The sequence below is a fragment of the Lampris incognitus genome, chromosome 19 (assembly GCF_029633865.1).
Source record: "Lampris incognitus isolate fLamInc1 chromosome 19, fLamInc1.hap2, whole genome shotgun sequence".
Classification (NCBI taxonomy): Eukaryota; Metazoa; Chordata; class Actinopteri; order Lampriformes; family Lampridae; genus Lampris; species Lampris incognitus.
This window is the reverse complement of record NC_079229.1, coordinates 1,529,782-1,655,457: the sequence shown is the minus strand read 5'-3', so window position 1 is coordinate 1,655,457 and position 125,676 is coordinate 1,529,782. Positions and strand designations below refer to the sequence as shown.

At 45.4% G+C, this 125,676-nt stretch overlaps 2 protein-coding genes across 3 annotated transcripts; both read left to right on the top strand.

Annotated features, from left to right (window-relative positions):
- The first annotated feature begins 5,056 nt into the window (after positions 1 to 5,056).
- LOC130130163 (glycogen debranching enzyme-like) lies at positions 5,057 to 78,411 on the top strand. 2 transcript variants are annotated; one of them, XM_056299900.1, is made up of 33 exons: positions 5,057 to 5,193; positions 7,318 to 7,528; positions 9,673 to 9,842; positions 15,383 to 15,586; positions 19,732 to 19,913; positions 21,737 to 21,848; positions 24,625 to 24,751; positions 29,332 to 29,434; positions 30,035 to 30,132; positions 32,105 to 32,244; positions 34,705 to 34,892; positions 42,640 to 42,763; positions 43,408 to 43,571; positions 44,027 to 44,128; positions 45,372 to 45,527; positions 47,926 to 48,076; positions 48,360 to 48,484; positions 49,252 to 49,364; positions 50,382 to 50,516; positions 54,831 to 54,961; positions 55,530 to 55,666; positions 61,830 to 61,963; positions 62,084 to 62,259; positions 63,227 to 63,329; positions 64,215 to 64,440; positions 66,343 to 66,454; positions 69,943 to 70,078; positions 72,222 to 72,334; positions 72,466 to 72,674; positions 72,954 to 73,051; positions 73,288 to 73,375; positions 74,897 to 75,030; positions 77,349 to 78,411. In XM_056299900.1, the coding sequence occupies exons 1-33, from the start codon at positions 5,109 to 5,111 to the stop codon at positions 77,464 to 77,466; spliced, it is 4,605 nt and encodes a 1,534-aa protein (XP_056155875.1). In that variant the 5' UTR covers positions 5,057 to 5,108; the 3' UTR covers positions 77,467 to 78,411. The 2 variants fall into 2 exon arrangements, with proteins under 2 accessions (XP_056155875.1, XP_056155876.1); XM_056299901.1 differs by lacking the exon at positions 42,640 to 42,763 and adding an exon at positions 41,887 to 42,010.
- A 5,291-nt stretch (positions 78,412 to 83,702) lies between these two features.
- On the top strand, positions 83,703 to 113,170 carry zgc:163022 (putative ferric-chelate reductase 1). Its single transcript, XM_056299830.1, has 15 exons — positions 83,703 to 83,886; positions 84,033 to 84,169; positions 91,327 to 91,424; positions 91,815 to 91,950; positions 96,950 to 97,147; positions 97,516 to 97,617; positions 98,336 to 98,480; positions 98,844 to 98,951; positions 100,498 to 100,613; positions 100,925 to 101,011; positions 107,839 to 107,930; positions 108,081 to 108,139; positions 112,585 to 112,722; positions 112,962 to 112,987; positions 113,081 to 113,170. The coding sequence occupies exons 1-15, from the start codon at positions 83,703 to 83,705 to the stop codon at positions 113,168 to 113,170; spliced, it is 1,716 nt and encodes a 571-aa protein (XP_056155805.1).
- Positions 113,171 to 125,676: the final 12,506 nt, after the last annotated feature.

Genomic DNA, 125,676 nt, shown 5'->3' with positions numbered 1-125,676 from the left:
GGGTGGGTTTATAGAAGTTGGTCTGAAGAAGTTGGTTTATAGAAGTTGGTTTGGCGCTTGATATTCATTAAAAGGACGCGCGTAATAAAGCGCTATGCTGACAGCAGCGCGTTAAGAGAAGAATGGGGGTAACTCCAAGATCAAATCTTCCTTCTCTGAGGCGACGACCTAGTCACGGGCTCTGGCTGTGTGACCGGGCATCTCGCCACCCGCACGCTTAGGGACCGTCGTAAAAGTGCAAAATGGGAAGTTTAAATTGGAATATGGGTGGCACGGTGGAGCAGTGGCTAGCAGGGGTGTTTCCAGGATTTGAGGACATTTGGGGCTTAGCCTGGATTTCTGTATGGGGGTCCAGGGGGATCCTCCCCCGGTGATTATTTTGATAAACAAGCTCTATTTTGTCGCTTTTTTAATGCACTCTGGCACCTTATTTACATTCAAAGTACATGTCTTAATAATTGAAAAAAGTTGAAATGTGTACCTCAAAACTGTTGATTATGATGTATTGTGATGTTAAAACTGTTGGATTCATAATTGAGTTGGACTGCATTCTAACTACATGACATGATCTAACGGTAGTTGTCCCGTATCGGGAAGGAACCCAAGAGCAGACGGGACAACCAGGTAAGGGAAGAATCCGGTCTTTATTGAAGTGACCGACCTCGGGGGTAGAGCAGGAGGTGGCTCTGTGGCAGCTAGGCAGGCAGGCAGGCAGGCAGAAGTCCATGAATGGAGACGTTCCAGCGAAGACTGGTCCATAGTGGAGGCCTTTTAAGGGTGAGGGCGATTGAAGGGGGGGTCAGCAGGTGTCAGCTGGCGTCGCAGGTGTCAGCTGGCGTAGCAGGTGTCAGCTGGTGTAGCAGGTGTCAAGGGCGATCGCTTTGATGTCAAGGGCGAGAGGCTGTGACAGTAGTAGTATCTAAACAATACCCCAAACACAATGGCGTAGTTAATTGTTGATTTAGTTGAAGTTCATTTACATTTAATCAATGTGAATGTTAATGTGAGGGGTGAGTGTACTATAAGTGTACATGCAGATGTCATTTAGCAATGTACATTCATACTCTCTGTTTTGTCTGCACAGACTAAAGCCGATAGAGTGCTCCCGAATCTTGTACTTCAGAAACTCCCATTTGCTGCAGTTAGAGGAGAGTTGAACGTCCTTTTTAATTTCAGAAATCAGTCTTCTAATATTGGCACAATATGGGCGTGGCGGCGGCGCTCTGACAAGCCAGCCCGCACCCGCATCCGCATCCGCACCCGCACCCGCACCCGCACCCGCACCCGTGCCGTGCCGTGCCGTGCCGTGCCGTGCACACATCCTCCTCAGCTTAGCAGGACCGGAGGCCATTGGACGCGAACGGTCTTTAGTGCGTGCAGCAGAAGTGTCTTTAGTACGTGCAGCAGAAGTGTCTTTAGTGCGTGCAGCAGAAGTGTCTTTAGTGCGTGCAGCAGAAGTGTCTTTAGTGCGTGCAGCAGAAGTGTCTTTAGTGTGTGCAGCAGAAGTGTCTTTAATATGTGCAGCAGAAGTGTCTTTAGTGCGTGCAGCAGAAGTGTCTTTAGTGCTTGCAGCAGAAGTGTCTTTAGTGCGTGCAGCAGAAGTGTCTTTAGTGCGTGCAGCAGAAGTGTCTTTAGTGCGTGCAGCAGAAGTGTCTTTAGTGCGTGCAGCAGAAGTGTCTTTAGTGCGTGCAGCAGAAGTGTCTTTAATGCGTGCAGCAGAAGTGTCTTTAGTGCTTGCAGCAGAAGTGTCTTTAGTGCGTGCAGCAGAAGTGTCTTTAGTGCGTGCAGCAGAAGTGTCTTTAGTGTGTGCAGCAGAAGTGTCTTTTGTGTATGCAGCAGAAGTGTCTTTAGTGCGTGCAGCAGAAGTGTCTTTGGTGTTTGCAGCAGAAGTGAGAGCCCCCGGCGAGGGAGGACAAGTCCTGGTTCCTGCTGAATCCAAGCAGGATCCCGAACGCCTGAAAAGACAGTTTGGTGAGACCTGCAGCGGCCCACGGTCCAACATTACAACGGAAAGACACAAGTTCAACACACGCAATCAGAGGGCTGGTGGGTCCAATGAATCATATGTCAGTGACTTGAGAATAAAAGTAAAAAGCTGCAACTTTGGAGATCTATGTGAAGAGCTCGTTCGGGACAGATTTGGCTATGGCATAAATAATGACAATCTGAGGAAAGGGCTATTGCGTGATAGTGACTTGACGCTAGCCAAAGCAGTCTCTGTCTGTCAAATACATGAGACGACAGAAGAGCACAACAAGACACTAGCCTCACAACAGCATTATGCTACAAATGTTGATGCAGTCCAACCTAAATTCATGAGGATAAAAAGCATGATAGAGACAAAGTGGACAATCAATCAGAAAAATATGTCAAACAGAGCATTGCTAACTGCAACAACTGTGGAGGCAGTCATGCGGCCAAGAGAGACAAATGCCCAGCTTTTGGTCAACAGTGCAATGCCTGTAAAACATGGAATCACTTTAAAAGATGTTGTAGATCTGTACAACAGGGCCACAACAAGCTAAAATTCAGGAGAGCAAGGGGGATTGTTTTCTGGCTTACGATGACAGATGACATCGACAAAGAAATACGGTCATGCTCAGTATGTAACAGCACAAAACCACATCAGCAGAAAGAACCACTCCAGCTACACTGGTGCCAGATCTTCCCTGGTCCACTGTAGCAACAGACATCTTTGAGTGGAGTAATCAGCTGTACCTAGTTTTGGTAGACTCATATTCATGCTGGTATGAGATTGATCTGCTCCGTGATGCTACATCGGCAACAGTCATCACCAAACTCAAAAGACATTTCTCAGTTCATGGGGCACCACACACACTCATAACTGACAATGGTAGACAGTTCACAAGTCAGCGCTTTCAGGACTTTGCTACACATTGGGACTTCACTCATGTCACGAGCAGCCTAGAGATGGAAGTGATGTCTTTCTCAATCTGTTAAATCTCAGAAATGTACCATGTGACACAAAACTTGGATCCCCTGCACAAAGACTGATGTCAAGGCAAACACGCACCACTTTGCCAGTCTCAAGAAAGCTGCTTGAACCAGAGGTGTACAAGCCACTGGAGGTAAAGGCTCAGCTTCTTAACAAAAGACTGACACAGAAGTTGTACTATGACAGAACGAGCCAACCTCTTCAACCATTGATGGAAGGACAAGTTATCAGAATGCAGACCCCTCAAGCCTACAATCGAACAGGCATGGTAAAGGACATCTGCAAGGAGCCCAGATCCTATCTCATTCACTCAGAAGGAAAGCTGTACAGGAGAAATAGGCGCCACATTCTGCCGGTTGTCGAGCCTGCTCCAGCACAGCACTACCCAGACGACAGTGAATGTCAGGACGGTGGACATGAACTTAACAACCAGCACACTCCGACAAAAGTGTCACACAACACGCTGGACACTGAACAGTCACATATGAAAACACCTACAGCTGTGCTACCTGCTAAGACAACTGGAAGTCTGTACACAACACGCTATGGTCGTGTCAACAAGCCATAAGTATAAAGATTGAGTCAATTTGTCAGCTCAAAATTTTGAAGGTTATGTCATTTAAGTTAATTATCTGATTGGCTAAGAGCTGACATTGAGGTCTTTGGGTTTCGTTTCAGGTATCTTCACATATAAAAGACCTCATTTAGTGTTAAAGTATAACTATATGTTTTTCTCAGACAACTATTTTCATATTATTCATTAAGGGCAAATTGTTTTCTGCGCTCTGGGAGGCGCTACAGGAGCCTCAGAGCCCACACTACCAGGCTCAAAAACAGCTTCTTTCCACAAGCTGTTGCCCACCTGAACCTGGCCACCCACTGAATGTCTGTAGATATCTTTAAATATTTTGTACTCCAGCTCTTTTTTACTTATTTTAGCTTTTGGTCTTCATGTGTGTATATCTTATACTGTGTTTGCTGTGTGTTTGTGTGTGTCTGTCTTGTACTGTTTGGTGAAGCCACCGCCCTCATTTCATTTTCACATGTGCTGCTGCACATTGTTTCTAATGACAGTACATTGAATTGAATTGAACTGAATGCAGAACAAACACCACACAAGTTCGGGGGTTATGAAGGGCCCGGTGAAGGGAGGACAACCGCTTGTGGAACAGTTCTCGTTCGCTGCTCTGCTGAGGTTTGCCTGTGCGTGTCCACAGCCCTCCAGCGCAGCAGCGACCCCGCGCGGCCGCAGGCGGCGGAGGACAAGTGAAGGCAAGCTGCGCCCGTGGGGGAGCATGAAGGGCGGCGTCGCTGCTGCGCCCTTTGGGAGCATGAAGGGCGGCGTCGCTGCTGCGCCCATGGGGAGCATGAAGGGTGGCGCAGCAGCGACGCCGCGCTTCCCGGCGTCTTGATTAGCTGGCTGCTGTGGGTGTGCTTGTCATTCATACAGGCGTGTTACTCATTGGTACACCGAGCAGTCCGGTGTCGTCCCTCAGTAGCGACTTCACAGGAACGTTGTTCATGTGTGTGGCCCCAGGTGGGGATCTACAGGGAGGCCAGACTAACCCTAACATCCCGCACTCTCTTCTGCGTTGGATTGCAGTGACACCGTCCTGCTGACCGGTGGTGGGAGGCGCCCTGTCGTGCACATGGACACGTTTCATGTCATCCCTATCCCACGGCCCGTTACTGCAGGCGACATTCCGCTGCACACAATTTAACTGCGTGCTGCCTTTGGTGAGACTGGCCACTGGTTGGGACCAGTGGAAGAGGCGCAGCGGCTGACCGCCTGCTTACTTCCTGAAAGGTCCGACCGACATTCTCTCGGAAACCACGTGACGTGAGCCGAGGCTTTGTTTAGGGCGGCCTCGCCGGCCGCCTGCAGGCCTTAGCCACCGCGACTGTATGTGCTGCTGCCGCTGCTGCACCAAAGTCCACTTCGCGTTTGGGTTGCGTGACATTTTCACGCCGTGTGAATCGGAAGTCCTCGTCGATCACGTGGTTTCCGAGAGAATGTCCACGGAGGCCTGTGAAACGGTCGTCAGTAGCTGCAGCGGCCCGTGATTCGCAGAGTCCCGCCCCTCCGCAGCGTGTGTGCACGCAGAGGTCCGCTACGTGCGTGCAAAGGGCAGCCTAAAAACGGAACGCCAACATGGTCCGGGCCCCCAGACAGACCCGAATACTGATCCTCAATGACATGGAGCGAATGGAGAGGACGCTGTTCCGCCTAGAGCAAGGTAGGACTTCTGCACAGTGCAGCAAGCTCACCGCACTGTGCATGCCATGTTGTGTGTTCGATACCTTGTTTTGCCAAACACGTCCTGCGGCTGGTTGCCCCCTCGTTCTGATAGACGGGCGCAGTTTCTGGACTTTCCCAGCAGCAGCACTACACGTGCAGCCGTTTAGTGGCTCAGAACCACTCTGTCATCTTTATTTGGTTTCCACACACTCATCAAGTTCCACTTTAAGATGATTGTGTAAGCAGAAGGATTCGCTTCAGATTATGTTGTAGAACAAGCTGGCGCTTTATGATGACAAACCTGCAAAGCTGGTGTGAAGTGGCCCAAGCTCACTCGTTCAGTGTGCAGTGAAGAATATCTATGGTGCACAGCAGCTGAAGCTAATATTAGACAGTGAAGGACTGTCAATAAAGTGACTACTGTACTACATGCTATACGTGCCCTGTGCTATCTGGATAACTGAACGATCTTCCTGATACAACATTTTATCATAAAAACATTAATTAATAATTCCTAACATTATAAAGTACTAATTTTTATTAGGGAGATTACATTACATCAAATCAGTTTTATTTGTGTAGCCCAATATCACAAATTACAAATGTGCCTCAGTGGGCTTAGCAGCAACACAACATCCTATCCTTAGACCCTCTCATCGGATTAGGAACAATTTACTGTCATTTTACTGTTACTTGCTGTCATCTTACTTTCCAATGTATTTGTTAATATTATGATTCGACAATGTTAAATAACAAATACCTACAGCTGTTCGAAGGTGTTCATTGTTCAGTATTTCAAAAAATGTATAGTGGATCTTTTTTTGTAGTGGATTCTGTTATTTATTTACTTATAGGGGATATAGTGGATTTAATGTATACTGGATTCTATTATTTTCATCTATATTGGAAATATATTTGATTTTTACAGACATTGATAAACAGAGAAAACTCCTCTATGGTTGCAAAATTGCCATGGAGTTTGTCAGTTTGCAGCAGTGATCTAAGACTTGCTTTAGGTGGCCCTACTGTCTAAATGGTATATGGACTGCATTTTTATAGCACTTCTCTAGTCTACCAACCACTCAAAGCACTTCACAATGTAGACCTCACATTCACCCATTCACACACTGATGGTGGAGGCTGTTCTGCTGTTATGAACCCTTGACTGCTCATCAGGAGCAGTCAAGGGTTCAGTGTCTTTCTCGGTGACACTTGGACATGCTCCGGAGGAGCCGGGGATCGAACCAGGAACCTTCCGATTACTGGATGGGCCGCTCTACTTTCTGAGCCATGCTGCCCTAAACTAAATATTTTTGTGGTACGGCTGTTGGTTATATGTTTATGCTATAGATGAACCATCTCTGCAAACAGTCAACAGCAAAATTCTTTCAAGGGATTGAAGAGTGCACTGTTTTTATCCAGTCGCTGCTCGCTGCGCATGTTGACAAGTGTCACTGAAGTGCACCAGAGTGGGGAAAGAAGTGTGTCGGTCAAAGGGGTGTGCCTCAGATTCTAAGTAGTTCACCAGCTTTTTCAGCACGTGCAGTGGCTAACATTTAGTCTCATAGCACTTGTAGGATATTTAGGGTGGAGGACCTCTCTTCAACAGGATCTCTTCCATCTGAGATAGGATCAGAGAGCTGGTTGAGATCTGGGGCCTCGTCGGTATCAGTCACTAGCGTGGCTGCTGAAGCAATAAGGGAACATCATAAAGAATGACTCTGGCTTTGAGTCGTACAAGTTTAAGAATAAGCAAGACAATAGTCCTTGCTTCCATGGATCTACTGTTCTCCTTGAAGCACCAACAGCATTCTCCATTGAGATTTCACATCACCAGCTGGGTTGAGACCAGTGGTCCAGTAGACTTCTGTTTGCATCCCATTTAAAGTGATGATAGGTAGCATAATTACAATGTTCTGCCTTAGTGGCGTCAAAATGTTGGTGTCTCAAAAAGATTGAACTCTGGACCACAACATGTTCAGCTAGACCATACAGAACGCAAACAAGCACGTTTCCCTCTCCAAAGATGCCAGATAGATAAACTCCACTTAAATGGAACCTGTTGTTGTGTCTCTTTAAGAAACCCGAGCGTTAATGTTTCCCACCTCCCCTCTTCTCCTAGGCTTTGAGCTTCAGTTCCGTCTGGGCCCAACTCTTCAGGGTAAGCAGGTCCGGGTCCACACCAACTATCCTGCCGAGGGCAAGAAACTAGACCGTCTTGCCTTCCGTCCCCTGGAATGGGTCAACGTGACGGGCAGGGAGGATGACTGTGATAAGTACTGCAAACTGAACCTGCAGGTGGCTGGCTCCTACCAGTACTACTTCGGCTGTGGGTAGGTAGTACTGTTAGACATGTGGTCCCCTTTCACTAGTTTTTGTGTGTTAGGGATTTTTATGTATAATGTATATGTAACAATATGTCTGCAGCTCTGTTTGTGTGTTGAGCTTCAGTAATGCAGCATGTGGTTGGGCCCTGGTGTAAACATAGCCCTACGCTGGCACAAGCCTAACTGCCATCTAGATTGCTGACCATGCCATTAAAGATATACCATGATGGGCGTCTGGGTAGCATAGTGGGGATCGCCGGTTCGAATCCCTGTGTTACCTCCGGCTTGGTCGGGCGTCCCTACAGACACAATTGGTCGTGTCTGCGGGTGGGAAGCTGGATGTGGTTATGTGTTCTGGTCACTGCACTAGCGCCTCCTCTGGTCAGTCGAGGCGCCTGTTTGGGGGGGGGGGTGAACTGGGGGGAATAGTGTGATCCTCCCACGTGCTGTGTCCCTCCTAGTCTGCAGCCCTCCCCGGATCGGCAAATGATATTGGGGTGGAAGGCATCCTAGTCTTGAGAGCGAATTGGTAAAAGACAACTTGCTTTTCTCAGCTGTTCATTGATTCAAGACCGGCGCTCCTGATGCCAGGGTCTACATCTGTGGATGGTGGGATTTGGCTCATGCTTTTTCCAAATGGCAGCTGATATTGGCTCTGTGCTCCGTTTGGGGCAAGAGTTTCTAGGGTGCAGGTGACCTGTTAGCAGCTTGTCTGTATATGGCTGTGAGCACTGATTTGCATCTTCTTTGCTCACATGATTTTGATGCGAGGCCTATGTCGGCATGGTTCTCAAGACTGCCCTTGTTGCCCTGTGTTAGTGAACGTGTAACTGAGGCCCTAACTTCTCCATCTGCTGGCTGTTTCCTGCTGCTCAGAAAACACACAAAACATTCCACTTAAAGGGAAACGCCAGTATTTTTAAGTTAAGCCCTGTTTTCCTCTCGTTCTGAGTCAAACAGAGTGATGGGTAACACATTTGATTTAATATTGGACAAATGAGCATCAGCCGACTGCTTCACACCAGCCTGCAATATAATCCATCGGGGCAATAGCACTCACCAAATAACATTCACTTAGAGATTTATGTTTGGATGTAGCAGGCTCTGAATATTACGAGAGGAGTCTAAAGAGCTTTGGCCATGATATCAGGCCTGGAGTTACGTAGGTACCAATCCATTTCTAACCCGAAGCAGAAGTTTTGCTCAGTAATCTTGCAGGGATTGAGTTGTTGCAGCAAGTCAACAATGGAAGTGTGAGAAAGTTGGAGAGAAATGCAAAAAGGAAAAGGCAAAAAAAGGCTATCACTACGCTGACTGACTGTACGTGGGTTGTTTTTTCATGACCGGTGTTTTCAGACACTTCTCAAAGCACTGGGAGCCTGTTAGTGCAAAAAAAAAAAAGAAAAAAGAAAAACTTTCAGTGGACATCATTTGGTGAAGGCTCACACTGCAGCTTGGTGTGCACAACTTGGCTGATAACCGCTTGCTCTGCTACCCATTGCACATTTTGACTCCTGACAATAGAAAACAAGGCTTGATTTTTAAAAAATGCTGGAAGCGGGCATCTGGGTAGTGTAGCGGTCTGTTCTGTTGCCTGCCAACACGGGATCTCCAGTTCGAATCCCCGTGTTACCTCCGGCTTGGTCAGGCGTCCCTACAGACACAATTTACCGTTTCTGAAGGTGGGAAGCCGGATGTGGGTGTGTGCCTGATCGCTGCAGTAGCGCCTCCTCTGGTCGGTCAGGGCGCCTGTTCAGGGGGGACAGGGAACTGGGGGAATAGCTTGATCCTCCCACGCGCTACGTCCCCCTGGTGAAACTCCTCACTGTCAGAGGAAAGGAAGCGGCTGGTGACTCCACATGATGACTACCACATGCCTCGGAGGAGGCATGTGGTAGTCTGCAGCCCTCCCCGGATTGGCAGAGGGGGTGGAGCAGCAACTATGATGGCTTGGAAAAGTGGGGTAATTGCCCAAGTAAAATCGGGGAGGAAAGGGGGGGAGGAAATTAAAAAAAAAATGCTGGAGGTTACCTTTTCAATGACAATTCTGCACAGCTGCCTTTGTAATAGTATTGTAGTTACTTTACAGCTGAAGCCATTGTCCATGTGGCTTTTCTGTTACTTTGTTGACCTCATTCTGTTTGTGACAGTGACGAGGAGAAGGTTGGCAGCGGTTACATCGTAGTGGACCCGGTGCTGAGGGTTGGAGTAGACGATCATGTTCTCCCACTGGACTGCATCGCTATCCAGACCTACCTGACCAAGTGCCTGGGTCCCCTTGATGAATGGCCTAAAAGGCTCATGGTTGCCAAGGAGGCTGGTAAGAAGGGAGGGTGGTGGTGTGTGTGTGTGTGTGTGGGGGGGGGGGGGGGTTGGCAGGCTATTAGTAATAAATGGCAGGTTTGAGCTCTATGGCGTCTAACCTTTACATAATATAGAAGTACATACTTCTTCTATACATTGTGTTTGGCGGCAGGCATTGGCGTAAGTCCGTGAATCGTAATAGGGCATGCTAAGCTAACTGCTAGCCCATGCAGACCGGCAGTTCCAGCAGTCATCCTGGCTGTTGTTCGTTCCTTTGGACAGTAATTTTTTTGTTTTGTTTAGATATGTGTGTTAGTTTGGATATATGTGTTGTAGTTTTTGGATGTGTTTTTGTCTTTGTGTTGTACTGCTGTGGGCTGGGGGAAACGGAAGTGTTCCTGGTTCCTGAATACTGGGATGGCATCCAGTGCTTTACCTGTGCCCCGTCCACAGGGTCAGTGGTTGTGTCAGGAAGGACATCCGTTTTAAAATTCTGCCAAATCATTATGCAGATTGGTAAGACCAGGAATGACATACCGGATCGGTCGAGGCCCAGGTTAACAAGGACCACCATTGGTAATGTGCCCTCACAGGGTGCTGATGGAAACTATGCACCTGTTGGGGAACGTAGGAAAAGACGGAGGAGAGGAGGGATACAAGCAAGACAGAAAAGAGAGAAGAGACAACTGAAGAAGAGAGACTTGAGAATGGCCACAGTTAATGTTCGGACAATGACAAGCAGAGGGAGAGCAACAGCACACACGATGAACAGGTGAACAAGACATGTGGTGTGTGTTCAGAAGACCAAATGGAAAGGAAGCAAGACAAGAGAGATTGGACGAGATTATAATATATACTACCGTGGGACAGACCGTAAAAAGAAGGGTGTAGGAATAATCCTAGACAGAGAGATACAACAGGAAGTCATAGAAATAAAGTGGGAATCGGATAGGCTGATTTGTATGGGGTTGGATTTGTATGCTCATTTGGCAAATAGAAGAAGTTCGTACACACCACAGGTGGGTTGCGATGAAGAAGACAAGGTTAATTTTTGGAGACAATTGGACAATGTAATTAAGATAGGAATATGAGGGGATGAAAGAATTTTTATCGGCACAGACTTGAATGGACACATGGGAGAAGGGAATGGTGGCAGTGAGGATGTCACGGGAAAATTTGGGTTTGGAATGAGAAATGCAGGTGGGGAGACAATCGTTGATTTTGCTACAAGGAATGCTATGGCTATAGTTAAAACATATTTCAAACAGAGGGAAGATCGGACAGCAACCTACAAGAGTGGAGGCAGAGAGGCATGTCCTGAAGGCGCGTACGTTGAGGCATGTACATGTCCTGAATGGTTGTGGTCCGTGGTCACAAGAGAGGCTCGGACGGGTTTGCCTCACCCCCTCACCTAAGTCTTACCAACCGCTATGCGACCCTGTCTGACCACACTCCGGTCAACCCAGTTGATGTTCCTGTGGTTCCGATGCATCCCGAACCGGACCCCTCTGCGAAAATGGCGCCTGCCAACATTACAGCTTCCCCACTAGTAGCTAGCAGTGTTCAGGTGGCTCGCCATCCAACTGTGAAGTCAAAACAACAGCCCTCATCCCAGGTAATGACCTCCTCTTCCCGTCATAGGATCCTGAAAGAGGCCGTCATTAGACGCTCTCGAAGTCTTCCTTGCCCCGAGCTGGGAGGGACATCCATTCTTTGTGCTGATGTCGCTGCTTCGTTACAACACTCGCTTGCTCGGACACCCCACCCTAGTTGGCGATTTCAACACACACTGTGGATCGTTTACTCTCCTGCTGTGAGAACCCACAGCAGACATCTTCTCACCCCCTTTTCTCCCCAGCCACATGAATAGTTGGGGATTCCATAATCAGGAACATCCATTTTCTCAACATCCATGCAGGGCATTTCAGCAGAATCCTCAGCCTCCACACATGGCTCATCTGTGCCTGCAGAACTCACAATATAGGTTTTATTGACATTTAATCTGTTTTGAGATCGTTTCTCCCTCTTCACAACTGACAGAGTGCACCCCAACAGGCTGGGTAGCCGGAGGCTAGCGGCCAACCTGCAGCACACTGTGTGGTTTTCTCTACGTTACTGACTGTTTACATCCTACACATCCCTCCTGGAAGCTCCACTTTCACCTACGGTGGCACCCCACAGAACTGTTCCGCTCGCTAGCTCTCCCCACTGGCCTCATCTGTCATCAACCCTCTCACCAGGCGCTTTCCCCATACACACTATTATTAGGCACCAGGTCTCTCATCCACATGACATATCTAATAGTAGAAACAACAACAATTGAATATCTGGAGTCTACAATTTATGTCCCATTTATTGTGCTCCCATTGCTTTTCACTCTGCTGTGACACCAAACAATTTCGGCCTCCTGAATGTGAGATCTCTTGGTAATAAGTCCTTTATCATAATGATTTTATTGTTTCAAATAATCTGGGCTTTTTTATTATTACTGAGACATGGGCACACTGTTCCCCTGATTGAGGCTAGGCCCCCTGATTTTGCATATTTTCATATTCCCAGTCCCTCTGGAAGAGGGGTGGCCTAGCTATTTTTTATAAGTTAGGTCTTAAGTGCCACCCTGTTACTTTAAGTAATTTTATCTCCTTTGAGGTTTTAAGTTTCTTAATCACTGACCCTCCCCTTTTACTCTGCATCTTAATTTATAGGCCCCCTAATTCAGTTGGTTTTATTTCTGAGTTTTCTGTAGAAATAATCACAATCCTAAACCCTAAAGAGAATTAGGATAATTGACTATTAATGGTCCCTCTACTTCTTTTTTTGAACCTGATGTTGAACTATCCAAAAAAATGCTCACTTATTTTGTAAATAAGGTAAATATCAGGTCCCAGATCCAGCCTGGCCCTTTCATTCTTTCCATTCCCCAAGTTAATTCTGCCTCTTTTACCCAGTTTCAACCTATTACAATTTCAGTGTTGGAGAGTACGGTCTCCAATGTGAACGCCTCCTCCTGTATCTTAGACATCATCCCCACTAAGCTGCTCATGTTAGCCCTGTTATTCTGCAAATTCATAATAATTCTCTGGCCTCTGGTTCTTTTCCAGACAGTTTTAAGCATGCCATTGTTCATCCATTACTAAAGAAACCTAATTGGATCCCCTGTCCTTAAGTAACTACAGACCAATCTCCAAATTGTCTTTTTTTTAATCTAAGTTTCTGTAGAGAGTAGTTTCATCTCAGTTGATATCTTTTATGAACACTAATGATGTTTTTAACAGTTTCCAGTCTGGTTTTAGAGTACTTCATAGTACCGAGACAGCTCTAGTTAAGGTTACTAATGACCTACTGCCGACTGCAGACAGAGGTGACTGCTTGATTTTACATCTTTTAGACTTAAGTGCTGCCTTTGACACAGATGATCACAGTATCCTCTTACATCACTTACAGACTTGGGTTGGCATTAAGGGCTTGGCTCTTAGTTTATTATGCTCTTACCTATCCAACAGAACCTTTTCTGTTGTTCTGTGTAACTACTACCTAGATGGCTCAGTTGAGTTGTGGTGTCCCTCAAGACTCAGTTCATGGCCCCCTTCTGTTGTCTATACACATGCTGCCTCTGCCAGGTCATTCAAAATCATGATGTGTTTTACCATTTTTTTTTAATGCTGATGACACTGATTTATACATGCCACTAAAACACACAAATCCTAGCGGTCTAGCAAATCTCATAACTTGCCTCTTGACATTAAATCATGGCTGTCCAAACATTTTCTTAAATTTAATCATGATAAGTCTGAGGTCATTCTGTTCAGTCCCCGAAATGTCATCAGCCCTTTTGATACTAATCTTGGTGGTTTGTCAGGTAGTTTGTCAGGTAGGCTGCTAGAAATTTTGGGGTAATATTTGATGCTAACCTTGGTTTTGATAATCAAATCAAACATGTTGTTCAGTCATGCTTTCTCCAGCTCAAGGTAGTCTCTAAAATTAGGTAATTTTTATTAATGGCTTATCTGCAAAAAGTTGTACATGTTTTTATATATTCTTGGCTGGATTATTGCAACACATGTTACTCGGGTATTAACAATGGGCTCCCTCCTCCATCTACAATTGGTACAAAACACCACTGCTTGGCTCATTACCGGGACAAAAAGCCATGACCATATCAGTACTGTGCTTGCCTCTTTACACCAGCTACATTTTATATTTCAAATTTTAAAATGTTCTTGCTCACTTTTAAGGCCTTAATTGATCTTGCTCCCACATAAATTCCCAAATTTATTGAGCTGGTATATGCCTGTTGACCATTAAGCTCCACAGATGGAACCCTGCTGGTTATTCCAGGTCTCAGTTTGTCACAAAGGATGGTCAGGCTTTTGCTGTTAGAGCCCCCACACTGGTGCTCTCTTCCTGTTGAACTATGACTAACCAAGTCTCTAGCTTCTTTTAAATCTCATCTTAAAACTTCTTTTTAAAATGTTTATTTGTTTTTATTTATTTGTACTGTTTTTATTTTTGCTGTTGCTTAATTTTGTAATTGTTTCAATTAACAAATTGCTCTCTTCCCTTTTGCTCTTATTTCATGGTTTTATGTTAGTGAATGTTTTTTTGTTTGTTGTTGTTGTCATTTTTAACTGTTTTATCCTGTTCTGTGAAGCATTTTGTAACCCTGTTTTGAAAAGTGCTATACAAATAAAGTTTATTATTAGTATTATAATGAACTTTATTTGGATAATGTTATTATTATTATTATTATTATTATTTCTTTCATGTTTCCTGTTTTACATCCTGTAGAGCCAGGTCCAATATGGACCTGAGGCACTATAGGGCAGATGTCACTTAATTGACAGTACTCGTCGTAATATGTGGGCTGTTCTGAGTAGGGTGAACTTCTGGACTGCACTGATGTTGATGTTGCTTTATTATTATTATTATTATTATTATATGGGAAAGAAGGTATTGGACATGGAAGAAGGCCCTAAATTGAATTTTCTTAATTCCATTCCTCACAGTCATCAATTCAAATTTGGAGTTAAATATTTGAATATTTTATTTTTCTCTGAACCCTCATATATATATATATATATATATATATATATATATATATATATATATATATATATATATATATATATATATATAAGGAAATGTGTGTTTGGTAGAGTATTTCATTGTTGTAACGATGCTTCTTGGCAATAAATCTTATACCGTTGGAAAGCCTGTTTATTTCCCTTTTAAATGGGGCCACATGTGTAAGGAACATGCATTTGTGGGATGAGCAGCAGAGCTGAGTATGTGGGTTGCGCCCATGAAAAAATTGCCAAATCTTCTCTGCCAATGCCAAACAGCTTATTTTGCTGTTGCTATTGACTCTTATTTGGAGCTTCTGGTCCCCCAGGTGCTGACCATCAGCTGCCTGATAGAAGATTTATTGCCAAGAAGCCTTGTTACACCAAAGACATAATCTACCAAACACACATTTCCTTACTTTTTGTGCTAAGTTTATATATATATTTATATATTCACAATGACCACAGAGTTTTTCTATATGGGTCTGTGTAGGCTACAACATGATCCACTTCACCCCACTTCAGAAGCTGGGTTTGTCTGGCTCCTGCTACTCCTTGGCGGACCAGCTGGAGCTGAATCCAGAGCTCTCTCCTGAGGGAAGGAACTACACCTGGTCAGATGTAGGGAACCTGGTGGAGAAGCTGAAAAAAGAGTGGAACATGCTGTGCATCACTGATGTGGTCTACAACCACACAGGTACGTAAAGATATGTTGACTTTTCCCATGGCAGATTTTATTTCAGCAGCAAATTTAAAAAAAAATGCTAATATGTCAAAAAGACAGATTAGAGATTTCACTACACTTCCTGGCTCTTAATCCCTCATCACTACGCTGTCCACAGATAACCTAGAGATCTATGGGAACCAGGCTAGCCCATCCAGAGTCATCCTTCTTGAATTATTATTCTGATATTGCTATGTATGATGGTAATGCCCACTTAACCTCAGTGATCTGCCCATGTTAAACCACAGTGTTTTCATGATCTTATCACCTTTTTACTCAACAAATAACTGCAGGTTACAACTGGTGTAATGGAATCAAAAATAATGTCCCCCCCTCCAAGGAAAGTCTTCAGTAATCTCCATGTGCCTGAATAAAATGGACCTCAAAAGGTCTGAGTGCTCCACCCCAGGGTCAGCCAACTTCACAAGGGAACAAGCTGGCAGTGGCGGTGTTAAATGTGGTGCAGCGGGAAAGGCCAACAGTAGTAGTTGCCTTACAGTTGCAGCTGTGGCTCTTGCATCACCTTCTCAATTTCTTCTTCAGTATTTAGCCTCTGTTCACTCTGAAGGTCACAGACGGATCGCTGATAGTCACGGGGAGTACTTTGTCATGTCATGGCAGGTGGACCTATGACAAAAAATTTTCTTTCTCAAGTCTCCACCCTCACACAGCGTCAAGTAGTTAAAGGCCACAAACACTGATCATATCCAACCCAAAGCTCAGAGCTCAAACTGGCTATATATGTAGAGTTTAAACCAGCCATTTTGATGAGCAGCTGCCAAACTGCATTTCAGCTTGGAAGGACTGGAGGGATTGAACAGATTATCTGTAGAAGGAAGCATTTACAGTCTTGGAGTACAAAGCTAAAGGTAAATGCACTTGGCTGGCAGTTCAAGTAAACATAAAACCCTGAAATCAAATGTCCCTGTGGGATTAAAGCTAAATGTGTAAACCAAGTTTGGTTTTATTTCAGACAGATGTGCCTTTGAAGAGAGTAATGAGGAATCGTGTGCTCGCCTCTACTGGATATGCCATAGACAAATCTTTACTCAGTCTTTTCTGAAGCTTTGGCTCATCATATCCGTGTGGTTTGTTCCTTATATCCACTTATTTACATTATGTGGAATCTCTGATCCCTCATCTCCTAGATGACAAGGTTCTGATCACATCAGTATTACACAAGTATATACTTTGGTTTGATTGTGCCATGGTCATAATAGCAACATGACTCTTGAGTTTTAGGTATGTGTTAGCAGTTCATACTCTTATGCTTGATATTCAGTTTCAAAGAAAGAAAAAATAAAGTCAAGACATCAGCCTACATTCTGTCCAGTACTTGATAAAGTAGAGGTAGATGTTTGTTGTTTTAAATGGGCTCACATTATGTTTCCCCATAAAACTGCAAGAGGTCAGTTTACCTACTGACATGGTATGACGCCACAGAATCTGAAAAGTAGTAATAGAAATATATTCATGTGAACTGAGTGTGTTCACCCGCTGTGGATCCAAAAACTTGGCAACCTACTGTAAAAGAATCTCGTGCCCAATATAAGAATATTTAAATAATCCTAAAAATCCATACAAAAAATGCTCTTGAGGGCGTCCGGGTGGCATGACGGTCTATTCCGTTGCCTACCAACACGGGGATCGCCGGTTCGAATCCCTATGTTTCCTCCGGCTTAGTCGGGCGTCCCTACAGACACAATTGACTGTGTCTGCAGGTGGGAAGATGGATGTGGGTATGTGTCCTGGTCGCTGCACTTGCACCTCGTCTGGTTGGTCGGGGTGCCTGTTCGGAGGGGAGGGGCAACCGGGGGGAATAGCATGATCCTTCCACGTGCTACGTCCCCCTGGTGAAACTCCTCACTGTCAGGTGAAAAGAAGCGGCTGGCGACTCCATGTGTATGGGAGGAGACATGTGGTAGTCTGCAGCCCTCCCTGGACCAGCAGAGGAGGTGGAGCAGAGACCGGGACAGCTCGGAAGAGTGGGGTAACTGGCCAAGTACAACTGGGGAGAGAAAGGGGAAAAGTGCTCTTAACCAGTGGATTTCAACTTGAGTCCTCTAGACCCAGAATGAAACTAGTTTTCTGTTCTGCTACATCTTCCAGTCACCTCATCAGGGCGGTTTAGATGTGGAACAACAGATGGATGTAGAGAACTACCAGCTAGAACTGCAGAACAGGAGTACTGGTGGTGCCTGAGGACTGAAAATAAGAGCCACTGCTTCTGAATGTAACTGGAAAAAGCAAATAAATGTCCTAGCATTGTGTTACATACATTCAAATAATTTCAATAAAAAAATGAAATGAATACATGTTCTAATTATATCGTAAATGCAGCCAAGCAATCCTAATAATAGAGGGGGAAATGTTGGCTTTTTTTTTTTTGCATGATAATAAATGCTTAAGCACCACTATTGGAAAAAGTCATGGACAGGAGACATTTTTTTTTAGAAAAGGGACTATACTTTCAACAACAAACAGATGAAAAAGACCTTTGAGATTTCTGTTCTTAGTGTTTGTATTACTTCGTCACCACTGATGGAAAGTCTCTCCTAAAGTGATGACCCGTCCTCCTTTGTCCCATGTTCTTAAAGTATTACTCTTTATTATTGCAGTAGCAATGGTGTTTCTGCCCTATGTGTTTTTTTGTTTCTTCCCAGTGTTATATATACACTGTTGTGTTTGTTTGGTTCATGTGGAATCCCAGAAGTGGGTTTGCTGGGATATTCAAATATTGTAAGTTTAGGTAGAAATAATTTAACAGATTCAATGACTTTGTTTCCATTTTAAATTGGCTGAATTGAGCCTAGCTCTGTTCGTGAGCACATCGTTGGTTCCTTCATCGCTACTCATCGATTACGAGCTGGAATCGGCTGCACATGTGCAGACTATCCAGGTCATTCAACACATGAAGACAGAGGCTGGATTTGCAGAGACATTCCCTGTGGCTGCTGATACACCAGAAGGTCACACTGTCACACATTCCCCATGTGAAACCCTATCTCTCCACCGAAGCTTAGTGGACATCCCTGTGCAGATCTATAAATATAAACATGTGTGTCCATCTGTCCTGAGTGTGCCATTCAGACGTTGTATCAGCCTTTCAGCGTTTTCCCAGGCAAAACTAGGACAGGTAGAATACTGGGACTGATTTTTGCCATCTTGGTGCCATTCTAGATATACCGAATGTTGAGTCAGTTCATCTGGATGCAACGTTTTTGTTGCTCTCTCAATAAACGTTGTGTCCAGATGAACTGTTTCAACGTTGTGTGATTTCCTTATCTGGATTACTGAGCATGCATGAAGACATCTTAGATGCAAGTTGTGGACAAAGTCACTCATTTGTGATCGATGGTCAGCGGTGGTTCAGTGTGACAGGGTTAAGGACGGCTGATAGAGGGTGAGCCACTGAGTCGTACGCTCAGCCAGACATGTAGCAGTGACAGAACATTTGGACTAAGATGGTCAGAAACACTGCCCATCTGAAACAATGATCTAATGGAGACCACCTCTACAACCAACTCAATTTTCTTCTCTTCTCTTCTCTTCTCTTCTCATCTCTCTTTTCTCTTGTCTTCTCTTTTCGTGTCTCTTCTCTTCTCTTTTCTTCTCATCTCTCTTTTCTCTTGTCTTCTCTTTTCTTGTCTCTTCTCTTTTCTTATTCTCATCTCTTCTCGTCTCTTCTCTTCCTCTCGTCTCTCTTTTCTCTTGTCTTCTCTTCTCTTGTCTCTTCTCTTGTCTCTTCTCTTCTCTGATCTCTTCTCTTCTTCTCTTGTCTCTTCTCTTCTCTTCTCTTGTCTCTTCTCTTCTTGTCTCTTCTCTTCTCTTCTCTTGTCTCTTCTCTTGTCTCTGATCACTTCTCTTCTGTGATCTCTTCTCTTCTTGTCTCTTCTCTTCTTCTCTTCTCTTGTCTTCTCCTCATCTCTCTTTTCTTCTCTTCTCATCTCTTCTCTTCTTGTCTCTTCTCTTCGCGTGTCTCTTCTCATCTTGTCTCTTCTCTTCTTTTCTTATTCTCATCTCTTCTTCTCTCATCTCTTCTTGTCTCTTCTCTTCTTCTCTTGTCGCATCTCGTCTCATCTCTTGTCTTGTCTTGTCTTGTCTTAATCCACCTCTAGCTGCTAACAGCAAGTGGATCCGGGTCCATCCTGAGTGCGGTTACAACCTGGTGAACTCTCCCCATCTGAAACCAGCCTGGGTCCTGGACAGGGCCCTGTGGCACCTCAGCTGTGATATTGCTGATGGGAAGTATGCTGAGAAAGGTGTGCCAGGGCTCATTCAGAACGAACAGCACATAAATGTGAGTTTGGCTCCCCAGTTCGGTCCGCTTCTTTTTGTGTGAGATAGTTCATGTGAAAAAGATATATTCCGGCAACTAGTTCCGAGCCCTAAGGCTAAATATAAAAAGTCCTATGTCTTCACCACAGTGCATGCATACTGGTGCAACATGAGGGCATAGATGCTCTACTTCACCTTTCCATACAATACCCCTACATCCTGTGGTCACCATGAAAAGTAACATATTTTGAGTTGTTTGGCAGCACACTGTAAACCTGGGGCTGTGTTGTAGTTTATCATTATCCAGCATTGTGACGGGTAGAGTTGTACAAATAAAGGCTAGTCAATACTGACAAAATCAAATATCACAATATTTTTGACTAAATACTTTGATAATGATGATGTGACAATACTTTGGCAATGACAAATGGTACTTTCATGAGACAGCACAGCAGTAAATATTGATAAATGATCACTGGTAATGTGGATATGATGAACAAGCAGGTAGAGCTATTCATTGTTTATTTCACTAAAACAGTGGAATAAGTTCAGAAAATGGTCTCACTTTACTGTAATGGAGCTTTTAAGACCAGGGAAAGACAACATGTACATTCTATCACCGTATTATCAGAAGCCCACAACACATCTAGACTCACATCACCATGTCCATATTATACCCATATCCCATGTTCATATGCGCTGATAACATTCATCATCACACCTTCGATTTCCAGCTTCATACTCATCACTCTGTCACCTCCAGCACACTCTTGACATACTCTTCCTTCAGAATTACCCTACCCCATTACTCCTCCCATTCACAGCATGGTAGAGGAGTTTGAACCCACCTCCGATACTCCTGGCCTTACTCCCCTTCCACCTGGTCTCTTGCACACACAGTATGCCTACCTTTCTTCTGGGTGTCAGTCAGCCAAGCACACATGATCTTCTTGTTTAGATTTAGTTGTTCCAGACCATTACCCCAGCTCTTTCTCCATTTTAATCACTGCTGTTTTCCTGTTATAAAGACTCAACAGTTTATTTTATTTCATTTGACTAACCATAATAAACCTGGCCCAATTTATTTAATTTTACACACTTGGATTTTGTGTCACATGAAGCCAAAATAATTGATGCCAGGAGGGATGTTGAATTATTTATTTTTTTCGACCCCCCCCCTTTCCCCCCCAATTGTACTTGGCCAGTTACCCCACTCTTCCGAGCCGTCCTGGTCTCTGCTCCACCCCCTCTGCTGATCCGGGGAGGGCTGCAGACTACCACATGCCTCCTCCCATACATGTGGAGTCCCCAGCCGCTTCTTTTCACCTGACAGTGAGGAGTTTCACCAGGGGGACATAGCGCGTGGGAGGATCACGCTATTTCCCCCAGTTCCCCCTCCACCCTGAACAGGCGCCATGACCGACCAGAGGAGGCGCTAGTGCAGCGACCAAGACATATACACACATCTGGCTTCCCACCCGCAGACACAGCCAATTGTGTCTGTAGGGACACCTGACCAAGCCGGAAGTAACGTGGGGATTCGAACCAGTGATCCCCGTGTTGGTAGGCAACAGAATAGACCGCTGTGCTACCCGAACGCCCTGGGGATCTTGAATTATTTGATGACCAGACCTAACATAAATTGAACTCATCAGCAACTGGAAATTTGAAATTGGGTAACTTGTTCAAAGTGGCATTTATCATAGTGTCCCCGGATTAAGTGATTTGACCAGTGTTGTTTGTACTTTGTGTGTGTGTGTGTGTGTGTGTGTGTGTGTGTGTGTGTGTGTGTGTGTGTGTGTGTGTGTGTGTGTGTGTGTATTTGTGTTTGTGTTTGTCACCCAGGCCCTGCGCAGTCTCCTGTGGAAGGAGGTGTATCCCAGGATCAAGCTGTGGGAGTTCCTGCAAGTTAATGTGGAGAAGGCAGTGGAGCAGTTCAGGAAATTGCTGCAGGCTGGTGAGAGACACTGGAGCAGGTGTATTATGTCCATGACGAGCAGCTGGAGAGCTAGGTTTAGGTCAACAGGAGCTCAGTCAGGCAATCCATTAAAGGGTCATGAAACCCCCACTTTCATTTCCTCTCCACCCAACCCACACCGCAGTCAACGGGTGTGGAGAGCAACAATGGTGAGGCGGGGGAAATAAAGCTGTATCTTGCAGTCCAAAAAAAATCAGGGGATGATAGGCTGAAGTGTGCATGCAGAAGAAACTGGATAGAGCCACACATTGTGTGAAATGTATTTATACCAGGGGTATGGACAATTTAGCATAATGGTGGCATGCTTATTGAGCATGCATAAAGACATGCTTTCTGAGGGTTTTGTGTGGGCCTTTTTAGCAGAAAAAGCTACAAGAGCTGGGGTTATAGTCTTATGGCTGCAGCGGGCAATGCTCCTTAACATCATCTGGAGGACTGCACTGCAACTCGCTGACCTTGGGTTGCTTTGGGGTTATGTTTTATTGGAGGTTATGCTTTCTCTCCTGCTCCAAACTGGCTGCTTTGTTAATCCGTTCAGTCAGCATTTCGTCATTGACTGTGGCATCATCCAGGTAAGGTTTAATGTGAAACTTAACGCTGTCACTTTAGAGCCCTGTCGCAACTGACCTGAGAAACGTCTTCCTGATTAACTCTGGGTTATACTGCTGCCCAGCATCTTCCTCTCTGGATGCAAAAAGCCATCTATCCTTAAGCTCAATGGCTCTGAAAAAAAAAAAAGATTTCTGGGCAGATTCTTTTGGGTCTTGGGAGATAGTGGTCAGTTTTTAATATAGAGTTGAACTATTCTCTCCCTTATAATGTCCCTTCAATATAGTTTTCAGTTTTGGGAGAGTTGAGTCACATTTGATCTCTAACATATCATGCAGCTTTAGTCCTGGGCTAATAGCCCTAATGACTGCACCAGTGATTTCTGATTCCAGATAGCCTTTGCAAACCCCTAACTCAATCTGATGCATTAAGTTTGCATATGAGAGTTATATTTGCTGTTTCCTTTCACCTACTTGGCCACTTATGCAAAATTCTCTACATATGGGACTTTGTTTGGGGACTTTGTTTTGGGTGAAGGGATGCACAGGAGCATACGAGTGAGGATCAGGAATATTCAGCTTTCATTTCTTCCACTGGAGCTTCATGGGCATCTCTTTTTTGCTCGCGAGGAATGGGCTCCAAGCCAGGGATATCTTCACCCGTTCGATCTCCTAAACCCTAATTGAAAGATGAAAGGCTATGGGTATACTGCCTAGCTGCCTCATCCTCTCTAACATGCTCCATCTCATCTAGCTCCTGTTCCACCAACCTGATGAGAGCTCTTTTGCTCTTTTGAGCAGTTTCTTCATCGTCATCCTTACAATATTTAGGATTCAGACCTCTAACAGCTGGTCCTGCTAAAGACAACTCGGGGCTGCACTTGCACTCTCCTGAAGTTCATCCAGCTTCATTTTGTCTGTGAGGCGCTCTGTGGCTTGCTTTGCTTGCACTCGGGTTCGACTGACTAGAGATGGCTCCTCTCTTTCTCTGCTTGTCTCTAAAAGACCACCTCCTGGCTGGCTCACCAGACTATGTTGCCCTTCAGTTGGTCAAAGAAGACACAACATCTGGAAAATATGGTGGTGAAACACTGTTTTACACGTGTTGCTTGGCAACAGGTGGGAACTTGCTAACAGGACAAAATAAAATATTTAAATAAAATAATAAAGAGATATAAATAAAATAGTCACAAAAGGTCAGCCTGTGATCAAGTAAGTACCACAAAATGACTCAAAACATTTACCACTCACAGCATGTTTTTTTTCTATACCTCTGTAACATTCAGAACAACGCTATATGTTAACTAAAACAAAATGGCTTCTCTCACAGAGTATTTGTAATACAAATTATCCAGAATGCTAGTGCTTTATCATCATTAATAAACATTTGACCATTAAATGACCAGTTAATAAACATCTGACTTTGGGGCGGCACGGTTAGCACTGGGCCACCAGCAAGAAGGTCCTGGGTTCGAACTCTAGGCTGTCCCAGGTCCTTTCTGTGTGGAGTTTGCATGTCTCCCTGTTTCTGTGTGGGTTTCCTCTGCGTGCTCCGGTTTCCTCCCACCATCAAACGACATGCATGTCTGTGCCCCTGAGCAAGGCAATGGAGAGAAGAACTGGAGTCGGTCCCTGGGTGCTGCAGCTGCCCACTGCTCCTATACAGTAGGATGCAGAGAACAAATTCATTGTAGGAATACAATGACAAAATAAAGTGGCTTTCTTTCTGTTCTTTCTTGTTTAATAGATTCAACCCTGTTGTCCCATGTAACTCAGCTGGAAAATGTGGTGGTAAACACTGTTTTACTCGTGTTGCTCAGCAATGTATTTCACAGGCAGAAACTTGCAAGTACTAACTGGAAGTGCAAGTTTGCCGCATTACTGTCTGAGCAACAGCCAGAAATTGTGACATTACCCCCACCTGCTGGTCAAAACACACAACTGCGCTACAACACATTTCTAGATAAACACAGCTACCAAACAATGAACAAATGAAGAAAATAAAATTGAAAATTAAAAATAATTACTAAAATTGAATCTCTCATCTAAAGTTTACTGGGATGCATTAAAATTAAATAGAGATCTGTTTATACATCTCATAGAGGCAAACATGCCATGTCTCAAGTATCATAATTTACAACAAATCTCAAAGTGTTGAAAGATATTCAGTCTTAATGGGCAGCATGTGTGGGTCTTTCCCCATCCAGGCAGTAGTGCTGAGCAATCCATTCCTAATGGGACGAAGGAGCTGAAGGTTGTGCAGGATCATCAGTACAGACGCTTTGGAAACACCGTAGACATGACCTCTGCTCTTAGCTCCTTCAGACCTCAAAGGTAACTCTGGTACCTCTCTGAGATACCAATCCCTACACTTTCCAACTATGTTGAACCATTCAAACACAAAACCAGGTTTGTTTGTTTGTTTGTTTTTTAAGTAAATTGCTGTGAAGTTGATTCATGGGTCATGTATTGGTCAGCCAGAGTCTCTTTATGATTTAGACATGTCAAGACATAGCAACATTTATTAAAAAAAAAAAACGTATTGATATACTGTCTTGATGCATGCTCTGTAATCAGGTCAGGGAATCCCAGAAAGTTGAATCAGTTTATCTGGACGCAATGTTTAGTGGGATAAACCTTTTGTCACTCATCTAAGTGACTTCGTCAATCTCAGCTGACTGCAGATATCACCGACCTTATAAACAGGGATGCTGGTCGCTGTCTTCCAGGCCTGTGGAGCAAAGCTTGTTTTGAGGAATATTTAGAGCAGCTGGGTGAAGATAAATCCCAGTTGGGCCACATATTCCTTCAGAATCTTCCCCTTGAGTCATCTGTGCCAGAAGCCTTGTGGGGATTGACCTTTTGAAACACAGAGATGACCTCAGTTTCCTGCAGGATCATAGGGTGAAGGGTCATTCCAGTGTAGACAGCCTCATCCATTACTAAAGTCCCGTTTATCAAATCTGAAATAAAATGAGTTCAGATTATTTGAGAGTGAGGGGAGTCATCACACTGAGGGGCTGGTTTCTGCTGCCTGTCCATCATTTTGTTCAATCCCCTCGAGGTATCTCTTGCATTACAAGTTCTCAGTTTCTCCTCAACTTTGTGCTTATATTATGTCTGTGCTTTTCTGATCATGTGTCCTATCTCCTTGTTTCTCTCTTTCACTTTTTTGGGAGTCACCCTGCAATAGGAAGGTTTCCGTGCAACATCATCACAGAGATGTGTGCACAACTAAGGGGCAGAAAGCAGCTACAGCGCAGATATTTTAACCAAGATATAGCTCAGATACAGCAGAGATGGCGTGCAGTTGTTGTGCAATAAACCGCACAAACCGCCAAAAGGATGGGTGGAAAATTTTCAACATTTTCATTGTGAACCACTTTGGTACACTACATTACATTACAGTCATTTAGCCGATGCTTTTATCCAAAGCGACTTACAATAAGTGCATCATTTAACGTAGAAAATCAGGAGAACTGCTAGTCATCAGAGGTCATTAGTGCATCTTCTCTCTAAACAAGCATCTAAGAACAAAACCAGTGCTAAAGTAAAAGCGCAAGAAAGAGATTTTTTTGTTTTTTAAATGTGTGAATACAATAAGTGGTAAGAGCAAGTAACAGGGTACCAGTAGTTCTTGAAGAAGTGAGTTTTCAACCTGCACCGAAAGATGGGCAGCGACTCCGCTGTCCTGACATCAGTGGGGAGTTCATTCCCACACTTTGGGGCCAGGACAGAAAAGAGCCATGACCGGGTCGATCGGCAGCAAGGGCCTCTGAGCGACGGGGCAACCAGGCGTCCCATGGCAGCAGAGTGAAGTGGTTGGGCAGGGTTGTAGGGCTTGACCATGGCCTGGAGATAGGAAGGAGCTGTTCCTTTCACTGCCCTGTACGCTAGCACCAGAGTCTTAAAATGGATGTGAGCAGCTACTGGGAACCAGTATAGGGACATGAGAAGGGGAGTTGTGTGGGAGAACTTAGGGCGGTTGAACACCAGACGAGCTGCAGCTTTCTGAACAAGTTCCAGAGGTCTGATGGCCGACACTGGGGTGGCAGCAAGGAGGTAGTTGCTGTAGTCCAGCCGGGAGATGACCAGAGCCTGGATGAGCACTTGTGCCGTCTCCTCAGTGAGGAATGGATGAATCCTCCTGATGGTATAGAGGAGAAATCTGCAGGAGCGAGCAACCGATGCAACATTTGCAGCAAACGACAGTTGGTCATCCAGGATCACACCCAGATTCCTCACAGTCCGAGTTGGCATCACCACATTGTTGTCAATGGTGATGGCCAGGTCTCGGTGTGGGCAACCTTTTCCCGGGAGGAACATCAGCTCTGTCTTGTCCAGATTGAGCTTCAGGTGGTGTGTCGCCATCCACTGAAAGATGTCAGTCAAGCACGCAGCAATGCGTGTCTCTACTTGTGTGACAGAGGGAGGAAAGGACAAGATCAGCTGGGTGTCATTGGCATACCAATGGTAAGAGAAGTCGTACGAGCAGATAACAGAACCCAGGGATGTTGTGTATAGGGAGAACAGGAGAGGACCCAGAACCGAACCTTGTGGAACGCCTGTAGTCAGGCTCCAACACAGATCCCCTCCATGTCAGCTGGTAGGAGCGATCCGTCAGGTAGGATGCAAACATTGAGAATGAAGAGCCTCTGACACCCAGCCCCTCGAGGGTAGAGAGGAGGATCTGGTGGTTCACTGTGTCGAACGCAGCTGACAGGTCCAGGAGTATCAGGACAGAGGAGAGAGGGTTTGCTGTCGCAGAGTGCAGCGAACCTGTCACTGCAAGGAGGGCCGCCTCTGTCGAGTGATCCACCTTGAACCCACACTGGTTGGGTTGCAGGAGGTTGTTCTGGTGGAGGTGCAAAGAAAGTTGGTTAAAGACAGCACGTTCGAGAGTTTTGGATAGAAAGGGTAGAAGGGAAACCGGTCTGTAATTTTTGACGTTAGAGAGGTTAAGTGATGGTTTCTTGAGAAGGGGGGTGACTCTAGTAGTCTTAGAGGCAGATGGAAAGCATCCTGCCTGGAGGGAGGTGTTGATGAGGTGGGTTAGCAAGGGAAGGAGTTCAGGTGCTATAGACTGAAGAAGAGGGGAGGGGACCGGGTCAAGGGAGCATGTGGTGGGGCGACTGGATGTGATGAGGTTGAGGACCTTGTCAGGGGAGAGGGGAGTGAGGTGGGACAGGGTAGCTCTCAAAAGATTATGTAGCTCATAATCTTTTGAGAGCTACCAAAGTGGTTTTGCCCCCTGGCTGCGCACGCACCCAGTAATGTTTGTAAACAGAAAAACCGTCTTTAAGGCGATTGATTGTTGATTGTTATCACTTGATCAAATTGGTGTCTGTGTCTAGCAGGGCCAACAACCAGCATCTCAGTGTTGTCTAAATTTAAAAGTGTTACGGCTCGCCCACCTCGCGCCGTGGCTCGCCCACCCCACGCCGGCAGCCAATCAGCTTGTCAGGGCCGGGCTTAGTTGTCAGGGCTGAGCTTAAGTTTGCTGGTCTCCCAGCACCCGTTGTCAGTTCGTGCCGTAACCTCCTTGCAGGAGTGGTTACTCGTCCCTCCCGGTGCATTTCTCTCCAAGTTTATCTCAGCCCTTGGTTTACTGTTTTCTTTGTGAAGTTTCCCTGTGGAAGTATCCTGCCGTGTTCCCAGTTTGGATTTACTCATGAGTTTTTTCTTGGACTTCCTGTTTTCTTAGTCGCTCATTGCCCTCCTGTGTTGACCATTGTATGAGCTAGTAATAAAGTACGCCAGTTTCGGCTAACCCCATCTCTGCCTGGTGTCTTCCACAAACCCTAACAAAAAGTAGAAAATCCAGTGACATCCAATATTTCACAGCAGCCAAGCAGGCCTCTAAATAATAATAATAATAATACATTTTATTTGTGGGTGCCTTTCAGAGCACACAATGACACCTTACAGAACACAGTTAAAAAAATTTGTCATTTGAGTTTGATCATCAGCCCTTACAGGCACATACAGCTGAATATTACCAGCATAGCAATAGAAATGTATTTCATGACTCTGTAAAATTTGGCCAAGGCAAAATATAAAGAGAAAAAAGTAGAGGGCCAAGAACGGAGCCCTGAAGTATGCCGTATTTAACATCAGATAATTTTGATGTAATATTATTATAGCAGACACAATGTGTTCTTCCAGATAGTAAGTAGAACTTAATCCAAGAGAGAGCTAAACCAGAGACACCAAAATTACAATTTAATCTGTCTAATAGTATACAGTGATCAATGGTGTCAAAGGCTGCACTGAGGTCCAGTAGTAGAAGTGCAGAGTGGAATAGTGGAATGAGAGTCCATAGCTAGTAGAAGATTGTTCACCACTTTGGTCAGAGCATTTTCAGTGGAGTGACAGGCCCTGAAAGCTTATATGAAAGCTTCATTTTTATAGTTAACATCTGCTAGCATCTCTTCTGAATGGACTTTTGTCAGTGAGCCATGGGACCCAGGTGTAGTCAGCCATTTTTAGTTTGGTCATGATTCTGATCTTCAGCTCTGTGGATTTAGCTAATGTTGTTGGTAGAGTTATGTCAGTTGCTTCTTTAACCTTGTGCTCCTGCCTCAGGGGCAGCCCTTCATCTCCACACTGCCTTCCATGCTGTTGAGTCATATGACCGTTCTATTGGAGCCTCTCGGTTTCCAGCTGTGATAGTAGCTTCCTTCTATCGATGTTTGAGCACACACACCTATCTGTATCGATATTCCGCTCCTCATTAGTTGAGCACTTATAACAACACCATTGACGGTTTCAGGGAAAAAAACCTGCTATATATATAATTTTTTATATGTATAGATAATGCACTGTAGTTATTCTGTTTGTTCTCTGTTTGTCTGTCTGTCTGTCTCGCTCTCTCTTTCATGTCCTCTTTCTCTGTTTGTTTGACTATATTCAAGTTCCAGCCCATCACACATTCTAGAATGTTGCAACTGGTTCAAGAGTAGAGTGGAAGAGCACAATATGGAATGCTACAAGGAGATGCACTACCATGCAGAACAGGTGTGTATGTGTGTGTCCTGCACAGACTATGGATAGCCTGTTTCTTTTTTGTTTTAGTTTTCTATTTAAAGTCAGACTGAAATTGAAAGACTAATGAATATTTCTTAAATCCGTTGTGACTGTGATCATCATGCATTTTGGACTACTGTAAAGAATATAAACGTACAGAAGCAAGAATTCAGTTTTCCTACTTTTCTCTTTTTTAAAGAGCTCCTGCTAGTTCAGCTTCTCATAGCTGATCTTTTCTTTGGACATGCATGATGTCATCAGACATGCTCATACACATACAGCCAATCAAATCATCAGAATAGGAAACCCCGCCCACCTTTACAGCCAATTTGTTACTCAAACGGCATTTCATGAATATTACAGATTACTAAACCACTCCCTCACAGTTATTGATACAAAAGAGAACAGTTATGGATAAAGGTATAAAAAAGATACAATATTTGTCATGTACTAATGAAGCATTTTTGTGGAATGTTTTATAATATTTTCAAAGTTTTTAGACATGAAAAGGTAAATGTGATTACTGAGTCCAGTTTGACTCCTAATTATGTGAAAACTCTTTGGAAACCCACCACTGTTTTCCCTTCTCAGGCTTCCAACTGCATTGTGGGAACAGTGTTTTATCAGCGCTTGGCAGACCACGGGCCTAAGCTGGGGCCGGTCACAAGGAAGGACCCTCTTGTTACCAAGTAGTCCACTCTTCATGTCTCGAACTTACTCATGTTGAGAAGCTGTTCATGTTGTCAACACATTCACATGGAGTTCTCTCTTTAAAGAAGGACTGTTGAAAGTGGTGGTCCTCTTTTGCGGAGGTCAGGGGTTCGACTCTAAAGAGTCCATGACAGGGTCCGCGGTGGCGTAGCGGTCTAAGCATCGGCTTGGTGTCGATGCAGTTGCCCACTGGGGACTGGGGTTCGCGCCCCGGTCTCGTCAGATCCGACTATGGCCGGACTCGATGAAGCAGCAATCATTGGCAACGCTGTCTTCGGGAGGGGGGCGGAGTCGGCTTGTGTTCGTCATGTGAATGCGTCTCTGTGTGTGTCGGAAAAACAGTGGTTCGGCTTGGATTCGCCTTGTCACGAAAGTGGGGAGGCATCTCCTTCGAGACTGCCGGCCGGAGAGATGCAGTTGGCGAACGCATGCAATACGAGGGTGGGTGTTTGAATTAAAATAGGGATCAATTGGCCACTAAATTGGGAGAAAAAAGGGAAAAATCAGAAATAAATTTATATAAAAAAATAAAGAGTCCATGTGATGTTAAGGACTGCATTTTTAATTGAATTTTAAACCTGCTTATTATAAAACAGATTTTAACTTCCAACCTGCTCAGCTCATTGAAGAGACAAAAAATCAGCAACTAGGGAAATATTTCAGCACTGCTGGTTGATCACATGGTGTTGCATCCTGGTGTTAAACTGCCAATTAGAAAAACGTGGTATTTTGACACAGGAGATGCTAGGATGACAGAAATTGTAGCTATTATAACCAACCCATCACCAATAATCATCAGTGCTCAAGAAATTAAACAATTAAATTGCAGACATAAATTAACCGGAAGGACCAAGACGGTCATTTGTAAAAAAAAAAAAGATACAGACCCACCGCTTCCTGAATTATCCTAAAATTGCATATATATATGCATTTAAAATAAGTTTTAGATCAGTTGCACAAAAAAGTTGGGATAAGATCTACCTAAAACGACCATGAGCGGTCAAAATGACGGCTCATAATTTGTGTGTGTGATCGTGTGCTTTGTGTCAGTATTTATGACGTGTGTTGGTCGCGTCATTTCCTTCATGAAGTTCATTGCTGTGTCTTAGAAACACACTAGCATTCTCCAGCAGAGAAATAGTCTAAACTTAATTTTTGATTATTCCAACATGACTGGTTACAGACACTGTTACAGACGCACCATGACTACCACCGAGGCTGTATTTACAGACGTTGGACAGCGGCCATTTTAAATTGTTTGAAAAATAGTATTAAAGTTGTTAAAATGTTAATTTCAGTATCAGTTAGTTTCATAACAGACATACTAACATATGTAATGCATTAATATCTCAACTGGGTCTTTATCTTGACAGAATATAGAGTTTAAAAACTGTGACAGTGAAAATGACCACTCACGGTCGTTCTAGTAGTTTCTAAGTTCCGGTCGTTGTTTGGGACTGTTTCAATATTTCTTTTCAGTTCTTTTTATACATTTTACGTTTCATAGGCCTTGTTACGTTTGTTAGATTAGCAATGTATGTTTTCCATTTTGTTTTTCAGGTAATATTTTCACTTTTTTCAGTTTTGCTATTCAAGTTCCACCATGTCTCTCTGAAGTTTAAACTGTTTAAAAATAGTATTATAGTTGTTAACATGTTAATTTTGGTGTCAGTCGTTTCCTAACAGACACGCTAACAGATGTAATGCATTAATATCTCGAGTGGGTATTTATCTTGACACAATATAGAGTTTAAAAACCGGCCGTCAATTTGCCCGCCCATGGTTGTTTTAGGTAGGAGTGACATCCCGGTTGCTCTAGTGTTAAACGCTGGTGTTGACATGTACTTTACTTCAAACCCCAGCTTGAGGAGTTTTGGTCATATGGTATTTGTTCATGTGATATTTTGTTTCTCAAAAGCAGTGTGAATGTGTGACCTTCTGCCGCTCCAGGTATTTTACCTTTCCATTCGATGACATCACCTTTGACCAAGAGATGCAGCTGATGAGCCAGATTGACAAAGCGTGTCATCTGCTGGCGCTCAATGGCTGGGTGATGGGCGATGACCCCCTCAGGAACTTTGCTGAACCAGGTTAGTAAACCAGGAGGTTACCAGGTTAGTAAATCAGCAGGTTACCAGGTTAGTAACCAGGTTAGTAAATCAGAAGGTTACCAGGTTAGTTACCAGGTTGGTAAATCAGCAGGTTACCAGGTTAGTTACCAGGTTAGTAAATCAGCAGGTTACCAGGTTAGTAACCAGGTTAGTAAATCAGCAGGTTACCAGGTTAGTAAATCAGAAGGTTACCAGGTTAGTTACCAGGTTGGTAAATCAGCAGGTTACCAGGTTAGTTACCAGGTTGGTAAATCAGCAGGTTACCAGGTTAGTTACCAGGTTAGTAAATCAGCAGGTTACCAGGTTAGTAAATCAGAAGGTTACCAGGTTAGTTACCAGGTTGGTAAATCAGCAGGTTACCAGGTTAGTTACCAGGTTAGTAAATCAGCAGGTTACCAGGTTAGTAACCAGGTTGGTAAATCAGCAGGTTACCAGGTTAGTAAATCAGCAGGTTACCAGGTTAGTAACCAGGTTGGTAAATCAGCAGGTTACCAGGTTAGTAACCAGGTTGGTAAATCAGCAGGTCACCAGGTTAGTAACCCGGTTAGTAATTCAGCAGGTTACCAGGTTAGTAACCGGGTGAGTAAATCAGCAGGTTACCAGGTTAGTTACCAGATTGGTAAATCAACAGGTTACCAGGTTAGTAATTCAGCAGGTTACCAGGTTAGTAACCAGGTTGGTAAATCAGCAGGTTACCAGGTTAGTTACCAGGTTAGTAAATCAGCAGGTTACCAGGTTAGTAACCAGGTTGGTAAATCAGCAGGTTACCAGGTTAGTAACCAGGTTGGTAAATCAGCAGGTCACCAGGTTAGTAACCCGGTTAGTAAATCAGCAGGTTACCAGGTTAGTAATTCAGCAGGTTACCAGGTTAGTAACCCGGTTAGTAAATCAGCAGGTTACCAGGTTAGTAATTCAGCAGGTTACCAGGTTAGTAACCGGGTTAGGAAATCAGGAGGTTGTGTAGGACATTTAGAACAAGTTAACTGACAACTGAAATACAGCTTGTTCTTTTTTTAATTGTGTGGTTAAATAATTATCCTTAGGCGTACATTTTCTTTTTCCATGACAGGGAACACACACAGTATGCACCAGAAGATGGCGCTACATACTGACCTTTCCTCCCCCTTTCAATTACAATTGATACAAGACTGAACTAAAGAAAAGAAGGCTGAATCACCACTAACTGTATTCATTTTCTCTTCTTTCCTGTCATTTCTTCTCTGCTTCCCCCCTCTCTCTCTGCCCCCCTCTCTCTCTGCCCCCCTCTCTCTCTCTGCCCCCCCTCTCTCTGCCCCCCCCTCTCTCTCTATGTCCCCCCTCTCTCTCTTTCTGTATGCTCCCCTTGCACTCTCTCTGCCCCTGTCTTTCTCTATGTCCTCTCTCTCTGTCCCCCCTCTTTCTCTGCCCTCCCTCTCTCTTTCTCTATGCCCTCTCTCGCTCTCTCTCTCTGCCCCCCTCTCTCTCGCTCTCTCTCTCTGCCCCCTCTCTCTGCTGCCTCTCTTTGTGTCCCCCTCTCTGCTCCCCTCTCTCTCTTTCTGTACGCTCCCCTTGCACTCTCTCTGCCCTCCCTCTCTCTTTCTCTATGCCCTCTCGCTCTCTCTCTGCCCTCCCTCTCTCTTTCTCTATGCCCTCTCGCTCTCTCTCTGCCCCCCTCTCTCTTTCTCTCTGCCCTCCCTCTCTCTCTCTCTGCCCCCCTCTCTCTCGCTCTCTCTCTGCCCCCTCTCTCTGCTGCCTCTCTTTGTGTCCCCCTTCTCTGCTGCCTCTCTCTCTTTCTGTACGCTCCCCTTGCACTCTCTCTGCCCCCCCCCTGTCTTTCTCTATGTCCCCTCTCTCTGTCCCCCCTCTGCCCCCTTGCTCTCTCTCTCTGCCCCCCTCGTTCTTTCTCTCGGTCCCCCCTCTTTCTCTGCCATCCCTCTCTCTCTCTGCCCCCTCTCTCTGCTGCCTCTCTTTGTGTCCCCCTCTCTGCTCCCCTCTCTCTCTTTCTGTACGCTCCCCTTGCACTCTCTCTGCCCTCCCTCTCTCTTTCTCTATGCCCTCTCGCTCTCTCTCTGCCCCCCTCTCTCTTTCTCTCTGCCCTCCCTCTCTCTTTCTCTATGCCCTCTCTCTCGCTCTCTCTCTGCCCCCTCTCTCTGCTGCCTCTCTTTGTGTCCCCCTTCTCTGCTCCCCTCTCTCTCTTTCTGTACGCTCCCCTTGCACTCTCTCTGCCCCCCCCCTGTCTTTCTCTATGTCCCCTCTCTCTGTCCCCCCTCTGCCCCCTTGCTCTCTCTCTGCCCCCCTCGTTCTTTCTCTCGGTCCCCCCTCTTTCTCTGCCATCCCTCTCTCTATCTGCTCCCTCCCTCCGTCTTTCTTGTGCTCTCCTCTCTCTCTCTCTCTCTCTCTCTCTCTCTCTCGCATCATCCTTCCCTCTCCCCCCCTCTCATCCCTATGTGTGGTCCCCAGGCTCTAATGTGTACCTCTGCAGGGAGTTGATCTGCTGGGGGGACAGTGTGAAGCTGCGCTACGGTGACAGACCAGAGGACTGTCCTTACCTGTGGGCCCACATGAAGAAGTACACCGAGATCACCGCCAAACACTTCGCTGGAGTCCGTCTGGACAACTGCCACTCCACCCCGCTGCACGTGGCGGAGGTACGCTCAGCCCCTTAACACACACTCTCTCTCTCTCCCTCTCTCCCTCTCTCTCTCTCTCCCTCTCTCCCTCTCTCCCTCTCTCTCTCTCTCTCTCTCTCTCTCTCTCTCTCTCTCTCTCTCTCTCTCTCTCTCTCTCTCTCTCTCTCTGTCTTAAAGCCATTACTTACAAAACATGGACGGTCAAGAGGGTTGATATGTAAAATGGAATGTTCACGGAAACTCATTAACAAAAAAAATCAAAATGGATACTTTTCACATTTACACAAAAGCTAAAGGATGTTTTAAGACACTGTTGTTTGAAACTAAACTCACCAGTAACATTAACACCAGAACAACCACAACCACTATGACCAATCAGAGTTTAAAAAAAAAGAAAAGAAACAGACCTGCCGCTCCCCGACTTCTCCTATATCTGCATTAAAATGAGTTTTAGATCAATTGTGCAAAAAAGTGGTGATAAGATCTACCTAAAACGACCATGAGCGATCACCATGACCGTCTCGTAATGTGCGTGTGTTGGTGGCGTCATGTCAGTATTTATGACGTGTGTTGGTGGCGTCATTTCCTTCGTGAAGTTTGTTGCTGTGTCCTGCAAACACACTAGCGCCCTCCAGTGCAGAGAAATAGTCTACACTTGATTTGTGATTATTGCAACATGTCTGGTTACAGACGCACCATGACTACCACCGAGGCGTTGCGGTATTTACAGGCGCTGGACAGCGGCCATTTTAAATTGTTTAAAAATAGTATTAAAGTTGTTAAAATGTCAATGTTGGTGTCAGTTAGTTTCATAACAGACACACTAACATGTGTAATGCATTAATGTCTCAGCTGGATATTTATCTTGACACATTATAGAGTTTAAAAACCGGCAGTCATTTTGGCCGCCCGTGGTTGTTCTAGGTAGGAGTGACATCCCGGCCGTTCAAGTGTTAAATGTGGTGGTATGAGCCAAAAAACATTTAGGAAACTGTTCACGCTGCAAATGAAACTGCATGGGACATGTTGTAATGTCTTTTTTTTTTAAACATTTCTTCTGGAACTTATTGGGCCGGTTTCACAGACAAGGCTTAAGCCTAGTCCCAGACTAAAATGTCTGTTTGAGTTGTCTTAACTCAAAGTGACTTGCACAGACACATCTTAAAATAATCCTAGATTAAGCCTGTTCTGGATTAAACTAAACCGACTGTGAGAAGGAGGATCATAGTTACTCTAGGACTAAATTGAAGCTTAAATTAATCCTTCAAAGAGGCAGGTTTAATTTCTGCTCAGCAGTTTGCGAGGGAGCATGGACTACTTGGAATATCTAAATGAAGACCAACATGCAATACAGAGGCCAGCCAGACGAGTACTTGTGGATAGCAGTAATCCATTAAATTACTTTGATGAAATAACTTTTCAAGACCGCTTTCGTATGTATAAAGAAAATGCGCTGGAGATCATATCTTTGCTTGATCCTAGACTTTCCTCTCTGTCTCAAAGAGGAAGGCCCTTACCCAGGTCTCTCCAAGTTCTGATCACTTGGAGATTTCTGGCTTCTGGAATGTTTCATCGTGAAACTGGTGATTTATGTGGTGCCAGTGAAGCAACTGTGTGTAGAATAGTTCACAAACTCTGTAGGGCCATTTGTGAACTGAGGAATATTTACATCAAGTTTCCTGATGCTCCTGGCCAAGCCAACTATAAAGTGCAATTCTATGAATATGGGCACTTCCCAGGAGTGATTGGCTGTATAGATGGATGTCATGTTCCCATCAAGTGTCCATCAACTCCTGATGCTGAGGAGTACAGGAACCGCAAGAACTGGTTTTCCATCAATGTTCAGGGTGTATGCACTCCTAATTTAGAGTTTTCTAACATTGTTGCCCGTTGGAAAGGTGCAACTCACGATTCAAGGATTTTTCTCAACTCTTCATTGTGTGCTCAGTTTCAGAGAGGACAACATAGTGGACTACTCCTTGGTGACAGTGGGTATGGTCAGAGTAACTTTTTATTCACCCCATACATAAATCCCACAACAGCTGAACGGCAAAGATACAACAGAGCTCATATCCGCACTAGAGGGCTGGTCGAGCGTATGTTTGGTGTATGGAAAAATCGATTCCAGTGTTTACGCAATACACTTCGTTTTGAGCCAAGAAGATGCTGCAAGGTGATCATTGCTACAGCTGTGCTCCACAACTACCTGAGGCAGCATTGCTGTCCTGATCCTCCAATGGAAGACCAGGATCAAACAGAGGTGCCCATGGCTGAGGCAGGGAATGACCAAAGAGGACTTGCATGCAGAGCTGCTTTCACATTGCAGCACTTCAGTTACATGAGATGCATTTAAATATGGAACGTACTCATTATGGCCTATTTTTGCTTGGATAATGTTTTTCGGTACATGGTGTGCAGCAAATTAAATGAGTGACTAAACCAAAGCTGGTTTAAAATGTAGTTTGTGGTGATTAAAATACTCAAACTCATGAATATGCAAATGACAAAACATTTATTTATTTATACATATATTGTTCATCATGACTGGCAATCAGAATTGTCTCATTACTGTGTCTTTTTTGGATAGCTCTCTCTTCCAACTTCATATCCAATTCAACCTGTAGAATTCTCATTTTCCTTTCATGTTCTTCCTTCAGATATTTCATTTTATGCTCATGAAATTCTCTGGCTAACTTTTCATGCGTGGTCATCTTTTTTGTTCTCTGTTGAGAGGTGGCAGCAGCATCTTCTCTTAAGGATAGTAGATGTAGAGGGCCCACACTCACTGGACACTGCAGGCTCTTCCACACTGCTCAGATTCCTTTCCTCTGGAAAACCAACACTGTTAGAAGCACAAATAAACTCATATGGTCCATAGAACGGAAGGAGAATAAAGCTCGACACAGTCAGTGTAATACATTTACTAAAGGAAGTAACCAATTTACTTTCTTTGGTATGTTTACCATTTGTGCTCAGTTCTTCATCTGAACTCTCCAAATGGTCATCGTCTGGTATACCATCCAGAGGTTGCTGGGGTTCAGTAATTCCAGACAGCAAGTCACTCAATTCATCAGCCTTGTCTTTTTTTGGTGGTCCACCACCAGTTTTAAATCTCTCTCTTCTGGTCTTTGCATTTTTTCTTTTTAAAGCCAGTTTAAGGTTCTTCCACAGAGTCTAAAGGCAGATATCATTCAATATTAGTAATGTCAAAACTATGAATATGATAAATGTGGAATACTGATAATAATGTAGATTTCTCACCTGAAGTTGTTGTACTGTTCTTGTGGTTACATTTTCATTTGCATTGAATTCACTGCACATTGCGGCCCAAGCCTTCTTTTTCTGTTGCTCAGCAGCAGCAGTAGTATGGGTTTTACTTTCAACACCTGGATGGTTTGATAAAATTGGTTTTAGTAGCGTTTTTTCATACTCACTAAAGTTTTTTTGAATGAATTCTTTTTGCCTCTGCCATTGTTCTGTCTCAGGATGCATACCATTAAATTTTGTTTTCGATTCCACTCCGGGTTTTTATGAGCACCATGAGACGAACGGCATGTGCTCATACTTAACCTGACGAGGTTTAACCCAGGTGCTCTCATTTAGACTTACTTATCTTACTCCAGGACTCCATAGTCTTCGACTAACTAAACCGAATTTAAGATGCGTTCATGGAGGCTACTTAAATGTCTTAGTTTAACTAGTATGGATTAAGGACTGATCCTGGCTTGATTTAAGCCCTGTCTGTGAAACCGGCCCATTGTGTTTAATCTTTTAAACTTGAGCAGGATGCCTTTTCATACAGTCAACTCCAAGGTGTCTTCAGAGGTTGTTTCTTGTGAAAGTACAACTCACTGTATTATTCAAATATTCAGACTGCGGTGTACAACTGAACCATTTCATTGATGGCTGATATGACTGGATATTTGGCCAATTTTTTATTCACACTGATCCATAAGGAATTCAGTATGTATGTCAAATCAATATATTGATTTACAAAATTCATTCTTTGCAGAAAAGTTGAATCAGTTGAGCTGGACACAAGGTTTAGTGGGAGAAACATTTCATCACCGGAGAGTGTGCTCCAGTTATCGGGGCATCACATCGTTCAGCCTCCCTGGGAAAGTCTACTCTAGGGTGCTGGAAAGGAGGCTCCAACCGATTGTCGAATCTCGGATCCAGGAGGAACAATGTGGATTCTGTCCTGGCCGTGGAACAACGGACCAACTCTTTACCCTTGCAGAAGTGCGGAGGGGGGCATGGGAGTTTGACTAGCCAGTCTACATGTGTTTTGTGGACTTGGAGAAAGCTTACGACTGTGTACCCCGGGGCACCCTACGGGGGATGCTGCAGTAGTATGGGGTACCGGGGCAGTTGCTACAAGCCATCCAAGAGCTGTGTCCACATTCTCGGCACCAAGTCAAACATGTTTTAGGTGGGTGTCGGACTCCGCCAAGGTTGTCCCTTGTCTCCGATTGTGTTTGTGATATTCATGGACAGGATCTCAAGGCACAGCCAAGGTGAGGAGTGTGTCCATTTTGGGAACCTCAGAATTGCATCTCTGCTCTTGGCAGATGATGTGGTTTTGTTGGCTTCGTCAGAACGCGACCTCCAGCGCCCACTGGGGCGGTCTGCAGCTTAGTGTGAAATGGCTGGGAGGAGAGTCAGCACCTCCAAGTCTGAGGCCATGGTTCTCTACCGGAAAATGGTGGATTGCTCCCTCCGGGTTGGGGGTGAGTTGCTGCCTCAAGTGAAGGAGTTAACGTATCTCGGGGCCTTGCCCTTTTGTTGCATCCAGGTCGGAGAGTACTGCGGGCATCATGTGTGGCTGCCACTTCTCCCTCTCGTAGCCCCCCTTCCCATCCACCCCTGTATGTCTGTGTTATGTTTATCTGTTGTCTTGTTTCACCGCAGTTTATTGTAAAGTGACTTTGAGTGTTAGAAAAGTGGTATAGGAGTTTGATTTTGATTGATTGATTGATTGTTCATGAGTGAGGGTAGGATGGAGCGGGAGATTGACAGGTGGATTGGTGCAGCATCAGCCGAATGCGGACAGTATACCGGACCATTTTGGTGAAGAGGGAGCGGAGCTGGAAGACAAAGCTCTCAATTTACCCGTCAATCTTCATTCCAGCCCTCACCTATGGTCATGAGCTTTGGGTAGTGACCGAAAGGATGAGATCGCGGAAACAAGGGGCTGAAATGAGTTTCCTCCGTAGGGTGTCTGGACTCAGCCTTAGAGGTAGGGTGAGGAGATCAGATATCCAGAGGGAGCTTAGAGTAGAGCTGCTGCTCTTTTGCATCGAAAAGAGCCAGTTGAGGTGGTTTGGGCATCTGATTAGGATGCCTCCTGGGCGCCTTCCTTTGGAGGTTTCTGGGCATGTTTAACTGGGAGGAGACCCTGGGGTAGACCCAGAACTTGCAGGAGGGACTACATGTTCAATCTGGCTTGGGAAAGTCTTTGGATCCCTCAGGAGGAGCTGCGGGGCGTTGCTGGGGAGTGGGACATTTGGAGTGCCCTACTTAGCTTGTTGCCACGGCGACCCAATCCCAGAGAAGCAGCTGATGAGATGAGATGAGAATGTTTCATCACTCATCTCAGTGACTTGGCCTGTAGACGGTGTAGACTGTGGAATACTGGTCTGTAGACGGTGTAGACTGTGGAGTCCTGGTCTGTAGATGGTGTAGACTGTGGAGTCCTGGTCTGTAGATGGTGTAGACTGTGGAATACTGGTCTGTAGATGGTGTGTAGACTGTGGAGTCCTGGTCTGTAGACGGTGTAGACTGTGGAGTCCTGGCCTGTAGATGGTGTAGACTGTGGAATACTGGTCTGTAGACGGTGTAGACTGTGGAGTCCTGGTCTGTAGACGGTGTAGACTGTGGAGTCCTGGTCTGTAGACGGTGTAGACTGTGGAGTCCTGGTCTGTAGATGGTGTAGACTGTGGAGTCCTGGTCTGTAGACGGTGTAGACTGCGGAATACTGGTCTGTAGATGGTGTGTAGACTGTGGAGTCCTGGTCTGTAGATGGTGTAGACTGTGGAGTCCTGGCCTGTAGATGATGTAGACTGTTGAGTCTTGGCCTGTAGATGGTGTAGACTGTGGAGTCCTGGCCTGTAGATGGTGTAGACTGTGGAGTCCTGGCCTGTAGATGATGTAGACTGTGGAGTCCTGGCCTGTAGATGGTGTAGACTGTGGAGTCCTGGTCTGTAGACGGTGTAGACTGCGGAATACTGGTCTGTAGATGGTGTGTAGACTGTGGAGTCCTGGCCTGTAGATGGTGTAGACTGTGGAGTCCTGGCCTGTAGATGATGTAGACTGTGGAGTCCTGGCCTGTAGATGGTGTAGACTGTGGAGTCCTGGTCTGTAGATGGTGTAGACTGTGGAGTCCTGGCCTGTAGATGGTGTAGACTGTGGAGTCCTGACCTGACGTGTTAGCTGTCCTGTGTTGTGTCATCCTCTTGGCCAGCGTCTGTTTACTTTCCCTGATGTACAAGTCACGGCAATCCTCCTGGCACTTAACAGCTACACTAGATTGCTCTGTTTGTGCCGGGGGACCCGGTCCTTGGGGTGGTATGTACTAAGAGTACATCTGTCGCAATCTTACAATGCTGTGATTGCAGCTATTCCCCAATCCTCTTTGAATAGTACAGGTGGCCATTGTAACTCTAATAAATGGTCCTGGCAATTTGCATATGAAACCGGTGTTGGATTGCTAGTTTCAGTCATATGCAACTGTACTGTTTCTACAGTGGGGGATACCTGCAGTCAGCTGAGACTGACAAAGTCACTTAGATGAGTGATGAAACATTTCTCCTATTAAACCTTGTGTCCAGATGAACTGATTCAACTTTTTTGGGATTTCTACACGTGGATTGTTGAGCATCCATCGAGACAAAGTTCTTCCTTGTGAAAGTTTGAAAGTGTGCAAAGTGAGGGAACACAGCGTAGGTTCATAGTGAAGAGAACTAAAGTGTTGTGTGTATGTGTGTATGTGTGTGTGTGTTGGTCTCTGCAGGCGATGCTTGCAGCAGCCAGAGCCATCAGGCCTAACCTCTATGTGATAGCTGAACTCTTTGCCGGCAGTGAGCTCATTGACAATGTCTTTGTAAATCGTCTGGGAATCACAAGTCTGGTGCGAGGTACTGAAAACAATACCGACTGCTTGAGCCAACCTTCTCCTCCTGGTCCAGTGCCTTAGAGTCATTGAAGATGCACACATTGGGCAGAGAAGCTAGAAGTTACATGGCTTACTGTAGAGAACTGCATTATTTGGACTGAGCATGATACTAAATGTGGTTCTTCTCTCATGTTTTCTTTCTCTCTTATTCTTGTTTAATTCTTACTAAACTCAATTCCCTTTGGGTCTGTTGAACTCTGTCCATGTCTAAATGCCTCTTCTTGCATACTTCCTTTCTCTGACAAATCTCTCTCTTATTTCCAAAAACTTTGGTCGTTCCAACTTTTCTGACGAATGGCTTTTAACATGGTGTTTTCTGTCTTCTTGTTTCTCTCTCCTCCCATCTGCTTCATCCATCTGTTTGTCCCCTGTCAAACTCCTCCATCTGCATCTCCCCCGTCAGCCTCCCTACCTTCCTCTCCCTCTCTTTTTCTGTTCCCTGTATCTGTTTCTCCCTGTCTCTCGCCTGTGTTTATGGCATCAACGCTCTATCCACCTCGACCATCTAACTGCATGGTGTGGCGGGCTTCTCCCTGTACTGTGTGCTTGGTGTTTTTTGGGGCCTGTCCTGACCTGTTTTGGGCTCCATAGTACATGCTGGAGCAGGCTCGTGTGCAGAGGCCCGACCTGTATGTGGTGGCTGAACTGTTCACAGGCAGCGAGGAGCTGGATAATGTCTTTGTCACTAAGCTGGGCATTACCTCGCTCATCAGAGGTAAGGAGGGAAAGCAGCCCTATCAACACACAAGCCCAGTGAGTGTGATGCTGGGAGCCAGACACGCCTGCATTCTGTACATAACCTTTTTGTAATTATCAAGAAAAAATTAGATTAGTCTCATCAAACTGAGATTGTATGATGCCGTATTGATTAGGGCTGTGCAGCCACTTTTAAAAAAAACATTTGGCTTTTTAAATTAGACAGCAGTTCTACTGAGCACATCATACATGCTAGTAGTGTCTGATGTGCCCCATAGTCTTGATGTAGAAACATCTGTCCCATGATGTAAATCATGTTGTAATACAAACATGATATTACGCATAAAAACTGCAGCGTGATGTATCATGAAAGTGCAGCAATTCTGCAGATATTTGGAATTAACAAAGAATGAGAAAATGAAGTAACGCTTTTGAATTTGTGGCCATGTCTGTGAAGACATGTTAGATTTTTAATGTTCTGTAAACCACAATAATGTTGAAACAATCATTACAGCCAACTTCATAGTTGATCAAAAAGGAACGCCAGTGACTTTTTTTTATTTTGTCCGTCTGCATGTCTATCTGACTCGCTATATGCCGATGACTACCTGTTTTTCCGACGGTCTTTCTTTATTTCGTTCGTTCTGTTTGTCTGTCTGCTAGAGGCAATGAGTGCAGGTGACAGCCATGAGGAGGGCAGGTTGGTGTACCGCTTTGGAGGGGAGCCAGTCGGTGCCTTTGTCCAGCCCACACTGAGGCCTCTGGTGCCGTCCATCGCCCACGCCATGTTTCTGGATGCCACACACGACAATGAGTGTCCCGTCCAGGTAGGTTGCGTCCGACCTGGTTTCTATTTAACAAGGTTCATCAGAATTGCTTCCTTTTTCATGTCAGTTGGATAAAAGAGCCCTTCACTACCCTGGCCAGTTCAAAAAGACTAGCTGAGATAGAAAGCCACTGGTCTTGTGCCCCCAACCCACAGGCTGGTTGCTATTGCGAGTATGAAAGAGAATATTACATTTACATGAGAACAAGACAGGACACATCATTGAATTATAAAGTTCTGTTGCACAAATGACTCTGTTCCTTAAACCGGCCCCATGGTGAGACATCTTCATCAACTACCGTTCACAGGATTTGTCAAACCAGTAAAGTGGTCCAATGCATTTAGAACCCCGTTATTCAATTTGCAGAAGATCATTGTTTTTATTGACTCTTATTGAACACATTTCCTTGATGTGTGGTTTGCTAACCTGTTGACTGTTGTTGGGCTGCTTTTTAGATCCGCTCAGTCTACGACTCTCTCCCCAGCTCTGCCATCGTGTCCATGGCCTGCTGTGCAACAGGCAGCACCAGAGGATACGATGAGCTGGTACCCCATCAGGTAGGACTGCATCAAACAACCAGCCCATTACAGCATGGCTCAGCAACCAGGGATGAGAATGTGCCCCAACCACTTATCTGCCTTTGTCTTGCTGTTTGCACCAGCAGGTATCCATTATCTGTTATTCAGGATAATGTACACCAGCAAGTATCCAATACCTGTTACTCAGGATAATGTATGTATTAGGTAAAAGGTCATGCTCGTCATGTTACGCATTATCCGTATCTGAACCCACATAGCATGCTTCACTGTTGTTGTTTTCCCATTAGGATGATTATTGTCTGACTGAAATACATTTGGGTCACTGTTACTACTACTGGTACTACTACTACTACTACTACTACTACTACTACTTTCGGCTGCTCCCGTTAGGGGGCGCCACAGCGGATCATCCGTTTCCATTTCTTCCTGTCCTCTGCATCTTCCTCTGTCACACCAGCCACCTGCATGTCCTCCCTCACCACATCCATAAACCTCCTCTTTGGCCTTCCTCTCCTCCTCTTCCCTGGCAGCTCCATATTCAGCATCCTTCTCCCAGTATACCCAGCATCTCTCCTCCCCACATGTCCAAACCATCTCCATCTTGCCTCTCTTGCTTTGTCTCCAAACCGTCCAACCTGAGCGGTCCCTCTAATATACTCGTTCCTAATCCTGTCCTAGAGATTTGGGTCACTAGGTAAAGAAAAAAAGAAGAAGATATAACCAGAATCAGGTTAATTAATTAATTAACTAACTAATCATCTGTTTAGGTAAAAAAAACACCATTTTAGTGAGTTTCCTGACATCTACAGGTTAAAAACCATGTAAAGGTGTAAACATGGCAGGCTGGTCTTGGTACTGTGTGGTGTTAGCATAGCAGTGTAAACACAGCAGCAGATAATAACATTAACAATGGCTCTGTTGGATGTAGGTGTACCAAAGAAGCAGCACTGACAGTACTATTTTCAACTGTTAGTGCTGGTTCTGTGTGTCAGTGCTGATAGGTGTGCCAGTGGGTGTACCTAAATCAAACAGCCATTATTAATAATGCCATGTTTTTAAACCTTTACATGGGTTTTAAATGAAACTTGCTAAATGATCCAGGGTTTAATTATTCTCGAATGAATCAGATAGTTGGCACTAATTTAGATTTTAAAGCAGGTGAATAACAATTTTTCTTCAACATTAAAGGAGGGAAATGTGAAAATATTAACCGATCCTTAAGATTGTGGTTCACGTAATGTCCTGATCCTCACCTGTCCAGATCTCGGTGGTGAACGAGAAGCGCCTGTACTCCTGCTGGAACCCTGAGGCCAAGCCCGCCGATCCACAAGAGGTCAACCTTCAGACGGGCATCATCGCTGCTAAACTGTCCCTCAACAAGCTGCATCAGGAGCTGGCAGCCAAGGGCTTCTCTCAGGTGGGCTGGGCAAGAAAAATATAAAGGTTTCTGTTCCACACTACTACGTGTCCATTTCGGATATCACAGTAATAATCTCTGACATGAATAATTACATTTTTATGATTTTTGTGTATTGTAATCATCCACTGAGTTTTATTTTTGTGCTTACAACTGTTTAAGATAAGTTTAAAAGTAGGTTTAACCAACTGACTCCTCAGAGAGTTATAGACTGGTATTGCAAGAGGGTTTGAGAAGCATGATCTAATTCCATAATGAATGAGCAGCAGAATGAGTAATTGCAAAGTTGTGCAATGTTTACCTGTACAAGTATTTATTAATTAATATGCTATCCACAAACTGACAACATTTAGGGGAAAGATTTGGCCATTTTGAGTTGGAGCTGAGGTTTAATTTGAGGATAAAGAGGATAGATGGTGCGGCACGGTGGTGCAGTGCTTAGTAAGTAAGTAAGTAAGTAAGTAACCTTTATTGTCACTGGACACAAGTGCCAGCGAAATTAACCATCAACCCGTCCGTACATATACACAAACATATACATACAATATGACAAGGGGGGTAGACAGGACAGGAAGACAGGGATGGAAGAAAATACAGCATAACATGAGGAGAGGGGAGGAGAAAAAAAGCAACCCCCAGACTATGGTCCTGTGGGGAGTCCAGTGTGGGAACAGGAGAGAAAACCTCAGCAACATGAGCACATAAATCAGTACACTTTACAACATGAAAGCTCACGACTTGCAACAGGGGAGGGGGGAGGGGGGGTGGAGGAACCCAGCGCTGGCAAGCAGCCATCCGGTCCTGCAGCCGTGGGCGCTAGTCACAGACCCGCTTGTCACACTGGGGCTGCAAAGCGGCGAAGGCGTGGGATGGGGGGGGGGTAGGGGGGCGTGACGTGTGTATGTATGTATGTAAAGTTTGTGTATGTGTAGGCCTGGTGAGTCGCTTCAGCTGGTGTCCCAATCAGTGTCTCAAGTCCGCAGGATTGTCATAGCGATAACACAGCAAGTTGCCATGGAGACTGCCTTGATCAGGCCCCAGACAGAGTCGACAATCAGCAGGTGACTGTTGGAAGCGGGGAAAGGAATGCAAGAGCGTCTCACTGCAGTGTTCTTCCAGGGGAGTTGTTGGTCCAGCAACGGCCTTGGCCGAGGCCAGTGCTGGTTGAGGGGGCCGAAAGCAGATAAGATTGGGATTGTTTGGGCTAAGGGCAAGTGGCCGCATTTCAATTTACCCGACTACGCTCCTTGTCCATTTTGGTCTCCGAAACGATCCATTTGCCTTTGCAAAGCCGTAAGCTTCCCCATGATGTTATCCATATTGCGGTTTATAGCCACCGTCTGAGTGCCAACAGCTCTGCCCGCCGCTTCAGTCATGTCGGGCGGCCTTATGGGGCTTGGACAGCTGTCACCGTTTTCTGTATTCCTCGATAAACCAGGGCAATGCCTAATCCAATCAGCAAAGACCTGTAATCATGGTTCCGAATAGGTAGATGTCCTCAATGTCCTCCACGGAAAGAGCCACCAGGCACACGACCCGCCACCGCTCCCACGCGTCCATCGTGTAGCCGGATGCGAACGTCCCAGCAGGACAATCAGGTTCCCCCGAACCCAAGCTTCTCGTCGAGAAGATGGTGTCAGTTGCGTTGAGAGACCAGTTGATCAAATCCATGATTTTTAGTTTGGAGAGCAGTGCAGAGAGAGTCTCTCAAAGTATAAGACAGTAGACTAGACGAGACAAGAGGAGCAAAGCAGGGAAGGTAAGGGGGAGGAGAGGGAGGGAAAATGCGACCGCCTTCGTTAGCGCGGTCGCCTCACAGTAAGAAGGTCCTGGGTTCGAGCCCCAGGGTAGTCCAACCTTGGGGGTGGTCCTCTGTGTGGAGTTTGCATGTTCTCCCCGTGTCTGTGTGGGTTTCCTCTGGGGCCTCTGGTTTCCTCCCACAGTCCAAAGACATGTAGGTCAGGTGAATCAGCCGTACTACTACATTGTCCCTAGGTGTGTGTGTGTGTGTGTGTGTGTGTGTGTGTGTGTGTGTGTGTGTGTGTGTGTCGGCCCTGTGACAGACTGGTGGCCTGTCCAGGGTGTCTCCCCGCCTGCCGCCCAGTGACTGCTGGGATAGGCTCCAGCATTCCGTGACCCTAAGTAGTATAAGCGGCTTGGATAACGGATGGATGGAGGATGGATGGTGAAGATGCAGAATAAATGTGTTCAATGAAATCTTAAAAAAAAGAAAGAAAAAAAAGTGGCGCCTGAAATTAAAGTATGGTTCAAGTACATTACTTACATTTCCTGCACAGTGAGCATGTTTCATTCCTTGAAGATATTTTGGGCTTTGAAAATGGCATTGTCATCGCATGTACAGTAGAACAAGTTGTGTTTATATTTTCATTACTGGCAGGTTTATGTGGACCAGGTGGATGAAGACGTAGTTGCCGTGACCAGACACTGTCCCAGCAGCCACCAGTCAGTTGTGGCCGTGTCACACACTGCCTTCAAAGACCCAAAGACACACCATTATAGAGAGGATGTGCCACCTATGGTTATCCCAGGTATGCGCACACAGCAGTCATAAAGAACACGTGCACACACACACATGCACATCACAAGCTACATCACAGCGCACACATAAGCAGTCATATACTACAAGTGTGCACACTTGCACATTATTATAGTGTCATACTGTTTCTGATCCCCTTTTACTCACATTCAGCACCCGGCAGTGGTGTCAGGAAAGAAGTTAGTTTGTCAGATTTATGGACGCTGCATCCCCGAACACACAATCTGTCCAGTTATAAACCTCCGTCTGCTCTGACTCGGTCTTCCTCTGAAAAGGTGAGATTGAGGAGGTGGTGCTGGAGGCACGGACCGTGGAGAGAGCCGGCGGCTCCTACGTTAAGGATGAGAAGAGCATCAGTGGTCTGCCGAACTACACCGTAGAGATCCGGGAGCACATTCAGGTAAGATGGGAAGGCGGACTCATGACTTCATAAGAGTAAAACAGCTCTGTGGTGTTCAGGGCACACAAAGGTACTATACTAATACTATCTGTTATCAGGGCAGCACCACTCTTTTTGTTACCTACTTCTTTATACCTGAAGCACTAGCTAGAGACCGAAGCTGGTTGTATCTTTGCAGCTATTGCACTTGGCTCTGGATGAGGGCATCAGCCTGAAACACACCTGGGAAGTGAACTCGCATGCAGTCTGTGGGCTGTATTGTTAAAGACAGGAGAGTGAAGCATGTAGAAACGCTCCAGAAGTGCATGTTTATACTTCTCTTTCTTGCTGACTGTCCAGGGTAGTTTGACTTTACCCTCCCCTGTTCTATATTAAGATGAGCAGAGGGTTGGTTTGTGAAGGTATGGAGAAAATATCCTGTTTTTGGTTGTGCAGCCACTAGTGACGGTTTCTTAAAAAGGGATGCACCACTGTATGCAGTGGACATGCACACACCTGTAACACACAAATGTGCACTCTGACATACACAGGCCTGTGTACAACAGCCATGTTTCTCTTATTCTAATTTCACACAACTGGCTTTTTTGCTTTTTTCTTATCATGCATATATCATTGTCATTAAGCATTTGGGAAGGCGACTCATGATGAAAAGTTTATTCTGACACAAAAGCATGAAAGTGATCCCTGAGATTCAACTCTGCCTTGCAGGTTGAAGTCATTGCTTTTGGTTTGACGTGGGGCTGATGGCGTTTTAAACTGTTTTCCAGCTGGAAGACAGCGAGGTTGTGAAGCAGGCTGACATCACCTCCAGGGGCAGCAGTGAATTTGTCCAGGAGATCGTGTTTGAAAAGCTCACTCCAGGCAGCGTCATCGTCTTCAGGTACATGAACTTGGGTTTTTGAGGTTTGCAGTAAATCATCATGGTTCAAAGATCTGCTAACTAGAGGTACTCTGCTGTGCACCCATACCGCCACAGTGTGGTAGAATCAGCAGTTATTTCTGTGTGGCCCATTCATGAATTAATCACATCACAAGTTCTTCTGTCTTCACCTAACGTTCCAGTACCGACCAGACAGATGGTTCACACGGTTGATCCAATAAAGACTCGAGGGTTGAATACGTTTAGGTTCTGTACTTGGTGTCCTTGTTTATCCAGCTTTCTCATTGAATCCTTTCTTTGTAAAACTGAAACAAAATATAGAAACAAAATACTTCTCATTACAGTTAGTTGTACATGTGGTTATTCGCTTCCACATTACAGGTGTACTGTCGCTAAGTATACATTCACACAGATAAACGATATATTCTCCAGGACATTTCTATAGCAACCACATTGTCAAATAAAACAACTGTAAAAGCATTAAAATAATGAAACACAGTATTTTCAGGTAGGCAATGTCAATTCAATTTGAAGTGAACCTGATCACGTGACCAGCAAACCAGCCACAGCACTTCGCTAACCAGACAGTCTAACATGAATCAGCAAGGCACTAGCTCACTAGTGCCAAACTCAGAAAGGACACATTTGTCATGCAACTATCATCCACATACAACAAATCAAGTTATGCAATACTCACAGGCATGGATTCTCAAAACTTCACCGAGAGAGAATGATGAACTGCACCCTAGCTCCAGTTACGCAACAATTAATTGAGACTGGTGCAACGGAGTTTTATGTAAATTAACAATGACCACTAGAGGGCGCACAACACCATGAAATTATACTTGGAGTTGGACAGATTATATGATTTACCAGCACACATTATGCTTATTTTCATAAGCTTATTGTATTTAAAGTCATGACGTTTAGTGTTGTCATTTTCAGTATGAAAAACAGGCAAGTGTGTCGCATTTCAGAATGCATCCTATAACCCCTGTCTCTCTTGGCCTTGTGTAGGGTGAATCTAGATCCGCAGTCTCAGGAAATGGTGGGCATTCTGCGCCGCCACCTGATCCAGTTCAGCCCTCTCTACAGGACAGGCAGCTTGGCAGATAACAACGCTCCAGCCATACTTACAGCACCACTAGAGACGTATGTATGCCTCGCAAATAAAACACAAGGTGTATGCACCTTTCAAATGAGGTCACAAAATGATTTATAGGCAACAAACCAGAACCAAAAGACGTGTCTGTGAATGTTCTCATTCATCCAGGTCGTCATGGTTCTCCAAAGGAGTTGAATCAAGTGCAACTGGACTTGGTATATATCCGTGAAGACGTTTCGCCTCTCATCCAAGAGGCTTCCTCAGTTCGTGCCTTTCTGACTAGACTTTCAGACTAGCTTGGTCTAGTCAGAAAGGCACGAACTGAGGAAGCCTCTTGGATGAGAGGCAAAACGTCTTCACGGGTATATTCCAAGTCCAGTTGCACTTGATTCAACTCCTTTGAAAGAACCAAAAGCAGATGAAATGGAGAAAAAAAAGAAAGTCACACAAGTTGAAAATGCTGTTTGAAAGGGTTAGAAACAGGCTAATTTTTACGGTTGTGGCTGTATCCCAGTTCATTCCACTCATCTTGCCTTTGTCATTATCCGTTCCCTTCCTGTTTTATTTTGAAGTACTCACCTGTCTTGTCATTTCAGTTCCTGCCCCTGCTTCTGCCACCCGTCAACCCCGTGTCTTCCACACCTGTTCCCCATTCTCTCATTAGCCCCACAGCATTTATACTCCCCTGGGGCCTCATGTATCAATCGTTACTATGGGCAAATTTGTGCGTACACACCCGTGGGATTTTTTAGCCCTGAAGTTTGTCTCAGAGACCAGTGTAGAACCTGGGTAACCCCTGAATCTAGACACCGATTGGCCAACACTGATGTCTTGCAGGCCTGGGTGACTGCTTGTTGCAAGAGGTAGACAGTAGATGTTAGGAGGAAGGAATTACAAATAACCATCATGCTTTGCTACTGCCTGTCAGACAGCTTGAGGGCTAAAAATTCCATGGGTGTGTACGTACACATTTGCCCATAGTAACGATTGATACAGGAGGCCCCTGGTTTCCCTGTGTCCCTGCCAGATTGTCTAGTGTGTGCCATACTGATTCCCTCGTATGCTGACCTCTGCCTGCCTTCTCTCATTAAACCAAGTGTTACTGTGTCATCCTGTCTGTGTGTCCTGAATTTTGGCCCTCCCTGAGTCCATAACAGAACAATCTGGCCAACATGGTCCCAGTGGACACAAACTCCAACAGGCTCTCACCAATCATAGCCTTCTCGTGAGCTGACACTAACAGACCCTCCTCGAAGTGGTGGGGGCACTCCAGAACCTGACAACCAATGTCACCAGCATGGGAGCCCAACTCAACCACATCTACACTTGGCTTTGCCCGCCATAGCCCGGAGCTTAACCAAATCCTCCAGTTCCACCAGCTCTCCAGCCCAGAGAGCCCCAGATTCCCTCACTGGAGCGTTATGCTGGAAACCAGTGTACCTCTGGGGCATTCCTCATGCAGTGCCAGCTAGCGTTTGAGCAGCAACCGCTCACCCATAGCTCAGATAAGTGTAAAATAGCTTATATTGTGGGCTTACGAAAAGGCAGTGCTTTAGACTGTGCATCAGCTGTACGGGAGAGTCCTCTTTTGACAGTTGAAGTTCTTGACCACCTTTTTCCTCACCCTCTGGCAGGGCCCTCTTATTACAGCCGAATATTCAGTTGAATTCAGAACTACTGCTGCTGACTCTGGGTGGAGTGATGAAGCGCTCCAGGGGATATTTGTAAATGGCCTTTATGAACTAGTGAAGGTTGAGTTAGCTGCATGGGACGACTCTGCTGGCCTTGATCCTTTTATTTCCCTGGCCATCAGCCTTGATAATTACCTTCGTGAGTGATTTAGGGAAAAGGTTAGCCATCAACCGCCCCCGTCCACATCTTGCTCCTTCCCACCATCTTTCGCAAAGACAGGCCCAGACCTCACCATTGGCTCAAGATTTTTCCAGCTCCAACACCCCCACCTCTTAGGGACAAGAACACATGCAGGTGGGTCGGGCCTACCTCTTGCCTACTGAACATTGCCAGAGGATGGAGGTGGGAGAATGTATCTACTGCGGTCAAACTGGCCATTTCTTCGCCACTTGTCCCCGCTGGCCAAAAGAGTAGGCTCATGAGTCATGGGGGGGGGGGGTTCTTCTGAGCCATACTACTTCTTCTGTCCCCTGACCCAGGATGAAGCTGGGGGCTACACTTTGCTGGCACCAACAGTCTCCGCCACTGCTTGCTTTAGTGGACTCGGAACTGATGGGTTTCCTATACCCCTTTCACACTGGCCAAAAAAACGGCAAAACCCCACTACTCTCCGCCTTTGGTCAGTGTAAAAAGGCGGTAGTCAGTTGGAGCTCCTTTTGTCACTCCTCGTGCCTACAGTCGACCTCACCTCTACTGAGGCCTCTCTGTCCCCACTCAACCTGAAGTCTCCCGACCTGACAGTCGTTCCCTCTGTCTATCATGATTTGGGCGAAGCTTTCAGCAAATGGTGTGATCTCTAGTGCCCTCCTCATCACCCATACATAGGACTGTGCCATCGACCTCCTTCCCAGAGCCCTTCTGCCCTCCAGTCGCCTATATAATGTCTCCTGTCCTGAGAGAGAGGCTATGGAGAAATGCACTAATAACTCCCTGGCAGCTGGCTGAATCTGCCCCTCTTCTTCTTCTGTTGGAGCAGGGTTCTTCTTTGTGGCCAAGAAAGATAAGTCCCTTCGCCCTTGTATCGATTACAACGGACCAGCAGCTGTTGTGACCAAATGAAGTGCTACCCGGTCTCAACCACAGAGACTGTATTCCAGTTTGGTCTTCTCATCTCAGCTTTTTTATTATCCGTTGCCTTCCTGTTTTATTTTGAAGTACTCGCCTGTCTTGATGTTTCAGTTCCTGCCCCTGCGTTTGCCACCAGTCAACCCCGTGTCTTCCAAACCTGTTCCCCATTCCCTGATTAGCCCCCCAGCATTTGTACTCCCCTGGTTTCCCTGTGTCCCTGGCAGATTGTCTAGTGTGTTTTCCTGCCTAGTTTTCCAGCTTTTTTCCTTGTGAATGTTTGGCTGAGCAGCCCGTGTTTGACTCTACTGCCTGATCTTTGGACTCTGTTTGTTGTCTGCTCTATTGCCTGTTTTGGACTGACTCCCCAATGACCAGCAGGGGTTTCATTTATAAATCAGTGCGTAGGATCCTTACTAAAGGTGTACACGCACACAAAAGCCGAAAATGGCATGCACAAAAAAAAAATCGGACTTGAATGTGTGAGAGGCATCATTATACAATCTGGCTTCAGTTCACCACCTCGCCATCTGTGTTTATGTGCAGGTGCACACATTCTCCCGTCAAGTTTGTTTTTGTAGATCACACATTATCAGTGGGAAGTGGCGTACACAATGGTTAGAAATGAGACCCCGGAACTGTATCTGAACCTTTTTATCCACCTACCTACTCCTTTCCTGTTTGGTCACCTAGCATGCTGATTCCCTGGTGTTCTTATTTGGACCCCCCCTCCCTTTTCTCCCCAATTGTACTTGGCCAATTACCCCACTCGTCCAAGCCGTCCCGGTCTCTGCTCCACCCCTCTGCTGATCCAGGGAGGGTGGCAGACTACCACATGCCTTCTCCCATACATGTGGAGTCACCAGCCGCTTCCTTTCACCTGACAGTGAGGAGTTTCACCGGGGGGACGTAGCACATGGGAGGATCACGCCACTTCCCCCAGGTCCCCCTGCCCCCTGAACAGGCGCCCTGACCGAGCAGAGGAGGCGCTAGTGCAGCGACCAGGACACATCCACATCCGGCTTCCCACCCGCAGACACGGCCAATTGTGTCTGTAGGGACGCTCAACCAAGATGGAGGTAACATGGGGATTCGAGCCGGCGATCCCCGTGTTGGTAGGCAACGGAATAGACTGCCACGCTACCTGGACGTGATTCTCTGGTGTTCTGACCTCTGCCTGCCTTGTGCATTAAACCAAGTGTTGCTGTATCATCCTGTCTGTGTGGTCTGTGTTTGGGTCCTCCCTGAGTCTGTAACACTAATACAATGAGAACAGAATGAGAGAATAGATAATAGATGAAGTAATACTGGTTCTGCAGGCTTGAGATCTTCAGGCACAAAGCACATATTGTAACAAGATGAGGGTTTAGTCAGCAACTATGTTATATCATCAGAATTATAAGCAGTCAAACACATTAAATAAGATCTAAACCAATATGTCATTTTGATACAACTAATCAGAAAAAAATATTGACGTCGAAGTCGCTAATTAGCTTTACCAGTGGATTTTTATTTCTTGTTTTTCTTTACATCTCTCACTTCTCTATTTTTTTCTTCTCTTCCTCATTTCATCTCTGTTGATCCCCTGCCTCACTCCACTCCAGGGTAATGTCCAAGCTGAGCCTGGCTGATATGAACATGCTGCTGTACCGCTGCGACGCCGAGGAAAGAGAGGATGGAGGAGGATGCTACAACGTCCCCTCCTGGCAGCCCCTCAAGTATGGAGGTTTGCAAGGTATGAAAAACACATCCTGTCTGAGCCACACCAGTAGAGTTAGCTTGGAGTGGGTTTCCCAGGTCAAACGGCAGCAGCCGTTTGGCAAACTTTCAGCCTCCGAGTCTGTGGGCTGGCTTGATGCAAGTTTAAGGGCCCAGACACACCAAACCGACTAGCGGCGACGAAGGCCGACTGTTGCATCGCCTCGCATCGCCTGCGTCTGGGCCAGAAAGTAGCATGTGAACACACCACAAAGCCTACAGCTAACGCCCAGCTAGCATGTAGGCTCTGCAGTGATTCGCTAAGCTGGACAGCCAATCAGAGTGATCTCTCTCACCAACGGACTCTGCCAATTCAACATGCTGAATCGGCCAAAAAGCTGCCAACAGGGGTCCGACTAGTGCTGACGGTGTGGGACACCCCACAAAATCTAGCCACAGACGCTCACTGACGACGGCCCGACATTGGTGGACTGGTGTGTCAGGGCCTTAAATGAGAAGACCTTCCATTTTCATATTTCACATTTATTCCAAAGTTTGTGACCTACCAAGCCTAATTCACTATATGTGGTTAAACACCATGCTAGGGCTGGTGTCTGTGATGGCTGAGATCCGTCCTAGGAACGACCTGGGTCACCCGTTTTGTGACAACCTGAGGCAGGGAGATTGGATGATTGACTACATCGCCAGCAGACTGCTGGCCAAGGGAGGAGCGCTGGGAGAGGTGAGCTAGAACACAGTTCGTTATCTGGGTGAGCTTCGCTTATAGTTTGTTGACCAACGAGGCTGAAAAGAGTGGGAATTTCTCTGCAATTAATTTTATTCTCAATCAACTTCTTGGGTCCAAACACACACACACACACACACACACACACACACACACACACACACACACACACACACATACATACACAATTCTTGAGGAACAAACCATATGGCAAGAAGTTACCAGTGAAAAAATAACCCCATAAGCCTCCTACAGACTGAGATTTCAGCAGTCCTATAAGTTGATTGCAAGCCACACTGTGTGATATGGATCTAACAAACTTGGTACGACATCAAGTGTGACGTATATAGACTGTATGATAACACTACTGAATCACAGGCTACGACACAAGTCCACAAAAACACCATCAGCATGCCTGCCGCACCAGCACGCATCATCAGTCTACGCCGCCGGTAGAGCAACATGACGCCAAGCAGGAATCTAGTCCTTTCAGAAGTCGCTGCAGCTCGTTTTGTTTGTTTTGTTGCTGGTTTTGTTTGTTTTGTTGCTGGTTTTGTTTGCTTTGTTGCTGGTTTTGTTTGTTTTGTTGCTGGTTTTGTTTTGTTGCTGGTTTTGTTTGTTTCGTTGCTGGTTTTGTTGACTCCAGGGCATTTGGGTCACAGATGCTAACAGTGTGTTTGTTTGTGTTTAGCGCCAGCAAAGACTCTGCGTGGCGTTGATCAGTGCGTCATGTCGTGCTGCATTTCTATTGGTTGGTTAGAAGACGTAGGTCGTAGCAGCGGTCATACTGTGAGACGGTCGTCCTACATTTCTGACACTGTCAGACTTCTGTCCCAGGCTGTCTTGGGTCACAAGACCGTAATAACGGCCGTCTCTGAACCTGTCTCACAGTGAACCTGTCTCACACTGAACCTGTCTCACACTGAACCTGTCTCACAGTGAACCTGTCTCACACTGAACCTGTCTCACACTGAACCTGTCTCACACTGAACCTGTCTCACAGTGAACCTGTCTCACACTGAACCTGTCTCACAGTGAACCTGTCTCACACTGAACCTGTCCCACAGTGAACCTGTCCCACAGTGAACCTGTCTCACAGTGAACCTGTCTCACACTGAACCTGTCTCACAGTGAACCTGTCTCACACTGAACCTGTCTGACAGTGAACCTGTCTCACAGTGAACCTGTCCCACAGTGAACCTGTCTCACAGTGAACCTGTCCCACAGTGAACCTGTCTCACAGTGAACCTGTCTCACAGTGAACCTGTCCCACAGTGAACCTGTCTCACACTGAACCTGTCTCACAGTGAACCTGTCTCACAGTGAACCTGTCTCACACTGAACCTGTCTCACAGTGAACCTGTCTCACAGTGCGACGTAGGACCACCGTTTTAGAGCCACGACCAAATATATCGCCACGTTTAGTCACCTTTCATCAAAGACGACCCACATCATAGTCTGTAGGAGGCTTTATGTGCTGCCTTACTCTTCTGACATATACAAAAAAAACTGCATAAAAACGTTGACACTTAAAACTTAGATTTTATTGCGTTAATCAGGTGTACATCTTGGCACCAGAGAGGCTAAACGTTATAGTCACATAGAGGCACATTGGCATGTTCCTAAAATGGACTGGCAGACAAATGCTCAAGACTGCCAAGAGGCAAGTGCATTGGAAATATAAATAATGTTTCAGGTGAACTTTTTAAAGAAAGTTTTGTGCATGTGCATTCGGTACTGATGGACAATGTAGTTAACTGAAGTAGTACAGTCCTCACTGAGTACATCAACTCAGTACACTGACGAGAAATCTATGTCGTCTGGTCCTTCCCCATGGCACCTTCATGTACCACAATGCATTGCATGTAAGCTTCTGTACCACTGTCCATAAAGTCTTTTGTGCTTAGTGTTGTGGGATATCACTTCCACCGCTGGAGATGTAGCTTAGCCGAGAAAAGGGAGAAAGGTGGAGATAAGATGAAAATCACCGCATTTTCCCTTTAATGCATGTTTCAAAGAACTGCCTTACATGTGAACACTTATTGTTGCTTTTCTAATATTAATATGTACATCCATTTTGCTGATTTAATTTTCTTGCCTGAAAGACAAAAACATTTTGTTCTTGGAATCCTATTATATATATATACATATAATATATAAATCCAAAAACAGCTTGCTGATATTGAAGAAATTGTACTTTTTATGCCTTTTATTTATTTATTTATTACCCCACTCTTCCAAGCCGTCCCGGTCTCTGCTCCGCCCCCTCTGCTGATCTGGGGAGGGCTGCAGACTACCACATGTCTCCTCCGATACTTGTGGAGTCACCAGCCGCTTCTTTTCACCTGACAGTGAGGAGTTTCGCCAGGGGGATCTAGCACGTGGGAGGATCACGCTATTCCCTCCAGTTCTCCCTCCCCCCCGAACAGGCGCCCAGAACCGACCAGAGGAGGCGCTAGTGCAGCGACCAGGACACATACCCACACCCGGCTTCCCACCCGCAGACACGGCCAATTGTGTGTGTAGGGACGCTCAACCAAGCCGGAGGTAACATGGGGATTCGAACCGGAGATCCCCGTATTGGTAGACAACGGAATAGACCGCTACACGACCCAGATGTCCCGAAATTGTACTTTTTTACCCATAGATTTTTTTTTTCATAGACACGAGTAAGACATTATAAAAACCTGTATTTAAGAATATTTTTTGCCACAAGACCATCCTGTGAAGTTTAGCTGTCTCAGTTAATACGGAAGATGTAAAATGTAAAAGAAATGCGGCACAACCTTAGACAGGGAGAACACTCCAGCCCCAAGCCACTGTTGGAAATAACGATGTCCTGTTGTAAGACCTGACATGACTACATAGTCATAGTTTAGTCATAGGACTACAACTACCAGTGTTCATTGTTTTAGGTAGTTAATGTAAACATCCGGACTGAGACGGTTAGGTTAGTTCTGATAGCATGGCTAGCTGACGGTCACGAGTGCCTCGCCTGTAACGTTTATTCTTTCATTAAACTTGGTTAAACGGCACAACATGTTTGGTTGTTATGGTTAAGAAGACACACTCCTACATGTGGCGACGAGGATTTTTCGAACTGAACGTTGATGTCTGACGCTGACGAAGCAGACGAAGAGGCATTACAGCCGGAGCAAGCGGCCAAGCAAGCTGTTGTCATAACAACTAGCATGGAAGCTATGAGAGAGGAAGTGAAAGTCCTGCAGGGGGCAGCGGCAGCACAGGTTAGTACAAAAGCTGATGTGCAGAGAATCGATTACTCAAAATTGTAGGGGTAATTCACAATGGAAAACCTGAAGATAGTCTCAGTCAGATGACAGAGAGCAAGGAAATGACTCAAATGTGAAATGTAATAACTGTGGATTATTGAGTCATAAGTCAAGAGATGAAAACTGCCCCGCTCAGGGAAAAAGGTGTAACAGCTGTAAAAAGTTTGGACATTTTATAGAGTGTGCCGTTCAGCTAATGCTTCAAACTCAGCTGTCAGAGTTGGAAAACGTAATGTGTTGGAATAGGAGACCGTGCCGTTGTACCAATTACACTCGGACACAAAGTCCTCACCCAAGCAAATCAAGGACATCCAGGAACAAGGAAGATGAAACAGTTCCTTCGCAGCAAAGAATGGTTGCCAAAGATGGATGATGACATCACCAACTTTGTGAAAAACTGTGTGCCCTGCACATTGAGTGAAAAGTCACTTGTACCAGAGAAACCACCGCTACTGCCAACACCATAGCCTAAAGGACCTTGGGAGAAGATTCAAGTGGACATCTTCGGAGACTACAAGCAGCTCCATCCAGCACATCAGAAGTATCTGATCGTTGTTACCGACCTGTACAGCAAATGGCCTGAAGTCATATCCACAAGCAACATCACAACTGCGACTGTGATTAATGGACTTTCAGACCTGTTTCCACGATGGGCCAGCCTCAAGTTCTAGTGACAGATAACGGCCTACAATTCCAAGCTGACTTCACATGCTTCTTGGAGAAGAAAGGAACCGTGCACCAGAAGACACCGTTGTACCATCCCCTGGCCAATGCAGGTGTGGAGAGGTTTAACAAAGTTCTGAAGTATGGTCTTCATGCCCTGCTCCAAGAAGGAAAACAGTTCTCTGATGCACTGAAAACACTACTGTTGAGCTACAGATCAACGCCTCACAAGGTGACAGGGAAATCACCCACAGAGCTCATCATCGGAAGAACCTTGAGAGTCCCGCTGGACACAGTCCGTCCACCCTTCGTGGCTGACAAACCACCTGATGATGCAAAGCTATGCAAAGAAGTACAGAAACGTCAGGAGGCTCAAAAGAACTACTATGACAAAAGAAACCACGTCAAGGAGGATCCCTCACTGCAAGTTAGAGATTGTGTCTGGGTCAAGTGACCACTGAGGGGACACAAGCTGAAGACCAGTTTGTGTGACCCTTGTAGGATCATCGCTCGACACGGCAGGTACACCTTCCAGCTTCAAAATTGAACCTTCTGGAACTCAAGAAGACTGTTTCGCACCAACTAGCCTGCTGAAGAGGACATGGATGCTGAGTAGGTCATTCCACAACCACCTGACCATGATCCAGGTCAAGAGCAGAACCTTCCACAACCAAGAAAAGATGTGGCTCAGGGAGATGCACCACAAGCAAGGGCACAAGAAGAACAACATGCAGAGCCACGGCCAGCTCGTGAAAGAAGACTACTTGCTAGGCTGAATGACTTTATCTTGACCTTGGGTTTTAGTTAAAGAAGGGGGGAAATGTAGGACCTGACATGACTACATAGTCATAGTTCAGTTATAGACTACAACTACCAGTGTTCATTGTTTTAGGTAGTTAATGTTAACATCCAGGCTGAGACGGTTAGGCTAGTTCTGATAGCATGGCTAGCTAACAGCCACGAGTGCCTCACTTGTAACGTTTATTCTTTCATTAAACTTCGTTAAACGGCACAACAAGTTCTGTTATTATGGTTAAGAAGTCACACTCCTACACCTGTTAGTCAGCTTGCTTGGTTAGATAAACGTTGTCTCCAGTAGTGCTTTAGGGTTTAGGGGAGAAGCTGAAGCCCATGGATGGTTGAGTAAAAGCTACCACACCCCGGCGTTGGCTGACACAAGTCAAGAAGAACATTCCTGTTCACTTGAAATGTTCACACCCACGCCGCCAGTGTGGGGGCTTATTCCCCCACACTGGCGGTTTCTAGCCTCAAGTTGATGCACATTCTCAGGACACTGTTGTATCCCAGGGTATCGTCATGCTTACAGACCCACATTTTCTTAAATAAATAAAAAAGTGTGCTAGTTTTGCAGCGTAGTACTAAATACAGCACCTTTCATATTTGATGGACATTAGGCATCCGGGTAGCGTAGTGATCTATTCTGTTGCCTACCAATACAGAAATCGTCAGTGTGAATCCCCGTGTTACCTCCGGTTTGGTCGGGTGTCCCTACAGACACAATTGGCCGTGTCTGCGGGTGGTAAGCCAGATGTGGGTATGTGTTCTGGTCACTGCACTAGCGCCTCCTCTGGTCGGTCAGGGAACCTGTTCGGGGGGAGGGGGGGAATAGCGTGATCCTCCCACGTGCTACATCCCCCTGGTGAAAGTCCTCACCGTCAGGTGAAAAGAAGCAGCTGGCGACTCCACATGTATCGGAGGAGACGTGGTAGTCTGCAGCCCTCCCCGGATCGGCAGAGAGGGTGGAGCAGCAACCGGTACGGCTCGGAAGAGTGGGGTAATTGGACAGGTACAATTCGGGAGAAAAAGGGGGAAAATAAAAAAAGTGTGCTAGTTCTGCAAAGTAGTGCTAAATACAGCGCCTTTCATATTTGATGGACATCAGCTGGGGTTCGTGACGTGTGCTGCAGGCAACACGAGTCATGTGACTCGCCGCTCTGTTTCTGCAGTGGTGTGTGCCAGCCTTCACACTGACAAGCTTAACACGTTTTAAGGGAACTTTGAAGTAAAGGTTTTAACATCATTTTAGTCAACTTGATTACAAAATGTCCTCGAGTATCAGGAGGCTAAGCCATAACCAAGGTAGAATCCCTAAGCATCTGTTTTATTTTGACAACCAGGCCATAAGCCGATTGCTTGAGCGCCGAGCGTAGCACAGATACAAACCCAGTGCTGTTTAATGTTTTAAGGTTGGCAAGTGGTTCCAAGCCATGTTCAGCTACTTGAAACACATCCCTCGCTATCTTGTCCCCTGTTACTTTGATGCTATCCTTCTGGGAGCCTATACAACTGCTCTGGATGAAGTCTTCAAGCAGATGTCAAGGTTGTATGATCTATCTCACCTGGTCTTTCTAACTTTGTCCTCCTCAATTCTCTGGCCATGTACAGCTGCCCACTTACTGATCACTGACTGTTGCTGTGTTTGTCTCCACGGCCGTCTCAGCTTTGTGCAGAACGGCTCCAGCCTGGTCAAACAGCTGGCCCTGGGTTCAGTACAGATGTGTGGGGTAGGCAGCTACCAAGCTTTACCACCCCTCTCCCCACACCTCCAGGACGTTCCTCACTGCCTCAATCTTGTCACTGGCAAGGAAGAACAGTGCTGTGTCTCTTTGGCTGCAGGTCTGGAGTTGGAATGTTTCTCTTATCTTTCTGTCTGCTCTCTCGCTTGATTTCACACTTTCTTTCTCTTTAACGCTTAGACAAATGCAGTGTTTAAAGCAAGCTTTCCGCTCAACGTGGCAAAAATACTCGATGCTCTTCAGATGCTGAAAAGGATAAAGGGTTTATATTAGGGAGCGACCGATTATCGGTATGGCCGATTATCGGCTTAGATATTCATAATTTTTCATATTATCATTATTGGCATATTTTTATAAAGTCCTCTGCACAAAATGTGTGCTTCCGAAGCCACGTTCACTCTCCTGAAGCACAGCAGGACACTCACTCCAACAACACACACAGAAGAGAAGCATCGAGGACTCAGACCACTTTTTCAGGGAAGAAGAGCTTGCCAGATGCCATAAAACCCACTCGACATGAACTCGACAACAGGTGGTCAATTCAAACAGAGAACACAATTTCCACTGCTGTGCTTCACCTTCAAATGTACTAGGCTAAAAGAAATAAAAAACTAATGGGGGATATTTCAAATATTTTCTGTTTTACACAAAATTCAATCAAACAGGTCCATTTAAAGAAAGCCTTGTGTGGGGTTTGTGTTGCTGTAAATTTTGGCACATTTTTTACATTTACTGTAACTGAATATCGGCCCCAAATTCTGGCTATCAGCCCCCATCACGTAGCAATAATTGGTGTCGGTATCGGCCCTGAAAAAGCCGTATCGGTCGACCCCTAGTTTCTATTGTTCAAAAACAAAATGTTGAAATGGTGTAGCGGAGACAAAAGTGAACGTTTCGGTCCTCGGGCCATCCTCCGGTGCCAAGACCCTCTCGAGTATTTTTGCCAGTGTGCAAGTTTCTTTCATCATATAACTTGACTATTTTCTGAACTAAACCTTGGCACCCCCCCTCCCCCCACCACCTTATATTGTGGCCACCACATCCATGTTTGTCTCTGTGTCTCTCAGGTCTCCCACACTTCTCCTCAGGGATCTTTCGTTGCTGGGGCCGGGACACCTTCATTGCTCTGAGAGGCTTAATGCTGGTTACCGGCAGACACGTGGAGGCCAGGTCAGACCAGTGGCGTTAAGAAGGGAAGGGCCAAGTGAAATGAGGCTTCACTTTAATCCAGTAAAAAAAACTAAAAACAAGACTTGGTCAAGTATAATTTCAAACATATGAACAAATGGGTGTCCGGGAAGTGTAGCGGTCTATTCTGTTGCCTACCAACACAGGGATCGCTGGTTTGAATCCCCGTGTTACCTCCGGCTTGGTCGGGCGTCCCTACAGACACAATTGGCTGTGTCTGCAGGTGGAAAGTTGGATGTGTGTATGTGTCCTGGTCGCTGCACTAGCGCCTCCTCTGGTCAGTCGGGGCGCTTGTTCGGGGGAGGAGGAACTGGGGGAATAGCGTGATCCTCCCATGTGCTACGCCCCCTGGTGAAACTCCTCACTGTCAGGTGAAAAGAAGCGGCTGGTGACTCCACATGTATGGGAGGAGGCATGTGGTAGTCTGCAGCCCTCCCCGGACCGGCAGAGGGGGTGGAGCAGAGACCGGGACGGCTCGGAAGAGTGAGGTAACTGGCCAGGTACAATTGGGGAGAAAAAGGGGGGGGGGCATGAACAAATATGGCTCTGGCCGAGCAGCAACCCGGCGGTCAGCTAACTCACTGGCCTCCCTGATCCACCCAGCTGTCCCAACTTAACTGAACATGGCATAACCCCCCCCCTTTTTATTGTTTACATCATTGTTTTGTCCTCCCCGTTTTACTTTCCACAAGGTTAATTTAGATGTCCTCAAAAGAAAGAAATTCACGTCTCCACCATTTCTGCAGTCTTGTTAGTATGTTGGATTCAACTGTTGGTGAAAGTTTTACTGAAAAACATCTCATCAGCAAAGCTACTTCTATTGTAAATCTCCCTAACTTTTTTTTTAAATCAACCCGTTTCCAATAGGAACATCATCCTGGCGTTTGCAGGCACACTGTGCCATGGTCTCATCCCAAACCTGCTGGGCAAGGGAACAGCAGCACGCTATAACTGCCGCGATGCTGTGTGGTGGTGGCTGCAGTGTGTCCAGGACTACTGCACCCTGGTGCCCCATGGGACCGACATCCTCATGTGCCCTGTTTCCAGGATGTACCCCACCAACGTGTCTGAGCCACAGCCAGCAGGAGCATGGGTAAGACGTCGGAATGAGAGGGGGTGGGGGGAGATAGGTAGCTGATGTCTTTGTTTAAAGCTTTGAAAACTGAATTGAGATGTTCTGAGGAGAAAATATATATATATACGTATATATAAATAACATATATAAAAATATAAATATAAAAAAAATATATTCAAAGGAGAAAAAAGCTGCAAGATGGCGTCGACAGATGGTGACTCGCTATGAGCTTCTCGCGCCCATGTATTAGTTTTGGCGTTGTTAGCTTTCTTGCACATACTACATGTACAGCGATCATTATGACCGTCTGACCGTAAGGCTAAATGTTCCAGACTTGTGCTCACCTCTGGAGATATTGTTCACAGCCCTACGGTATCTTGGAGCACCAGCAACCGATGCCAATACAGGTGGAGAGGCGGAAGACGAGGCGGGGTCCTGGCTAGGCTACAGTGTTACCCAACTCCACCTTCCATCCCCAGCATTTTTCTAGCCAATGTACAATCTGTTGGCAACAAGCTAGATGAACTCCACTGCCATATTAGTGCCCAGCGGGACATGAGGGATTGCTGCATGTTCTGTTTTACACCTAGCTGGCCTCGAACATCCTGGACAGGGTCCAACGGCTTCTCCATGCACCGATTGGACCGCTTGTGTGAAACAGCCGGCAAGGTAAAAGGCGGGGGAGTATGTTTTCTGGTTAACACAACTCGTGGTGCACCGATGTGGGAGTAATCTCCTAATCCTTTTCGCCGATGTTGGAATATTTTACAACCAAGTGTCGACCATTTAATCCACCAAGGGAATTCCCCTCCATCCTGTTTACTGCTGTTAACATCCCACCACAAGCCAACACTACGGTGGCTCTGGAAGAGCTCTACGATGCAGTCGGCATCCACAGGCTATTTCTGTTGAGTGACCGAAGTCGCCCGTTATGTAGCACCAATTTGAGGCTCCTCAAATCGGTGCTACATAAAAACTTCCAGCATGTCAGCTGTCCAACCAAGGGCGACAAGATCTTGGATCACTGCTACTCCACTATCAAGGGAGCCACCAGGTCCAGAGGAGGGTTTCCGTGCAACGTCATCACAGAGACGCGTGCACAACTAGGGGGCAGAAAGCAGCTACAGCTCAGAGATTTTAACAAGATAGAGCTCAGATACAGCAGAGATGACGCGCAGTTGTTGTGCAATAAAACTGCACAAACCGCCAAAAGGATGGGTGGAAAATGTTGAACATTTTCCTCGTTGAACCGCTTTGGTAGCTCTCAAAAGATTATGCATCTCATAATCTTTTGAGAGCTACCAAAGCGGTTTTGCCCCCTGGCTGCGCACGCACCCAGTAATGTTTGGAAACAGGAAACCCGTCTATTCCACAGCCTCATTTTGGGAAATTGGACCATTCGTCCGTGCTCTTGCTACCTGTTTACAGAGTTATGAGCAAGAAGATTGGATGGTGAAATATTGATGTCCATCAGTATTCAGTACTGTATATAAAATGTCTTGTTAAAAAAATGAGATGTTTTCCATCGGAGAAAACGGACGAGTACTCCCATCAAATGATAACACAAAATTAAGACCAGTCATGTTTCTTAGGGACAACTTATATCGATGGCTGAAAAACAAATCTTAAAGCACAGAAGCAGAACGCTGAGTCACATGACGGGATTTCTTTGGAAAAGTAATGCAAAATAGCAGTCTATAGGAGCATGGCTGCTGGAAAGCAGAACAACACTCAAAGCTGGTGCAGCACATCAAATCCACCGGTACCGGTGTGCTCTGGCTTTTCAGCTAGATGGCCTACTTAATTTAAGAGCTAATAAGCCAATGTTTTTGGGGGGGGGGGGGTTGTGTTTTGTTTTTGTTTTGTTTTGTTTTGTGCAGACCTTTGTAAAGGAACTGTTCATGTTTGATTTGACAACAGGAGCAGCCCTTGTACGATGTAATCCAGGAAGCCATGCAGCGGCACATGCAGGGAATAGAGTTCCGGGAGAAAAATGCTGGGCCACAGATAGACCGCAACATGACTGATGAAGGTATGAAAAAAGCACACACATGAAAAATGTCGGCACATACACACACACATGAAAGACAAAACAAAGACCATACTTAATTATGTAGGTCTCAGACAGATTCAGAAGATTCAAGATTCAATAATTTATTGCCATATCAACTTTACAGTTGATTTGGAATTTGTGTGCTCAAAGATAACAGTAAACATACACCAATCAGCCAAAACATTAAAACCACTGACAGGTGAAGCGAACAACATTGATTATCTTGTTACAACCCACAGAAGAGCTACTGTAGCTGACATTGCTGAAAAAGTTAGTGCTGGCTATGATAGACAGGTGTCAGAACACACAGTGCATCGCAGCTTGCTGCGTATGGGGCTGTGTAGCCACAGACCAGTCCATGATGACCCCTGTCCACTGCCGAAAGTGCCTACAATGGGCCTGTGAGCATCAGGACTGGACCATGGAGCAAAGGAAGAAGATGGCCTGGTATGATGAATCACGTTTTCTTTTACATCATGCGGACGTCCAGGTGCATGTGTGTCATTTACCTGGGGAAGTGTTGGCACCAGGATGCACTATGGGAAGAAGGCAGGCTGGTGGAGTTAGTGTGATGCTCTTGGCAATGTCCTGGGAAACCCTGGGTTCTGGCATTCATGTGGATGTTAGTTTGACACGTACTCCCTAACTAAACATTGTTGCAGACCAAGTACATCCCTTCAGGGCAACGGTATTCCCTGATGGCAGTGGCCTCTTTCAGCAGGATAATGCATGCTGCCACACTGCAAAAAATTGTTCAGGAATGGTTTGAGGAACATGACAAAAAGTTCAGGGTGTTGCCTTGGCCTCCAAATTCCCCAAATCTCAATATGATCAAGCATCTGTGGGATGTGCTGGAAAAACAAGTCTAATCCATGGAGGCCCACCTCGCAACTTACAGAACTTAAAGGATCTGCTGCTAACGTCTTGGTGCTGGATATCAGAGGACACCTTCAGAGGTCTTTTGGAGTCCATTCCTCAATGGGTCAGTGCTGTTTTGGCGGCACAAGGGGGACCTACACAATATTAGGCAGGTGGTTTTAATGATTTGGCTGATTGGTGTATAACCACACAATACATATAAGGAGTGTCGACAAAAACATACTGTTAAAATTATATTACAATAATTCAGTTAATGCAACCATATGGTCCATGCCCTTACAATGACAAATTAAAGTGCATGTGTTTAAGGAGTCTATACTTGTACACTCAGTGAAGCATTTAGGATGCCAATTCTTTCAGGGTAAGTGCTACTGTGGAAGCAAGATGTTCTGGAATTAATACTGCGGAGTATTTTTCTCAAAAGGAGATGATTGAATAGGGATTTGGCCTGGTGTGAGGATTCCTTTAAACTTTTAAAACCCTTCCGCTGAACGCGGACATGGTACAATTCAGAAAGGGTTTGGAGTTCACAGCCAGTTTTTGAAGCTGTGCGTACGAATCTGTCGAACAGTTTATTTCTCGTGGTTTGTAGAATTGCTATACCATACAGTTTTTGAGAAAGTGAGCACTCTTTCAGTTACAGCTGTGTGGAACATTGCCACCCTTGACTCTTCAAATTTCCCAAGCTGCCTTAGAAAGAATAGTCTTTGGTGAGCTTTCTTCCTGATAGTGGTGGTGTTGTCCTCTCATTTCAGGGAGAAGGAGATTCTAGTCCCGAGGAATTTGAAATGATCCACTTTTCTACCACCTGGTTGTTAATTGCCAGCAGTAGTAGCTTTTCCTGATCTTTACGGAAGTCAAACACAAGTTCTTTAGTTTTGTTGATGTTCAGTTCCATATTGTTATTGCTACACCAGTTGACAAGAGAAGAGGCCTCCTTTCTATAAGCTGTCTCATGATTACAGAAAATCAGTCCCACCAGTGGTGTATCATCAGCAAACTTAGTCATTTTTACAGTGTCAGAGTATGGAATAAAGTCATTGGTGTATAATGAATAGAGCAGAGGTGCGAGGACACACCTCTGAAGGGCACCTGTGCTAATGGTCAATGAGTTTAAAAATCTATTGTTGAATTTTACAACCTGTATTCTGCCCAGTAAGAAGTTCAAGAGCCAGAGACATAGAGACTGATGGAAGCCTAGATTCAAAAGTTTGTTATATAGCCTTTAGCCTTGCAGGCATGTCTTTATGCATGCTCAATAATCCAGGTGAGAAAATAAAAGAAATGTGAATCAGTTTGTCTGGATACAATGTTTATTGAGAGAAATGTCTCATCACTCATATCCCTAAGGTATAGCCTTGTGGGTATTATTCTATCTGAGCTGTAGTCAATAAACAGTACCAGAATATGGGTGGCAGGCACCTCTAGATGCTGCAAGATGACGCGGAGAAAGAGAGATATCGCTTCATCAACTCACCTATTGGCCCTGTATGCTAACTGATTGGGATCTAGCACAGCACTGGACAGATGTTTATGTACTATAGTCTCAAACACTTTCATTACAACAGATGTTAAGGTAACGGGCCTGTTGTCATTTAAACAGCTAACAATGGGCCTCTTAGACACAAGAATTATTACTGCAGGTTTAAAACATGCTGGTACTTTACACTGGTTGGTAGATCACTTAAAAATACAACTCATATCGGAAACAAATTAAGCATCGCATCATTTTAAAGTGGCTGAGGACACAAGATCAAGGCCTGCAGCTTTCCTGCTGTTCTGATTGTGCAGCAGAACCTGACCTCATGCGCCCCAATCACAAAAGGTGGACTCAGGTGGGCTTCCACTGCAGGCAGCTTCTGTTGGTGGGTTGAGGTTTTATCAAAATGACAGTAGAATTCATAGAGTTCATCAGGGAGCTTGGGGTCATCATTAAAGGCTGAAAATTTGGCGTTATGGTTTGTAATTTGCCGCAGTCCCTGCCACACACCTCTGCTGTCCTTGTCCTGGAGCTTGCTCTCCAGCTTGCAATATGTCATTCAAGAAGCTTTTGACTGTGAAGCACTATGGCCAGGCTATAAGCTATGTTTTCGTAAAGCTATGTTTAAGTATTTTTTTAATTGCAAATTAGAATGTAAATGAGTAAAAAAACATTTGAAAATAAATTCCTCATGCCACAGTAAAGTTTTTACACTCCCTTGAGGTGGAACAGTTGACATTTTGGTGGACAATGACAAATGGAATTGTCAAATTTCTCCAGTGGGAAACAATGTTGGACATTCCTCTAGTTTTCTTTTTAAGCTTTTCGATGACAGTGAGAGAATGTTATTGAAAAGCTTCAAATGAAAACCAGAGCAATATCAAACATGTTTTCCCACTGAAGAAATTTGTTGATTACATTTCTGTTGTGCACGGAGAAATTTTCTATGTGCTTTAAACCAGCTAATGGGAGCAAACCACATCTGCAAACCACATTCACATCTATCTGACTTTTCTGTTTGACTTTTCAAAAGTTCACTTACTGCTCACTTCACATTTGGATGGAAGCACGGCCACTGTTGACAGCAGTCGTACCTCTCTGTGTCTAGGGTTCAACGTAGAGGTCAAGGTAGACCAGGACACAGGCTTTGTCTATGGAGGAAATCGCTTCAACTGTGGCACCTGGATGGACAAGATGGGGGAAAGTGAGAAAGCCAAAAACAAGGGAGTCCCCGCTACACCCAGGTAGACCACGTCCCCTCCCTCCTGTTGGGCCTTGCAGATTTAATGGTCTGGTCAAGTGAAAAGGCTTTTATTCGAAAGTTGGTCATTTAAATGACAAATATACATCTTTCTTTCTGGCCTTGCAAGCTAAAGCCTCCTGAATTCTCGCCCGGTCAAATACTGGGGTTTAGGAGTACTTTGGTTACATGAGGTCAGTCTGAGTTCAACTGGCTTAATCTTTGGATGTAGTTGCAGTGATGGCTGGTGGTGATATTGGGTGGGTGGGCTAACCAATGCATTATACCCATCAATAGTTCACGCTGCATCAACAGCAGCATCACATCCGAGATACCAAGTTACAGCAACGCCACTATTTACCTTAAATCCACCATTCCTTACTGGTGTCCAAGCCGTGTCTCCACCAAAAGGCTAGCATGGGAAACAGAACAGTGAATTCTTATCCATACTTGCCGTTAGCCGGTCTTTTCATTGAAACTAAGTAACACAAACTTGTGATTTTGTCATTCGTACGTTTGTGTTATTTGAACATTGTTTGGATGCTGTTACCCCAGTCCTTTCTCTTTCAGTTTTTCATCCAAAAACATGGAAGAAAATGGATGATAAAGTGAATATCCACCTCGTTCATGCTAACACCTGCGCTCACCTTCCCCTCCCACTCTCGCACACGTAGCACCTCGCTGTACCGTTACTCTGTATGTCCGCTGTCATCGGTCAAACGTCAGCGGCCTGAAGGCTGAAGGAATTTAGCCCAAATGATCAGCAAATCAAGGGAGCGTGTCACAACACCTGTCACTCACTCACTACGAAGCTGAATGGAAGCTAATGCTACTGTGTTTGGGCTGTAAAAACTAAGCACCTTTAGATACAGCCCGTGTTTTTCTTATGTCTGCTTGATGCTGTTGCTGCTCTAGCTTCCACCAAAAGTTAAAACAATCTATTCTAAGGTTTTCTAACAGTAGTGTTCTCGTCTTTATTGGGCTAACAGGACTTAGCCCTGTTAGCCCATTTATACCAGCCGCCCCTGTGTAGTTGTACTATGGAGACACATAGATAGTGATGCTGTAACATTGCTTGCTAGTGCTGTGCAACAGCGAACAGGTCCAGCAGCTTTAAACTTGGTTGAGAAATAGCTGAGCTGAGTTTTGCTGACCCCCCCCCCCCAGTGGAAATGATGATGTTAAAACACCAGTGTGTGAATCCATGTGGATATGTTTTCATTTCACCTCATTCATCCATCCATCGTCCAAACCGCTTATCCTGCTGTCAGGGTCACGGGGATGCAGGAGCCTATCCCAGCAGTCACTGGCTGGCAGGCGGGGAGACTCCCTGGACAGGCCGCCAGACCATCACATGGAAAAAATATTATTAATATAAGAAACACCGGTCTGGCATGGTGACAGACAGGTGAGCTGAAATGTTTATTGCCACGGACATTTAACGGTAAACCCTGTTGGTTTAAGGACCCCTGGTGGACCTGGAGCTGCTGAGCTGGCAGGAGCTGTTACTGCAGCACTCTTTTGGTTTTTTTATGAGTTTTTCTCCCCAGTTGTACTTGGCCAATTCCCCCACTCTTCTGAGCCGTCCCGATCTCTGCTTCACCCCCTCTGCTACTCCACCCCTTCTGCTACTCCACCCCCTCTGCTGATCCGGGAGGGCTACAGACTGCCACATGCCTCCTCCCATACATGTGGAGTCACCAGCCGCTTCTTTTCACCTGACAGTGAGGAGTTTCACCAGCAGAACGTAGTGCGCGGGAGGATCACGCTATCCCCACCAGTCCCCCCTCCCCCCTAAACAGGCGCCCCGACCAACCAGAGGAGGCGCTAGTGCAGCGACCAGGACACATGCCCACATTCGGCTTCCCACCCGCAGACACGGCCAATTGTGTCTGGAGGGACGCCCGACCAAGCCAGAAACAACACGGGGATTCGAACCGGCGATCCCCGTGTTGGTAGGCAACGGAATAGACCGCTACACTGCCCGGACGCCCCCCCCCCCCCCTGCATCAGAGTTTCTTAGGGTTTATTCTAAGCCGCTATACCAGACCGTCAAAGTCCATATCATCATGAGCCAGGGGCTGACATGACTGTGTGTGTGTGTGTGTGTGTGTGTGTGTGTGTGTGTGTGTGTGTGTGTGTTTTAGGGATGGCTCTGCAGTTGAGATTGTTGGCCTGTGTAAGTCTACTGTGCGCTGGCTGGTACAGCTCCACAAGAACGGCCTGTTCCCATATGCCACTGTCACCGTACGCAGAGAAGGTACGAACGGCTGTATGCAAAACCATCATGTACTGTGCATGTACTTGTACACGTAGGCTCTGCTGGTAGTACTGTGCGTTAAGTACACAAAGGAAGATTGTAGAATTTCACCAGGTTAAATGATTCTGCAGGCAAGAACGTCTTTGTGCCGTATGTGGAATGGGACCGTAAGATCCAGGAGAACTTTGAGAAGAAGTTCTACGTGTCTCATGATCCTCAGGACCATGAGAGACATCCCGGCCTGGTCCACAAAAGAGGCATCTACAAGGACAGCTACAAGGCCTCCAGTCCCTGGTGCGACTACCAGCTCAGGCCAAACTTTGCCATCGCCATGGTGGTGGTAAGTCTGCTGCTAGTGTACCTGCCAGTCTGTGTGTGTGTGTGTGTGTGTGTGTGTGTGTGTGTGTGTGTGTGTGTGTGTGTGTGTGTGTGTGTGTATGTGTATGTTAGTGTGTTCACTCTAGGATTTGTAAAGGGATGCATCGCAACTGAATACATCGTCTGAAAGTTCAGTACAAGTGTGCATACATGGCACAATTTCATATCCTGTGTGTGTGTGTGTGTGTGTGTGTGTGTGTGTGTGTGTGTGTCTGTGTGTGTGTGTGTGTGTTTCCTGCAGGCTCCTGAGCTGTTTACTGTGGAGAGAGCTTGGGAGGCTCTCGGTGTGGCTGAGGAGAAGCTCCTCGGGCCGCTTGGGATGAAAACCCTTGACCCTGAGTGAGTAACCTGCGTTACTACTTGCTATACTATACATATACTTTGTTCTGTTCTGTGCTGTTATGTGTTGTGTCTTTTACACCGTGGACGGCCACAGTCGGGTGACTTTTGAGAGCAAGGTCGTCTACCAGGAATGTTGTGCTTGCATGCTGCCGATGTGACCTGGTGCATGAATATAACCCGGTAGTTGCTGGTCATTGTGCTCAGACAGATAATGTTTTTCTTCTATGTTATAGTGACATGGTGTACTGTGGCATCTATGACAACAGTATGGATACTGACAACTTCAACCTGGCTAAGGGCTTCAACTACCATCAAGGGCCAGTAAGTTACTTTACCATAATTACTGAAAAGGATGCATGATATTGAAGAATCACGATTTGCCCCATTTTCACAGAAAATGGGATTAAGTAATAATTATTATTACTTGCAAGACACGATTTGTGGTTAAGCAATCAAAAAATGTGCGACATTTGGTCAGCACAATTGTGGGAAAAATAACTACGCCCTTTCAGTCTTTGTATTTCAAGAGCATTGTAATCCGGTCCTTGTATAAAGAAAGTCAGAGCTGTGTCCACATTCTCGGCACCAAGTCAAACAAATTTTCGGTGGGTGTCGGACTCCACCAAGGTTGTCCCTTGTCTCCGATTCTGTTTGTGATATTCATGGACAGGATCTCAAGGAGCAGCCAAGGTGAGGAGTGTGTCCGTTTTGGGAACCTCACTCAGAATTGCATCTCTGCTCTGCAGATGATGTGGTTTTGTTGGCTTCATCAGAAAGTGACCTCCAGCGCCCACTGGGGCGGTTTGCAGCTGGGTGTGAAATGGCCGGGATGAGAGTCAGCACCTCCAAGTCTGAGGTCATGGTTCTCTACCGGGAAATGGTGACTTGCTCCCTCCGGGTTGGGGATGAGTTGTTGTCTCAAGTGAAGGAGTTCAAGTATCTCGGGGTCTTGTTCACGAGTGAGGGTAGGATGGAGCAGGAGATTGACAGGTGGATTGGTGCAGCATCAGCAGTAGTGTGGACGTTGTACCAGACCGTTGTGGTGAAGAGGGAGCTGAGCCGGGAGGCAAAGCTCTCAATTTACCAGTCGGTCTTCAGCATTGTGGAGCCCTGCCACGTTGCAGAGCCCTGCGCTGTCGCTGAACAGAGTAAGCAGATGGACTGTGATTGGCTGCAGTGCCCCGTTCTGACTGGCTGAAACCTGTCGTCACCCACTCTTGATCAGGAACAACACAAGCTCTTACTAAATGAACTGAACTTTTATGTGTTGTATTACACTATATTTATTTTAGAAATTAATATCATGGGGCGTCCGGGTGGTGTGGTGGTCTATTCCGTTGTCTACCAACACGGGGATCGCCGGTTCGAATCCCCGTGTTACCTCCGGCTTAGTCAGGCATCCCTACAGACACAATTGGCCGTGTCTGCAGGTGGGAAGCCGAATGTGGGTGTGTGTCCTGGTTGCTGCAGTAGCGCCTCCTCTGGTTGGTTGGGGCGCCTGTTCAGGGGGGAGGGGAAATGGGGGGAATAGTGTGATCCTCCCACGTGCTACGTCCCCCTGGTGAAACTCCTCACTGCCAGGTGAAAAGAAGCGGCTGGTGACTCCATATGTATTGGAGTAGACATGTGGTAGTCTGCAGCCCTCCTCGGATCAGCAGAGGGGGTGTGGAGCAGAGACCGGGACGGCTCGGAGAGCGGGGTAATTGGCCGAATAAAATCAAAAAAAGAAATATCATAAAAGATCTGTCTTGCAGTCTTAACTTCAGATTGCAGTAGATACTGGGCCAGCCACTGTGAAATGTTTGTGTTTAAACTATTTCCTCTCTCTCCTCTCTCCTTGAGGAATGGCTGTGGCCTGTGGGCTACTTCCTGCGTGCTAAACTCTACTTCGCCAAGAAAATGGGAGAGGAGACGTACAATAAAACTGTTAGCCTGGTGAAAAATGTCCTGTCTCAGCACTACGTCCATTTGGAGAGGTAAGCAATACAAGTTGACATGAGGCAGTAACATGTCTGAGGTTCTGTGGATGTAGACTTAGACTTAGACCTAGAGTTAGACTGCTTTTATTTGTCATTGCCTCATACACATGTCTCATACATATAATGGAAGTTATGTTTCACAAGGACCTCAGTGCCACATAAAAACAAATCACACACAATACATATTAAAAACAAAAAGTGCATTAAAAACAAGAACTTCTTCACTGACCTGAACACCACAAGCACACCTGACATGGACAGTGAGTCAGAAGGTCAAAAAGTCATTTTGTGGAAGGTCTGCGTTTCAGGCTGGTGAGGAACCTCACAGCCTGAGGAGTGAAACTGTTGCATAGTCTGGTGGAGGCAGCACGGGTGCTTCGGTACCTCCTGCCAGAGGGTAGGAGGGTGAAGTGGATGTGGGAAGGGTGGGTGGGGTCCTACACGATGCTGAGAGCCTTCCAGGTACACCATGCACGCATCATAGATGGCCTGGATGGATGGGAGAGCAGTTCCTATGATCTGTCCAGCTGTCTCACTATCCGCTGTAGGGCCTTGCGGGCGGAGGCCTTGCAGTTCCCATGCCAGACAGAGAGACAGCTGGTCAGAATGCTCTCTATGGTGTCTCTGTAGAATATGATGAGGATGGCTGGGGGGAGACTCGCCTTCTTCAGACGCCGCAGGAAGTGAAGATGTTGCTGGGAATTCTTGGAGAGCACAGTGACATGTGAGGACCAGGAGAGGTCCTCTGTGATGTGAACAAACAATAATTTGTAAGATGATGGCCTACATAGTATTTCAAAATCATAAAACAATTGGTGCTCAAGTATTTGTCCCAACCTTGTTTTCTAATACCTTATATTTTGCATTTCTGGTGTTAGAGGCTACTTTAAAGCATTCCTTCATGGCTGTTTCAAAACGACTTCCTCATTAATATGTTGGGCGATGGTGTGTTGATGCATGCTCAGTCATCCAGGGAAGGAAATCACAGAAAGGTGAATCAGGTCATCTGGACACCACGTTTACTGACAGAAACGTGTCATCATCACCTGAGTGACCTCTTCAGCCTCACCTGACTGCAGGTGTCCCCACCCTTATAAACAATACAGTGACTGCAGGTACCCCACCCTTATAAACAATACAGTGACTGCAGGTACCCCACCCTTATAAACAATACAGTGACTGCAGGTGCCCCACCCTTATAAACAATACAGTGACTGCAGGTACCCCACCCTTATAAACAATACAGTGACTGCAGGTGCCCCACCCTTATAAACAATACAGTGACTGCAGGTACCCCACCCTTATAAACAATACAGTGACTGCAGGTACCCCACCCTTATAAACAATACAGTGACTGCAGGTACCCCACCCTTATAAACAATACAGTGACTGCAGGTGCCCCACCCTTATAAACAATACAGTGACTGCAGGTGCCCCACCCTTATAAACAATACAGTGACTGCAGGTGTCCCACCCTTATAAACAATACAGTGACTGCAGGTGTCCCCACCCTTATAAACAATACAGTGACTGCAGGTACCCCACCCTTATAAACAATACAGTGACTGCAGGTGCCCCACCCTTATAAACAATACAGTGACTGCAGGTGCCCCACCCTTATAAACAATACAGTGACTGCAGGTGTCCCCACCCTTATAAACAATACAGTGACTGCAGGTACCCCACCCTTATAAACAATACAGTGACTGCAGGTACCCCACCCTTATAAACAATACAGTGACTGCAGGTACCCCACCCTTATAAACAATACAGTGACTGCAGGTGCCCCACCCTTATAAACAATACAGTGACTGCAGGTGCCCCACCCTTATAAACAATACAGTGACTGCAGGTGCCCCACCCTTATAAACAATACAGTGACTGCAGGTGTCCCCACCCTTATAAACAATACAGTGACTGCAGGTGTCCCCACCCTTATAAACAATACAGTGACTGCAGGTGTCCCCACCCTTATAAACAATACAGTGACTGCAGGTGCCCCACCCTTATAAACAACACAGTGACTGGAGGTACCCCCACCCTTATAAACAACACAGTGACTGCATTGGGGTGGGGACACCTGCAGTCACTGTATTGTTTATAAGGGCGGGGTACCTGCAGTCAGGTGAGACTGAAGAGGTCCCTCAGATGAGTGATGAGTCTCTCAGTAAACGTTGTGTCCAGATGAACTGATTCAGCTTTCTTCGAGTTGGTTATGGTGGTGTTGATGTCGTATCAATGTGGTTGTGTATGTTTATACTGACCTCACTCTCAAGATGACAACGTTGTTACTTCCCTCTGTTATCACCCTATAGGTCATCATGGAAGGGTCTTCCTGAGCTAACCAATGAGAATGGCCAATACTGCCCCTTCAGCTGTGAGAGTCAAGCCTGGTCAATTGCCACCATGCTGGAGGTCCTGTACGACCTCTGACCCTTCTCACCACCATCACCTACAACACTATCACCAATCTAATGCACACATCTATTAACGGATCACCATGAATTAAGTGCAATTGCCAGATCGTCGCGCAACGCACCGCACCCACTGTGTTTCCCCCCAGAGCAGGGTGGCCTCATAGTGAACGACCTGCCTTCAACGGGAAGGTCCAGGATTTTTACCCCTGTCAAAGTGTCCATTAGCAGCCGTCTGCCCTGTTCAGATGTTCTTATGCCAGAGATGGAGATGAAGGATAAACAAGTCAGATAAATGGCAAAAGTCTGAATGGAAAAGCATTGTGTTAAAGCTCCCCAAACACTTGACCGTCATTATTGAAATGCAGTGCCGCTAATTTGCCCTGTTGATGACTTCTTTACTTACAGCTTGGGACTTTATTTTTAGCAAGTTTTTTTCCCTCGGGACTGACTGCACATTTACAAAGCCGAAAAGGAAAAATGATTTCACTTTAGCGGGGTGTCACCAAAAAAAGTCCAAGTACACCATGCAAACCTTATCTCTGGATTCAAGCAAAGGTAGAAAACATACAATTCCTCTTGGAGCTCACAGCAGAAGTACCTTGGAGCAAGAGATCTTACAGCCAGTGATGGAATGGAGCTTTTCTAACGAAGCTATTGAAGGCGGGAGTTGAAATGCACAGCTGCTGGATGTATGGGTGTAACTGTGAGATGAGGCTTGGCTGCAAAGCCGTGTACATTTTCAGAAAACCTTTCCCAGATGAATAAAGGACACGACGAGACGATGTCAGAGTTCTTATTGAGGCATGTGAATTGAAATGGATTTTTCAATTAAAAAGCAATCAATGAATTTTTAGCACGACCATTAAGTATCTGCTTATCTGTCTGATATCTTGGCACCACTGTAAAAAGAGCTTACGTTTCCTTCCAAGCCGAAAACAAGTCAATAAAATATGAGACCTCTTTGGCACGTCTTGTCTTAGTCCTGTTGCCCTCTCTTCAGTCATTACTGTCATTGTCCACTGTAAAAAGTCACACCCACAACAATACACTTGTCTTACTCAGGTCATCTTTTTGCTGATGACGCATATGAGGGTAACACTTCCGCTTCCGGTGTGGGAAGATGGCGGCGCAAATTCACGTTTGCGACGACCTCATCCAGTACCGTCCATGCAGTGTCTTTGTCCACGTTTCAGTTTGTCTGATGTTGTTTGTGTGATGGCTGGGAGAGCTTGGTCTGCTGTGTCCTGTGGGCCCAGGGACCAGGGCCCTGCCTGGCGCTGCACCGAAGAGGTAAACATTTGTCCCGTGGGGCCATGTAGTACTTTTGTCCCGCAGGGGCCATGTAGTACATTTGTCCCGTGGGGCCATGTAGTACTTTTGTCCCGCGGGGCCATGTAGTACATTTGTCCCGCGGGGCCATGTAGTACATTTGTCCCGCGGGGCCATGTAGTACTTTTGTCCCGCGGGGGCCATGTAGTACATTTGTCCCGTGGGGCCATGTAGTACTTTTGTCCCGTGGGACCATGTAGTACATTTGTCCCGCGGGGCCATGTAGTACTTTTGTCCCGCTGGGCCATGTAGTACATTTGTCCCGCGGGGCCATGTAGTACAGTTGTCCCGCGGGGGCCATGTAGTACATTTGTCCCGCTGGGCCATGTAGTACATTTGTCCCGCGGGACCATGTAGTACTTTTGTCCCACGGGGCCATGTAGTACTTTTGTCCCGCGGGGCCATGTAGTACATTTGTCCCGCGGGGCCATGTAGTACTTTTGTCCCGCGGGGGCCATGTAGTACATTTGTCCCGCGGGGCCATGTAGGACTTTTGTCCCGCGGGACCATGTAGTACTTTTGTCCCGCGGGGTCATGTAGTACTTTTGTCCCGCGGGGCCATGTAGTACATTTGTCCCGCGGGGCAATGTAGTACATTTGTCCCGTGGGACCATGTAGTACATTTGTCCCGCGGGGCCATGTAGTACTTTTGTCCCGCGGGGGCCATGTAGTACATTTGTCCCGTGGGACCATGTAGTACTTTTGTCCCGCGGGACCATGTAGTACTTTTGTCCCGCGGGGTCATGTAGTACTTTTGTCCCGCGGGGCCATGTAGTACATTTGTCCCGCGGGGCAATGTAGTACATTTGTCCCGTGGGACCATGTAGTACATTTGTCCCGCGGGGCCATGTAGTACTTTTGTCCCGCGGGGGCCATGTAGTACATTTGTCCCGTGGGACCATGTAGGACTTTTGTCCCGCGGGACCATGTAGTACTTTTGTCCCGCGGGGGCCATGTAGTACTTTTGTCCCGCGGGGGCCATGTAGTACATTTGTCCCGTGGGACCATGTAGGACTTTTGTCCCGCGGGGCCATGTAGTACATTTGTCCCGTGGGACCATGTAGTACTTTTGTCCCGCGGGACCATGTAGTACATTTGTCCCGCGGGGCCATGTAGTACTTTTGTCCCGCGGGGGCCATGTAGTACATTTGTCCCGTGGGACCATGTAGGACTTTTGTCCCGCGGGACCATGTAGTACTTTTGTCCCGCGGGGGCCATGTAGTACTTTTGTCCCGTGGGGCCATGTAGTACTTTTGTCCCGCGGGACCATGTAGTACTTTTGTCCCGCGGGGTCATGTAGTACTTTTGTCCCGCGGGGGCCATGTAGTACATTTGTCCCGCGGGGTCATGTAGTACTTTTGTCCCGCTGTATTAGTAGCAGAACAGGATGATTTGCAGTTCATTTTACGAGTCCCTTGCAGCCGTGGTGTGATCCAGAACACTGTTTGTTTGGAGACGGATCGTATGAAGACAAGTGAGTGATTGGGAACATGATCTGGATGGAGTTTAAGCCACTAGAACAGACACCCGCCGTGTCGGTTTCCAAACGTCAATCAATTGTTGGTTTCACGGGCGCTGGACGCAAGTGGGCCATTTGACCACATTTGAACCGGATCCCAATTGCCATCGGCTCTGTGCATAACTGTAGTCCACTTACTTCCGGTTTCTACTGCAGCGGTCATACCCGTTTCCTGTTTGTTGGCATGTGCTGTTGACAACGGCATATTTTTCGCGACGCCTGCCAGATTGACCATGGACAAATGTCAGCCAGGTGCACACACCTGTCCACACACTCCCACCTGCACCTCCCAGCACACGGGTGAAAGGTTTCCGGGTGTACATATCAAGTTACGTCCGTCCGTCCGGACCATCCTCATAGCTGTGGCCGTAACCTGATATGTACACCCCGTGTGCTGGGGGGTGCAGGTGGGAGGGTGTGGACAGGTGTGTGCACCTGGCTGACATTTATCCATGGTCAATCTGGCAGGCATCGCGGAAATATAGCGCACGCCAACAAACAGGAAATTGGTATGACCACTGCAGTAGAAACCGGAAGTCAGTGGACTACACTGACACAGGGCGCTCCCTCCAAACACGAGAGGCCTATAGCCAAGCGACTGCTTCCACGTGGTCTCGTCTTGGTCTTGGCGGGTCTCTTCCGCAATGACATGCGACGAGGAGAGACGTGAGCGGAAAAAAGAAAAGTTGACCTTGAGATCCGTGTCTTCCAGGGAAGATGGGAAACCGGATATAATCAGCCATGAAGGATTTCAGCTGGAGTCGCCACTACAATACCGCGCACCAAGACAAATGTGGCGTGTACCCCGGAAGTGCCAGAGCCGCCGTCATCACCGACCTCGGAGGAAGAACACAGCGACCGCAGAGCCTTTTCACCAAAGCCACGTCCGCTAGGGGGTCCTCTCTCAGGGCGCCCTATGCTGTGCCCCTTGCTAAGCCCTGGTCAGACGGCGACCCGGTGCGGCTATGTGCAGTAGAGGTGGCTGGAGGTTTTGGAGATGATCGTCATCACATGGCTAAGAACTTCCTCACGTTCTCTCTGTGCCGTTGCTGGGAAAGCTAAAACAAGTCCTGCATGACTGCAAGTACTTCTCCCGAGCGTTGCATGAGAGTACAGATGTGGTGCATGTAGCCAGCTTCTCATTTACAGATGTGGTGCATGTAGCCAGCTTCTCATTTACAGATGTGGTGCATGTAGCCAGCTTCTCATTTACAGATGTGGTGCATGTAGCCAGCTTCTCATTTACAGATGTGGTGCATGTAGCCAGCTTCTCATTTACAGATGTGGTGCATGTAGCCAGCTTCTCATTTACAGATGTGGTGCATGTAGCCAGCTTCTCATTTACACAAGAGCCATTGGCAGTTCATTTGAAGAGCACGAGGACTTATTGAACTTGGTGTGTTGGCATGACTACCAAGGGCAAGGATGTTTCCAACACCGTTAAACGTGGTGTAAGTGGGCATGGGGGCTTTGACAAGCTCTCAGCTGTTGTTACTGATGGTGCACCATCAATGTGAGGAAGACGCACTGGATTCGCCTGGCTCCTCCAACAGAGCGGCATTGACTGTCCAGTATTGCACTGCATCCTACATCAGGTGGGTAACGATATTGCTAGCTAACTATTAATATATGATTATGAATGTTGGTTTTCTTTGTGATATGACTATCTGCCTTCTTCTTTTGAAGTACCCCCCGCCCCATAAACACACAACCAAACATGCCCTTTCATCTATCCTGCCATATAACCTTTCACCCACCTACCTTACGTATAGCTGTACCTGAGCTGCTCCTGCAGGTGTTCCACCTGGCACTGGGGCTCTGTGGAGGGAGTAGCTCTCTCCAGCATCAGCTCTTGGTTCATCTCAAACCACTCACGCAGGGTGAAAGATGAATTCTGGCCCATCGTCCCAAGGTGACTTCCTACAGGGAGCAGCAGCACCACCAGCAGTGGAAACTGATAACATTTCCCCATCTTAGGTCTAAAAGAGACTAGGAGATGTAATGAGGTGGCTGAGGACTGCCTCTCACTCTCAACCTATCTTCCATGGGTTAAGAGCGAGAGTCAAAAAAGGGGCAAATGAAAACAAGAGAGACACAAACAATGAAATGAGGCTCTGCAATGTAATGAGGTCACCACAGGTTAATTTTAACTGGCCCCTGGATAACCAATTGTAACAGGGATGAGCAATAGAAGGGTTGTAAATCTGTATCTAACACACTGCATACAAGATCCATCCATTATCTGAGCCTCTTATCCTGCTCTCAGGGTCGCTGGAGCCTATCCCAGCAGTCACTGGGCGACAGGCGGGGAGACACCCTGGACAAGCCGCCAGGCCATCACACAGAGCCCACGGGCCCACACACACATGCTTGCTGGTTGTCCATCGTGCCCGATGATAACCATCTTCTCCTATTTGTGGGTCCTTCGGTGGCTGAATAGTCCGATCCTGGATGCACAGTTGCGGTTGCAGACCGGGCATGTAAAAGTGGCGCTGGAGGGGGCAGGGGTAGCTTTGCGAGCATGCCTCTTGGCACGCTTTGCTACACGATACCGTGTGTTGGTGTGTGTCGGGTTGTGGTCTCTGCAGCTGCCATCATAAACACATCCAGAGCCTCCTGTTCCCAACTGCTCCATCTCCTCACACACACACACAGACACACACAGACACACACACAGAGACACACACAGAGAGAAACCTCTTGTTCCACACAACGTCCTGCTGACTTCCGGTCCAGTTCAGACATGAGCCTGGCAGATCACGTGACCACACGTCACTGCAGGAATGACGCCCTCACGAATAAACTATGTGCCATGTCATGATGCAGTCAGCACCTGCAGGTAACAAGACACCCCCCTGCAGGTGCTGACCGCCCTGTCCTACATGCTCCCCCCCTCCCACCCCCCCTCTAAATATGTGCTTTATTGGCATGACATGCTTGTGTACATATTACCAAAGCATGTAAAACAACAACACAATACACAATACAACAATAATTATAATAACTCTCTCTCCCTCTCTCTCTCCCTCTTTCTTGCTCTCTCTCGCTCTCGCTCTCCCCCTCTCTCTCTCTCTCTCTCTCTCTCTCTCTCTCTCAGTTGTCTTTTGAAACGGCCCACTAACTCTGTTGTTCCCAGTTGGAGAGTTTGCGGCTCAAATGTCATCAGAGTTTCTGTGTTTTTTCACAGCCTATAGTGGACAAGCAGCAGTGGTGCTGTTGGGACCAGTCCATCCTTCCCCCTCCCACCATCGTCACAAGTCCGCCTCTTTAACTCGCCAGCCAGACCTGATTTACCACCACAAAGGGACGACCTCAGCACCTTGTTGTTCCTGCGTGTGAAGCACTAAGAAGGACTCCGTGCTCTGATCAGTATTTCTTCCGGTAACAACAGTGGTTTGGTTGCTATGGAGCGGGTTCTGCTGTTGCTAGGCGTGCTGCCTGTGGCGGGATGCTACAGTTCGGGTTTAGTTGCAGCAAGTTGCGGAGACCTGCGTCCGCGTCACTCCGGCAGCAGCACGCAGCTCAGCCGCGCTCCCTTCACCGTGAGCCCGGACCGCCAGGTGTACGGAGACCAGCAGGAGATCACAGGTGAGGACACGACATGACACGACATGACACGACATGACACGACATGAAGATATGAACTGCCCTGATCCGCAACTCTACACAAACTAGCTCGCAGCTGCCGATGGTCGAGGGTGGAATAATTTTGAATTTCCTCTTTTGTTGCCCAGTCAGGCTCGAGGCTGCAGGTGGGACTCCATTCATCGGGTTCATGTTACAGGCCAGAGAGGTGGGGGGCGGCATTCCTCCCGGATCCTTCCGCCCAGCAGGTGAAGAGGCTCGGCTTCTCTCCTGCGCCGGAGCGCCGGTCAGTTCTGTTCCGTCAGTTCCCCTCAACACAGTCCACACGTCAGACTGGGTCACATCCAAGTCTCGAGTGAATGTCGAGAGAATGAATGACGAGACAAAACCACGTGGTTCCAAACCAAGCGGTTCCAAACCAGGCAGTTCCAAACTAGGTGGTTCCGCCGGTCTGAATGGATGAGAGGGTGGCGCTCACACGCACGACCCCCGAGCGGTGAACAAGCCTTCCCAGAAAGACCTGGTGCACACGTGTGCTTGGCCACGACGTCGAAGGCATAATGCACCGGGCCATGGTGAGGTGTTGCATAAATTACCATCGAGCACTTGATAGACAGGAAGCAGGAACCCTGTGTCATGTCGCCCCCCCCCCCCCAGCCCACAGCAGTGTAACACAAAGACAAAACACATCCACAAACTACCAAAACACATATATCCAGACTAACACACATATCCAGACTAATACATATATCCAGACTAATACATATATCCAGACTAACACATATATCCAGACTAATACATATATCCAGACTAATACATATATCCAGACTAACACACATATCCAGACTAATACATATATCCAGACTAATACACATATCCAGACTAACACATATATCCAGACTAATACATATATCCAGACTAACACATATATCCAGACTAATACATATATCCAGACTAATACACATATCCAGACTAACACACATATCCAGACTAACACATATATCCAGACTAATACATATATCCAGACTAACATGCATATCCAGACTAACACATATATCCAAACTAACGCATGTATATCCAGACTAACACATATATCCAAAGTAACACATATATCCAAAGTAACACATATATCCAGACTAACACATATATCCAAACTAACGCATGTATATCCAGACTAACACATATATCCAGACTAACACACATATCCAGACTAACACACATATCCAGACTAATACATATATCCAGACTAATACATATATCCAGACTAATACACATATCCAGACTAATACATATATCCAGACTAATACATATATCCAGACTAACACACATATCCAGACTAATACATATATCCAGACTAATACATATATCCAGACTAACACGCATATCCAGACTAACACATATATCCAGACTAACACACATATCCAGACTAATACATATATCCAGACTAACACACATATCCAGACTAACACACATATCCAGACTAATACACATATCCAGACTAACACATATATCCAGACTAATACATATATCCAGACTAACACACATATCCAGACTAACACATATATCCAGACTAATACATATATCCAGACTAACACACATATCCAGACTAACACATATATCCAGACTAATACATATATCCAGACTAACATGCATATCCAGACTAACACATATATCCAAACTAACGCATGTATATCCAGACTAACACATATATCCAAAGTAACACATATATCCAAAGTAACACATATATCCAGACTAACACATATATCCAGACTAACATATATATCTAGATAGCTGCATTAAACTAGTTTCTCTAGCTTAATAATTGCTGTTATGATTTTTTTTCGTAAGTCAGACCAGGGACAGTTTTAAATTCCTCCTCTGTTCTGCCTGAACACATATAGCCAGAGGCGGGACTAGAGAGGGGGCCAAGGCTTCTTCAAGGAGTCTTTAGACCATGACAGAAAATGTGTATGTAATCCAGCTGGATAGCTCAGTAGGTAAGAACGCCGCCCCCCAGAGATCGGGGGTTCGGACCCCGGTTGGGCCGAGTCTCCAGTAACAGTCCATGGCTTAGACTAATGCTATACAAGCCACCGACCTCATAGATGTATGACGCGTTCGATAAAGGCGTCTGCTGAATGAAATTGTGATTTGTAATCAAAACCTGGCATCTAAGGAGAGTGAATAAAGCCCATCACTGCGGGTAAGAGGTGCAAGTGATGATTCACTTAGCCCTGACTTCTTCACTATTGCAGATAGTGTGGTCCACTACTTACTCCACTAGAATACTGTAGCGAATTCAGGGGGCAGCTGGGAATCTGCTGCAGCCAGGACGCGAACCCGGGGCAACTGCGCTAACCAGTTGGCTAAAGAATCCAACCCGTTCGCCAACCGGCTAGCGAGTCTAGTCATCCGTGGTCGTTATACTACCCCCCTAGGAAGCGCATCACCACGCTTCAGCATATCAGCTCCCTCACGCCTCTGGGCGCACACGCTTCCGATGGCCTCACAGTCTCACCATCCCAATTCTGACAGCAATGTAGCGAATTCAGGGGGCAGCCGGGAACCACCACAGCCGGGACGCGAACGCGGGTCGCCCGCACCACAGGCCACTACAGTAACCATTTGACTAAAGGGCCCGACTCGTTAGCCAACCGGTTAGCGAGTCTAGTCATCCGTGGTCATTACAATACTTTGACATAGCCAACTAGGAATACTCAGTGTCTCCATCTGGGAACTGCACCTCTCTCTCTCTCGCTCTCTCTCTCTCTCTCTCGCTCTCTCTCTCTCTCTCTCTCTCTCTCTCTCTCTCTCTCTCGCTCTCTCTCTCTCTCTCTCGCTCTCTCTCTCGCTCTCTCTCTCTCTCTCTCTCGCTCTCTCTCTCTCTCGCTCTCTCGCTCTCTCTCTCTCTCTCTCTCGCTCTCTCTCTCTCACGCGCACACTGCATAGAGCAAAATAAGAATGCATTTTTATTCTCCCACATATTCCTGCCTCTCTAGACTAAATGTTTAACTATTTCTTAAATGTTCTAATATCCATTCTATCCGCCAATTCAATTATTTTATAATGAGCAGTGCAAAACACATTTTCTTTAAAGTATAACTAAATTTTTGTTGTCGTATTACAAAAATTTATAATTAGTACATTTGATCATATAGCGCCAGTTTAGAATATGATAACAAAATCGAGAAATATGAAGTGGTTTGAAATGGTTTGAAATGGTATGACGTGGTTTGAAATGGTATGAAATGGTTTGAAATGGTATTAAGTGTTTTGAAATGGTATGAAGTGGTTTGAAATGGTATGAAGTGGTTTGAAATGGTATGATGTGGTTTGAAATGGTATGAAGTGGTTTGAAATGGTATTAAGTGTTTTGAAATGGTATGAAGTGGTTTGAAATGGTATGAAGTGGTTTGAAATGGTATCACGTGGTTTGAAATGGTATGAAGTGGTTTGAAATGGTATGAAGTGTTTTGAAATGGTATGAAGTGGTTTGAAGTGGTACAAAATGGTATGAAATGGTTTGAAATGGTATGAAGTGGTTTGAAGTGGTACAAAATGGTATGAAGTGGTTTGAAATGGTATGAAGTGGTTTGAAGTGGTACAAAATGGTATGAAATGGTTTGAAATGGTATGAAGTGGTTTGAAATGGTATGACATGGAATGAAATGGTTTGAAATGGTATGACATGGTATGACCTGGTTTGAAATGGTATGAAATGGTTTGAAATGGTATGACATGGTTTGAAATGGTAAGAAGTGGTTTGAAATGGTATGAAATGGTTTGAAATGGTATGACATGGTTTGAAACGGTATGAAGTGATTTGAAATGGTTTGAAATGGTTTGAAACGGTATGAAATGGTATGAGATGGTTTGAAATGGTATGAAGCGGTTTGAAATGGTATGAAATGGTTTGAAATGGAATGAAATGGTATGAAGTGGTTTGAAATGGTATGAAGTGGTTTGAAATGGTTTGAAATGGTATGAAGTGATTTGAAATGGTATGAAGTGGTTTGAAGTGGTACAAAATGGTATGAAGTGGTTTGAAGTGGTACAAAATGGTATGAAGTGGTTTGAAATGGTATGAAGTGGTTTGAAGTGGTACAAAATGGTATGAAATGGTTTGAAATGGTATGAAGTGGTTTGAAATGGTATGACATGGAATGAAATGGTTTGAAATGGTATGACATGGTATGACCTGGTTTGAAATGGTATGAAATGGTTTGAAATGGTATGACATGGTTTGAAATGGTAAGAAGTGGTTTGAAATGGTATGAAATGGTTTGAAATGGTATGACATGGTTTGAAACGGTATGAAGTGATTTGAAATGGTTTGAAATGGTTTGAAACGGTATGAAATGGTATGAGATGGTTTGAAATGGTATGAAGCGGTTTGAAATGGTATGAAATGGTTTGAAATGGAATGAAATGGTATGAAGTGGTTTGAAATGGTATGAAATGGTTTGAAATGGTTTGAAATGGTATGAAGTGATTTGAAATGGTTTGAAATGGTATGAAGTGATTTGAAATGGTTTGAAATGGTTTGAAATGGGTCAGTATCAAACTGCCAGTGACTACCAGTGGTGGTCACCTACCCAATCATCTATAGGATTGAACGTACAATATAGGGTGGACCGAGTGCAGTTGTAACATGTTTTGCTTTTTGCATTACCTCACAAAAACTAGACGGAAAACGTCTGATTTTTCTACACACATTGCTTTTATCGGTCTACCAGGGTCAAAAGCCTCATGTCAGGGACAGCTGTAACATCATCTGAACTGCCCCAAACTAGATGACCGAAGATAACTCAAACTATTTATGACACGTTTTATTTTTTTATGATCTGTCATTGGCCACAAATTCCCTTTGAAATCGACCTCTTTTTTAAAAATTAATCAGTTTGTGCCATACTATAAGATAGGCCTCTTTCAAAGTAAAAATCACAGCTATGCACTTGTATTGTTTAGTTACTGAGTTAATGAATTGTTAGAGAAATTAGAATACCATTGTACTTTGTCTGTGAATGTCCTCATTCATCCAGGTCATGGTTATCCAAAGGAATTGAATCGGGTAAATTGAAATGCGGCTACTTGCCCTTAGCCCAAACAATCCCAATCTTATCTGCTTTCGGCCCCCTCAACCAGCACTGGCCTCGGCCAAGGCCGTTGCTGGACCAACAACTCCCCTGGAAGAACACTGCAGTGAGACGCTCTTGCATTCCTTTCCCCGCTTCCAACAGTCACCTGCTGATTGTCGACTCTGTCTGGGGCCTGATCAAGGCAGTCTCCATGGCAACTTGCTGTGTTATCGCTATGACAATCCTGCGGACTTGAGACACTGGTTGGGACACCAGCCGAAGCGACTCACCAGGCCTACACATACACAAACTTTACATACATACATACACACGTCACGCCCCCCTACCCCCCCCCCATCCCACGCCTTCGCCGCTTTGCAGCCCCAGTGTGACAAGCGGGTCTGTGACTAGCGCCCACGGCTGCAGGACCGGATGGCTGCTTGCCAGCGCTGGGTTCCTCCACCCCCCCTCCCCCCTCCCCTGTTGCAAGTCGTGAGCTTTCATGTTGTAAAGTGTACTGATTTATGTGCTCATGTTGCTGAGGTTTTCTCTCCTGTTCCCACACTGGACTCCCCACAGGACCATAGTCTGGGGGTTGCTTTTTTTCTCCTCCCCTCTCCTCATGTTATGCTGTATTTTCTTCCATCCCTGTCTTCCTGTCCTGTCTACCCCCCTTGTCATATTGTATGTATGTTTGTGTATATGTACGGACGGGTTGATGGTTAATTTCGCTGGCACTTGTGTCCAGTGACAATAAAGGTTACTTACTTACTTACTTGTCTGTGAATGTCCTCATTCATCCAGGTCATGGTTATCCAAAGGAATTGAATCGAGTGCAACTGGACTTGGTATATATCCGTGAAGACGTTTCGCCTCTCATCCAAGAGGCTTCCTCAGTTCCTGCCTTTCTGACTAGACCAAGCTAGTCTGACTGGCTGGTGATGAGACTCAGATATTTATCCTCTTTGGAGTCGTTATCAGAGCTATTGATGTCCATGGCTTTTTGTGTTCCGATGTGTAGCAACGCCCGTCGTTATCAGAGGTATTGATATGTGTGGCTCTTTGTGATCCGATGTTTAGCAGCCACGGTCGTTGGGGGTGTTAGTTTGGACTTCGTTAGTGCTCCATTCAGTGGTCATGAGAGTGGTTGGAGCCGTTAGTGACCGACTGTTGTTCTGGAGGCTAGGCTTCTTGAGTCTCCTGGGTAGAGATGAAAGGACGGCATTGTAAGTGGGAGATAGGTGGTGTCGCAGACCTCCTCCTCTGTTGAGGGATGGTTTGTCCAGTTTTGCATAGATGGCTTCCTTCACCCCTCTTTCAAACCATCTATCTTCTCTGTCCAAAATGTGTACGTTGCTGTCCTGGAAGGAGTGTGTCTTCTCCTTTAGGTGTATAGAGACTGCTGAGTCTTGTCCTGAGGAGTGTGGCCTTCTGTGTTGGGCCATCCGTTTGTGTAGTGGTTGTTTGGTTTCTCCTATGTGTAGGTCAGGGCAATCCTCATTGCATTGTACAGCATACACCAGACTGCTTTTCCGGGTGTGTGGTACACGGTCTTTGGGATGAAGCAGTCTTTGTCTGAGTGTGTTGCTGGGTTTGAAGTATACCGGGATGCGGTGTTGGTTAAAAATTCTCCTGAGTTTCTCAGAGACCCCAGAAACATACGGGATGCATGTGCTATTCCTTCTGTTCCTTTGCTCATCTTCATTGTACTTTGTTTATTCATTCATTTATTTGTTGTCTTGAACGTACAAACTGAATGAATACGAGTCTTGACTAAACACACCAAGGCTTTATCTTACACCCGGCACAAACACAGGTGACTTAGCTAGTGCCAGACTGAGGCGGTTGTCATTCTCCCCCTCAGCGCCCACAGTGTTTACACAGCAGGGGTACTGGTGCCATCTGAGCACCCATGGGCGTGTCGGTCTTAAATGAGGTGTAGTCGGGTGCATTGTTCTCTTGAAGCAGCAGAAAGCGATTGTGTGATTGACCAACAAAAACCTGGTCTTGAGTCAACGTTGCAGTCTTTTACTCTTATTTAGCATTATTAAGATGGTAATATGTGCCTACATAAGCGGATGCACAATGCACGATATTTTAAAAAGAATACATGTCATATTGTTTACTCATAGCATTCATCAGATAAGAGAATTGCAGTGATGCTGGAGGAAACTGGCTAATTTCACTGATGTGGCGACACACAAGGCCTCTGTCCAAACCTGGGCAAATACCAAGTGGCCATAATGTTAAACTGTGAGAGGGGCGCCAATTTAATCTGCGTGTGTGTGTGTGTGTGTGTGTGTGTGTGTGTGTGTGTGTGTGTGTGTGTGTGTGTGTGTGTGTGTGTGTGTGTGTCTGTGTCCAGAGCTCAGCAGTATCCCACACATCAGAATCTCCCAAGACCTCCATCCAAGTGATATGGACCACTGCAGCATCAGGCAACCCAAAAACCATCGAGTTCCAGTAACTACAAGTCTAATTCATCAAAAGTCTTTCTATTCTATTCTATTCACTTCCTAGCAAACAGACAAGACAGTACGCTGTTATTTTTGTTATTTAGTTATTAATGATGATGATAATAGTAATAATAATAATAATAATGATAATAATAATAATAATGATGAGATTAATAATAATAATAATAATAACAAAGGTGATAATGGTGGTAATAAAAAATGAAAGCATATTTAGACATATTTACAATAAAACTACTGCATCCCATGACATTATGAGTAATCAGTGGGATTTGAACCTCTAACTTTGAGCTACAAAGCATTGCTATGTATATGAAAAGTAGTAATAATGTTGTGGCTCAAATCCAGGACCATCTTGTCTTTGCCTCTTTTGCTGCAGCGCCTCCTTTGTGCAGGATTATGGCACTTTCTGGGTCAAACTGAGAAGTCCTCCACTGATGTACAGCAACGAGAGTGCTGGCATGGATGATAGGACATCTGTCACACCTGAGACATCTGCACCTCCCCCGGCTGCTGTAAGTAGCTGGCTAACAAGCACAAGGGACTCACCTTCAGTAGAACAAGCTATACGTCTTTATTTACTTATACATATTAATTTACTCATTTACTTACACGTATTTACCTATTTACTTATACGTATTTATTTACTTATTTATTTTTAACGTTTTATATGTATTTATTTACTCATTGACTTATATGTATTTACTTATTTACTTATACATATTCATTTACTTATTTAACATATTTATTTACCTATTTATACGTATTTATTTACTTTTTATACATATTTATTTACTCATTTACTTATACGTATTTACTTACTTATTTACTTATACGTATTTATTTACTTATTTACTTATACGTATTCAGTTACTTATTTATTTTCTTATTTATACGTATTTATTTACTAATTTACTTTTACGTAGTTACTTATACGTATTTATTTACCTATTTATTTTTAACGCATTCATTTGCTTATTTATGCATATTTATTTACTCATTTACTTATACGTATTTACTTATACGCGTTTACTTATTTAATTATACGTATTTATTAACTTATTTAAATATACGTATTCATTTACTTATTTTTATTGCATTTATTTACTTATTTATACGTATTTATTTACTCATTTACTTATACGTATTCATTTACTTATTGATACGTATTTATTTATTTATACATATTTATTTACTTATTTATACGTATTTAAAGCTGCTATGATAACGACTGTTTACATCAAGTCCAGCCCAACCTATAGACCCCTTTTCTGTTAGTAAACATAGTGACGTTTTTCTGTGGGCGGAGCTTAGTTGGACGCAAAACATTTCCCTCAGAGACATAGCTAGCCGTTAGCTAGCTAGCTGCTGGCTGGCAACTTTTACCAGCTTGTATATTTACAATGGACGAAGAAACGCGTATTTCTGAATATGTACCGCTTTCTCCCCGGGACCGCGAGTCTTGCTTGAAAAAGTTAACATTAACCAACGGGACCAGATTGGCCGACCCATACACGCTCACTCAGTGGATGGACGATTTGACAGGAATACCTACCGTGGAGTGACCAGACATTTACACCTTGTATTCTGCCAGAACTTCTAACCCGCAGCCAAGATCCTGCTCTTCAACCACCAGTATTTTGCATCACATGTGAAAAGCCAGAGCTTGGAAAACTGATCGAGTGTGTAATGTGCAAGCACTTCTTCCGTTATGATGTGCACAAGTGAAGAGGAGGCTCCAGAACTGGCACTGCAGTCAAGTGGAGATAAATACACCTGACCCACCTACTACTACTACTTTCGGCTGCTCCCATTAGGGGTCGCCACAGCGGATCCTCCGTTTCTATTTCTTCCTGTCTTCTGCGTCTTCCTCTGTCACACCAGCCACCTGCATGTCTTCCCTCACCACATCCATAAACCTCCTCTTTGGCCTTCCTCTTCTCCTCTTCTCTGGCAGCTCCATATTCAGCATCCTTCTCCCAATATACTCAGCATCTCTCCTCCACACATGTCCAAGCCATCTCAATCTTGCCTCTCTTGCTTTGTCTCCAAACCGTCCAACCTGAGCGGTCCCTCTAATATAATCGTTCCTAATCCTGTCCTTCTTCATCACTCCCAGTGAAAATCTTAGCATCTTCAACTCTGCCACCTCCAGCTCCTCCTCCTGTCTTTTCGTCAGTGCCACTGTCTCCAAACCATATAACATAGCTGGTCTCACAACCATCTTGTAAACTTTCCCTTTAACTCTTGCTGATACCCTTCTGTCGCAAATCACTCCTGACACACTTCTCCACCCACTCCAACCTGCCTGCACTCTCTTTTTCACCTCTCTACTGCACTCCCCGCTACTTTGGACAGTTGACCCCAAGTATTTAAACTCGAATGCCTTTGTCACCTCCACTCCTTGCATCCTGACCATTCCACTGTCCTGTCTCTCATTCACGCATAGGTATTCCGTCTTGCTCCTACTGACTTTCCAGTGCATACCTCCACCTCTCCAGGCTCTCCTCAACCTGCACCCTACTCTCGCTACAGATCACAATGTCATCCGCGAACATCATCGTCCATGGAGACTCCTGCCTGATCTTGTCCGTCAACCTGTCCATCACCATCGCAAACAAGAAAGGGCTAAGAGCCGATCCTTGATGTAATCCCACCTCCACCTTGAACCCATCTGTCATTCCAACCACCCACCTCACCATTGTCACACTTCCCTCATACGTATCCTGCACCACTCCTACATACTTCTCTGCAACTCCTGACTTTCTCATACAATACCACACCTCCTCTCTCGGCACTCTGTCATAAACTTTCTCTAAATCTACAAAGACACAATGCAACTCTTTCTGGCCTTCTCTATACTTCTCAATCAACATTCTCAAAGCAAACATCGCATCTGTGGTGCTCTTTCATGGCATGAAACCATACTGCTGCTGCTGATCATCACCTCTCCTCTTAACCTAGCTTCTATTACTCTTTCCCAAATCTTCATGCTGTGGCTGATCAACTTTATACCTCTGTAGTTGTTACAGTTCTGCACATCGCCCTTGTTCTTGAAAATCAGTACCAGTATGCTTCTTCTCCACTCCTCAGGCATCCTCTCACTTTCCAGGATTGTGTTAAACAATCTAGTTAAAAACTCCACTGCCATCTCTCCTAAACATCTCCATGCCTCCACAGGTATGTCATCAGGACCAACTGCCTTTCCACTCTTCATCCTCTTCATAGCTGCCCTCACTTCCTCCTTGATAATCCACCGCACTTCCTGATTCACTATCCTCACATCATCCAACCTGCTCTCTCTCTCATTTTCTTCATTCATCAGCCCCTCAAAGTACTCCTTCCACCTTCTCAACACACTCTCCTCGCTTGTCAGCACATTTCCATTTCTATCCTTGATCGCCCTAACTTGCTGCACATCCTTTTCAGCTTGGTCCCTCTGTCTAGCCAATCGGTACAAGTCCTTTTCTCCTTCCTTAGTGTCTAACCTGTCATACAACTCACCATACGCCTTTTCCTTTGCCTTTGCCACCTCTCTCTTTGCTTTACGCTGCATCTCCTTGTACTCCTGTCTACTTTCTTCATCTCTCTTACTATCCCACTTCTTCTTTGCCAACCTTTTCCTCTGTATAATTTGCTGTACTTCCTCATTCCACCACCAAGTCTCCTTGTCTTCCTTCCTCTGTCCTGATGACACACCAAGTACCTTCCTAGCTGTCTCCCTCACTATTTCTGCAGTGGTTGCCCAGCCATCTGGCAACTCTTCACTACCACCCAGTGCCTGTCTTAACTCCTGCCTGAACTCCACACAACAGTCTTCCTTCTTCAACTTCCACCATTTGATCTTCGGCTGTGTCTTCACTCGCTTCCTCTTCTTGGTCTCCAAAGTCATCCTACAGACCACCATCCGATGCTGCCTAGCTACGTTCTCCCCTGTCACCACCTTGCAGTCTCCAATCCCTTTTAGATGGCGCCTTCTACATAAGATATAGTCCACCTGTGTGCACTGTCCTCCACTCTTGTACGTCACCTTGTGTTCCTCCCTCTTCTTGAAATATGGATTCACCACAGCCATTTCCATCCTTTTTGCAAAATCGACCACCATCTGTCCTTCCACATTTCTCTTCTTGACTCCATACCTTCCCATCACCTCCTCATCACCTCTGTTCCCTTCACCAACATGTCCATTGAAGTCTGCTCCAATCACCCCTCTCTCCTCCTTGGGTACCCTCTCCACCATGTCGTCCAACTCACTCCAGAATTCTTCTTTTTCATCCATCTCTCCGTTTACCACCAGGTGGCTCCCTGCCAGAGTTGCTCAGCGATATAACGCCTCACGTTTCCCGCCAAAACCCAAATATTCCAGATGTGGCCAGAGGCAGGAGATCATCGGAAGACCTTAGGAGTTTCTCTTGAAATAAAAGCAGCAACCTTGAGTCAGTAGACGTGACACTGGTCTCACCCCTTCACACAGTAGTAGTAAGAGCAACACTGACTGGGCATCAGTTTTCCCTTCTTTAACAAGTTTGACAAGTACTAGTCCCAACATTATTATTTCACTTAGTGTGGGGATATATTTAGATATCTGGGAGATATTCCATAAGAGATATATTTTGATGTCTCTTGTGAAACGGACTATAGTCTGTTTCAAAAGAGATATATTTTGATATTTCCTATAGTCTGTTTCACAAGACAACACGTGTCCTAACTGACGTGTTTTACATTGCTCAAATATCTCCTGAATCTGTAAACGGTCCTGAACAACCTTATTTGGTGTAAGGAGTTTGTGGTATTTTGGTTTCTTTTAATAGGTCGGTAGTGTGAAGACCAGGGGAAACATGGTTTGGTTTTCTGCTCAAAGAAACTCATAAGCCACATTTACACACTTATGCTAAACGAAGTCATGGGTGGTTTCAAGTACGTTTTTTGAGTTGCATCAAAGTTATTTGATGAAGAACGGTGTAGCATGGACAGCTGCCCCTAAATCTACCAATCACCCAGCATCCATGGTGCTCATGTTAGACATACATATACCAGACACACATACTATATTAGACGTATATGTATGTCTAATATATATATATATATATATATATATATATATATATATATATATTGATATATATATATATATATTGATATATTGATATATATATATTGATATATATTGATATATATATATTGATATATATTGATATAGAAGAAGGAAAAACTTTAATTCATAGCAGTACAAGCCTGTTTTCTGCATCATGCACTCGTCAGCTGCTAATCATTAGCAGCTGATGATTTTTTCCTATATCTGTGTTGAGATATATAGTGTGTGGGACATGAGTATTGTGACTATTTACCTGTACACAGGATTCACTGTAGCTAGCCAACATGTTGTGAGACAGTTGGCGTAGACCTGGAGGGGAATGTGTTGTAGGATGACCAAGAGTCCTACCAGGCTGAATCAAACCCATCACAGCTCAGAAACCAAGTGTAAGTGTACTCGTGTCCCTGTGTTCTCCACAGCAGATGGTTGCCGGCGGCAGGTGTGGCGTCAGCAAGGTGTGCTTTAGCCAACCTTTGAACTGTGACCCGACGGTCAGCACAGACTGCTATTTCATGTCGGCCAGAAGGACCTCTGCAACTGCTACTGCGCTGCAGTTTGAGATGGCAGGCCCGTCCCAGGGCTACGTTTCCTTTGGATTCTCTGATGATCAGATAATGGTAATGAATAAAAAAAACACTCGATGAAAACTTCAGTGATTATGGTTCAGTCCATAATCAGGTCAGTATGTACAGATACGTAATGGTCAGCCTTACTTTGGTTCAATTTTCTTAAATTTGGTCTCTCTGAAATGCATATTTCTTTAAGTTTTGATGGTGTCAGGTGGACTACTAATGCTCACCGTCTGTTCAGAATGAGATCTCAGGTGGATCAGAATCAGAATACTTGGCTGGTTGGATAAAGTGATACAAATGCATATCGACTCAGTGCTTCTATCCACCCACTTACCTGCAGGTGATTCCCTTTAGTCCACAGCCGTGTATCTCTGGGATCATCTCATCGCTGTCTTCCCTCTGTCTCTCCGCAGGGAAATGACGACATTTACATCTGTGGCTTGGACAGCCAAGGCATTGTGCAGTTGCAGCGAGCCTTTTCTGTTGGACGCCAGACTCCGAAAACACTTCCTCTGGTAAAGTAATTCATCTCGTAAGCTTGTTAAAGGGGTGACTCCATGGCAGTCAGATGTCTTCATTGTTCATGTAGTACTTTGTTGTCTGACTAAAAGATGTGGGATGATTACTCCCTACCTGTGGGACCAAAAAGGGGACCATGAAAGTTGACTGAAAAACATTTCAGGGATGAGTAAGTGAGCAAACAGACCACAGCTTGACATCAAAATATTTCTCACCTGCGGGCGTCCGGATGGTGTAGCGGTCTATTCCGTTGCCTACCAACATGGGGATCAGTGGTTCGAATCCCCGTGTTACCTCCAGCTTGGTCGGGCGTCCCTACAGACACAATTGACCGTGTCTGCGGGTGGGAAGCCGGATGTGGGCATGTGTCCTGGTCGCTGCACTAGCACCTCCTCTGGTCGGTCGGTCGGTCGGGGCACCTGTTCGGGGGGGGGGGGAACTGGGGGGAATAGCGTGATCCGTCCACGCGCTACGTCCCCCTGGTGAAACTCCTCACGTCAGGTGAAAAGAAGCGGCTGGTGACTCCACATGTATTGGAGGAGGCACGTGGTAGTCTGCAGCCCTCCCTGGTTCGGCAGAAGAGGTGGAGCAGCGACCGGAACGGCTCGGAGAGTGGGGTAATTGGCCGGAAAAAGGGTAACAACAAACAAACAAATAAATAATTTCGCACGTAAAATTCACATGCCAGCTCATCTCCTTCAAACTGTCCATCAGGGGAACGTTTCTGATGTGAGAGCTTCTGTGCGGGACGGGATCATCAGCTGTTCCTTCACCTCCAAAAACCCAATCTCAACGCACAGGACTGCTGACTTTAGCAAACCGTACTACTTGATGTTCGCTCATGGACCCTCCGGCAATGGTAGGAAATAATGGTAATGGTAATGAAGGAAGAAGAAGAAAATGCTTCTTTTATCAATACTCACATGAGATTCTGGAGGGACGTGTTAGTAGCTTACTAGATCATGGCTAGTGTATTTCATTCTGTACCAAGAACCATAAATTAAATAGCGGCTCATAAGGATTTCTGGGAGATAACTGCCAGACATCCCCAGGCTAATGCATCAAATTCTTGAGGCATTCTCCCTGAAATCACTCGATGTTTGTCAGATGCTAAACACCACCCACCTGTCAATATAAGCAGACCAGTATGTTTGCATGTGATAATCCTATCTGCAGTTGGACAGACGTAAGGTCTCCTTTTTCTACTGTCCTCCTTTTACAGGACAAATTCTCTTTCATACTGGTACCTTCATCAGTGACGAGAAAGTGGATCTCTTAAGGCCTCGACCTCTTGGCATAGCAAGACCTCCCCAAATCCTCAAAGCACACGGTGAGACTGTTTCTCGAGGGATGTATACATCAGTATTTTCAAAACACATTATTTTCCATATACTATTTTATCTGAATCCTGTTCCAATATTCCATTTGACAGTGTCCTATTCAGAGTTATGTGTAAGAAGTTCAGTACATCAGAATGAATTATGGTTCCTAGGTATCCAAAGGAATTGAATCAAGTGCAACTGGACTTGGTATATATCCGTGAAGACGTTTTGCCTCTCATCCAAGAGGCTTCATCCGTTTGTGCCTTTCTGACTAGACCAAGCTAGTCTGACTGGCTGGTGATGAAACTCAGATATTTGGCCTCTTTGGAGTCATTATCAGAGCTATTGGTGTCAATGGCTCTTTTGTGTTCCGATGTTTAGCAACGACAGTCGTTGGAGGTGTTAGTTTTGACTTCGTTAGTGCTCCATTCAGTGGTCATGAGTCCTTGGAGCCGTTAGTGACCGACTGTTGTTCTTGGAGGCTAAGCTTTTGAGTCTCCTGGGTAGAGATGAAAGGACGGCATTGTAAGTGGGAGATAGGTGGTGTCACAGACCTTCTCCTCTGTTGAGGGATGGTTTTTCCAGTTTCGCATAGATGGCTTCCTTCACCCCTCTTTCAAACCATCTATCTTCCCTGCCCAAAATGTGTACGTTGCTGTCCTCGAAGGAGTGTGTCTTCTCCTTTAGGTGTAGATAGACTGCTGAGTCTTGTCCTGAGGAGTTTGGCCTTCTGTGTTGGGCCATCCATTTGTGTAGAGCACTAATGAAGTCGAAACGTAACACCTCCAACGACTGTCGTTGCTAAACATCGGAACACAAAAGAGCCATTGACATCAATAGCTCTGATAATGACTCCAAAGAGGCCAAATATCTGAGTTTCATCACCGGCCAGTCAGACTAGCTTGGTCTAGTCAGAAAGGCACAAACTGATGAAGCCTCTTGGATGAGAGGCGGAACGTCTTCACGGATATATAACCAAGTCCAGTTGCACTTGATTCGATTCCTTTGGATAACTATGACCTGGATGAATGAGAGCATTCACAGATATAGTTCCTAGGGTTTAGCAAAGTAAGAGGCATCCAATACCAATATGTGCAAAGCTCCAGTGAGAAGATATAACACATTTATTTTGACGTGGAAGGAGCTAGACTTAATATGTAAAAATCTTGATATTCTCAGTTTATCAATCCCATACCCTTTAGTAGGTCTGCTGTTAACACACTGTGTCTGTGTGTGTAAAGGATGGACTCCAACTTCCTAAATGCCATTGTCTAAAAACATGAACAGTCTCGCCATCAGTCACTGAAGCATCGTATCAAAGACATGTTTGTTTCATTTAAATCATGCTAGGTGGCTAGAGTTGTCATGGAGCCAGAAACTTAACCTGTTCCCGTTTTCTTCCCACCATTTGTGATCATTAATTCGAAAAATACTGTTTGCAGCGTGGTCCAAAATTCCAAGCAGTTTCCCGTACGTTATTCTACCCAAAGGATCATAACATGAATGTTTCTGGATGTAAAATGGAAAGAAATCCAACATGTAGTTGTGTTTCAGGCGCACTTATGTTGATCGCCTGGATGACCATGGGGACACTTGGCATGGTCATCGCCAGATATATGAAAGGCTTGGCTAAAGGACGCAGCTACTGGGGTAAAGACCTCTGGTTTCTGGTAAGGCCTCACAGAGATGATACTCCCAGTTAAAATGAGATTGGTATGAAACTATCCAACCCAGTGCATCATTTACCTAGTCATGCCAAATGCCATACTAGCTAGCTTACTACTACCACTACCATGCCATACTAGCTAGTCTAATGTCTGGAAATTGAGAAATAGTTTTGATCTTCACTCAGTTATTTGCGAGTTTCTTTCAACACAATTAGCACTTCTTTTTATTTGAAAGCACATAGCCAGTAGGCTTTGTATACATGTGTGTCCATACATGTCATAATAATGTTTCCATTGTTTGTGTGTTCCTCCAGCTGCATGTTGCCTTGATGAGTCTAACAGTGGCAGCCACCATTACTGCCTTCATCCTCTCCTTCTCACATGTCAGGGTCTGGAGTGGGGTAGGGCAGCTTTGGATTATGTGTTAAAGAGCAAAAGCATGCTGCCTGAGTGGTTGTGGCACTTGTAAAATGGTTTCATTGTTCAGAAAAAGATTTAAAGATGTGCTTTAGGGGTCACCTTCTTTAAGGCTTTGTAAAAAAGGAATGAATATCAGATCTAGGTTAGTCAATGGCACCTGCCTGTCTGCACAGTGTGCAGTAGGCCCAACTTGTCACCGGGACCAACATGTAATGGCAAAGACAGTGCTACTGAGGACTGTGCACCCTCTGTGGCACTCTAAAAACCTCCTTACATAGGTCTCCACCCCTGACCATGGTGTACAATATCTGGCCTTAGATCTGGTTGAAGTTTGGTGGTGTCTGGTGATGGGAGCAGGGTAGAATTGCCTGGGTGCTCCTAGCCAGAGCCCTGCACATCAGCAGCACGGGTTATATAGTCACTAGCAGCTGGGATTGAGTGGCAGCTGCTTTTGGCAAACCCTCTTGTGAATCAGCAGCCCTATTTGGGGACCACACTGCTCACCCCAATTGGGGAGGAGCCTAGAAAAGGTGGCCTAAAAATTTCCACTCAATCCAACACCTCCTGGGTAGGTTACCATGACTACCGGGAATTCCATTCTGCGATAAAAAACAGGAAAATTATCCCATTCAAATTGGCAACATGGAATATTAGGACTCTCCTTGATAACGATGGCAACATACCACATCGAAGGACTGTGCTGATTGCTGAGGAGCTGAGATGCTACAACGTGGACATCACTGCTCCCAGCGAAACCAGGCTCCTGGGTGAAAGCTCCCTGCGAGAGGAAGGAGGAGGGTGCACGTTTTTCTGGAGAGGGTATCGCCTTGGCCAACAACATCAGCATGGTGTTAGACTGGCAATCAAGAACAGCATTCTACCCAGCCTCACTGAAACACCCACTGGACTGAGAGGCTAACGACCATCCGTATCCCCCTAGCAAAGGCACGCTATGCCACTCTGTTAAGTGCATATGCACCAACACTACCATCTGACAATGGTGTGAAGGACAGTTTCTACCAGCAACTAGATGAAGCCCTTCATCGTATCCCAAAAAAGGACAAGATCCTTCTCTGGGAGACTTTAATGCTACAGTAGGAAAGAACAATGGTATATGTAGTGGAGTACTGGGTAGGTATGGGGTTGATCAGGTTATTGCAAATGGTCAGGCCGCTCACACTTTGTGCAGAGCATGACCTTACTGTTACGAACACACGGTTTCTGCAGAACCAAACACAAAACATCCTGGATGCACCCACAATCTAAACACTGGCACCTGATTGACTATATCATAATAAGACATACTAACACCAGTGATGTCTTGCCGACCTGGGCCATAACAGGTGCAGAATGCTGGATGGATCACCGCCTGATCATGACCAAGCTCCACATCAAAATGTGTCCCCCACAGCGTCTCAAGAAGCCCATAAAAAACAGCAATTGAAGCGCTAAATTGAAGTCAGCCCCAGCACAGGATGGATGAGTTCTGTCACTCTGTGGGCACGATGACACTGGAGGTTGAGGCCATTCTGAGTTCTGACAATTCCATGGATCAGAAATTGACCTTCTTAATCTCATTGCTACATCAAGCTGCAGTAGACTATAGGCTGCAGAGTCAGAAAACATCAGGACTGGTTTACGAGAACCCTGACACCATCACATCCCTGCTGGAAACCATGCATAGGGCACACAGGGCTACTCTCAACTGCCCTGCATCTGTCGTCTTTCGGCAGCAGTGGCAAACGGCACATAAGGAGGTACAAACAACCTTGTGCACCCTGCAAAATGCATGGTGGATGAACAAATCTCACGAGATTCAATCATATGCTGACAGAAATGATATGCAAAACTTCTACAACACTATATATGGCCCTAGCAACTGCTCTATCACACTCTTTAAACCAGCAGATGGACTGACAGCCCTGAAAGACCAAAAGTGAATCCTGACAAGGTGGGCTGAACATAGTGAAGTCCGACTTAACCAGCACTTACCAATTGACCAATCCATCCTGGAAGAGCTGCCTCTTCTCCCTCTCGTAGCCCCCCCTTCCCATCCACCCCTGTATGTCTGTGTTATGTTTATCTGTTGTCTTGTTTCACCCCATTTATTGTAAATCAACTGAGTGTTAGAAAAGTGCTATACAAGTTTAATGTATTGTTATAATTATTATGAATTCGGACAGACGAGATCAGGCAGGCGTCTCTGTGGACGATGATGTTCGCGGATGACAGTGTGATCTGTAGCGAGTAGGGTGCAGGTTAAGGAAAGCCTGGGGAGGTTGAGGAATGAAAGTAGGAGCAAGATGGAATACCTATATGTGTGAATGAGAAGGAGGACAACGGAATGGTGAGGAGGCAAGGAGTAGAGGTGATGAAGGCATATGAGTTTAAAGACTGGCGGTCAACTGTCCAAAGTAACGGGGAGTGCAGGAGAGAGGTGAAGAAGAGAGTGCAGGCAGGGTGGAGAAGAGTGTCAGGAGTGATTTGTGACAGAAGGGTACCAGCAAGAGTTAAAGGGAATGTTTACAGGATGGTTGAGAGACCAGCTATGTTATATGGTTTGGAGACAGTGGCACTGATGAAAAGACAGGAGGTGACAGAGTTTAAGATGCTAAGATTTTCATTGGGAGTGATGAAGAAGGACAGGGTTGGGAACGATTATTGTTACGGGTTGTGCAGGAGGACCCAGATGACCACACGGTAGGCGGATGACTCTTAGTAACGTGTAATGAAAATTAAACAAAGGGAAAAATAATCGGGGAGAGATAAATGCGGGGTACTCGGGTAGTTGTGTGTGTGAATACACTATGTATAGTGAGAGGCGGTAATGTGTGTAGCTGGGTGTTAGTGTAAGTTATCCTAAGTGTGTGTAAAACGTGAATGGGGCGTTGGGTTTTGTGTAAGTGTGCGTGTACCAGCAAAGTACCAAGTCCGAAGGCAAAGGGGAATCGATGGGTAGTCCGAGTTCAAAGTCTACGTGGTAGTCCGAGGAGGTAGGTTGGTTGGCAGGCGAGCCGGCTCTGCGCAACAGCTCAGAGGTATCCCATGGGAAGATCTGGCAATGAGTAGAGAGAAGACCAGGATCTTGTAGGGGTAGAAATGATTGCAGATGGGGAACAGCTGAGGGAATTAGTGACCGGGGAACTGCAGAGCCGTCCTGCCAGCAGATGGCATCAGTGGCGCCATGCCCGTTTGGAGGTGCTGGGGACCTCAGGGTCTGGGTCCGGTGATGGGTGACGTGAATGCGCCCCAGTTCTGGTGGTGAGGAGTGGATGTAACAAGCACCGTGGAGGCCCACAGGGAATGGAAGAGATAGGTTGCGGAGAATGTGAAACCGTAGCAGGATCCCTCCCCCGACCGACCAGGTTTGTCAGGGTGAGCCCGGTAGAAGTCCCGGAGGAGACTGGGGTCCATGATGAGACGGGGAGACCCCGAACTGCGCTCCTGCGGACCGTAGCCCTTCCAATCCACCAGATATTGGAAGCCACGGCGACGCACGTCCAGCGGCCTCCGCACCGTCCATTGTGGGTGGCCGTCGACCAGTTGAGGAGGAGGTGGAGCAGGGACAGAGGGCCTAAGAGGGCTAGCAGACTGACTTGATCTTGAAAACGTGAAAAACCAGGTGAACTTTGAGAGGCAGGGAGGATGACACGAACAGCCGTGGGGTTGATGAGGCTGTCAACAACAGGCCAATGAAGCGGGGTGACAGCTTCTTGGAGGTGTCCTGGAGCTGGAGAGGAAGGCCCGCTGTGGACAGCCATACCTTCTGCCCAGGTTGGTAGGCAGGAGCCGGAGTGCGGCGTTGGTTTGCCCCCCGACAGGTGCGGTCGTTGGACCGGAGCAGGGCGGCCCGTGTGGTCTTCCAGACCCTTCGGCACCAGCGGAGATGGGCTTGTACAGAGGGAACCGCCACTTCGACCTCCTGGCTGGCGAACACTGGAGGCTGGTACCCGAGAGAGCACTTGAAGGGGGAGAGCCCGGTAGCGGTGCTGGGCATGGTGTTCAGGGCATAGTCAACCTAGGTCAGGTCGTCACTCCAAGAGGAGGGCCACAACACAGCGGAGAACCGTCTCCACGTTGTGGTTGGCTCACTCGGCCTGCCTGTTAGTTTGAGGGTGGTAGCCAGAGGAGAGTGATGGTGGCCTCTCACCCTCGACAGAAGGCTCGCCAGACCTGGGAGGTAAATTGGGGTCCACGGTCTAACACAATGTCACAGGGCAGGCCATGAAGCCGGTACACGTGCTCAGTAAGCAGCCTCAGCAGAAGACGGAAGCTTGGTGAGGGCCACCAGGTGCATAGCCTTAGAGAAGCAATCTACCACAGTGAGGATGGTGGTGTTACCCCAAGAGGGGGGCAGACCGGTCACAAAGTCCAAGGCTATGTGGGACCATGGCTGCCTGGGCACGGGAAGAGGGCGCAGCAGGCCCGCTGGGGCTTGGTGTGAGGCTTTACGGCGGGTGCACACCGAACAGGCCCCGACGAACTCCCGGACGTCGAACCTCATGGTGGGCCACCAGAATCGTCGCTGGATGAAGGCCAGGGTGCGATGGATACCGGGGTGGCAGGCGTACCGACTGGAATTGCCCCATTGGAGGACTGGGGATGGAATCCTGTCCGGGACGAAGAGACGATGTGGGGGTCCATTTCCTGGATCGGGCTGAGTGCGTTGGGCCTGCTTCATCACAGTCTCAATGCCCATGGTGACCGCCCCCACCACCCAAGCCGCAGTAAAGACAAACATCTTTACCTGCACACCAAAACTGTCATTTACAAAGACGTCTGCAGCACAACTCTCCTATACAGCTGTGAAGCCTGGGTCACATATAGCCGCCACCTAGGGTTACTGGAGCAGTTCCACATCAGGTGTCTGAGAGAATCATGGGGATCATGTGGCATGACCGTGTTCCCCATGCCGAGATTCTTGCTAGGACAAACTGCAAGAGCATAGAAGCCATGCTCTCTCATGCTGGCAGTAAAGTGTTCAGCTCAACACTGAACACCAGCTGCGCTGGCTTGGGCATGTCATCAGGATGCCCCAAGAACGCCTGCCACGTCAAGTCCTGTATGGACAGCTTCATCTGGGCCACGGTCTGCAGGTGGTCAGAAGAAGCGATACAAAGGCCAGCGAAAAACATCGCTGAAGAAATGTTGTATCGACCCCTTGAGACTATAGCAAGCTGCCACCAACTGTTCCAACTGGTGGGCGATCTGCCACAGAGGTATAGAACAGCTGGAAAAGGAGAGGAATGTGAAAAAAAAACAGATAAGTCTAAGGAGGCACACAACCATGCCTGCCTAGAGGAAATCTATGCAGTCACGGGGAGAACACGAAAACTCCACACAGATAAAACATGGGATGGCCTGGGGTTCGAACTCAGGACTTTCTTGTTGTGAGGTAACAGTGCTAACCACTGTCACCATATAGTGTTGTTATTCACATTCCTTATGTACAAGAAAATGTTCTTATACACTACCGTTCAAAAGTTTGGGATCACCCAAACAATTTCGTGTTTTCCATGAAAAGTCACACTTATTCACCACCATATGTTGTGAAATGAATAGAAAATAGAGTCAAGACATTGACAAGGTTAGAAATAATGATTTGTATTTGAAATAAGATTTTTTTTACATCAAACTTTGCTTTCGTCAAAGAATCCTCCATTTGCAGCAATTACAGCATTGCAGAGCTTTGGCATTCTAGCTGTTAATTTGTTGAGGTAATCTGGAGAAATTGCACCCCACGCTTCCAGAAGCAGCTCCCACAAGTTGGATTGGTTGGATGGGCACTTCTTTGAGCAGATTGAGTTTCTGGAGCATCACATTTGTGGGGTCAATTAAACGCTCAAAATGGCCAGAAAAAGAGAACTTTCATCTGAAACTCGACAGTCTATTCTTGTTCTTAGAAATGAAGGCTATTCCATGCGAGAAATTGCTAAGAAATTGAAGATTTCCTACACCGGTGTGTACTACTCCCTTCAGAGGACAGCACAAACAGGCTCTAACAGGTACTATTTAATGAAGATGCCAGTTGGGGACCTGTGAGGCGTCTGTTTCTCAAACTAGAGACTCTAATGTACTTATCTTCTTGCTCAGTTGTGCAACGCGGCCTCCCACTTCTTTTTCTACTCTGGTTAGAGCCTGTTTGTGCTGTCCTCTGAAGGGAGTAGTACACACCGGTGTAGGAAATCTTCAATTTCTTAGCAATTTCTCGCATGGAATAGCCTTCATTTCTAAGAACAAGAATAGACTGTCGAGTTTCAGATGAAAGTTCTCTTTTTCTGGCCATTTTGAGCGTTTAATTGACCCCACAAATGTGATGCTCCAGAAACTCAATCTGCTCAAAGAAGTGCCCATCCAACCAATCCAACTTGTGGGAGCTGCTTCTGGAAGCGTGGGGTGCAATTTCTCCAGATTACCTCAACAAATTAACAGCTAGAATGCCAAAGGTCTGCAATGCTGTAATTGCTGCAAATGGAGGATTCTTTGACGAAAGCAAAGTTTGATGTAAAAAAAATCTTATTTCAAATACAAATCATTATTTCTAACCTTGTCAATGTCTTGACTCTATTTTCTATTCATTTCACAACATATGGTGGTGAATAAGTGTGACTTTTCATGGAAAACACAAAATTGTTTGGGTGATCCCAAACTTTTGAACGGTAGTGTATGTAATGTTGAAAATCACCATTGATTCCCTTTAAGGGAAACCAAAAGACATAAAAAAGTAAAAATAAAAATATGAAGCTCCCGTTTTAAGAGTTCCCTGGCTTCATGATGCCTTCACGATGCCTTCATGCTCCATCTGCAGGGAGCTCATCCTGTTTTAGGATGCCTGGTGATGATTCTGTCCTTCCTCCAGCCCGTCGCTGCTCTATTCCGCTGTGGACCTCACCTTCACTTGTAAGTATACTGTGTGTGTGTGTGTGTGTGTGTGTGAGAGAGAGAGAGAGAGAGCGAGAGAGAGAGAGAGAGAGAGAGAGAGAGAGAGAGAGAGAGAGAGAGAGAGAGAGAGCGAGAGGATTCATCCTTTTTCTCTCCTCTGTCCAACAGAAGATTTATCTTCACTTGGTCACATACTGTGAATGCAGTGGCAGTAAAGAGTCTTGCTGGTAAGGAGCCATAGCTTTAGAAGTTTTTATATACAGTGCAACCGGAAAGTATTCACACCCCTTCACTTTCCCCACATTTTGTTATGTTACAGCCTTATTCCAGAATGGATTAAATTCCTTTCTTTCCTCATCAATCTACACACAACACCCCATAATGACAAAAACGAAAAAGGTTTTGTATTATTTTTTTGCAAATTTATTAAAAATAAAAAACTGAAATATTGCATGTACATAAGTATTCACACCCTTTACTCAGTACTTGGTTGAGGCACCCTTGGCAGCGATTACAGCCTCAAGTCTTCTTGGGTATGAAGCTACAAGCTTGGCACACCTATATTTTGGGTATTTCTCCCATTCTTCTCTGCAGATCTTCTCGAGCTCTGTAAGGGTAGATGGAGAGCGTCGCTGCACAGCTATTTTCAGGTCTTTCCAGAGATGTTCAATGGGGTTCAAGTCTGGGCTCTGGCTGGGCCACTCGAGGACATTCACAGACTTGTCCCGAAGCCACTCCTTCGTGGTCTTGGCTGTGTGCTTAGGGTCGTTGTCGTGTTGAAAGGTAAACATTCGCCCCAGTCTGAGGTCCTGAGCGCTCTGGAGCAGGTTTTCATCAAGGATCTCTCTGTACTTTGCTCCATTCATCTTCCCCTCGATCCTGACTAGTCTCCCAGTTCCTGCTGCTGAAAAACATCCCCACAGCATGATGCTGCCACCCCCATGCTTCACTGTAGGGACGGTATTAGCAAGGTGATGAGAGGTGCCTGGTTTCCTCCAGACGTGACATTTGGCATTCAGGCCAAAGAGTTCAATCTTGGTTTCATCAGACCAGAGAATCTTGTTTCTCATGGTCTGAGAGTCCTCTAGGTCAGCATTTCTCAAACCTCTCCTGGAGGACCACTTGTCCTGCATGTTTTAGATCTCTCCCTGCTCCAACACAGCTGATTTAAATGATCATTTTTGTTATTAGGCAGCTTCGGGAGCTCATAACGAGTTGATCATTTGAATCAACTGTGTTGGAGCAGGGAGAGATCTAAAACATGCAGGACAAGTGGTCCTCCAGGAGAGGTTTGAGAAATGCTGCTTTAGGTGCTTTCTGGCAAACTCCAAGCGGGCTGTCATGTGCCTTTAACTGAGCAGAGGCTTCCGTCTGGCCACTCTACTATAAAGGCCTGATTGGTGGAGTGCTGCAGAGATGGTTGTCCTTCTGGAAGGTTCTCCCATCTCCACAGAGGAATGCTGGAGCTCTGTCAGAGTGACCATCGGGTTCTTGGTCACCTCCCTGACCAAGATATCCGTGAATGTTCTCATTCATCCAGGTCATGGTTATCCAAAGGAATTGAATCAAGTGCAACTGGACTTGGTATATATCCGTGAAGACGTGTCACCTCTCACCCAAGAGGCTTCCTCAGTTCGTGCCTTTCTGACTGTCACAAAGACAAAGACAAAGACTGGTTCATCCCAAAGACCGTGTACCACACACCCAGAAAAGCAATCTGGTGTATGCCATACAATGCAATGAGAATTGCACTGACCTATACATAGGAGAAACCAAACAACCACTACACAAACGGATGGCCCAACACAGAAGGCCAAACTCCTCAGGACAAGACTCAGCAGTCTATCTACCCCTAAAGGAGAAGACACACTCCTTCCAGGACAGCAATGTACACATTTTGGACAGAGAAGATAGATGGTTTGAAAGAGGGGTGAAGGAAGCCATCTATGCGAAACTGGACAAACCATCCCTCAACAGAGGAGGAGGTCTGCGACACCCCCTATCTCCCACTTACAATGCCGCCCTTTCATCTCTACCCAGGAGACTCAAGAAGCCTAGCCTCCAAGAACAACAGTCGCTCACTAACGGCTCCAACAACTCTCATGACCACTGAACAATGAAGTCTAAACTAACACCCCCAACGACTGTCGCTGCTAAACAAATGCAAATCAATAGCTCGGATGGCGACAGGCCCGGCTGGACATCGGAGCACAGGAGAGCCACTCATATCTATGGCTCTGTTAGCGACGGGCGTTGGTAAACATCGGATCACAAAGAGCCACGCATATCAACAGCTCTGACCACGACTCCTAGAGGATAAATTCTGAGTCTCATCACCAGCCAGTCAGACTAGCTTGGTCTAGTCAGAAAGGCACGAACTGAGGAAGCCTCTTGGATGAGAGGTGAAACGTCCTCACGGATATATACCAAGTCCAGTTGTACTTGATTCAACTCCTTTGGACTCCCTGACCAAGGCCCTTCTCCCCTGATTGCTCAGTTTGGCTGGGCGGCCAGCTCTAGGAAGAGTCCTGGTGGATCCAAACTTCTTCCATTTACGAATGATGGAGACCACTGTGCTCTTTGGGACCTTCAAAGCTGTAGACATTGTTTTGTACCCTTCCCCAGATCTGTGCCTCGATACAATCCTGTCTCGGAGGTCCACAGACAATTCCTGTGACTTCATGGCTTGGTTTCTGCTCTGACATGCACTGTCAACAGTGGGACCTTATATAGACAGGTGTGTGCCTTTCCAAATCATGTCCAATCAATTCAATGTACTACGGGTGGACTCCAATCAAGATGTAGAAACATCTCAAGGATGGTCAGTGGAAACAGGATGAACCTGAGCTCAATTTTGAGTGTCATAGCAAAGGGTGTGAATACTTATGTACATGCAATATTTCAGTTTTTTATTTTTAATAATTTGCAAAAATCTCTACAAAACCTTTTTCACATTGTCATTATGGGGTATTGTGTGTAGATTGATGAGAAAAAAAAGGAATTTAATCCATTTTGGAATAAGGCTGTAACATAACAAAATGTGGGGAAAGTGAAGGGCTGTGAATACTTTCCGGATGCACTGTATATATACACACATACATACATACATATATATACACACACACACACACACACACACACATATACAAGCTTGTTTCATGTGTCGCTCACTCATATATATATATATATATATATATATATATATATACACTCACCGGCCACTTTATTAGGCACACCTGTCCAACTGCTCGTTAACACAAATTTCTAATCAGCCAATCACATGGCAGCAACTCAATGCATTTAGGCATGTAGACATGGTCAAGACGATCTGCTGCAGTTCAAACCGAGCATCAGAATGGGGAAGAGAGGTGATTTAAGTGACTTTGAACGTGGCATGGTTGTTGGTGCCAGACGGGCTGGTCTGAGTATTTCAGAAACTGCTGATCTACTGGGATTTTCACGCACGACCATCTCTAGGGTTTACAGAGAATGGTCCGAAAAAGAGAAAATATCCAGTGAGCGGCAGTTCTGTGGGCGAAAATGCCTTGTTGATGCCAGAGGTCAGGGGAGAATGGCCAGACTGGTTCGAGCTAATAGAAAGGCAACAGTAACTCAAATAACCACTCATTACAACCGAGGTATGCAGAAGAGCATCTCTGAACGCACAACACATCGAACTTTGAGGCAGATGGGCTACAGCAGCAGAAGACCACACCAGGTGCCACTCCTGTCAGCTAAGAACAGGAAACTGAGGCTACAATTTGCACAGGCTCACCAAAATTGGACAATAGAAGATTGGAAAAACGTTGCCTGGTCTGATGAGTCTCGATTTCTGCTGCGACATTCGGATGGTAGGGTCAGAATTTGGCGTCAACAACATGAAAGCATGGATCCATCCTGCCTTGTATCAACGGTTCAGGCTGGTGGTGGTGGTGTAATGGTGTGGGGGATATTTTCTTGGCACACTTTGGGCCCCTTAGTACCAATTGAGCATCGTGTCAACGCCACAGCCTACCTGAGTATTGTTGCTGACCATGTCCATCCCCTTATGACCACAGTGTTCCCATCTTCTGATGGCTACTTCCAGCAGGATAACGTGCCATGTCATAAAGCTCGAATCATCTCAGACTGGTTTCTTGAACATGACAATGAGTTCACTGTACTCAAATGGCCTCCACAGTCACCAGATCTCAATCCAATAGAGCACCTTTGGGATGTGGTGGACCGGGAGATTCGCATCATGGATGTGCAGCCAACAAATCTGCAGCAACTGCGTGATGCTATCATGTCAATATGGACCAAACTCTCTGAGGAATGTTTCCAGTACCTTGTTGAATCTATGCCATGAAGGATTAAGGCAGTTCTGAAGGCAAAAGGGGGTCCAACCCGGTACTAGCAAGGTGTACCTAATAAAGTGGCCAGTGAGTGTATATATATGTATATATATATATATATATATATACACACACGCGCGCGCACACACACACATTCAAGCCTACTGTGTGTGAACAAATCAACCAAACAGGTTAAATAAAAGCCTGTCATCAGAAAATATCCTCCAGGAGTCGTTTCCAGCTGAATTCTTCCAAAGTAAACATGACGTCACACTATAGAGGAACCAGTTCTTCTTCTTACTGTGTCATCACCTTTTCTTCTTTATTCCATCACGAAGTGGCGGCCATATTCACAGGCCTGAGCTTGATTGACAGCACAGAGGACAGGTGGCTGTTGAAGGTGATGGGGGGCTTGGTGGGCTGGGAAGTGGTGTTCTACATCTGTTTTGATCTTCACCTGAGATGGAGGCACAGAGGTAAATCACTTCATTCACTTTTCAAAACATGTACCTGCACCTGCCAGGTCTTCTTACGTAGTATCAGCCTTCTTTAAAGCAAAGAAAAGCAGATTGAGCATTTGATTACTGAAACGTGAGAGGTTTTTTTGTGTATTTTTGTGTGTCGTGTATATAGACCAGTGGAGAAAGAAAAAATGTATGACGTAGAAATATTTTTTTTTAACGTCTTTTAATTTGGTTCCTCTGTTTTGCTCTAGACACAGATGATGCTAAAGCTATAACGGTAAGCCAAAGTGTTGTGCTGAAGTAGCAATGGATGGTAATAACTTTTCCACTAACTTTGGAAGTCGTTGACTTACTGCTTTTTCCTTTGTAGCTCGGCTTTGATTTGATTCCTTTGGCGGTGTTTTTCCTTGGAGACTTGACCTTTCTGGCTGCGCTGCTAGTCGGGATCGGGATGTCGTAGGTAACAAGGACGAAGTCGTAGGTAACGAGGATGAAGTCGTAAGTATAGGGGATGAAGTCGTAGGTAACAAAGATGAAGTCGCAGGTAAAGAGAATGAAGTCGTATGTAACAAAGATGAAGTCGTAGGTAACGAGGATGAAGTCGTATGTAACAAAAATGAAGTCGTAAGTAAAGAGGATGAAGTTGTATGTAACAATAAGGAAGTCGCAGGTAAGGAGGATGAAGTCGTATGTAACAAGGATGAAGTTGTAGGTAACGAGGATGAAGTCATATGTAACGATGAAGTCGTAGGTAACGATGATGAAGTCGTAGGTAACGATGAAGTCATAGTTAACGCGGATGAAGTCATAGTTAATGAGGATGAAGTTGTAAGTAAAGAGGATGAAGTCGTATGTAACAAGGATGAAGTCATATTTAACAAGGATGAAGTTATAGGTAACAAGGATGAAGTCGTAGGGAATGAGGATGAAGTCGTAGGTAACGAGGATGAAGTCGTATGTAACAAGAATGAAGTCATAGTAACAAGGATGAAGTTGTAGGTAACGAGGATGAAGTCGTAGTTAACGAGGATGAAGTCATAGTTAACGAGGATGAAGTCGTAGCTAACGAGGATGAAGTCGTATGTATCGAGGATGAAGTTGTAGGTAACGTGGATGAAGAGGAATGCGAACAAGTATCAAGGCCTACACAGGTTTTCACTGGAAAAATATTATCTTGTCTAGTAAGTCTTGTCTACTAAGTCTTTTCTAGTAAGTCTTGTCTAGTAAGTCTTGTCTAGTAAGTCTTGTCTACTAAGTCTTTTCTAGTAAGTCTTGTCTAGTAAGTCTTGTCATGTTCGCTATGTTTTCTTTTTTTTTCTTCTTCTTAAATGAAAAAGTCTACCTAGTTTATGTATAGTCCAGAAGACACCCACTCGACTGTATATGCTAATTATCTTAGAAACATGATCTTACATGGCGATTTCTTATATGATGTGCTTTGAGTATTTTTAGGTATATTTTTAGGTATATCTCTTTTACGTATACTTTGTGTATTTTATATATTTTATAACCCTACATGTTTAGGCTAACTAAAATTTACATGATCTTTTCTGTTAATTTCTTCTATGACATACTGAATGTATATTTTCATTCTTCACATGTCAACACATGTTGCAAAGTTGCAAAGCATATCGGCCCTCATTTTTATCTATATGTATTTTTATGTATTTTCTATGTATTTCTAGGTATTTTTTTATGCATTTTTGTATTTTTTACATTTTGATATGTATTTTTATGTATTTTTAGTAGTAGTCATCTACTACTACTACTACTACTATTACTTTCATATGTATAAATAGATGAAATGCTGTAAACTTTATAAAAATATTTTAACCTTTTTTGCCCTTACGCTTTTTCCATTTTGGTCAAACGACTGACGTCGTACATGCTTGTATTGTAAACGAGATTAATGTTCTAAGGAAAAGCCACATTTCCTTTCAGTGCCGCAGGAGGCAGTAGCATTGAGGGTAGTCAGGCCATAAAGGACTTCTTTTCTTTTTTCTTTTTTTTAATTCAAACATTGAATTTGTAACAACAAGGCAAACATTACAAATGAAAACTTGTCATCCTCTATAATGTAAACAATGAGCAGACACCACAACACATATACAACATGTACACAAACCATATAACCATATATATCCCTCATTTCATTTTTTTTTCATTTTTAACATGTGCCTGCACATTGTTTTTAATAACAATAAATTGAATTGAATTGAATATAAAAAAAGTACAAAATAACCCAATTAAGCAGACTAAAACGTGAGATAGCCATAAAATAAATCAATTAAGCTGAATAAAACGTGAAATAACCATAAAATAAATCAATTAAGCTGAATAAAACGTGAAATAACCATAAAATAAATAAATTAAGCTGAATAAAACAATAAAATGGCTAAATTGCAAATAAGGATAGGCTAAAGGATTGTTAAGTTTAAGATATGTTGGTCAGATTTCTTTCTAGTCATCCCTAGAGGTCTTTGGCACATTTTGAGTTCATTAATTTCAGGGGCTTAGGTAGAGTTGAGTTTCATTATAGTAGCACATGAAGACAGGTGGAGTTTTAATAAGTTTAGTCTTATGAATAAAACATTTGGCTAAAATAACCTCTCTGTTGCCTAACAGGTCAAAATGACCTATGACAGTGTTTAACAGCAGAGAAAAGACCCTAAATGATCTGTTTTCAGCCTGACATGTGATGACTCTTTCTACAGGGGCCCCAACAGTAGAGACAGTGAAACGCTGCTTTTGTTCATATTTCCATGAAAGCTGTGCACCACTAGGGTACTAAGACTGTCTTAGGGTCATGTGTGACACTAAGACATGTGCAGGTCATGTGACCCTAAGACATGCGTGGGTCATGTGTGACCCTAAGACATGCGTGGGTCATGTGTGACCCTAAGACATGCGTGGGTCATGTGTGACCCTAAGACATGCGTGGGTCATGTGTGACCTCACTGTGCGATGTCCCACTGTCCTGCTTGTTTTCTCTAACTTTCACTCTGGCCCTGACACCCTGCATCAGTCAACCCTTTTCTTCACGGGTGAACTGGGACACCCAGCAGAGCAAAAGAGGTAGTGATGGAGCTGAAACACCAGTCCTTTAATGAGGTAAACTAATGATGGAGCTGAAACATCTATCTATCTATCTATCTATCTATCTGTCTATCTGTCTGTCTGTCTGTCTGTCTGTCTGTCTGTCTGTCTGTCTGTCTGTCTGTCTGTCTGTCTGTCTGTCTGTCTGTCTGTCTGTCTGTCTGTCTGTCTATCTATCTATCTATCTATCTATCTATTAGTAAGGGCATTTTATCAGATATTTGACCAATCTGGGAACTAAATCCTTACCAAGAAATTTCTTCACCAATGTGTCTGTAAAGGTGTGTAATAGCATGTATTAAAATGTTGAAATTCAGCTCCCGTGAGAAAACTTGCTCAAAGTTGGGGTACCCGTAACCAATTTTCAAATAATCAAAAATTTTTAATTTGGCCTTAAATAACTTGTGAGGGGTCAAACTAGGGGTTTTTCATGATTCTGAGTTGATTGCAAGTATTAGCTTTTCACCAAAACCACTCCTTGGTGTAAAAACAGCCACACCCACTTTTCCTGATCATCGCAGCCCCCCCTCCCAAGACCCCCCCAACCCCTTCCCACTGCTGGGTACATGTAAATTAAAAAGTTGCTTAATTAGTTTCTTTTTTATTATTATTTGCCATGGTAAATAGGCCTAATTATTGTTTAGTGGTAGTTGTTGTAGTTGGTTGGCACTCAAAGTGAGGACGTTTGGAGTTAGCTAGCGCCAGACATGCTGAAGCCATTTGACATTTCTTCCCATCGCTGAGCTCTCCTCCTCTGTGACACAAGACCAGCCACTCCTCACTCCTGGCGATACACTCTGGGCAGCAGGGTGGGTGATCAAAGCCCAGGACCCTGAGTTCCCACACTCAAACTGGAATGGCTGGATGAAGCGTATCCATGCAGATGATACCAAGCAGAGCACGCAGATCGACTTCTTCCCAGTCATCAAAGGTGACCCTAATGACAACAACACCATCCTCACCACTTTCAAAAAGTGCATGCGGCCCTCTGAAGACAAAGTCACTATAGTGACGTTTGATCTCCCCATTTGGCTCAAGGCTGTGGACATCATAAAGCAGGCAAATCTACCCGTCATTCCACGGTTCTGCGGATTTCACCTGCTAAAGTCCTACCTTGGATCCTTGGGAAATGTGATGGAGCATTCTGGGCTACTAGAGCTGATCCAGCTGATCTATCCAGAGACTACGACAGCCAACCACATCCTGGATGGAGGATGTTTTGACAAGGCAATCCGTGCTCACCTCCTTATCGATGCAGCCATCTATCAGCACATCATGAAACACGCCTTCACTGAGGAGGAGCTTGGTGAAATGAGGATCTTCATGGAGAAGGTAGCTGATGGGAAGATGGGAGCCAGACACACAGACCCAGTAGTTGCAGTGTTTGAACAGAGGTTTGAAGAAATCTTCAAAAGACTTGCCGACGGAGGAAGAACGCCTGCACTCTGGGTGCAGTACCACTACATGGTAGATATCATCAAGATCTTCATCAGAACTGAACGGCTTGCAGATCACAATGGGCACCTGTCCTGCATTGTTACCAGGATGCTGGAAATCTTTGCAGCTGCGGGGCATCACCAATATGCCAAGGGCACACAGCTGTACTGTCAACTCATGAAGCAACTCGAAACTTTGCCTGCTTACAAGGAGACCTTAGAAAGTTTCACTGCCCGTGGGAACCACGTTGTCCGTTACTCTAGCCATAATTGGTCTGGCACCTGGTGTGACATCTGTTTTGAGCAGACATTAATGAAGGCAGCCAAGTCAGAAGGTGGACTGAGCAGAGGGAGGATGAGAAATAGTGATTCTGGCCACAAGTGCTGGGTGCTCACTCTCAACCACTTCTCCAATGTCAACCAGCGCATGGAGGAAGGTGTCAAGAAACATGGTCCACTCCACAGAGACCTTGCCAAAACACAGATGAAGCGAGATGCTGAAGCGATTGAACTTGCCCTCAAATGGTTTGAGGAGAACAACCCATTCGACCACGATCGAGACAAGGAGTTGCTTGTGTCTTTCTCAACAGGATTCACAAGCACGGGAGATGACCCAGTCAATGCAGAGAGAGCAGCTGAAGTAGGGAGGGAGATGCAGATAAAGCTGGATGGACGGTCAGCGACATCGACCATGGAGGTGAAGTTGAAGGTACAAGCCCTGTCATCACTCAGAAAGATTCCCAAAGTCAACGAGAAGAAGATTCACCTTGACTCACTGAAGTTGGTCAACCGACTAATCATTTTGGCCCAACGGTATATGACAGTTGAGACAAGCTTAGAGTATGAGCTGACTCCCTTCCCATTGTCCCCTGTTCAGCAACAAAGATCAGAAAATGAACAAGGCGAACAAAGCAGGCTTTTCCAAGACTAGCCTGAAGGAGTTAACTGATCCGCTTGACCTCACTAACCAACCCTGCTCCACTCTGGTGGTTGATGGCGGGTGGCTTCTCTACATGGTGAAGTGGGCACAAGGTCAGACTTGGCAGGAGATTGCCAACAGTTACCTGAGCTACATGCAGTGTCTTGGCCGTCACTCTCAGAAGATCATCGTGGTCTTGATGGCTATAGCAGATCACCAAAAGATCACGACCACATCCGGCGTACCTAGAAGTCATGCTGTGATCTCCAGATTCGACCGGATATGATACATTAGACACCAAGAGCAAAGTTCTTGGACAACACTCATAACAAGAGTGAGCCCATCCACCTCCTCTCTTCAACATTCCGAAAATTTCACACATGTTGATGGAGAAGTATAGAGAAGGCCAGAAGGCATGGCCGGATTAACCCACCAGGGGGCCCCGGGGCACACACATCCATGCCCCCCCCACACCCTGTCAGATAGGCTACTCAAACAATACTAAACATTGTTAAATGTAAAACTAATGCAAATACCCAACATGGTAGTCGACGCTATGCCAATCTGCATGGGATTCAAATGGCAACTACAAAGTACAACACAATTTTGAATCACAAAACAAACAGAGATGAGAATAGCAGCTCACGGTATCGCAAACATATTGCGAAGCCTTCTTCCCACTTACAACGGCTTACCAACAGGAAATAAATGTTTGTTTCAGAACAAATGATTCAGTGGAATATGGGCATATTTTAGTAAAACTATCTGTTTAATTGTTTTTCAGTATGGACATTCTAGCTAGCACGTTTGTTCAACTATACACAATGAAACAATGAAGCATCGAGTTTGAGCTATGTCAGACTTTGTTGCACTCTTAACTGCTACAATGTGAACATAAGGTGCAAACTCTTCAAACTGGCATTGTCATATATTTAGACCCCCCCCCACACACACACACACATATTTAGTACGTTTATATTTGTGATATCTATGGCTCTTCTTCAAACGAGTCCCTAGAAACTGAAAAAGGCTTCCGCTTCGACTCCTGGTTTCTTATACTGTCTATGTTGCAGACTGTGAAAGTATGATGATGTTATGGTGATGCTACACAAAGTTAAGTCACTCATATAATGCGAATTGCTTGAGTCCGATTATTTCAGGTTACTTGCATCAATGGAGAAATCAGTAGAGACTGTAACTTGGGGCCCTGCATCAGTAGAGGCTGTAGCTTGGGGCCCTGCATCAGTAGAGGCTGTAGCTTGGGGCCCTGCATCAGTAGAGGCTGTAGCTTGGGGCCCCTGCATCAGTAGAGGCTGTAGCTTGGGGCCCTGCATCAGTAGAGACTGTAACTTGGGGCCCTGCATCAATAGAGACTAGTTTGGGCCCTGCAGCATGATGCAGGGTTGGAACAAACGTCCCTTGTAGGGTATGATTGGGGATCCCTACTATACACGAACACAATACCCGGCCCTGACCTTTTGGGGCCCCTCGTGGTCGGGGGCCCCAAAAGGTCAAACAAACAAACAAAATACCAAACACGGGAAACACTCTCTCACACAGAGGAGGCAGGCGAGGGTTTGGGAGACACGGGCATTCTCAGACAGACGCTAAGCTTTTCCAAGACTCGACAGCATCTGTCTGCAAAGCACCCGGTCAAATAGTCCCCAGCATAGGGGCACCTCATCACAGGCCAATCAAGGCCAGGTGCCGCTTATACTGGCCGACAGGGAGATGGCTCACCTGTTGGCTGCTGATCCTCTGGCCAGTGATCGTGTCACGATGATGTTTGCGGAGGATATTGTGATCTGTAGCGAGAGTAGGGTGCAGGTGGAGGAGAGCCTGGAGAGGTGGAGGTATGCACTGGAGAGAAGAGGAGTGAAAGTCAGTAGGAGCAAGACGTAATACCTATGTGTGAATGAGAGGGAGGACAGTGGAATGGTCAGAATACAAGGAGTAGAGGTGATGAAGGCATATGAGTTTAAGTACTTGGGGTCAACTGTCCAAAGTAACGGGGATTGCAGGAGAGAGGTGAAGAAGAGAGTGCAGGCAGGGTGGAGTGGGTGGAGAAGAGTGTCAGGAGTGATTTGTGACAGAAGGGTACCAGCAAGAGTTAAAGGGAAGGTTTACCAGATGGTAGTGAGACCAGCTATGTTGTATGGTCTGGAGACAGTGGTGCTGATGAAAAGAGGAGGTGGAGCTGGAGGTGGCAGAGTTGAAGATGATAAGATTTTCACTGGAAGTGATGAAGAAGGTCGAGGAACGAGTATATTAGAGGGACAGCTCAGGTTGGACGGTTTGGAGACAAAGCAAGAGAGACAAGATGGAGATGGTGTGGACATGTGTGGAGGAGAGATGCTGGGTATATTGGGAGAAGGATGCTGAATATGGAGCTGCCAGGGAAGAGGAGGAGAGGAAAGCCAAAGAGGAGGTTTATGGATGTGGTGAGGGAGGACATGCAGGTGGCTGGTGTGACAGAGGAAGATGCAGAGAACAGGAAGAGATGGAAACGGATGATCTGCTGTGGCGCCCCCTAACGGGAGCAGCCGAAAATAGTAGCAGTAGTAGTTTTCATCCTCCACAAAGAGATGGGCAGCAATTCTAAAATCATTTTTGCAACCTCAGTCAAAAGTGCCTAAATATATGTCAGACACCAGGTGGGATGCACATGCAAGAGCAACAGAAGCTATTGTGGTTAGTTACAGTGCTATCACTGACGCCCTCAGTCAGTTGTACTCTGATGTTAATGGGAAGGGGGATGCCAGGCTTCAAGCTCACAATCTTTTGAAGAAAATGGAAGAAGTGGAATTTGTGTTCATGCTGCATTTTTGGACCTGTGTGCTAGGTCATGTTCACAAGGTCAGCAAAGCCATTCAGAAATCAGAACTGTTATGGAGTACTTGTGCAAGTTGGTACAGTTCACTTCAGGAGTTTTTAAGCAAAATTAGAGAAGATTTTGATGAGCTTGAGCAACAAGCAAAAGCCAAATGTTAACTACAAAACTATCACAAGCAGACAGAGTAAGGACACGGCAAGGAAATGACGGAAGTGCACCTGGTCCTGACGCCTTAGATGAACTCTGTTCAAGAGATATGTTTTGGGTAAAATCCTCTATTCCTACACAAGATGCACTTGAAGGCAGTTTAAGAAGAAGAGCTACTGTGAACAGTGATGCTGCAGAAATGTTTTCCTTTCTTGCCAATGTGACAGCGCCTGAGCAAGGAACTGGTGATGGAAGAATACCCAGATGTTGTTGACCTGAAACCTACTGATGAACTTTTGCACTTTTGCTTGTATGTGAGACAAAGCCACATGCCTACAGAAGAGCACTCTGTGTCCCATAAAGGCCTTTATCACATTATCCACAGGGAAAACATTCAGAAGGCCTTCCCTGACCTGGAAGCGATACTGTGGCTATTTCTTAGCTTAACGGTCACTAACTGCTCAGGAGAGAGGTCTTTCTCAAGACTCAGAAGAATTCAAAACGGATGAAGGGCCACAGTGTCTCAGGAGAGGTTGTCCTCACTGAGCCTTCTGTGCACTGAAAGTGACGAACTTAGACGAACAAATGTTGGTGAAGTTTTGGATGATTTTGCTGTAAGGAAGGCTAGAAAATAAACACTTTTTTTAGTCTTAGTGTATTTGATGATTGTAGATTTTTTAAAATTTCTTAATATGTATTTTAAATCCTATTGTTTTTAATGACAACATAAAGTAAGACCTGCAAGTGTCACGGCGTCACTGTCAGGTAGTCATGATCATCTTATCAACATTTCCCTGGCAGCAACATTTTAGGCTGAAGTTTTTTAAGAATATAACCGTAAACTTAGTTTCATTTTCCTAAAAATTCCTGTTTATTCCACAAAATGTTTACAAAGTTTGGTTATGCAGCCGTTTTTCACAGTGTTCATTTTAACATTCATGCATTTTTTTCAACCACTGCAGTATTTAAAAATCACATCTTACGCCCTTTAGAGGAGGAATTGTGAATTGCGGAATTTGAAACAGCCATCATCGTCCTCGGCTTTCCCCAGGATTGTTTAAAACACTCTTCTATCTTCCTCTAGTCGTGAGGGTGGGGGATTGGGAGGGACCTCGCAAGTGGAATAGCCTAGGGCCTCTCTTCATCTAAATCCGGCACTGCCTAAAGCCCACCCCCACAAAGAGCACAGGTACACTCAATTAAAAGCAACAGCGTATTAATAACTAATTCATTAATTAATAATTAGAAAAAATATATATAAATGTAATGATGATGATGATGAGTATTATTATTTACTATCATTATTATCATTCATTAGTATTGTTATTATTATTATTATTATTTACTATTATTATTATCATTCATTAGTATTGTTATTATTATTATTATTATTTACTATTATTATCATTCATTGGCATTGTTATTATTATCATTATTATATTTGTTATTATTAGTATTTGTTAGTATTGTTATTATTATTATCATTATATTATCATTATTATTATTATTCATTAGTATTGTTATTATTATTCACTATTATTATTATCATTCATTAGTATTGTTATTATTATTATATTATTATTATTATTATTTATTAGTATTGTTATTATTATCATCATTATATTATTATTATTATCATTAATTAGTATTGTTATTATTATTATTATCATTCACTATTGTTATTATCCTTCATTAGTATTGTTATTATTATTATATTTGTTATTATTATTATTTATTAGTATTGTTGTTATTATTATTATTTATTAGTATTGTTGTTATTATCATTACATTATCATTAATATTGTTATTATTATTATTATTCACTATTGTTATTATCATTCATTAGCATTGTTATTATTATTATATTTGTTATTATTATTTATTAGTATTGTTATTACTAATATTATTATCATTATTATTATTATTATATTATCATTATACAAATGTCCTTTAACATCATGCCACAATACAACATAATAAGCGGGTGAGTCCAGTCCTTGGGTCTAGGGTTAGGATGAGGTAGAAGTCTATGTGATGGATAGCGCCTTTCTTAGGATGTGAGATGTTCCAAGTAGTGCCATCTTCTGTACTTCTTGTATGCTGATGTTACCCGGCAGGATCCGTTTTTTTACAAGTCCCAGGGCTCCTGTCACTACTGGTACTGTTGTGGTTTTTACAAGTCCCAGGGCTCCTATCACTACTGGTACTGTTGTGGTTTTTACAAGTCCCAGGGCTCCTATCACTACTGGTACTGTTGTGGTTTTTACAAGTCCCAGGGCTCCTGTCACTACTGGTACTGTTGTGGTTTTTACAAGTCCCAGGGCTCCTATCACTACTGGTTCTGTTGTGGTTTTTACAAGTCCCAGGGCTCCTATCACTACTGGTATTGTTGTGGTTTTTACAAGTCCCGTGGCTCCTATCACTACTGGTCTTGTGGTTTTTACAAGTCCCAGGGCTCCTATCACTACTGGTATTGTTGTGGTTTTTACAAGTCCCAGGGCTCCTATCACTACTGGTTCTGTTGTGGTTTTTACAAGTCCCAGGGCTCCTATCACTACTGGTCTTGTGGTTTTTACAAGTCCCGTGGCTCCTATCACAAGTCCCAGGGCTCCTATCACTACTGGTATTGTTGTTGTTGGATTTCAAAGTCTTTATATTTAGACAGTTTTTCAGTTACTCTTGCTGAGGTGTTCCTTTCAGTCGGGATGGATTATTATTATTATTATTATTGCCAATTCCCCCAGCGGGTAGGCAGGACCCCCCCCCCCCGAAAAGTCACTCAGTCCCACAAACGGAGCCAGTAAACTCAGGGCCAACAGAAGTATCCCCCAGAGACTGTTCCCCCAGAGACTGTTCCCCCAGAGACTGTTCCCTCAGAGACTGTTCCCTCATAGACTGTTCCCCCAGAGACTGTTCCCTCAGAGACTGTTCCCCCAGAGACTGTTCCCCCAGAGACTGTTCCCTCAGAGACTGTTCCCCCAGAGACTGTTCCCTCAGAGACTGTTTCCCCACAGACTGTTCCCTCAGAGACTGTTCCCCCAGAGACTGTTCCCCCAGAGACTGTTCCCTCAGAGACTGATCCCCCAGAGACTGTTCCCCCAGAGACTGTTCCCTCAGAGACTGTTCCCCCAGAGACTGTTCCCTCAGAGACTGTTCCCCCAGAGACTGTTCCCCCAGAGACTGTTCCCTCACAGACTGTTCCCTCGAAGACTGTTCCCTCAGAGACTGTTCCCCCAGAGACTGTTAGGAGGTACGCTGCACGGGAAAGAAAACCCCCAGACCGCCTCAGTCTGTAATGGACTTTGGGTTAAAGGGGCACTCGCCACACTAGGTTAGTTAGTGAGTTGGGCAGTTCACCACCGCTCGCCCAGGTTGTGTAACATGTGCAAGTCTTGTTTCTTTAAAGTAAGTGATAGTAGGATGTGTTGAGTTATGTTATCTGTTTTAAAGTATTCCGGGTTGTTCTGCAGGAATATTCGGGTGTTATTCAGGAGATATAAATAGGCATCCAGGTTTTTCGGGGAACTCCGAGCTAAGTAAGTGGGGAGGAGATGTGATGTATCTTGTATTGGTCTGCGCTTGGACACTTACCTAGGGGGCCGTTAGTGGGCGCCAGTGTTTATATATTGGGCATCTCTGTTTCCGGGGTGTCCGATTCTGGACTCTCTCTCTCTGGAATTAAGTCGGATCCCAGCACAATGAAAGTCCGCTTCGCTCCTGTTATTTTATTACCTACTTCAAGTTTAGTACAGACAAGCCGGTGACTTCCATCTGTGAATCTAACAAATTGATACTTTAGATGCCTATTATTATTATTATTGTTATTATTATTGTTATTATTAACAAAAATGCACTTCTCTAAACCACAAACACAGGATCAGTTAAAGCCCCCTCTCAGACCTCGGCCTAAACAACAATGAGTGCAAACTTGTATGTAATGAGTGACTGAGTCCTTCAGCTCTACTGCAAGAAATGAAAAGTTCATGATACTGACATTATACAGAGGCTCGGGGCCTCGGACCCTTCGGGCCCAAGGTCTGTGTCCAGCAGACCGGTTCTGTAACACCAGCTTTTATTTTTTATTTCATGTGACTCGCAGCAATCAGGATTCTGGTAAATGATGTTGTGAAAGGCAGCAAAGCAGATCGTCCTGGTGAGAGACTGAAGGAAGTCCACCACTTCAGCAGAGGATAACAACACCTGCAGGGATCTGGATCTGTGCTGAGGCCTGGTTAACAAACACTAACAACAACATGCGGGTGTGTTTAACTAGTTAACTGCCACTCCTAACTCTCTGTGTGTGTGTGTGTGTGCGTGTGTGTGTGTGTGTGTGTGTGTGTGTGTGTGTGTGTGACGTCCTGCACGCTGTAAAACTTTGGTCATAATGTTTAACTTTTATTTTGAAAGAATCTGTGCGGACGTTTGATACTGAGTGACAGACGTGCCCTTGACGCGGTCGTAACGTCTACAGATCACACTGGGACACACAACCGTGGCTCAATTATTCTATCTTATTCCGTTTCTCTCTCTAACCA

Excerpts from the sequence above, each read along its gene's own strand:
- LOC130130163 (XM_056299900.1), top strand. The coding sequence starts at position 5,109 with ATGGTCCGGGCCCCCAGACAGACCCGAATACTGATCCTCAATGACATG. Across the intron at positions 5,194-7,317 it reads GCTGTTCCGCCTAGAGCAAG|GCTTTGAGCTTCAGTTCCGT; the intron begins GTAGGACTTCTG and ends CTCTTCTCCTAG. Across the intron at positions 72,335-72,465 it reads TGTCACCGTACGCAGAGAAG|GCAAGAACGTCTTTGTGCCG; the intron begins GTACGAACGGCT and ends ATGATTCTGCAG.
- zgc:163022 (XM_056299830.1), top strand. The coding sequence starts at position 83,703 with ATGGAGCGGGTTCTGCTGTTGCTAGGCGTGCTGCCTGTGGCGGGATGC. Across the intron at positions 101,012-107,838 it reads ATGTCAGGGTCTGGAGTGGG|GGAGCTCATCCTGTTTTAGG; the intron begins GTAGGGCAGCTT and ends CTCCATCTGCAG. Across the intron at positions 112,988-113,080 it reads ATGATGCTAAAGCTATAACG|CTCGGCTTTGATTTGATTCC; the intron begins GTAAGCCAAAGT and ends TTTCCTTTGTAG.